Below are 121,896 nucleotides of genomic sequence, written 5' to 3'. Positions count from 1 at the left end.
AATAGCTCGATTCTTTTCCCTTTATAGCACAATTAAAGCAGGATGCATGGGAGTACTTCACAGTCAAAGCAGATTATAAACTGGAAAACTTCAGAGTACTTCACAATAAAAGCAGATTATAAGATGGAAAACTTCGGAGTCCTTTGCACGCAATTCGCAGTGATCGCACAGTATAACGCTGGTGTGATAAAGCTCTAGGACATTCCCTTTGCCCTTTTTGTCAGTATGTGGGAGGGGCAGTTTTCAACATGGGGTGGCTATTCCTTAAAAAAAAAAAAAAGGCTCTCCATTAATGTCAATGGAAAGAAAATTCTTTGTGCCAGCCAGGTCTGGAGCTGCTGTAAAGTTCCACCATCAAGAGGCATGGCTGTGGACTGAAGGAGTAAACCATTCTTCCTCAACCTGGTGCATTTCAAATGTGTTAACTACAACTTCCAGCATGCCCCAGCCTCTATGGGGTAGAGGATATGCCATAAGTGTGCCCCTCTCCTGTGCTGCCCCCCTCCTGCCCAAGAATCTGCATTGCTTTGGCCGTTTCGCCAGCGGAGGGGTCCACCAGCATTTCTGGGGTGGTCCATTGGCATAGCTGTCATGGCACAGCATATTTCATGTTTTGCTGGTGTAATGGAGCTTCTGCCGAATCCTCGGCTGGCATTACTTCAGTAGAGGACTGAGAGGACTGTGTTTTTTTAACCATGTTAATAAGCAAAAGCTACTGCTCAGCAGGAAAGGACCTTGTGACATCGGCTCCTGCTTTACCTATCCCAGGAGTGGGATGTTGTCACTGCAAATCAGCTGTACATACTGACTTAGCTAACCTCCTACCCTGCCACAATTAACACTTAAGTATGTCAAATTAATCACTGCTACTATATTTTCTGTGCTAATGTATACGGTAGTATAAACAAAGGCCAAGCTGGCACACGGATTTAACTCAACAACACAAAAGAAAAATGTATTATTTACAGGATGTTGTTTCAGTACTCTAGATGTTGCTATGATTTACATAGATGATTAATAAATAGCCTAAGCCTGCCTCACTACCCCTTTAAATCTTCCCTCCAAACTAAGATGATGCTTCGCCAAACTTCAAATCCCATTTTCCTCAAAACTTAACAATCAAAACAGAAAACATCACCCTATGACATCACTCCCTCCCCCCTCCCCCCAGGTAGAACCAAACCAAACCAAACAATCATACGCAAGCCCTGTCCTGTAGGGTGACCCTATGGAAAGGAGGACCGGGCTCCTGTATCTTTAACAGTTGTATTGAAAAGGAAATTTCAGCAGGTGTCATTTGTATATATAGGGAACCTGGGGAAATTTCCTTTTCATCACACCAGTTAACTGTAAGTGCCCTGCCCTCTTTTAAATCTGGCCACTCTAGTATAGCTCCTGCAGCTTTAACTGCAGGTGATTTTGTCACAGACATCTATAATGTTTCATTCTAATCCTCTATTAGAGTAACAGATCGGAACTGGAATAGCCTAAAAACCAACCCAAAACAACAAAAACACAACCACTTGCCTTTCCATCTCAGATCCAGTGTTTGAAATGTGCCTCCATCCATTAAAATAGGCTTCCGGTGATTGATCATCTAAAACTTGTTGATGAATCTATGATAATAATAAGATTGATTAAAGACCACAGCAGCCCCAATTAATATAGGGCTTAGTCCTATTGACTGTGCTCTCACAGCTTGGAAGCCTCCAAACGAGATTCCTATGCTTTGCCAGGCAGAAGCCAGCAGAATGGAAGGAGCGGTGGAAGCGATCTTCACCCTCCCATCCTTCATCTTGACCGATTTTCACTAGAAGGGCCTTTCCAGCCCAGCTAGAGAGGGCACTTTGGAGGGAGAGGGAAGAAGGCTTGAGGAGGCTCAGGATACCTCATATCCTGGCCTCTCCAGTCTCCTCCCCCCACCCCACCCCACCCCACCCACCCCGCATCCACCAGAACAACCCCTTTCCTCCTCCTACAAGGTCACTTGAAGAGCAGCTTGTGTGGTTCTTTCCACACTGGCTGCAAAGGGGCAGGGGAGGGCGGTCAGATCTCTGATTCCCCATTCTGAGGTCAGGACATTCTCTCCAACCTCGGAAAGGCTTTTCCGTGCACTCCTTTGTTCCCTGGGATGTTCTCCTATGGACCGTAGGAGTGCTCCCCTAGTTCTTTTTAAAATTGGGATTGCCAGCTAGTATCTTGAGCGACAGATACAGTCCATGAAGCAAGTTGATCTGCTTCCCCCACTCCCACAGCCCTAACAAATTTTAATCAAGGTGCAGTTTTAAAAAAACATGGAAAGGGACAAGGGGCAGAGCCAATAAGTTGCAATTATGATTTAATAAGCCGTTCCCAGTGCGTTTGGGCTGTAATTGCAGCCATGCTCCTCCTGTACATATGGTATATTAGAACACGATGCAGTTTTATGCCTAGCTAATTGCTGAAAATATTCCTCTGCTGAAGGCAAACAAAATGCACTGGAAAGGACTTATTCAATTATAAATGCACCTTGCCGGTCCCGTTTCTCACATCTTTCCTGTTACTTGTGGTGTAGCTCTCTCTCTCTCTCTCTCTCTCTCTCTCTCTCTCTCTCTCTCTCTCTATATATATATATATATATTTCCAGAGGTTCATTTGGAAGAAAGTGAGATGATTTTCAAAAATGCTGAGTGAGAGAAATTTCACACAGCAGCAACATCCTGTCTTATGCCAAGACATTTCATGGCTCTTAATGCTGGACATCAGGGAATAATTAACCCTCTCTGTTTAATACCCCACCAGCAAACCAATCCACTTCCAGCCTCTCTCTCTCCCAGCTAAGACCGTTGTGGTGCTCAAGCCAAGCACAGTCAGCCACCACAGCCACCACGTAGGGCAGTGAATGGCAAAGGAAAACTGGGGCAGGGGTGTTGTTGAGAGAGCAACATGGGGCTGCAAGAAGTGGTATAAGGTCCAGGAAGCAACAAACAGGAGGCATAAGGAAGGGCAGTGCTGTGCTGGAAGCTAGGGAAATGCTGCAGAGAGTGGTCGAGTCAACACAAAGTATTTTTGTGTAGTGTTGGGCTACTGGAGAATAGTAAAATGTGCAAAACTAAGGTAGACTCCCATCATGTGGACTGCCAGTGGGCACAAGCTTGAAAAACAAAATAATCTTTTTTTATTGTGAATATCAACAAACAAAACAGAAAATACATTGTGAAAACCGAGGGGGGGGAGAGACCCATACATTGTGTATACAGAATTATCATCATTACCATCGTATGAACTGTTTAAAAAGGGGGGGGGGAGTTATACAAAGGTTTCAAGAAAAGCAGACCAAATATCTGTATATTTATCCACTTGCAAGTTGTGTCTATATAACACTTGTTCAAAATTTGATAATGTTATTAGGTCCTCGATCCACTGCATTATAGGAGGTGTGAATTTATCCTATTAATGTGATAACGTAAGTCTTTTGGCTCTCATAAGGGCTCTGAACCATTCCTAAGGATGGTAGCTACATAACCATTTGCTGCAAAAGGGTTAGTGGCCTAATCGTGGCTTGGCATGTTGTCTGAACAGGCCCACAGGCCCTGCAGGGTTATCCAGTTCTCTCCACCGCCACCCCACCCTTCCCTTCTCAAATCTAACTGCAGTTACAACCACACAAATATTAACTAGCGTATCCACTCACACATTACAAAAAAGGGGACACCAGTTTGCATAACACATAGAGTAATGTATGTGTATGCAAATATGTAGTTGTATGTATGTGTGTTTGTGTATTCATACACACACACACACACACACACACACACACACACACGGGGAAGACTGTGAACAATGTGCCTGCTCAATCTGCTGTCCAGGTACTCGCTGTTGAGGAGCAACATCAGGCCTCCATTCTGCTGTCATCCCTTCTTATAATTCTTTAAGCTGGACTTGGACTGGGCAGCCCATCAATCAGAGGACACTTCCAAATAGAGGACTGTCCTCTATAAAGTTGGACAGCTGGCCACATTGTTAACACTAATCATGGTTAGTTTCAAGCTCTGGTTTGCTACCATATTTAGAAGCAGGTTTGCAACCTCTAGTTTGACATAACCATGGTTGGTATTAATACTGGTGCAGATGTAACCTTGCACCATGGTTAGCTCTGACAGGGAGATGCAAATCTACACAGGAGGGAGGAGGAAGGCACCCATAAATAGTAGGTTTATATTATTATTATTATTATTATTATTATTATTATTATTATTATTAATGTATTCACTTATATACAGAACCATCAATGTACATGGTGCTGTACATATTTATTTATTAATTTATTAAAACATTTGTATCCCACCCTATATCACAAGGATCTCAGGGTGGCGTACAGATAAAATCGTGCAAACAATATAAAACAATAAATATACACAGCTAAAAAACAAATTAAAACATTAATAAGCTAAAACCAATACAGAATTTAAAACAGTAAAACCAATTAAAACAATTAAAACTATGTGCAGGTTCTACCAATCTGCTAATCATAGCCAGGAAATTATAAATATTACATCTACACCAGGCAGCCAGAGCTATGCGGAGGCCAAGAGACACAGGCTCAGTTCAGATATCACATCAGATCATGGTTTGTGGTAAGCATATGTTAAAACCCGCACCATGGTTTGTGCTTCCAAATATTCAACAGGCAAAGTATGGTTTAGAGCTGCATGGCTGCTTTTTTATTTTCCATCCTCTCAACTTTGTACGGTCGTTGCAATCCCCATGGTGCAGCAAATGATGGCATCAGAGAACGTAACTCATGCTGGATCAGACCAAAGATATATAATCCAGCATTCTGTTTGCACAGAGGCCAACCCAGAAGTCCATGAGAAACCCACAGGCAGGATACGAATGCAAAATCTCCCTCCCCCTCATGTTCCCCAGCAACTGGTCTATGAAGGCATATTGCCTCTGGTACTGGAGGTAATACTTAGCTGTCATGACTAGTAGTTATTGATAGCCTTATCTTCCATGAATTGATTTAATCCCCTCTTAAAGCCATCCAGGTTGATGGCCATGGCTACAGCTTGTACATAGCCAGTTCCATAGTTTAACTATGTGCCACAGTGCGAAGCACTTCCTTTTTCTGTCCTGAATTAAACTTCATGCAACGACCCCATTTTAGCATTATTTATGAGAGATATTTATTTACCCACTTCCCCTGCAATATGTCTAATATTGTATATTTCTGTCATGTCTCCCTATACCTGCCTTTTTTCTAAATTAAACCGTCCCAGATGTTGTAACCTCTCCTCATAGGGGAGTTGCTCCAGCCCCTTGATCATTTTGGTTACTTTTTTCTGCAACTTTACCAATTCTACAATATCCATTTCTAATATATGTACATAGGGCTGTTCAGACAACACGCTAAGCCATGGTTAGGCCACTAACCCTTTTGCAGCAAATGGTTAGTGAATGTGTTTAAACTGTGGTCACACAACACATTAATTCATGGTTCACACAACATGGTAAACCATTAATGTTTAGTTAAAAATGCTTACCACCATGGCTTAGCCTGTCATCTGAACAGGGTCAAATTTAAAAAAACATTTCAGCTTGTGGCCCCTGGGAGTGACACTGGATGGAGTGTCCCTCCATCTCCTCATTCTTTATTCTCTGCCAAATAGCTCTGCCTTCCCCACATAATCTGGCCACACCAGAATCAGCTGAGGACTGAGATGTGGCAGAGGGTGCTGTGTCTTGCTAGGAGCCTTTAGGCAGTTCCAAGAGAATGGCGTGAGAAGTTGGGCAACCCTCAGGTCAATCTGCACCCAATGAATGAGATGAATTGGAGATTAAATGGGCGAAAAACGAGGAAACAATTTTAATGGGGATTCCAAGTGTTCAGTGAAGCTGGAAACAGCCAATCGCCAGGGTCTCCAAGACGAGGGCAGAGAGAGGGCATGCTGAAAGGTACAGATCTCTGATGGGCCTTGAATCCTTTGTTTGCTAAAAGCCTCCATAACATTTGGAAAACTACCATTTGAGTTTCCGCATTGTGACTACATGGTACAAGGCACACACTGGTGGGGAGGTGGGTCAAACCCAGCTGAATGCAGAAATGGCTTATCAATATCAAACAGGCCATATCTCAAACCAAGAAGGCAACAAAAAGGGCTATGGGTTGGGAGTGAGGAGAAAATGGCAGTGTGGGGGTGGGCCACAGGCAAGAGAAATTTAGGAAGTAATTAGGGCTTTTTGTTTGTTTCCTGGCTGGGCTCCTGTGTCTTTAACAGTGGAATGAAAGTTGCACCTTCTACCACCATACACATGTGCCTGCTGAATTTCTGTCCATCATGGGCATTAAAAATTCAGAGTTGCCTGCTGAATTTCTGTCCATCATGGGCATTAAAAGGCAGATGGACCCTGCTGGGGGTGGGGGGAGAAGGTAGCATCATTGGATGTGGGCAGGAGCCCAGTGCCTTTACTAGCTTGTGTGGACCAGGAAAGTTGATCCTGCATAAAGATGAAATGATGGAGGAAGCGTCCTCTGTACTTGTATAACGCAGGCCTTGAAGCCAGTGATTCCAGGGTTCTGTGGCTTAATGCACTAACCACAAACGCCGTTCGCTGTTCAGAATTATTGACCCCCACCCTTTCAGCAGCCAGGATTTATGCCAGCAGATTTATTTACACAGAAGGTGTGGCAGTAGTGGCCCACTCCCACTGCCATTTTGGGAGGGTCAGTCGTTCTGATATATGTGGTCAGCCATTTTTTAATCAGGACTGGGTTGTATAGGAGAAATATCAGTGGGAAGTAAAAAAGGAGTTGCTTCAGGAAATGCACGTATTGCTTGAAAAAACGGGCCCATTGATGCAAAATGGCAGCCACCGCAACTGTACTAGCACTGCAGCAATCAGGAACAGAGAGCGAGCCTGCAGGCTAGAGCAGCCTGGGCAATTAGGGACGCTCCGTACTGCTACCTGTATGTTTTTGGCCCCTTAATCACAGCTTAAGGGGCCATACACACCTTGAGCCAAATCTAGTGCTAACCTTGCTGCATAACAGGGTTAGTGTAGCTGACCATAATGTGGTTAATAGGGGCACCTGGTTAAGGAAAACACATTGCACACAACACCATAACCCCTGCTGCTTAACAAAAAAAACCCTTAACCAGCAGGGTTAACGGTGTCGTCTGAGGAGGCCCAATGATTAGTTGAGGTCAAAAACACTACTCATACACACATTCAAAATAAATTATAAACTGCCCTGAGAATGAGGCAGAAAAATGGAAGCCCCTTTGACTTGAGATTCCTGAGATTTTTCTTTTCTAACCGCCTAGAAATAAAAGGATTCTTTTCAGAATTTCCCCCACATTTTCCTCACCATTATTTTTTTGTGGTGGCTGCATTCCCTCCCCTCAATGCCCTGGAGTGATGCTAGATACATGGGGCACTGTGGAGGATGCAAAATGAGGCCCTGTTGCCACTTGCGGAGGCAGTGGGGGGAAAAATTAGGGGGGAAAAAAAGAAAGCTGTTCTACCACGCTTGCCAATGGTGATGCCTACCTGTGAGAAATTGTTGGAGAATTTCTCCTTCCCCTGGAGAAATTCAGTGAAATTGTCTCCACAATTTCTCTACCCACAAATACGGTGGAGAATTTTGAGAATGTCATATCTAGCGCTGCTCCCCCTGGGTTAGACGAAGGTGTTTCAGGTCATCAATCAGAATCAGACTCTGAAGTAGAGGAGTCAGCGCCAGAAACAGGCCAGCCTGTACCAGTGGGGGAGAGATAGGGTGACCATATGAAAAGGAGGACAGGGCTCCTGTATCTTTAACAGTGGCATAGAAAAGGGAATTTCAGCAGGGGTCATTTGTATATATGGAGAACCTGGTGCAATTCACCCTTCATTACAACAGTTAAAGGTGCAGGAGCTATACTAGAGTGACCAGATTTAAAAGAGGGCAGGGCACCTGCAGCTTTAACGGTTGTGATGAAAAGGAAATTTCACGAGGTTCCCCATATATACAAATGACACCTGCTGAAATTTCCTTTTCAATACAGCTGTTAAAGAGACAGGAGCCCTGTAACTCCTTTTCATATGGTCACCCTAGGAGAAAGCTCTCACGTGCTCTTCACCAGCTGGGAGTGAACCCTCTCCAGAGCTTATCTCATGAAGGGCAAATAATACACAGTCAGTGGGAAGCCAACATTCTTCCGAGAGAGAGAGAGAGCATGGAGAGGTTAGCTGGTCCTAGAGTACGCCGCAGACTAAAATGGGCGGAGCTAAAGGAAGGCGAGACAAAGCTGGCCCACCTCACCTCCCATCAGAAGCTGCCTCAGAACTACGTAGTCTCTCTGAAGTTAACACATCTTGGGAAAGGGCTTTCCATTCTTCTTGAAAGGACAATTGTCTCGCTTAGTTTGCATAGTTTTGCCTAGGGGAAAGTTCCTAGAGATTAGACTCTCTTCAGGTGGGAGGAGATGTTTATTGCTTAAATAAAGCTTTGTGGATTACTTAGCAGGCCTCTTTATTGTCTCCCAAGAAAGCAGGAGGTTTTGAGAAACACAGCAGAGAGGCCACTTGTGCACAGCTGTAATTATTATAGTAACAACAACATGTCTAAGTCTATTGATTTCAGTGGGCTTAAACATACCTCTGTGTTGGACTGAGGTCATAAATCACAGTTATACAGTGCCTTAGAATGTTCAAAGCACTTCACATGTTACTGAATAACCCTTACAACAACAACCCTGTAAGTTATATCATAATTATTCAACTGCAGGTGAGGAGGAAGGATGCCAAGACTGAGAAGTTCATGGCTTCCCTCAGGCCACCAAGCTTGTTTGTAGCTGAGGAGAAAATGGAACTTGCCCTACACCCTCAACAGCTCACACACCTAATGTAGCTGTGTCCTATTGTACTCTTGTACAGCTCTGGGTGAGGGCCAGCTCTACCATTAGGCAGTGTGAGGCAACTGCCTCAGATGGCAGGTGTTTAGGGGCGGCAGCAGCAGCCCAGCTATTCCTCCTCAGCCTCCCAGCCATTCCCATCTGTTGAAGAGCAGATGGGAATGCCACAAGACCTGTCCTAGATTCTCTAAACTAGGCCACTGCCATAGGCGTGGTAGATAATACTTTTCTGTTAGCTGCCAGTCCAGTTGACTTCTGTACAAGGAATGGAGTAGATGCCATCTTGTAATTTGCCACAGGCAGCAAAATGTCTTGGTTTAGCCCCGGCTCTGGTGAGTTTCAGTGGGGTTCGTGCGTGAAGACGTCCCAATGAATTGTGCTCCATTGCTCTAAAGGGTCCGCCTCCCACTCTAACAGCCCTAATAGAATCCCAAATCTGCCACCTGAGGTACCCTTCTCACCTTGCCTTATGTTTCTAGTAGTGAAGTTAAATTAACTGGCTGGCCAAATGCAACCCAGGACAGAATCCCCTACGCTTTATAACAGTCGTGTAGAAAATGGAGTTTCAGCAGGTGTTATACGGATGACAAACTATACTTGTTGACATTCCCCCTCCTAAACTATTCAAGGCACAGGAGCCTGTCCTCTTTTGCATTTGACCACCCAGTTAATTTAACCTCACCACTAGAAACATAAGACAAGGTGAAGCATAAGGCTTGGTTTATAACTGCTACCACACAAGTATAAACCAAGCTTTGGCGTGGGCACTGCCAAGGCATGTTGAACAGCAACCATCTCGTAAAATCCCTGGGTTTGTAACAAGTAGTGGGGAGGGGGAAGGGTATTTCTATTTCTCTCCCAAGTAATTTGAGGTGAGATTTTTCAGGTCAGGATTGGTGATAAAATCTCTCTGCCCCATATCCCCTTGTCTGATAAGGTGCTGCTAAATGGTGTGAGGAAAAACAGAGAAAAGGAAGTGAATTCCTTTAGGGTAGTGGTGGGGGGAGGGCAAAGAGGGAGTTGGATTAATAATCTAGGGCTTCTGGGTTGTATCCAATTTAGCTGCTTTTTGCTGCTATACCTACAAGAGCTGGATTACAGGCAGAAAATTCAGTCGGTGCAGCTTTTCTCCTTCCCCACTGTAGGGGGGAGAGTTCACCTGCTGAATTCCTGCTTATCATGCTGCTGTTAAAAAGCACACGAGAAAATACTTTGTCATAAAACAAGGTGTATGAACTTAGTCCAGGCCTACACATCTCGTGGCTCAACAATTTAAGCAGGACTGCCCTGGGAAGGATGTGGAGTCTATTGGTCCATGCTGAGAAGTCAAGAATGCCTTGAGCTCAGGACAGGTGGAAAGACAAGACAGACAAATAGATGTGCAAAAGACAAACCTATTATTATTATTATTATTATTATTATTATTATTATTATTATTATTATTATTATTATTTTCCCAGGCAGAGAATTGAGACGCTTGAGGTCAGTATTGTGCTTCTAGGATTCACATCTTTGGCAGAAGGGGAGGGGAAAGCCGGCCATCAGCACTTCTGTTAGCTCCTTCCCCCACCCACTCCCTTTCCTGCACATTCTCACTCACTCTTGTGAGTTTCCAGTCACTGTAGAGCCAATGTCTTTGGCGTTAGTTCAAGTTTGGTCAGGTGTGTTGCCCAGGAGGCGGGGACAAGGCAGCACCACTGACATTCCCCGGCCCTCCCACGTTCTGGCTATCCCAAGAGTTTCTCGTTAAGAACATTGTAGCACCTTCATCGCTAAGATCCAGGCAGTGAGTTCAGGAGCAGTTGCCCTTAGGAGGGATTGATTCACCACCTGCAGCAGTGGGTTCTGCAGCAAACTGTTGGCAGACAGGTTGAGATTCCACCACTGAAGCAACTTGGCCAGCTGATGCCCCTGGCCATGGATGACAAGGTAACTGCACGGGTAACAACATCGAGGTAGCAGGTTTGCTCTTGGGTTCCAGGTCTTTCAGGAGCTGATAGAAGAAAGCCCCACCATGGCCTCTCCCACCCACCCACCACATTTTAACCTATCATGATCTTTCCCAAAGCCACAGCAAAGAGCCCAAATCCTGATTTCTCTTCCTCCTTCTTTACCCCACCACAAAAGTAAAGTTACCATGAGGTGAGGTGAGGTGAGGCAACGCCTCCAAACAGCAGATTAGTGTGGGGTGTGTGTGAGAGAGAGTAAGGATGACATAGTGAGAAACAAACAGGACTGGTCTATGGGGCACAGTCCACCAGACGTTATAACGTACAAGCCCCGCTGAAATGAATGGGTACATTATCTGGGTACATGATCTTGTCTTGCCTTGGGAGCCGGATTTGTGAGCATAGATTGAATGTGGGAGAGCATTGAAGCTCTAAGCATTTGTGGTACTGGGTGCTGAAGGAACATCAAAGCGCAAATGGAAGGCAACTACTTCAGGGGAAAGTTGTGGAGAAACAGGTTGCTGTGGGGAAATGTAGGGAAACGAGGGGCCGTAGATGACTGGTAGGGCAACCCTGACTTCTGCATACAGGTTCAGTTGTCAGCATCTCTAGTTGACGAGTATCAAATATCAAGATAGGGGAAAGAGACACTGCCTGCCTGTGCCGTTCGCATTGCCACTGCTAGCTGGAGGGATGGTGACACCCCTACTGTGGGACACTGGAATAAAGGGGCTCACCTGTGGTCTTTTCAGCACTAAATGGGGGGGAAATTCACTTGGGCCGTTTACTTAATTACGATCTTCAAATCTGGGATCTTAATGTCTGATGCCTGCAATTCCTTGTATATGTTGTGCTGTTAAACCAGTTCCCTGCAGGTTTGAAACATGAAGGGTTTTTCGCAGCAGAATCCTTACTAAACACAGCTCTTTGTTCTTTAAAAGTGGAGAATGGAGCGACTCATTATGAAGTGATGTTTACACTCATCCAGATGTTTGGGCTGTGTATTGTGTCTGTGTAAAGTATGCCATTTATCAGGATGTTGTTGTTGTTTTTAAAAAATGCTTCTTTAATGCTTCTTAACCCAACTTGTGTATCTACCACCTTCTCAGCCTACATCACACTCAATATTTACGTGTCCCATTTTATCCTCATGACCTATGAAGAAGGTCAACCCAAGACGGGCAGCCCGAGCCTGTACAAAATCAGCCCCGCTATTTTAAATGGGATTTACCCCCCAAATAAGTAAGCATAGCGTTGTGGCCTCCATGACTTCCCATAGATCATAAGACCATAAGAAGAGCCATGTTGGATCAGACCAAGGGTCAATCTAGTCCAGCATTCTGTTCACACAGTGGCCAACCAATTGCCCACAGGAAAGCCACAAGCAGGACAGGAGTGGAAGAGTACCCTCCCACCCATGTTCCCCAGGAGCGCCTCAGGAGCGCCTATAGGGAGCGCCTCTCTTTGTATATGCCTGCCCAAGACTTGAGATCTGTTGGGGAGCCCTTCTCCGCATCCCACCAGCACAACACATTCGCTACAATGGGACAAGGGAGAGGGCTTTCTCTGTGGTGGCACCACGACTGTGGAATGCCCTCCTGTTGGAGGCCTGACTGGCACCAACGCTGATTTTATTCCGGCGCCAAGTGAAAACATGGCTTTTTAACAAAGCTTTTAATGGTTAAATTCACTAAGATGGCCCATTGTTTTAACTGTTTTAATTGTTTTACTGCTTTTAAATTATATATTGTTTTAATTTGGTTTATGGTTTAATTTGTTTTTAGCTGTATATATTTACTGTTTTATACTGTATCCTTTGATCTGTACGCTGCTCTGAGGTCTTAATGATATAGGGTGGGATATAAATGTTTTAAACAAATAAATAAATAAATAAATAAATAGGTTTGTTGGTGTATATAGGCTTACTGCCTCTGATACTGGAGGTAGCACATAGCCATCAGGACTAATAGCCATGGATATAGGCTGATCCTCCATAAATTTGTCCAACTCCCTTTTAAAACCATCCAAATTGGTAGCCATCACTACATCTTTTGGTAGAGATTTCCATACTTTAGCTATGCATTATGTGAAGAAAGCCTTCCTCTTCACTGTCCTGAATCTCTCACCAATCAGCTTCATGGGATGACCCTGGGTTCTAGAATTAATAGAGAAGGGTCGTCCAGTGAGCTTCTGGGCTGAGCAAGGACTTCAACCCAGTCTCACTGATCCAGATCCAGCTCTCTATTCCAATAGCACAAACAAAAAAATTATGCCACAACAAAACTGGGTAATCTCTACAATACCTCAATTGGACAGGAAGCCAGACTGGGATCCTCCACTTGCTTCCATCCATGTGTAGCACTGAGTTGTAGCAGTCCGTCCTTTAATAGGGGCAATGTAACAGTACATGTCTCTGTCGCATTGTGTTTTCTGCTGAAATGTCGAGTCGCATAGTAGTTGGGCTAATATCTGTATACTGTTCTGTCATTCTGATGTTCTTGCTTGCTCGCTCGCTTACCTTCCACAGAAGCATAATTTGGGATGCAATGAAGGCTGCAATTCATGGGACCTGTATTGCTGAAAGTGTAAAAATAAAGAAACGTACAGATCCAATTAAGCGAGATTTATTAAAAGATATAACAGCTTTGGAATATAAACATAGTAGTTGGGCTAATGTCTGTATACTGTTCTGTCATTCTGATGTTCTTGCTTGCTCGCTCGCTTACCTTCCACAGAAGCATAATTTGGGATGCAATGAAGGCTGCAATTCATGGTAACAGTATTGCTGAAAGTGTAAAAATAAAGAAACATACAGATCCAATTAAGCGAGATTTATTAAAAGATATAACAGCTTTGGAATATAAACATAGTAGTTGGGCTAATGTAGTTGGGCTAATACTGTAGTTGGGCTAAAAATGTAGTTGGGCTAATACATAGTAGTTGGGCTAATACTGCTCTGTCATTCTGATGTTCTTTCTCGCTTGCTCGCTTACCTTCAACAGAAGCAAATGTTCAACACCTCTTCCATGCTGCCTGGCCCCACCTCTAATGCTTCCCTCCTTTTATCCGATGACCGTGACGGTGCTCTGGCCCAAGCCGAAATCGCCATTTTGGCCTCCATGTTCCTGCTAGCCACTGTGAGCAACGGGCTGGTGCTGGGAGTCCTGTTCTGCCGTGGCCACCGGGCCACCACCATGCACCGCCTCATCCGCCACCTCTGCCTGGCCGACCTGACCGTGGCTCTCTTCCAGGTGCTACCACAGCTCATCTGGGACATCACTGACCGCTTCCAGGGCCCGGATATCTTGTGCCGTGCCATCACATACTTGCAGGTGGTTGGCATGTTCGCCTCTTCCTACGTCATCGTGGCTATGACTTACGACCGCCACCATGCCATTTGCCGGCCCATGCTGGCTTTCCGGAGAGGCCCGGCTGCCTGGCACCGGCCTGTGGTGGTGGCCTGGACTGCCTCCTTCCTCTTCAGCCTCCCCCAGCTCTTCATCTTCTCCAAAACGGAACTGCCCAGCGGAGCCCACGAGTGCTGGGCTTCCTTTGCTGAACCCTGGGGGGCTCGGGCCTACATCACCTGGATCACTCTGATGGTCTTCATCCTACCGACTCTCTTCATCGCGACCTGCCAGGGCATGATCTTCTGCGAGGTCCACCGCAGCCTGCGCCTAGGGCCCGAGGGGGCACTGGGGGGTAGGAAAAGCCGGCGAGGAGCCTCCCCGATATCCGGCGCTGTGGCCAAAACTCTCAAGATGACGTTAGTCATTGTGCTGACCTACGTGTTCTGCTGGGCTCCCTTCTTCCTAGTGCAACTGTGGGCTGTTTGGGATCCTCAGGCCCCCAGAGATGGTGAGTTACCTCGCAGCCAGGAGCTACTCCCCAGCCATACCTTATGTACGTTGGGGTCTGGCACACACAATGTCTTTCGTCAGGGGTGTTGAACCTCTTTCAGCCCAAGGGCCGAGTTACATTTCGGAGAAGCTCTCTGGGGCGCATTCCAGGGGTGAGTGGGGCCAAAGGCAAAAGGGGTACGGCTAAAGGGGTGGCCCCAAAACGCTAGCATATGAAGCTTAAAGGACTGCATGCCAGCAACTAAGCCTTAGCAGAAGCATTTTGACTTTTGAAAGTGGGGGGAAGCAGGAAACCCAACTAAAGGCAATGGTGTGTGAGGGCAGACAGAGAGCAGGGGCCAGGGAAGGAGAGTAATCCAATGGGCAACTGTGGGGAGGGTGCAGACTGGGAAGCCAGGCCTAAAGGTCAACAGCCCTGCCATGTGCCAATTACAATGTCCTCCTCGCTCTCTCTTTATCGTTTGCTGAGCAGTTGCATCTTAAAATGCCCAAAGGTTGGCCGGGATGCCAGGATTTTAGCCGTTCCGGATACCAGGACTACTGAACATTTCCTGGGGTAAGCTCTAGTGAGTGCCTACAGCCCAGTTTGATGTTCCCTCCCTTTTTCTCCACCCCTTCCAGGTCCAGCTTTCACCCTCCTGATGCTCGTCGCCAGCCTCAACAGCTGCACGAACCCCTGGGTTTATGCCACCTTTAGCAGCAGCATCTCTGGCGAACTGTGTCGAATCTTCTGCCCCAGACTGGCTCGTAAGCAAATGAGGTCCCTGCCTGAGGACTCCATCCTCACGGCCAGCTCCTCCCTGGGACGGGACGCCTTCTCCTGAGCCAGCAGCGTGCCAGCCATGGGTCACGACCAAAATGGGTGGGTGCTCTACCCCGCTGCAGCAATGCTTTACTCTCTCAGCAACGAGCCTGGTGGGGCAAGAGGGTGTGCAGCACATCACAGAAGCATGCTCCAGCAGGGGAGAGCTAAGTAAAAGGATGCTACGTCCCTTAGGACTGCCGGGCGGCCCTTAGGCGACGATGGACCATTGGCATAATTACTAAGAAACAAAGAACCATCGCTTCAGCCCTACTTGGCTTAGCTCCACCACTGGGGAGAGACAGATCAACAAGAACTTTATTATTCACGGAGAAGCTAAAATAACTGCGACCTCTGCTCATAGCATCACCCCCAGGGGAAGGTAAACATTGTCTATGACTTCTATGAGGCTCAGAAGATTCGTTAGGGAGGAACCGGGCTCCACACACCTGCAAGTCTATATTCCTAAAAACTCTTCCTCCCCTTCTCAACATTATGATCGTGCAGACACCATAACTTCAACATCAAGCCAGGAGTTGTTGTTTTCTCCCCTCCTGCTGCCCCCCACCCCCAACCAACTTGCTTTTCTAAATGTCTTGCCTGATGAAGAGATCTGGAGATCTTGAAAGTTTGCACTTCCTTTGTGATCCTTTGTTTGGACTTAATAAAGGTATTGCACTAATACGGATTTTGTAATGTTGCTTGCTGCAAACACTGCATTTCATAAATACAGTTTGCATTGGTAGGAGACTAGACCTATTTATGTGTCCTGCTGTACATTCTGTAAGAACAGAGGGGTCTAAAGGTATTCCTACCTATTTAAGGAAGGGGCTAGCCACTGGCACAGTTTTGACCCGGCCAGGTTAGACAGACTGAGATCACCTCCTCCCTTTGTGTGACAGACAGATGGAGGGATAGGATAGATAGATAGATGGATGGATGGATGGATGCCATCTGATGGTACACAGAGGTTTTCTTAACGGCTGGTCACTTTAGAGGTACACTGAAGGTCTAAACCTCGGAATTTTCCTGAAAGAAGTATAAAGCTTTAAGGAGGAGGGATAGAGATGGGGATATTTTAGCTGCATATTTTTACCTGTATTTTAAGCATCTTTCATTTGTATTTATTTATGGATTGTAAAACACTTGCTCACCCATTCCTAGGCCATGCAACGGATCAAAGTGGACTTTTAAATCCACACTACAGTCGGAGAGTGCATGGGCGACATTGCAAAAGGGAGTAATAGTGAGAGGGAGACTACCTCCCCCTCGAACTCAGAGCAATTCTAGAATGAAAATTCCCTCCAGTTCAGGGCAATTCCAGCATTCCCTCTAGTAGACCCACTGAAACGAAGGGGATTTAGGTTAATTATGTCTAACAAGTCCCATTCATTTCAATGGGTCTACTCTAAGTAGGACTAACATTGGATACAACCCATAGTGTGAAAGACAGTGGCCAGGTGACCCATGTGCCTTGCTCAGTCAGCTGTTCAGGTGCTGCTGATAAGCAAGTTCACGGCCTGGCTCTTCCTTCCGATAGTTATTGTTAAACAGGACTTGGACAGGGCAGCCCTTCAATCAGAGGACAGTCCTCTGTAAAACAGGATACATGACCACCCAGCCCCTGGCACCCCCCACCCCCAGTGCTTCCTGCACCTCCACTGATCTCCTTCCGCCCCATGGTGTCACTTGATGCTTTCTCCCATTATTTCCTGACCTTTCGCAGCAGCTTCTGCCTTGATGCCTATTCTGGACTGATGATCTCCTGTCAATCACTTGCTATCCCAATGGGCCTGAGCAGGGGGGAAATGAGGAAGGAGCGAGCCAGGATGTGTGGGAGCAATCCGAGAGATTGAGGGGGTGGAGAGGATTCCGGAATCAAAATTCCCTCCAGTTCAGAGAGATTCCGGAACTGAACACAAAAAGGCAAAAGCATGTAAAGAGAAGGGACCTAGAGAGAAAAGACGTTATTGCAAACCAACAGAGAGATCAAAAACCGATTGAGATGAGGGGTTTGGGAAGCCAGGATGGAGCCTGTTGCAAATGCTGTGGACCAACTTTTGAGACCAGAGGCTGGGCTTTAAGATTTGCTGTTCCCTTCAGGACCAGGGGCCAAGAAGCCAGAATTGGCCACAGCTCTCTTGCACACATATGCACACTCCAGCTCCATCACACCGGGCGTTAACATGCTCCCTACCGTCACTTCTCCGCCCCTGTTTTCATTCCCCAGTTACTTCCTCTTTCAAAAGAGGAAGTACAGAACAAGCACGAGGCCCATTGAGTCCGCTGCTCTAATGGCGCTGCTTCTCCTGCACACAGCAGGAGACAGCAGCAATTCCGAGTTTAAAAATACATCGGACTTAAAAGAGGGGTTTTTTTGTCGCACAAGGAAGGCCAGAAGGGGCGGGAGGCAGATGACATCATGTGAGGGATCAGAGCAGCAAACTCTGTGAGTTTCCAGTAACAAGCGTGCAATAAAACGCTCGTCGGATGGAGCTCTTCGTCAAACGGAAATACATGCATCCACCCCTCCTAGCCAACTGCAGAAGGACCTCGTGCAATGGTTTTTACAGAGTGTTTTCTGTATGCAAAACATCAGTGTGCACTGTGGGCTACCCTGTGACCTACTGAAGGGAGTTCACATGACAACAGCCACTAGATGGTGTCCCACATCAATAAATCCCATTTGGCTGCCATTGGTGTAAACCCCATTTAATTTGCCTGGCTCGGAGCCCCTCTGCTGGGTCCCACTGGATTCCATTCTGCTCCCAGTTGCGAGAATATCCTGTCCTTGTGTATATTTAGCTGGGCCTCCCCACTGCCCCATTTCCGGTCCTCAGCAAAAGATCACTGGAATGGCGGCATATTTATACCGCTTGTCCCAATGCGTGTGGCTCGCCCCATGGCTGCAAATACCAGGCGGGGGCGTGCATTTGCCAAGATCCACCCTGCTCGACTCCCTTTTACCCTCCAATCTGTGCTGGCCAAGGCTGAGAATAGAACAGGAGTCAGGTTCCTGCACACAGATGGAGAAAGACTGTGCAAGAGGAGACTAGATAGGTAGATTGGATAAGAAGGGATAGGATAGTTTCAATAAAACAGATAGCATATGCAACAGGGGAAAGTGTTGGAGAAGGGATTATCTGTGGCTGCTTGACCGCATTCCTGGTGGATTCTTCCTTCTGAGAGAGCTGCTGTACCTGCAGTGTCGATCCCAAATCCACTCCCTCCCAGCAAGATGATCAATGATAACTATCTGATCGAATGCAAATTAGACCCAGAAGACCCTCGTTTGCGGGAGCCAGGATCCACGCCGCTCCCGCAGTCCGCGATTGAGATACCACCCAAAACAGACCCCCGGGACCCACGTGGAATCAACCAGCACCTCAAGGTAACAACCAAAGCCAAGAAGTAACCCACTCCTGGTTGAGGGCTGCCCTAGTCCTTGAGTTCCTAAAATCTAAGGACATGGTTCCAACCTCCCCCACCTTACCCAAGGGGAAACTTGGGTCCCCCTTAGATCCCAAACTCCTCCCACTTTTGGAACGCAGGCCTGCAACCTTCCCCCTGCTTCTATAGTTTCCCCTCACCCTGTTCTTGCTGCTATGCATTACATGTCCAAGAGCCTCCAAGAGAGAAAGTGTGGTTGACAGCTGGACTAGATCGACCCTTGGTCTGATCCAGCAGGGCACTTCTTATGGGCCCTGCTTCCAAGATCCTTTCCTCTACACCTCAGAAAATCCAATCTCTCCCCTTGAGACTTGTCAGTGACCCGATTACCGCCCCCCCCCCCCGGTTCTTCCCTGCAGCTGGAATTCTCCGACATCCTTGCTGAACCTTCCTCGTTCCGCAGCTTTGACCGGGTTTGGACGTGGAGCGACATCATCTTCGAGAGCTCACGCCTCTGGTGCTACCGGATCATCTCGCTGCTTTGTGCCGTGCCTGTCTCCTTGTGCTCGGGCTTCCTCTTTGCCTGCCTAGGCTGCCTGCATATCTGGTGAGGGTCCATCCTCTTGGTGCTGCCTCCACTTGCCCGTTGGGGTCTGCCAGGTGTCACAGCCAACCTGATGCTGCTTGCGGTTCACTCACTGGCCATTAGAAAGGCAACCTCTAATGGTCTCTGTGGGAACTGTCAACACCACAAATAGCCCGTATTATTCCAACACAGTGATTTTCAAGCTGTGCTCCTGAAGTTTCTCACATGCTTATCAGGGGTTCACCAGTGAAAGTTTGCCAGCTACTGCCAGGGCCAGCTCCAGGCTTTTCAGGGCTCTTTCGCAAGGCACCAGCGAGCCAAGATGTGCGGGAACAATCCAAGAGACTGGGGTGGGGTTGGGGAGGAATCACATACCCAAAGCTTCTTCATCCTCCTCCATGTCTCTCTACATCCCCAGTGTGTCCCCTGCAACATACAGGGGTCCTTGGCATGGAAGACATCCAGGTGGGAATCTACACTGATGTTATTCTAATGTTTTGAATGGGTTACTGTGATGCACAGTGTCACGTGACCCTGGGTCTCTAACGTTGTAAATGAGTTGTACTTACAGGTTCTATTTCTTAGTTCCAGCGCGGCTACAGATTCATGTGCCTCGTTCTACCGGTATTTTCCTCTCCCTCTTCTTTGAGAGTAGCAGAGCTGCTGGGTTTGCTCTGCCCACTTCCTGTTCTCCTTCCTTCGCCCCGTTTGCTATCTTATCTGCTACAGCAGATAAATCACACCAGCGTTATACTGTGCAATCACTGACAATTGCATGCAAAGGACTCAGAAGTTTTCCACCTTAGAATCTGCTTTGATTGTGAAGTACTCCCATGCATCCTGCCTTAATTGTGCTCCTTTTGCAAAAGATTCACCCAAGCCGCTGCTGTGGGCGCAGGAGCAGGATTTAAACAAATGCTTACATCTGCGTAAGCTCTATAGATAAAGACACCAAAATTGGCACAGTAATTCAAATACCAAATTTGAATCAAATTGGGTCATCGGTTGATTTTTTATTATTATTTTTTTAACATCTCCCCCCTTTGCAAAGGAGCTGAGGAGCACTCAAAGGATCGCTGTAGCTCCGTGCAGGAAAATTAACAAGGGTCTCTGCTCCCAGTCTAAAACAGGGCTGCTGCTAAGACTTTTCAATTTGGTCACCCATCCAAACCCTGACCAGACCCAGCCCAGCAAAGTGGCTGGCTCCTATGCATTCAGGCAATTCCCTAGGACTTGTGTTAAGATGTTTTGGGAGAGGGGTTGTGTGTGCTTATGACTATTGCCCTGCACTGCTGGGTAGGTATGAAGCAGGCAGTGAGCGGAGCAACTCTGCTACTCTCAGAGAAGAGGGAGAACAACGAAAAGGATTTAACAATGTGCCCTGCAGTAACGTTACAGCTAAACATAAGTCACGCTAGTGTGCCCTGTGATACAGAGAACCGATACAGAGAACCACGTTAGAAAGGGACACTAGCAACGTTTTAAGACTAGTGTAGATCCAGCCCTGGAAAGGGTTCCCTAAAGCTCTCAGGCCAGCCGATAGAGATCGCTGGGTATATATACCACCAGCAAGTGGCAGGTTGTCCGCAGCTCCAAAACTGGCCACTTTGTGCTCTTCTAACTTCTCTCTGCTTGGTGGTGGCCACAGGTCACATGTGAAGCAAGTAAGCAACTACAGAAACAAGTAATTGCCTGCAGCATCCTCTGCTGGAAAGGGAAAGGATACTGGGGAGAGGGAACACCAAGGTCCAGGATAGAAAGAAAGAAATACTTTGAGCATGTGGACTTTTGCATTTTAAATTCATTTAAATCCTAGTAACTGCAGGAATAAAATGAATAAAATGCTTCTGCTGCCCTGGTAAACGTATTGACTTGGGAATAAGCACCATTTTGCTGTGGGAAAAGATAATATATTTTTAAAGTATAAATAAGTAAAATTAGCACCTGTAACCTTATATATGCCTGGGCAGCCACTCCCTGAGTGTAAAATAGCTTCCCCCAAAGTGGTGCTCTCCAAATGTCATAGACTCCAATCATCCCTAGCCAGCAGGGCCATTGGATGGGGGATGATAGGAGCTGTAATGCAACACATGTTGAAGGTGCCAGATTGGGGAAGACTGGTACAAACCAAAACAGAAACATAATCACCTAATTCTGATTGTATAAACTACCAATACTTAACATTTCATATAGTACAATACTGTGTTGAGAATACATCACATACAACATCTGAGTCAGGGGTGGTGGACAACTCGTGATCTTCCAGATGTTTTGGCCAATAACTCCCATCAGCTTAGCCAATAGTAAGCAATCATGGGGGCTGTAGGCCAAAACATATACAACATATACAATTTTATCTCTTAGGTTGTCTAATTAGGGCTTAAATTACAAAGGGGTTAAGGTTAGAGCCTTATTACGCAAAGCTTTTATTGCTTGGTCATGGTAGTTTGCTGGTCCTTTACACGTCGTCGTCATCCTCCAGGGCCTCTTTCCTGCTTTGTGACCGTCATCATGTTTTTTTCTTAATGGAGAAAGTGTGGTGTTTTTTTCTGAACAGCCTCTATAATGCCATAGGGATCTCACCACTCACGTAGTGGTTGCAAAATGGAGCAGGCAGAGAAAGAACACACACATACACACACACGAACCTGCAAAGAAACCAGAAGCAGAAGCCTTGGTAAAGGTGTAGGTTAAAAGCCTCATGTAGAAAAGCTCTATGTCTTAGAAGCTAGCAAGGCCAACCTCTTCGAATTCCTCCCTCCTCTCTTTCTTTCCTCAGGTGTGTGATGCCCTGTATCCAGCTGTGCACGATGGCCATGCCACCAGTTCGTATGCTGTGGGCCAGCATCCTGGATGTTATTGTGGCTCCGCTTTTCACGAGCCTGGGGCGCTGCTGCAGCGCCATCTACCTGACCATTACTCAGAAGTGACACAGGCAGCCCTTCCCCTAAAGCCTCTGCTACAAAGACTCTCCTTCTTCCCATCCATCGAATGTGTTTGATTTCACACAAGAGGATAGAATTGACAAGAAACTTTTCGAACCCTGGACTGGAAAAGTGGAGTTGGGGGGGTGAGTGGGGGGGGGGCAGTGCGCAGGCCAGGGGGAAGAAGAAGTGGGAGACAGGGGGAGGAGGGAAATGGTGCTCCAGAGGGATGCAGTGAAATGGGACACCCACATTTTTCTTCCCTTCGTTTCATGCCACCCCCTTGCCCACATCTGTAGAGAGGTTTTCCCAGTATCCCTCCTCATTTGAGAACTGGAAAAGCAGGAGTCCTGGCTCCCAATCACACCCTAAGGTTGTGGTTAGTTCAATCACCAACTACTATCTCAAACATTATCTAATCCTTATAAAGCCCACATGACAATCTTCTCAAGAAAGTATGGAGTAGTGGCTAAAGTGTTGTAGATCCAGGTTCTAGTCCCCACTCAGCCTTGGAAACCCACTGGATGACTTTGGGCCAGTCCCAGACTCTCAGCCCAACCTTCTTCACTGGGATAAAAATGGAGAGGAGGAGGACTGGGTTCCTTGGATGGAAAAAGGCAGGATATAAATGCAATAATAGATAAGTAAATAAAAAACTAATAGGTTAGGATCAGCCCTCTAACCTGACAACTTTGGGGTAGGGGTCTTCACATGGAGGGAAATTAGAAAATGGGGCAACTTCACATCCAGTGCTGGGCAATGGGAGAACAGATGTCTACTGTGAGCACCAACCTCCACCCCCTCCAATCCAACTTCTACAACAAGAATTGAGATTTCAAATGATGTTAATTCTCCCCAACCCCTGCTTTAATAAAACCGAAGACGTTGGTTGGTTTCTCTTGCATTTGGCTTCCCCGATTCTCTTCTGGAAAACAGCCACAAGTGGAATTACAAGGAAGGGGAGGACGAGGCCCTGTGTGGACTTGTCTGCCTCAGAGGGGTTGTGACGATCGGTGGGTGTGTTGAGGTTATAGGAAGGTCTGGATCACAACCCCTCTGGCTTGATTTCCCTTGCCGTACCTAAGCTGACCTTGTTGAAGCTCTTTCCGCCCGAGAGCCGAATTCTAATTTAGAGAAGCTTTCGGGGACCACATTCCAGTGGTGGGCGGGGCAAAAGGGGTGGGGCCAAAAAAACAGCCTATTTTAGCTTAAATCTCTTACTGCTGTTTACTAGGCCCGAGAAGAGTCATTTTACCCTTTCAGAATGGGAGAAAACTACACAAAAGCCAGGAAAGCACCAAGCAATCAGTGATCGTGACGGAAGGGGGTGGGGCTAGGGGAAGGGACCTCAGGCAGGCTGAATTTGTCTCCTGGGCCTGAGGATCCCTATATTGTATGAGATGCAGCCCAATCCTCTATGCGTTTACTCAGAAGGCCTGCTGAACTCAGGGGGCTTGCTCCCAAGTAAGTGCACACAGCATTGCGGTCCAAGTCTGCCTCCCTCCCTCCTCATCCTAATTCTTACAGCTAGAAAGACAAATAAACTGCCCTCCCTAGTGCCAGGAACCGCACCTTAAAATGCCCCATTTCCTCTGCATGCAGCCACCAGGAGCATGCCAGACGGCAGCTGGTGGTGCCCGTCACTGTGGTACCCCTTAAAGCTTGGGCTGGCAGCAAGCCTGCTTCGTGCATTTCTGCAGCGAGTGTAACGTTACGGGTACATACCTCCCTTTCTCAGCCACGCCTCAGAACTGGCTGGCTGCCACTAAAGCCAGAGGCGGCTGCACCTAGGGGGATCCCACTGCTGTGGTTTTGCTCTTGCTCCAGATGTCAGTGCATCTCAGGCCTTAGCTAGACCTAAGGTTTATCCCGGGATTGTCCCGGGGTCATCCCTGCCTGCTCCCGGGATCCCCTGTGTGTCATTTACATGAACAGGGATGACCCTGGGACGATCCCGGGATAAACCTTAGGTCTTTGGCTCCACCAGGGATGTTGCTAGGCCTAGGCCCTTGACAGCTTGTTCCTGATTCTATTGCCCAGGGCCCTATATCTATTATCAGGTCCCTGAGTGTTTATATTAGTGTCAAAGAAAGGGCTTTTCCCCCTCAGCTTAACTGCCATGCAGGGGACAATTCCAAGGGGAATTTCATCTGGGGAACTGTCCCCAAACCACGTGCTGCAACACGTGCGCACACACTTATCTAATTTATTTGAGGTGGTTTTGCTGAAAAATTAGTAGCCTGGCTAAGCCTTCTGTGAACTTTAAATGAATCCTATTAATTATGTCTAAATTTCCATATGTAGTTATAAATTAGCATATGCAAATTTATGAAGCTTTGTGTCCTATGGGCCTGGACCCCAAATCTTTTAAGAGCCTAGTGACTCTCCTGGGCTCCACCCACCACCATCTGCACCCTCCAACTGATTTTCCCTGTGAGTTAACAGCCCTTCATAAGAAAAAGGTGCCCTCAGTTTTAAGAGTCACAGGGCCTGATCCATGAATTACCATTGTGGCCTGGGAGCCATTCCTGACTGGCACATTTAGCACAGGTAACAACTGTAAAACAGGCACATGGACTGACACGGTTACCTCCCATACGTGTGCTGTGTTGCTCCTCCCCTAGTGACCCGTGCTTCATTGTGGACTCTTAACATTGCTGTGAGCAGGCTTAACAGCAGTTTTAAAAACAGCTCTTTTAGCTTCATCCCACGTACCTGTTTCCCTCAAATTATCCCCTACAGTGTTAATCACACCCTGGGTGGCAGTGCTCCTAAGATCCCTTGTAAAAGGTTTAAGGGGGGGGAAGTAAAAAAAATCATTAAAAAATCAATAGATGACCCAATCAGATTCAAATTTGGTATGCTTAAAGCTCTCCTTAATATCTATTACTGTGCCAATTTTGATATCTTTATCTTTAAAGCTTACGCAGATGTAAGCATTTGTTTAATTTTTCTTTAAACATATCAAATCCTGCTCCTGCGCCCCCAGTGGCCGCTCAGAAAACAACAAATGATTCGCTCGAAAACTACTAGCACAATAGCTCGATTCTTTTCCCTTTATAGCACAATTAAAGCAGGATGCCTGGGAGTACTTCAGTCAAAGCAGATTATAAACTGGAAAACTTCAGAGTACTTCACAATAAAAGCAGATTATAAGATGGAAAACTTCAGAGTCCTTTGCACGCAGTTCGCAGTGATTGCACAGTATAACGCTGGTGTGATAAAGCCTTTTTTCTCACTGGCTCGCTTGTTTCTTAAAGAGCACACTGGATTTAGATTCACACATGCCTTACAAACTTCAGTGAGGTTGATCATTATGATTATGATTTTGATTTTACTGAGGCTAAGAGAATTTCCACAATCACACAAAAGAACTTCAGTTCTCTGTCCACACTGCTTCCCAGGGAAAATAAGAATTCACTAGGAACATAAAGAATGATTGCTAGAAATTATTTCTGTGCGGCTTTCCTGGATTGAGAAATTTAAAGCTACTGGAGCTGGAATGTGCATCTTTTCATGGGCCCTGACTGCAGTTCTTCTTATTAAGTCTGTATGTGATTTTGCATCCTTCCATTTCTTTTGAATCACCTCTATGTGGGTAAAACAAAGGCTCAATCTGAGCTAGATGCTTTGAATACCAGATTTCAGGCTCAGAAATAGATCTGTTCATTAAAGAACAAAGTACCTCTGAGCTGTGCAGAATGTTTTCACCATTGCAGTCAGTCCCTACACAGAGAGAAAGAGAGAGAGAGAGGATGGGGGCAGATGCATTCTGGCTCTAAGGACTATTTTCAGAACAGAACCTTCTCTCTCAGTGAAAGATGACACACTTATCTTTCCACTTTTAATTCTCTTAGAGTGTAGTCCTATGTACGTTTGGACAGAAAGTAGTCCTAAAACTTCCAGCATTCCCCAGACAACTATGCAGGCTGGGAAATGCTGTGAATTGAAGGACATTTTTCTGTCTAAAGAAGTATATAATTGCACCCTAAAAAACTACTGCCTTTCTTTTAGAGACTGTGAGGGTCATCAGACTAGCATTTTATCATTACTGGCCACTCACGTTTTTTCACAAGTCCTTTTGCCAACGCCATCTGCCTCCCGCATGTCTCCTGTTGCTTCTGGTCTACTTTCCACAACAAAATAAGACCCTGGTAAATCTGACTACTTGCAGGGCTGGGGGGAGTGAAACGTGCAGGAAAAGTAGCATGATACCTGGTCATTGTTTACTCCCTCTTTCCTCCCTGTGTGAAGAAAGAGGAAGTATCCTGGGGCAAAAGGGAGGGAAATGCGATTCCTCCCCCCCCACAAACTGATGACGCTTTGTAGGCGCTTTCAAACAAGGCTTTTATAGCGCCATCACTTTGCCTCATTCATGGAATTTTACTGGGGGTCCGCTTGTAGCCCCCCCCCCCCATGTTTTCCCAACGCTTCTCCCATCTTTCTCTTATCCTAGAAAATTCATTAAGGAAAAGTTCAGTGTCTTTTGATTGATAGTGCTAGAAGACCTCAGTCTGGAAGCACTCCCGTCTTCACTTTTCCATGTTACTTCCTTTTCCCTTAATAGAAGAAGAAAAAGGGGGAAAGATGTGTGTTAACAAATCATTGCTAGATTCAGCCTAAATGGGTTGTGCTTCCTGGGAGGAACCAGTAAGTACATAGTTATGGGCCACACTCACTACTTCGGGCCTGAGGAAAGAAAGTGATGACAGCATGCCAGAGCTCTGTAGGGGAGTTTTTGTTTAAATCAAACGTGTTTGGGAGCAGAGCCTGTTCGAATCTGTGGAGTGTGGTCCACCGACTTTGAAACAATATCGGTAACCCTGTTTTATGAAGAAGCTGCTGATAAAATTTATCCAAAATCTTGCTTACTGTGCATTCTGAATAGTTCTAAGCTTTCTCCAGCTGCGGAGACAATTTTATCTTCACCTTGACCAGGGGTGTTGAACCTATTTCTGGCCGAGGAACGAATTCCATGCAAAGAGAAGCTCTTGGGGGCCACGTGTGTGGGACTGAAGGCAAAATGTGTGGTGCTGCCAAAATACCAAATATCTGTGTATTGGAGTTTAAAGCTCTTACTGTCACTAACAGCCTTGGGAGAGGCATTTCAACCTCTGAGAACGGAGGAAAAGCAGGGAAAGATCAAACGGTTGGCAGTCAGGGGGTGAAGCCATTTGGGGAATGCTGAAGGGCCAGATTGGGACCCTAAGAGAGCTGGATTTGGCCCTTGGACCTGAGCTTCTACAATGCTTCTACCTCCCTTTTCTGTCTTATTTTGGAACAGGGAAAGTCCGTTTGTTTTCCCTCTGTGCGCCATAAAGCCACTGCTCCTCTGTCCCATGTATTGCTGTCCTTGCGCTACATTGGAACAACCCATTTTTATTATTATTATTATTATTATTATTATTATTATTATTATTATTTATATAGCACCATCAATGTACATGGTGCTGTACAGAGTAAAACAGTAAATAGCAAGACCCTGCCACATGGGCTTACATTCTAATAAAATCATAATAAAACAATAAAGAGGGGAAGAGAATGCACCAAGCAGGCACAGGGTAGGGTAAAACTAACAGTATAAAGTCAGAACAAAATCAAGTTTTAAAAGCTTTAGGAAAAAGAAAAGTTTTTAGCTGAGCTTTAAAAGCTGCAATTGAACTTGTAGTTCTCAAATGTTCTGGAAGAGCGTTCCAGGCGTAAGGGGCAGCAGAAGAAAATGGACGAAGCCGAGCAAGGGAAGTAGAGACCCTTGGGCAGGTGAGAAACATGGCATCAGAGGAGTGAAGAGCACGAGCGGGGCAATAGTGTGAGATGAGAGGGGAGAAATAGGAAGGAGCTAGACTGTGAAAAGCTTTGTAGGTCAACAGGAGAAGTTTATATTGGATTCTGAAGTGAATTGGAAGCCAATGAAGAGATTTCAGAAGTGGAGTAACATGGTCAGAGCGGCGAGCCAAGAAGATGATCTTAGCATCAGAGTGGTGAACAGAAACCAACGGACTGATGTGAGAAGAAGGAAGGCCAGTGAGAAGAAGGTTGCAGTAGTCCAACCGAGAAATAACCAATGCATGAACAAGAGTCTTGGCAGAAGAGACAGACAAGAATGATCGAATCCTGGCAATATTATACAGGAAAAAACGACAGGATTTAGCTACTGACTCGATATGAGGAATAAAGGAGAGCGAGGAATCAAATATAAAGCCAAGTCTACGAGCTTCCTTGACTGGAGTAAGCGTAACATTATTGACAGTAAGAGAGAATGGGAGATGAGGAGAAGGTTTAGGAGGAAAAACAAGCAATTCGGTCTTTGCTATATTAAGTTTCAAACGACGATGAAGCAACCAAGCTGAGATATCTGAAAGACATGCCGAGATACGATTGTGAACATCAGGAGAAAGATCCGGAGATTGTTGGGGGCACGTGTGTCGAAGGGCCGTCTCGCTGACAAAAGAGGAGGACGGGGTGGTTCTCTGCTCAACCATGAAGTGGGAGGGAGAGAGGGTGCCCAAACACCTCACAGAGAAGGTGAGTGAGGCCACCACCGCCCATGCCCAGACTCGGTCCCATTCAACTCTATGGTTCTTATCCCTGAGTAGGCATGTCTAGGTTTCCTGACCAGAACAACGTCGGCTTCCCATTGCCATGCCAACATTGACCACAAATGTCTCCAAAAACGAATTGTAATACAGGTGAAAAGATACATGAGCTGAAATAGTGCAACAATGCACAGACATGAAAGGGTGCCCAGCACTAGACTTGCCAAGGAAATGGAGGGGGAAACTGTGGTCTCAAAGTGGGGAGGGGGAGGTGTGATGGAGCTCCTAGATCCAAGGAGGCTCTGTGGACCAAATGGAGAACCTCTGTGGACCAGATTAGGCCGATGGGTTGAGATTCCCTGTCCCTGGCCTATTATTATTATTATTATTATTATTATTATTATTATTATTATTATTATTATTATTAGTTTAAAACATACATTGGGGGGAACATAGTTTAAAATACACAACAAAATTATAAGACATTAACATACATGGAGGGCCAGATTATTCTCCAAAGGCCTGCTGGAACAAAAAAGTTTTAGCCTGCTTCCGAAAGCCCATCAAGGAGGGAGCTAGCCTCGCTTCCCCAGGAAGAGAGTTTCAGAGCACTGGAACAGCCACCAAGAAGGCCCTCTCCCATGTTCCCACCAAGCGTGCCTGTGAAGATGGTGGGACTGAAAGAAGAGCTTCTCCAGAAGATCTCAAAGCACGGGCAGGCTCATAAGGGAGAATACGGTCTTTCAAATAACCTGGACCCGAGCAATATAGGGAGAACCTAGAGAGAACTGACATAACATTTTAACAATGATTACATCCAGTGACTCGGAAAGAGGGAGAAAGCCCTTACAGTACTATAAAGTACACTAAGCCTTGCTAAAAACAACTCTGCCCTGCCCTAGAGGCAGGCGCATTCTGGCTCTGAGGAGGACTATTTTCAGAACAGAAGCTTCTCTCTCTGTGAACTGCAGTCCAGAAAGAGTTAGCAGGTGGGGATAGAGAAAAGGGGAGAGGCATCCCTGGTCTGACAGCCAGGGACAACTGGCCACTGCTCTACAGAGGGAAAGACGCTGGCTGAGCAGGCAGCAGCCCGGAGGAGCCATGGCCCAGCAAGAAGAAGAAGAAGAAGTGACCCTGGGGAAGATGGACTCCCGGGACCCCCTCACCAAAGACATTGACTTGGTGGAAAGGGACCCCAAGCAGATCAACCAAGAGGTGATAAAGGTGAGGCCGTTCCTAGGGTATGTGGTAGAAACGGGCTGGAGGGGAGGGGAGGGGAGGGGAGGTGGGCCAAAAAAGACAACTTTACCCTTGGACTGAGAGGATGAATTGAGGCGATGGGCAAAGCTTTCAAAAATAACTTGACTACAAAACAGAATTCCTTTCCGCAGACAGAGATCTTTACTGCAAAAAGGCGACAATGCTAAAAATGACGTTCCGAAGCTTAGGGCAGAAAGTGGAACGCTGCTCCCCCCAGCGCACACTCAGCTGGCCTTATTATTAATTTACAGCATAAGCATGCACACCCTCAAAAAAACAGAGAGAGAGAGGATGGGGGATACTTGCCCCCCAAAATTTGAAATCTTAAAAAGCCCCCTTGAATGTCCCATGTTTTTAATAAAATAATTTAAAACAAATACAATAAAGTTGGAGTGCAGGGGAGAGGACGGAAGAGTTGGAAAGGCAACGGTAACAACAATGAATTCAGCAAACAGGGTTAATCGCCTCCTCCAACTTGGCGCCTTCTAGATGTGTTGGGACTACAGCACCCATCATCTGCAGCCAGCATTCGGATGTCCTTTCAGCTTTTAATTGTATTTTCTGTGCCTACATGGTGACCACAGGTAATGGGGGGAATCAGGCTTCAGTTCTAGAGAGGGAGCCTGAGAAACCACGTCCAAGGAAAGCAGTGGACACCCAAGGCCAATCGCATTTCCCTGTAACGGCGATGGCAACGGCACATCTGAATGTCTGCCCTGTCAACTTTTGACGGGGATTATAGGCCCAACACATCTGAAAGGTACCAAGTAGGGTAAGGCAGACAAAGGTATGCTACTGGAGAAGCTTAGGGGCAAATGCAGCCTCAGGTGCTTCCCATTTAGGCTCCACACACGCACACACTTTCTGTCTCACGCACCATACACACATTTTCTCTTTCTCACTCTCTTGCTCTCACACACAGTCACACTCAAACACACTCATTCTCTCACTCACTCCCCCCCTCTCACACACACACTCTTTCTTTCTTTCTCCACACACGCACAGGCCCCTGACAGCTGCTTCGGTTTTGCTGGAAGGCTTCTCCTCTATAAAAACTAAAGGCTATCAGGGGAATGGAGAGAAAAGACCCCCACCCTCAGAGGGCTGTACGGGTGCACCATGGCAGGGGCCATAGCTAGGAGAGCCAAAGGGCACAACTTCACTCCGACAAAGCAGCACAATGAGTTCAACTCTGATGGCTACGTATATTTCCTTGCTGTCTTTGATATACCAACGTAAGGGCTACTCCATATCCCCATGCCCACCCCATGCAAAGCTGGGTCCGCCTGCTAGTTCTGTATATAGAAGATTTCAGACTATAATGGTCATGACTTTCCCCACAGCTGATCTTTAAAAAGAATTGGGTGCCGGAAAAAATCAGAGTGGCCACTATTTCTGGAACTTGCACCCATATCCATTTTCTTCAGCATTTCTCCTAAGCAATCAGCTCGTGGCAGCGTGAACGTTCAAGCACAGGGATTGGCAATTGGAGGCAGCTGAGCTTAACTTGGTCCGTTCAGAAGTATCCTCAGGTGCAAGGGAGAGGGACCAGGAGCAGTTGCTGTGACCATAACACTTGCCAGCAGATCATTTGGGGAGGCGGGTGGCAGGTGGAACGGGACCCTGGCCCACCACTCCAACAGTAAAGTATCATCAAAAAATCTAGTTACCAACAAGGGGTTTAAAGGAAAGTAATCCAACCTCCAACCCCTCCATGGATTTATCACGTCCTCATTCTTTTGTCATATTAAAACGATAGCCAGCTTCCTCTTGTTATTAACTGTGTGTTTATCCTGTCCTAGCAATGCTCACAATACAACACTCCTGTTCAGAGAGAGAGGTTTTTATTGTGCACTCATGATTGTTCACTCACAGTAGTTTGCGGGTTCTTTACATAACGTCGTCATCGGACAGGACCACTTGCAACCATTATTGTTGTTGCGGGGTGGGGGGTTAGATTGAGGAAAGTCTGGTATACCCTGAATGGCGCTATGAAATGTTCCATACACTTGCACAGTTCTGCTATAACACATCACCATCTAGTGGCTGTATAATTAAACATATAGAAAGGCAGAGAAAGAAAACCCCTGGGGGGGAAAGCGCATATAAAGAAGCAGATCTTAATCCCGCACAGAATCTGGAAGCAGGAGCCCTGGTAAAGGTAGGGGATAAAAGCCTCCTATAGAAATGCACAGAGATTGTTCTAGAGTGTTAAAAGAGACACTTGCAATATTCCACATACTGTGCTAATCACCTCAAGTAAGTTTGGTATCCACTGATCCTTTTCAACATCTCTTTATTTTTCTTGGCCCTTCAGATAAAGGGTTTAAGGTGCACACTGGTAGGGGGAAATATCTGAAACAGACATTTATTACACTTATATCCCATCTGTACTCTGCAAGGGTATATGACCCACAGATGTTTTGGACTAGAACTCCAATGTCTCCTGACCATTGGCCATGCTGACTGGGGCTGATGGAAGCTGAAACCCGAAACATCTGGAGGGCACCAGGTTGAGGAAGTCTGCTCTAGTGCCTCATTCTGTGGATTTATTTATTTATTTAAAGCACTGATATATAGTCCTTCAATTCCAACTTTCCAGCACAGTTTACAATAATTAATAAAAGCCCAGAAAGGCAGCACTAAAAACAATCACAGTAAAGGAGAGAAGAATACATTAGAATTTAAAAGCCTGGGAGAATTAGAAAGGTCTTTGCCTGTTGCTTAAAAGATGCTGCATAGATGCCAGCTGAGCCTTTTTGGGCGGGGAGCAGTTCCACCAGCAAGGCCCAAAGCTGGAAAAGGCTTTCCCCCTTAGCCACACACCTTACTTCAGATTGGAGGGGGGTGGAGGGACTGTGAAAAAGACAGTGTATGGCAGGGGTGGAGAACTTCTGGCTCACAGTCCAAATCCAGCTACAGATGTTCGCCGTCCCTGGTGCTTATGGGAATTGTAGTCTGAGATGGGCATCCCTGTTCTATGCATAGAGTTCCAGACAGTCTCCTATCAGGGCACTCACCATACTAAGACCTGCTTAACCCCACCAAAGTTACTGTGCCGGAAAATTTTCTAAGGAGATTATAAAATCCCCTTTCATGGTTATTACGAAAGAGCTATGTAGGAAATTGTCAAGGATGTTATAACAGCAGCTTTGCAAACAGGATCATGGATTTTATCAGCCTGCCCACACCTTTCAACATAATACCCTGGGAGCAAACAAGAATACATCTCTTCCCATATATAAATTGTTCTGGTCTTACTGGTCACCTCATAACAATGTGTAACTCCCCACAGGCGACCAAGAAAGTGTCTATTTATTGTGCCTTGGGCATGGAACTGGATGAGTTCTCTCTGCAACTATGAATTGCTGGTTACCTCACTTTACAAGGAAGCTAACCAGGCTATAAAAAGGATGCAGAGTGGGAGAGAAATAGAAAATGGCTCTTGGGAAGGATAAAATGGCTTAGTCAATTTAATGCCGATCACATTGATGAGAGGTTTGCTCTTGTACTCTCTTCCTACAGACTTCAATTTGACTTTACTCATGTCACGCCCTTAATAAAAACTGGGATAGCTTCCAATAACTAAAAACAATACTTTAAAACAAACACCCAGTTATTCACATCAATATTGGATCATGTTTAATTCCTATGGGAGATAGGGACTAGCCCCAGAAAGCTGTTTTGTTAGACCCTTACGTGGGAGTAACCCCCACTGTAGTCATCAGGGCTTATTTCTGAGTAGACATGTATAGAGTCGTGGTGCGTGGCGCCTACACTGTATTCTTTTCGTCGCCAGCTGAAGACCTTTTTTATTTTCTCAGTATTTTAACATCTAAATTTAAATTTTGCTGTTTTAATTCTGTATTTTAATCCTGTATCAATTTCTGCTGTGTGGTTTTATCCTGGTTGTGCTTTTTATATTGTATTTTGTATTTGGGTTTTTAGATTGTTGGATGTTTTATTACGCTTTCCATGGTTTTAATTTTTGTGAACCGCCCAGAGAGCTTCGGCTATTGGGCGGTATAAAAATGTTATAAATAATAAATAAATTGTGAGGCAGACAGAAAATCTCAATGGTCCTCCCACTAGAGAACATTTGTTTATTCGTTCAGTCGCTTCCAACTCTTCGTGACTTCATGGACCAGCCCACGCCAGAGCTTTCTGTCGGCTGTCGCCACCCCTAGCTCCCCCAAGGTCAAGTCTGTCACCTCCAGAATATCATCCATCCATCTTGCCCTTGGTTGGCCCCTCTTCCTTTTGCCTTCCACTTTCCCTAGCATCAGCCTCTTCTCCAGGGTCTCCTGTCTTCTCATTACGTGGCCAAAGTACTTCAGTTTTGCCTTTAATACCATTCTCTCAAGTGAGCAGTCTGGCTTTATTTCCTGGAGTATGGACTGGTTTGATCTTCTTGCAGTCCAAGGCACTCTCAGAATTTTCCTCCAACACCACAGTTCAAAAGCGTCTATCTTCCTTCGCTCAGCTTTCCTTATGGTCCAGCTCTCGCAGCCATAGGTTACTATGGGGAATACCATTGCTTTAACTATGCGGACCTTTGTTGTCAGTGTGGTGTCTCTGCTCTTAACTAGTTTATCAAGATTTGTCATTGCTCTCCTCCCAAGAAGTAAACGTCTTCTGATTTCCTGGCTGCAGTCAGCGGCTGCAGTAATCTTTGTGCCCAGAAATACAAAGTCTGTCACTGCCTCCACGTTTTCTCCCTCTATTTGCCAGTTATCAATCAAGCTGGTTGCCATAATCTTGGGGTTTTTTTAGGTTTAACTGCAACCTGGCTTTTGCACTTTCTTCTTTCACCTTTGTCATAAGGCTCCTCAGCTCCTCCTCGCTTTCAGCCATCAAAGTGGTGTCATCTGCATATCTGAGATTGTTAATGTTTCTTCCTGCGATTTTAACTCCAGCCTTGGATTCGTCAAGCCCAGCACGTCGCATTATGTGTTCTGCATACAAGTTGAATAGGTAAGGTGAGAGTATACAACCCTGCCGTACTCCTTTCCCAATCTTAAACCAGTCCGTTGCTCCATGGTCTGTTCTTACCGTTGCTACTTGTTCGTTATACAGATTCCTCAGGAGGCAGACAAGATGACTTGGTATCCCCATACCACCAAGAACTTGCCACAGTTTGTTATGATCCACACAGTCAAAGGCTTTAGGAGAACATAGAAAGCTGCTTTATACCGAGTCAGATCATTGGTCCATCTAGCGCAGAATTGTTGAGCTGATTGGCAGCTTCTGGGGGTGGGGTTAGGCAGGCGTTTTCCATCCCTACCTGAGGATGTCAGCCCAGGGATTGAACCTGGGACCTTCTGCATGCAAAGCAGGTGTTTTACCGCTGAGCTGCAGGCCCCTTCCCAGCATTGGAGCACAATTCATCAGGAAGTTCCACTGTGCGCTAATTTCCTGTTAATTTAAGCGGGGCTTCCTGGTGGATTGGGTCTCATGACGGGTCAGATCTCTCTGCCTGCCACCCAATATTCACTGGCTGAGGCAACCACTTCCTCTTACCTCATGGGGGGGGCATCTCTGAAAGGAAATAAAAGGCTCTTAAAGCCTTGCTTACACAACCAATTATCACTAATGCAAGGAAGAGAAAGTAAAGACAAGCTTCCCTAAGAAATGAGTTTCTGCAGAAACAGAAGCCACCACAATAAAGGCTCCGTTCCCCTCTGCAGGGAGCTGGCATCCAAAGTAGCACTCTCTTTGCACTTATCTAAACGGACAGAAGGATTCATATGGGGAGAGGTGCTCTTTGAGATAGGCAGGACCCAAAGCCATTGAGAGCTTTAAAAGTTACTACATGGCAGCGTACCTTAAATATCCCAAACTTAAAAGGCATTTCTACATGAGGCTTTTATGCCACACTTTTACGGAAGCTTCTGCTTCTGGATTCTTTGCAGGATTAAGATTGGCTCCTTTACACATGCTTTTTTCTGGGGGGGGAGGTTTCTTTCTGCCTTTCTATACATTTCATTATACAACCACTAGACGGCACTGCAGCATAGCAGAATCGCACCATTATATGGAGGAGTTCAGGGTGCCATTCATAGAAACATAGAATAGCAGAGTTGGAAGGGACCTACAAGGCCATCAAGTCCAACCCCCTGCTCAATGCAGGAATCCACCCTAACGCATCCCTGACAGATGGTTGTCCAGCTGCCTCTTGAATGCCTCTAGGGTGGGAGAGCCCACAAACTCTCTAGGTCACTGGTTTCATTGTCGTACTGCTCTAACAGTCAGGAAGTTTTTCCTGATGTCCAGCCGGAATCTGGCTTCCTTTAACTTGAGCCCTTTATTCCGTGTCCTGCACTCTGGGAGGATCAAAAAGAAGGTCGACGCTGTCTGAGTTTGTGCGGAAAAAAGTGATCAAAAATAGATATAAAGGGGACGCTGTTACTCATTTCATATGTTATCCAAAGGGAACGAATTACCCTTCATAGGCTGTTAAAAGACCTTGTAGTTGATGGGCAAGAATAAATGTGTAGTTAGAGCAGTAGCTCACAAACTACGTCTCCAGTACACTCTTCTCTCAAGGAAATTTACCTTGTAATGACTTCCCACCACTTGAAGAAAGGCAAGTGCAAAACAATGTAGTTTAGGCAGGGAAGTGGCACGTTTTAAAAATGAGGGCTAGAACCATGATGATGCAGTTCGGTTGCCAGTCAGCCTGTCTGCATGGCACGGCAGGTTATTTTGGTTTCATTAACCGTTATTCCGTGTCCTGCACTCTGGGAGGATCGAGAAAAGATCCTGGCCCTCCTGTGTGTGACAACCTTTTAAGTATTGGAAGAGTGCTGTATTCAGAATATACCAGACTTTTCTCGTTAGAAAAGCATCTGCGATAATGGTTGCAAAGCTCAGGAGAAGCCCTGGAGGATGACGATGTGGTATAAAGGACCTGCAAACTACGGTGAGAAGCACAAACACACAATAAAAGCCATCTAGAAAGGCTCAAAGACTGTGGGCAATTTCTCTTGAAACAGGATGGATGGGACACGAGAAAGCTGCCAGAGTAGCATATAAGAAACACAGGTGCATACACACACACAGTGTGAGAGAAGCGTGTTCTCTGAGGTTGTTGTCATGTCACATCTAACTTCTTTTGCCCATTAGAACCATAGAGTTGGAAGGGACCTTGCAGCGACCCCCTGCTCAGTGTAGGATCTTCAATGCAGGATGCAACTACAGCATAGCTAGGAGCCATGCACAATTGCACTTCAAATACAAACATGGGTCACAAAACCTACCTTGCCACTTCTCATAGGGAATAGAAGCTTCCTGACAATGCAGTTTGGGTTACAGAAGTAGTAGTGGTTAGGAGGGTGCTTAACCCTTTCCCTGACCACTGCAACCTTCTCACATGGGGTTACAGATACACGGCTGCATGTTCAGAACCCCAGAGACAGAGAGAATGAAGAAAAGTAGAGGAGTGGGGTGAGCCCAGACCTGCCGCTGCTTCTCTGCTTAAATCAGCCCACATCAAAAGATGCTTTGGCCATGATAGAGCCTTGGGGTTTTGTGACCTGCATCTGACTGAAATGTTTTGTCAGGGCAGAAGTACACTTAAAACTCACCAGCCAGCACCTTGACGCCTTTTCCCCTGAACCCCACATGCACAAGATAGGTTCAGCTCCCCAGCAGCAGGGAGAAAGCACCCCATGCATGCTCAGGAGTTATGTTTATTCTGAAACCCGTATCCTGATTGAAACTAAGCCCTGCCTGACTCAAGGCTTCTCCTACAACCTTGCCAGGTAGACTTTGAAGACGTGATCGCCGAGCCAGAGGGCACCCACAGCTTCGACGGGGTGTGGAAGGCCAGCAACACCACCTTCACTGTCAGCAAGTACTGGTGCTACCGGATCCTGTCGGGGGCCCTGGGTGTGCCGCTCGCCTTGCTCTGGGGCTTCCTCTTTGCCTGTGTCTCCTTCTGCCACATCTGGGGGGCTGTGCCGTGCATCAAGAGCTACCTCATAGAGGTGCAGTGCTGTGGCCGTTGTTACGCCCTCTGCATACGCACCTTCTGCGACCCGCTCTTCGAAGCCGTGGGGAAGGTCTGCGGCGACATCCGAGTGGCCCTGCGCAAGGAACGTGCCAAGGACTGAAGCTTTGTTTTGGACCAGGACCGGACCCTGGTGTTCAGTTATCTTCTTCCACTCGTCTCCCCAAGTTGGGCTAGGAGCCCAGCTAGAATCCTGGTTTCCAAAGCTTACACATGAAGTGGAGAGCTGTCTGGCCGATGGACCTATGCCTTCACTCCCTGTCCCTACAAATCACTCCATCCCCTTTTGAGAGCCCTGTGGTCATGCTGTGGAAAATCCAAATGAAATCCAAACTAGTGACCTGTGGTGGAAAATCTGAACACCCCATACATATACATACATACATGTGTGTGTGTATTCATACATATATATACACACACACACACAAACACACAAATAAAGGGAAGAATCTAGTGAGAAGTTCTCCTGCATAAGCCCTATTGAAATAAGTGAGAATTGTGCAGGAGCACTACTACATGAGCCCCAATTCATTTCACTGAGGCTTGTCCTTTCCAGCGGAATCTGCCCCATGGGCAACGGTGCTTAATATCTATCATGTGAGGTAGCCGTCACAAAACTCTGTGCCTCCTGGTGATGTAATTGTTCCAATATTTACCCAAAAACCCATCCTCTCCTAGGGCTGACATCCACAAGATCAAGGCTTCATCCACTTCATCTCACCACTCCAACGCTACCCTTTAAAGCAGGATAGGGTGCCTCAGGTGTAGGATAGGGTACCTCAGGTGTAGTTGCACTACGGCAACTGCATGTACATCAAAGAGCAGGCCGGAAAACAGGGCTGGATTGATACACTGAGCACAAAGTCGCTCTTTTTCTTGCCCAGAGAGAATCAAGGTCTCAGATTACTCTCAACTCATAGGGGTGTGTGGCACCCATCTAACAGGTGTAGCACCAATCAGATTTTAACTGGCTTTCTTCCCCCCCACCTGAATGGTTTAGATTTTACGTTAAAACTCCGCTATTAAGCAACAGGCAATTTTAATATTTAAGGTGCAATCCTATGCATGTTTAGATAGATAGATAGATAGATATTTTAAAAAAAGTCCTACAGCTCCCAGCATTCCTTGACAGTTGTAGGACTTTTTTTCCTGTCTAAGCATCCATAGCATTGCACCCTTAAAGCGATTAGCTTAAGCAAATGAACACATTGTTGTTGTTCCGAGGGAGACCAATCTTTATCCCAAGGGTGCTTCCAGATGGGAAAGGCCCTAATGCCAACCACCAAAAGGCTTTCTGCAGCTATTCCATCTTTTCTTCCCCGGGTGGATTTTCCATGGTAAGAAAATAAATACGGAAGCAGCCGTGGGGAAACAGGGGAGGGCTACAAACGGAAGCTGTTGTCGTCTGAAATTCTGTGAATGAGGCAGCACAACTGAACAATGAAAGTGTCATTTGGAAACATCCCAAGAGTCATCAGCTACCCCCAATTTTAAGTCCCAAGTCCAGCCGTTCAAGCTAATTACTGCTTTGAAATGAAAGATGAACATTTTTGTTTGTTTGTTTTTTAAAAAATCTGCATTGTACAAAAATAAAGCCCAAGCGATCCTTCAGTGTCTTGTTTATTCCGTATAAAATCCCAAACTCTCTCTGCAGAGAGTTTACAAATCCAGTTTATTGCAAGAGACAGAGGTTTAAAGAGATAGCAGGGAGAGATCACAGTACAGAATCAACTCTGGTCATGGAGAAGAGCTTAATACCAGGGCTGTGTGTATGCTGCAATTCTGAGGGAACACGGGGGGGGGGGGCTGCGGGGCGGGGGGGGGGGAGACACAGGATGGTGTATCGGTCATAGAATTCCACTTTGTGAGAATCTCAGTTTATTTTTTAAAGAGCAAATTTCTAGGGGTTCGATGTCTGCTGAAATCTCGGAAGCCACGAAAGTGGCCGAGAAAAATTTCCAGTAGCCAGACGATGGAGTTTCAGTGCCCTGTATATCCTCCAACTCTACCCCACTGACTAGCACATGCAGAATTATGGGGGGGGGGAATAAGAGAATCCACGCAAGTTTGCTTGATTTGCATAATTTATACAGGTTGCAGAATTCACCTTTTCTTTGCACAGAATTTTAAGCAGAGAGTACACACAGCCCTGATTAATACTGAGCGGTTAAGACTTCTTCTTTTTTTAAGTGGGGGTGGGGGGGTGAGGAAGGGAACGAACTGGACCTTGTATGCTGGGAAAAGAATTGGCACATTAATTCCCACCCCAACTATGTCCCCTTATTGCCCCAATGTAGGAGGGTGATGCGTGCAGGGATGGATGAGGTTGCACCAGGGAGAGTGTGGGGGGAAGAGTTTACAAATTCAGACAAATGTGTAAAGCACCAAGGGATACATCGGGGGGGGGGTTTGCGGGGGAAGGAGGGAGGGAGGGAAGGAGGGAGGGAGGAAAGCACAGCTGGTGAGGACCTCTGTGAAGCATGTTAGGAACAGAACACACATACAAGAGAGAGTCCTCCCTTTCAACACTTTGCATTGTAACCCACTAGACAATATTCCCCTCCCAACCAAGAAACGGGCTCCCAGGACCCCCTCACCACTTTCACATGCAAATCCAAGTGCAAACCGTTTTGTAGCAGAGGAGAGATGGAATGGGTGGGGTGCCAGGCCCAAACACAACTCAAAAAGCTTGCCGTATGTTTAAGCATCCACCCACATCCACGACATTAAAAAAAGAAAACAACCCTTCAGACTCTCATCCAGTGCGTGAGGACACACCGGATAAAGCAAATGCCCCTTAAACATTTGGCTTGGAAATCAAACTCCCAATAAAATCGGAATGGCCAACTTTCCTACCACCCTCCCAAATCGTTCTGCAACTGGGCTGGGAGAAAGGGAGACATCTGCCCTGAGTTGGTATTCAGAATATGAAGGGGAGGGCGGCGGCGGTGGTGGTGGAGATAATCACAGTATTGGGCAGGTCATGTTGGGGACACCTAACCCCCACCCCAAGTCTGGTTCACTCTCCGTTCCCCGAAGACTTGAAGACCACCCTGCCCCGTGGAAGCATCCTGTTAGAAGAGGCCTGCTTGGCAGGGGTGGCGCCCTTCCTCCCAAGCAGGTTGCTCTTCGTGGGGTCTGGTGGCTCAGGGTGGCTGAAGGGGTCATCGGGGGCCCTGTGCTTCAAGGTCGTTTTTCCGAGAAGTTCCCTGAACACAGAATCCATATTCTTGGCAACCTCCTAGAAACAAGGAAAAAAGAAAGGAAGAAATAGTAATATCCAGAAAGGTTATTTCAAGAATTAGACAAAAGGTGGATAGAACCTCACCTTATCTACCTCCACCCGTCTCTCCGTTGGCCCCTGCTTCTCAGAACTGTTGCCTCCCCAGGGCCGTGGGCAAACGTCACCCCAGCGCTCTGGCCTGGCGGAAAGCAAATAGCACAAAACAGCGTATCAAATTCAAGATTTCACATTGGGCCAATTCGTGCAACATGCCAGTTTACCATAGGTTAATTAACCCAGGATTCTCCCTGGAGCGTGTGGGGCAAATATGGCCACAATTTTGAATATTCGACCTCTGATCGGGGTGATCAGGGCTGCGGCGTGTTGTGTGAATCCAGCCACTGTGAGTTAATGAAGGCTTAAGCAACCTACATTTAACCCAACTACTAATCAAGGTTGTGTGGGTTGTTTAACACTCAATTAACCCACAATGGTCGGGGTCACATGTCACGTTGCAACCACCAATTGGGGGTTGCATATTCAAAACAGCAGCCTCACATGCCCCCCACCACACACACACACAATAGCTAATCATGGGTTAATGAAACCAAAATAACCTGCCGTGCCATGCAGACAGGCTGACTGGCAATCTAACTGCATCATCATGGTTCTAGCCCTCATTTTTAAAACTTGCCACTTCCCTACCTCAACTACATTGTTTTGCACTTGCCTTTCTTCAAGTGGTGGGAAGTCATTACATGGTAAATTTCCTTGAGAGAAGAGTGTGCTGGAGACATAGTTTGTGAACTACTGCTCTAACTACACATTTATTCTTGCCCATCAACTACAAGGTCTTTTAACAGCCTATCAAGGGCCATTCGTTCCCTTTGGGTAACATATGAAATGAGTAACAGCGTCCCCTTTATATCTATTTTTGATCACTTTGTTCCGCACAAACTCAGACAGCGTTGACCTTCTTTTCAATCCTCCCAGAGTGCAGGACACAGAATAACGGGCTCAAGTTAAAGGAAGCCAGATTCCAGCTGGACATCAGGAAAAACTTCCTGACTGTTAGAGCAGTACGACAATGGAATCAGTTCCCTAGGGAGGTTGTGGGCTCTCCCACACTAGAGGCCTTCAAGAGGCAGCTGGACAACCATCTGTCAGGTATCCTTTGGGGTGGATTCCTGCACTGAGTGGGGGGGTTGGACTTGATGGCCTTGTAGGCCCCTTCCAACTCTGCTATTCTCTGATTCTTCTGCACCACCGTCCGCCCCCTGCTTTGTCAAGCTTTTTATGCCGGTAATGATGCCAACTTGTGTTTTTATTAAGCTCTTTCCTTCTTCTCAAAACACACTTCAAGGTTTCCCTGTCCTCGGGCTCAGCTGAAGCAGCCGCAGGGGCGCGGACGGATGCAGGTAAGGGGGAGGAAGGAGGGGGTGGTTACCTGGCCCTGCCGCCGCCACTGCCTGTGTGGCGACAGCAGCAGAGCCAGGTAAGGGGGCAAGGGGGAGGGGGCTCTTACTTGCCTCCGTCCGCAGCCTGTCGCCGGCTTCACTAGAGCCTGCGGCTCAACCCGGAAGTGTAGGCTGCAAGCGGGGCCTACAGTTCCTGGTTGAGCCGCGGTCTCTAGTGAAGCTGGCAACGGGCCGGGCTGGAAGCAGGTAAAGGGGAGGAGGTAAGTAGGCCTTACCTGGCGCCGCCCCCCGCCGCTGTGGAGCTCTGATTCGGAGCCGGGGTTCTGCAGCAGACCCTAGGCGGATCAAGGCGGGGCGGAGCGGGCCCGATCCGCAATTTGCAGATCGGGAACGGTGGGTCCGTGCACAGCCCTACTCCCAACACCATTCTGATAATGTAAGAGTTGCCCTTGAATTTTTGTCCTGTCCTCATTTCCTCCTCTGTCTAGCATACCTTCACAACCATGCCCCTCCCACCCACCCACCCACCCACCCAGCGCCCAGTCCCTTCCCCTTAGATGCTCTCACCTTTCAGTGGGGTGAAAGGCCCTGGAGTGAGCAGGTGGCAAGAGGGGGAAGGGCAGCCGACCCCCCTCCATGAAGGGCGAGGCCAGCTTGCGGATAGGGCTGCTCCCACCTTGCTGGCGTCCCCCGCTGCCTGCGTCCGAATTCCCCCGCAGCCTGAGAGAGAAAGAGAGAGAGAAAGAGAGAGAAAGAGAGCATCTGCTTATCATACAGCTCCAGCTCCACGGTGCCCAGGCACAGCCATCTTGGGGGCGGAATGCAACAGTTCACCGAGGCGCCGTCTTCCTCCACCACGCAGCGCTGAGGTGCTGCCGCTTCTTGGGAAGAGGTCCATCTGCCACAACCGTCTCCTACCTGCTGGCGGGTTCAGGGAGCAGCTCATCCAGAGAGGGTCCCGTGTCAATCTCTAACCTGGAACTCCGGGGGCTAGATTGTTTCTCGCTGCCAGGGTAAGCGATAGGGGGAAATAGAGACTAGTTAAAAAGGTGGGAGGATTTCCCCCCCTCCCCACTCCAGCTAGTCTAAAGCACCTTTCTAGAGCTCCTCAGAGCGTGGACATTTGATCTGATTTATTACATTTATATACCGCCCCATAGCCGAAGCTCTCTGGGCGGTTTACATCCTGGGCAGCCGTTCAATCCACACTCATCCCCACCTGTGAGAGTCGGTGTAGAGGGGCAACCCTGCAGGCCTCTTACCTTCCTTTTCCATCACTGTTTTCCTTTTCTAACAACCTTAAGTCTCTAAACCAGGGGGAGGCAATCTGTGGCCCTCCAGATGTTTTGGCTTACAGCCTCCTTCAAGGCCCAAACATCTGGAAGGCCACAAGTAGCCCACCTCTTCTCTACACTCCAGGAGAGCAGGCAAAACCCCATAGAACAAGGACAACCAACCTCATGCCCCCCCATATATTTCAGACTACAATTCCCATAAGCCCCGGCAACAGGGAACTAAGGGGGAAAGGCCTTTTTCAGCTGTGGGGCCCCGCTGGTGGAACTCTCCCCGCAGAAAGGCTCAGCTGGCATCTACACAGCACCTTTTAGGCAAAAGGCAAAGACCTTCCTAATTTCCCCAGGCTTTTAAATCCTGATGTATTCTTCTGTTTTGAACACTGCCTTTCTGGGGTTTTTATTAGTTATTATAAACCACGCTAGAAACTAGGAACTAAAGGACAGTATAACGGTATCTTAAATAAAATAAATAAATAAATGCAGCAGAATGAGGCAGTGGAGCAGACTTCCCCAACCTGGTGCCTTCCAAAAGTTTTGGCTTCAGCTCCCACCAGCTTCAGTGTCAGATTTCCCAGTCACCCAAAGAGAGCTAGCCCAATCTCCCAAACCACCCAGAGAGCTACTCCAACCTCAGATCATACGTTGGTAACTCCAGGCAATATGGTCTAGGCTTAAACAAGATCACCAGGAAAGGTGAAGCCTCAGACGCAAGGAGTTCCGTGCCACAGCTTTCATACAGGCAACACCTCACCACATAAGTTCAGGTAGAGGAAATAAAGTCCAATAATAAATGATCAAGACCAGCCTGCCGGTACACTGAGTTGTCGACAAACAAAGACACCCAATCCACAGCAAATGAGAGTTCAAATTCATGAAAAGCCTTACAGTACTTTTCATCGCAAGTTTAGTTGCTGCTGTTTTTATACTGTTGTTTTTACGTCTCTGATGGTTTTTAAATTTTGTATACTTTTAATGTTTACTGTTTCTAGCTTTTGTGAACCGCCCAGAGAGCTTCGGCTGTGGGGTGGTATCTAAATGTAATAAAATAAATAAAATAAATAAATAAACAGTAATCCAAAGTTCCACTTAGGAAGGGGCATGTACAGAGTGCCCCCAGAGTCCCAGACGATGATGGATCCAAACAGGGTTCCCCCCACCCACCCCGGAATGCAGAGCAGATGTTCCTAGCAAAGGCTCTTCACCTTTGCACCAGCTTAAAAAGGGAAGCGTAGGCCTCTTCCAGACCACATGACAGACAGGGCCTTCGGCGTTTCAGCCATGCCCCTGTCCAAACAGGGCAGCACTGCTCAGCCCATCAAAATGATGGTTCAGTCTGGGCGATCCTTCTGCAAACCCCCTCCCTTTTCTCTATCAAGTTCTCAAAGACAGCTTCTCCGCCAAGGCCCAAAAAAGCAGGTGGCTGTGGAAGTAGGGCAACTCCCCCACCCCTGCTCTGAGAACACTGACAGAGATCAACTCACATGGATTCTAACTTTCCAGAGGCCGGACAGGCCCGGAGCCTTCCAGATTACTTCTAATTAAATCTTAGCTAAAACTACAGGACCCCACAACACAACAGTGCCTTAACCATGCCTGACACCCAGCCAGCATGGCCAATAGTCAGGAATCATGGAAGTCCTAGTCCAAAACATCTGGAGGGCACTAGGCCACAAAAGGGTGTGCCAAAGCCCTGCATTGATAGAATGAGCTATACTACTTTCAGAGAAGGAATAAGCATTTTTCAATGCTCCACTGAATAAAAACAGTCCTGCAAGTAGAAAAACTGTAACAGAGCAGTATGAAAGTTCCAGCCCAGCCTTCTCTTTGCTGTGCTAGCTTACCACTTGCAGGGAGTTGCGGGATTCCCTTCCGAAAACGGCATCCCCCCACCCACAACCTGGAGTAATGTAGTCCATTGCACCGCGTGAAAATTCATTCTACTTCATGTATACACCAGGCCTGACTCAGCACCATGGACTTGCTTTTCATGAAAAGAATCTTCTTGGAACAAGGCCAAAAAGACCCTTAAAAACACAGCGGCTCAGAGCTACATTTTGGGATCTGAGCAAACTGTAAACCTGTGATCCCCAAAAGATAAACCTGTCAACCTGATCGAGAAGCATAAATCCTAGCTCACACTTACAAAAGTATTCCTTTCCCAGATACCCCAAGCCAGTCCTAGTTACAACCAATCTTAAGAAAAGAGTATGATGGATGCCCTCTCATTAGGCACGGGGTGCAGCTATAGGACAGCTGTGAAGGAGGCCTGTGGCATTTATCTTACTAAAAGGCCCGTTCCATGCTGTCTTCGGTGCTGTGGGGCTGGCCAGGAGAACACCTGCATCAAAAATGTAGGCATTTTGCACTACGTCCCATCCCACAAGGGACACACAGAAAACCGCATAGATCACAGTCCCTCATTCCCCAGCCACTGCCAGTCTGCTTGCAGAGGCCTGAGCCTTGGTTTCAGCCATTTTCAGCAGAAGAAATTAAGAAGAGCCAACCCATCAAAGAAAAACCGTTTCTCCTGAAAAATAGGAGAGCTTTTACGAGGCGTTCCAACTAATTGCCTGAAATAACCAAGATGCTGTCTAGGAAGAATGATTTATAGCGCAATGGCTCCGAGGATCTGATAAAAACTAAAAAGCCACGATAACAGAGGAAAGCTGGTACCAGAGACTTCCAGAAACATCTATTTGCAAACCTCTCCCCAAAACGCAGGGGGAAGAGTGAGGTGATGTGTATTGCTGTCAACACCCAAAGGGATGGAGGTCTTCCTCGCCTGACTTAATAAATCCAACCATAGATTACTCAATGTTGGGTCCTTTAATATGCTTCAGCATCAATAGCCAAAGGGGCTTTAGCTACACATTACTTTAAACGAGTCACTTGAAAACGTCAGGGTTTGTATGTTTTTTTGGTTTTTAGCTATAACCCAGCGTGGACGGCAATCCAGTACAGAGACACTTTACAAGGGGAGGGGAGGTTTATCCATTCCCTTTCCCCGCTGCAACCCCCTCCCCCAATCCCCCACCCCACAGAAATCAGCAATGGTTAAAAAGGAAAAAGGAAAAAAGCTCCCACTGGTGCCAATGAGAATGGTTTTTACTGTGTCGATTTACCGTGCAGTGGGGGATTTTTCAGGAGCGTGGTGGGAGAGGGAAGGGTTAAACTTCTCCCCCACCCCTGCGCTGTAGTCCTGATTCGTTCAAACTGGGGGGGGGGCTGTGCTTTTTTCTTTCTTTTTTAACCCTGACGTCATTTCAAGTGATATGTTTAAAGTAACGTGTAGTTAGCCCCAATATCTCTCTTTCATTTGCCAACAGAGAGGACTTCTGGAAGACTACACCAGCAATCTTAATGCTTTGACCCTCTGTAACCTATTTCAATATACCTAGCTGTACAATTTTAGGATGCTTCCAGGTGAGGCTTTTATTGCGCAATTACACTGCCCCATTTACAGAATTTTACAGGGGTAACAGACAACATCGTCTTCCATTGGTAGCCTCCCCATGTTTTCCCACCGCTTCTTCCGTCCATTATCTTACCCAGGGGGGAAAAGGAACGATGGAATAGCTGCACAATGCCTATTGATTGTCAATGACCAGCAGTCCTTTGTCTGGAAGCCACTTTATCTGGAAGCAAGACTATGCCACTCTCTTGGCATGGGTGAATTGCCACTGTCTCCCCCGACAGAGCGCACCAGAGCCTCCTTTCAAGGTGTGCCACTCACCTGTCAGACAAGACAATGGGAGGCACAAGTCCTCGGTTGCTGCCACCTCGCCGCCAGCCGACCTGGGCCATTCGCTGCGGCGCAAACCGCTCCTCGTGTTGAACGATGGAAGCAGAGCGGGGCACGGCCTCCGATTGCAAGTCGCACTCTGGGAGGGAAAGGAAGCACAGGACCAGAGGGTCAGCGTGCCCCACTCCCTATTCGGGTCCGGAAGAACGCCCCAGAATGGACAACACCTATCTGTAGATCCATGGGGAAACGGTGGCTAAATCTAGGGTTAGAACAGGAGGTAGGCAACTTGGTGGCCTCCAGATGTTTTGGACTACAACTCCAAAGCATTATTCGATGAACCCAATTATCTAAACCACCCTTCCGTAACCCAGTACCCTCTAGATGTGTTGGAATACAACCCCATCATCCCCTGGATTTGGGACCTTATTCCTCTTCCTCGGTCTCTCCACAGCTTTTGATACCATCAACCACGGCATCCCTCTGGATGGGCTCTGTGGGATGTGCATCAGGGGCACTGTGCCACTTAGAGGTCCTGTTCCTGCTTAGAGGGTTGGTTTCAGAGAGTGGTCCCGGGAGAGTGTTGCGTCAGCCGCCTGCCCCTTGTGTGCCACAGGGGACTATTTCGTCCCCAATGCTGTTTAACATCTCTGTGAGCCACTGGAAGTGGTCACTGGCAGATTTGGAGCAAAGTGTCATGAGTATGCGGAGGGCACTCAGCCAGCTGCATTTCTCTACCACGCCTGAATCAGTTCTGGCTCTGCGTGGGTGCTTGGACACGGTGGTGGGCTGGACAAGGACCAATAAACTGAGTTAGCCTGCTGGCAAGATGGAGGTGCTGCCGGTAAGCGGTTCCTGGGTCCAGATGGGGTTGCACTCCCTCTGAAGGGAAGAAGTGCACAGACTGGGGGTATTCTCAGATCCACCTGCGTCGCTGGAAGATCAAGCGGCCTCAGTGGCTTTGAGAGCCTTTCCAGCCGGACATCAGGAAAAACTTCCTGACTGTTAGAGCAGCACGATGGTGGAATCAGTTACCTAGGGAGGTTGTGGGCTCTCCCACACTAGAGGCCTTCAAGAGGCAGCTGGACAACCACCTGTCAGGGATGCTTTAGGGTGGATTCCTGCATTGAGCAGGGGGTTGGACTCGATGGCCTTGTAGGCCCCTTCCAACTCTGCTATTCTATGATTCTATACCAGATTCGACAGCTACACCAGCTATGGGCGTTCCTGGGCCAGGATGGCTTTGTCCCGATGGTTCAGACATTGATAATCTCAAAACTGGGTTACTGCGATGTGCTCAATGTGAGGCTTCCCTCGGGCTTCTGGAAGCTGCAGGTGGTGCAGAACGCAGTGGCGACACAGCTGACAGAGGCCTCCTTTTGAACAGCATGTTACACCTTTGCTAAAAAAAACCTGCACTGGCTGCCAGTAAGCTCCCGGGCCAAGTTTAAAGTTCGTGGCTGTTAATAAATAAAGCCCTAAACAATTTAGGGAGTGCCTCACCCCTTATGTACTTGCCCAGTTACTGCAATCCTGAGAAGGAGCATTTCTGATGACGCTGCAAGGCCCTGAGCTTCACCTGGTAAGAACTAGCAATACACCTGCCCTCCAAAATGCTTTTCAAATTGACATCAAACAAGCGGCCATAATTGTATCTTCTAGGCTTAAAAACTTCTCTCTTTAAGCAGGAGCTTTCCCTAAGGTGTGACTCAGACAGTTGAGTTTTATTATGAGCATTTTATCGTTGATCAGTAGAAACGATTATTATATTGTTGTATTTTGTTGTCATATTTTAGTGTTGTGCTCACCATGTTGATCATTTGGTAGATAAATGATCAAAGATCATTTTGTGAAATAAGAATTTGTAAAAAATAAATAAATAAAAAATAAATAGCCATTGACAGATCTATCCAGACAATGGACTGGATGAGGGCTAATAAACTGAAACTCAATCCAGACAAGACTGAGATGCTGTCAGTAGGTGATTCCGCTGACAGGATGGGGGGGGGGGGGTGTTCTACCGGTTCTGGATGGGATTGCACTCACCCTGAAAGAGCAGGTTCGTAGCTTGGGGGTTCTTTTAGATCCATCACTGTCACTTGAGGCTCAGGTGACCTTGGTGGCACAGAGCGCCTTTTACAAACTCCAGTTGGTGACCCAGCTACGCCCCTATCTGGACAGGGATAACCTAGCTTCAGTTGTCCATGCTCTGGTAACCTCCAAGTTAGATTACTGCAATGCACTCTACGCAGGGCTGTCTTTGAAGACGGTTCGGAAGCTGCAGCTCGTGCAAAATGCAGCGGCCAGATTGATTTCGGGAACCAGAAGGTTTGACCATATAACACCCGCTCTGGTCCGCTTGCACTGGCTGCCTGTATGTTTCCGAGCCCAATTCAAGGTGCTGGTTTTGACCTATAAAGCCTTACACGCTTGGGACCACAATACCTGACGGAATGCCTCTCCCGATGTGAATATACCCGGTCACTCTGTTCAACATCTAAGGTCCTCCTCCGGGTGCCTACTCTGAGAGAGGCTCGGTGTGTGGCAACGAGGGACAGGGCCTTTTCGGTGGTGGCCCTCAGACTATGGAACGATCTCTCTGACGAGGCTCGCCTGGCAACAATGCTGCAATCTTTCCGGCGCCAGGTTAAGACTTTCCTCTTTGCCCAGGCATGTAGCAGCACATCTTAATCACCCACATGTTTATTTTTTTAATGGTTTGTAATGCTTTATGTGTGTATGTTCTGTGTTTTAAAATTTTAAATTTTGTATACTTGTTTTTATCTCAATTTTAGAATTTCTATAAACCGCCCAGAGAGCTCTGGCTATGGGGGTGGTATAAGTGTAATAAATAAATAAATAAATAAATAAATAAATAAATAAATAAATTTCAGATCTATGCTGAAGGTCCCAGGTTCAAACCCCAATGACACAGGAAACATGAGCCTGCCTGAGGCAAAGGAGTTTCACAATCTCAAGGAGAGTTGAAAAATCCTGCCTCCACACTCCCCCCAACCCAGCTGTAGACGCTCAGACCACAGGGGGCAAAATATTTTTCCTGATTGCAAGCCACAATATCCGCACACAGAAACTTGGAAAAGTCTGCTACAGTTGGGAAAAAGCCCTAAATTCCTTCCCTACCCGTATTGTCCCCCTAAGGAGGAGTCAGTGTGCCCCCTGAATACAAAAAAATACACAGCGGGGAATAAAATTACATTTTCACCTAAGACAAAGTATTACTATTATTTGCGGGAGTTGTGTAATATAATTATTATATATTGTTGTAATTTTTTAAAAAAATGATTTGTGTTGGTATTAATGGTGGGTTTTTTTATTACCTAATTTCTTGTCTTAAGTATGTGCATGCATTTTTAGTTCAGTATATTGCCTGTCTGAATTTTTTTTAATGAAAGTGAAAAAGTACAATAAAAATATTATATATTTTTTAAAAATTCACCTAGCCCAATGCAACAGCTTGAACCGAACTAGCCTTGTTAACTCTGTCAGCACATGATCCCCCCCATATGCACTCACCATCTTCACTAGCTGGAGTTTCGGGGGTCCCCTCTGTCTCGGGCTCCTCTGCTGTGGCCTCCAGTGGTAACACGTCACTGTTGGTGAGGAGAGCGGAAAGAAGGATGGTCATTGTTTCCTTACAAGGGCCTTTCAAACGGGGGGGGGGGGGGGGAACCTCACAAGGTGAAAGCAGGGGGGGACACTGCAGGACCAGGAACCAAATCTGCCCTGCTCTGGCCTCAACCCCTTTCTCCTAACCACCGATCGCTTTGTGGTTTCCTGGCTTTGGGGGCATTTTCTTCCCATTCTAAAAGGTGGAAATACCTCTCCGAAAACTTAGTTACTGCCAGCTGGCACTTTGGCCCCGCCCCTTTTTGCCTTTGGCCCCACCCACCATTGGCATGTGGACCCTGAGAGCTTCTCTAAAATGGAGTTTGACCCTTCGGATGCAAAAAGTGAAACTACCTTGGCTTAGTATTACACAAGGCACAGGGTTAGGTGCAAATTTGTGTCACACACACACACATGTACACAAAACCGTTGTTGCTCCCACGCTGCTCACCCTTTCCCACCCTTCTGCCCCTCATACCAGTACTCCTCGTCCAGCGCCATGACCTTCTCATACTGGGGCCCGGGCAGCTGGCTGGTTCCAGGGAAGATGGCCTCATGATGCACGATCAGGCACTTCACCACCTCGTTGATGTGGGGCTGGACCGACACGGCATCCTGGCCTGGAGGGACCGTCACCAGGGTGGGGCCAAAGCACACGGCTAGGTTGTGGGGATCCATCATGTTCTCGTCGCTGTACTGAGATAAGCTGAGGGGAGAGAAAACACGTTAGGGGGAGCGCTCCGCCGAGCCACAGAGAGCTCTCTCTCTATGGAAATCCTGCTGAACGGGAGTGACGCCCCCTGGAAGGGTGGTGGAGCACTGCAAGGCAGGCGCCCGGACCACTCCCAGCGCCCGGATACTCACTGGTTGAGGAAGGCAAAGAGGTACCGCAGAACGACCAGCACAGCAGCCGGGAGCTGGGAAACAAGGGCTCGGAGGTGGGAGATGCGCTCAGCTGAAGATTCCAGTTCTGGGAAGCGGTGGAAGATGAGAGAGCTACTGAGAATATCAGAGGTGGCGGCGGCATATTGAATTGGTACTCAAACACACACACATGCACAGAGTTGGTGCAGAAGGTGGTGGCCTGGCAGTTGTGGGTGTGTGCAGCCTGTAGTCGGCACGTGACCCCATTGCTGAAGGGACTGCACCAGTGGCCTGTTTGCTACTGGGCCAAGTTTAAGGTTTTATGGTTAGTGCTCGGGACCATTTGACCCCTCAAATTCCAGCCCACTCACTGTGGCCATAAAGGTAGGAGTGGGCAGAAAATACATCTCCAGATGTTTCTGACATCAGCTCCCAGCATTCCTGACTATGGCCATGCTGGCAGGGTCTTCTGGGAGTGGAAGTCCAAAGCATCTGAAGATTTACATTCGGCCTACGGGAGCCCTTTGGGTAGTGTCCCATGCTCCTGGCGTTCACCTTGTGACTCCTCAGAGCCCAGCTTTTTGTGTAGCAGCAGCAGCAGCATTGTGGAACTCTTTTCCCATTGATACAAACTTTTGTAAACCGCCCAGAGAGCTTCAGCCATGGGGCGGTATATAAATGTAATAAATAAACAAAGCGTGGCAGAATTGTGTTTATGCAGCACCTTAAAAAAATTCTATTCATGCCAGCCTTCCCAGAGGTAGGATTTTAGCTAGATATGATCGCCAACTACTGTACTGCACTGAGTTGAAACGTAATTGTTTTATTGTGTTTAACCTGATGTTTACTTTATACGCCGCTTAGGCACTTTGGAATGTTAAGTGGTTTATTATATTTTAAATACATACATTCCCATACCTGGGTCTAACAATTCATAACTTTGCTAAGTACAAAAAGATCAATGACTGAATCTCCGGTCCTTGATCTGACCTGCCTCAGCTGGCTGGTGTGTTCTTTGCACATGAAGCAATATATGTTTTAGGTCATTGTCCTTCAGAGGTGTCTAAAATGTTTCTATTACTAAGGGCACAATCCTAGGCATTGTTTAGACAGACAAGACGTCCTACAACTCCCAGCATGGGAGTTGCAGGACTTCTTGTCTGCCTAACATGCACAGGATTGCATCTTTAACCTTCATCTCATTGTCTGAGAATACTAATAACCATAGGGGCCATCACTGATTAGGCAAGAATAAACATAGATTTGCACACACACGCACGAACACACTTACGGGCCGTTGCCAGCAGCTCAGGAACAATATCACAAGGGAAGAGGGGTTTCTCCAGCCCCCGAAAGTACAGTTTCAGCACTCCAGCCACTGAATCCAGGTCATGCTGCGTGAAGCCATCAGCTAGCGGATCCTCACCTGGTAGAGAGGGGCTGGCCATTACAGCAGTCGTCCTTTCCCCCCACCCATATAAGCTCACATGGTCCCCCATGGTCATGAACACCTTTCTTAACTTTTCAGGTTATGAGCAAAGCTGAAGAAGCTGCTGAGTCTATGAACCAGCATAGTGCAGGAGCAAATGCATTATGTTCACCCCCAGGAGAATGTGGCTCAAATCCCTCCTCAGCTATGAACCTTCCCGGATGACCTTGACAAGACACCATCTCCCAGCCTAAAGTACCTCAGAGGCCTGCTGTGAGGATAAAAGAAATGGGAATTGTGCACTAAATGTGCCTTGAGATCCCTTTGGGGTACATTTTTAAAAATGAATAAAATAGAATGCTATAGAAGCAACGACCACATCATTATTTCCAAGCAGGGTGAATGATTTGGAGAGAGAGATAACTGAGACAGCTTGAATAGAAAGCCATCCTCTTGATTCTAGAAACGATTTCTCCTAAAAATCCCAAGTGTTTGGAGGAGGCTATGGGTAAGCGATGAAGAAAGGGCACCTTGCACATGCTCAGAGGCATATGTGCCACATGTTAAACCATGGTGATATTCCCAAGCTTCTTCCAGACCCAGTATCCCTACCACCACATGCTTCTGCTACATACTGTTTTCGCCTTCTTCCCTTGGCACATCCCTTTCAAGTCCTGGCAAAGTCAAAGCTGCATGGCGGATGTGGACACTATTTCTGCTCAGTAGCATGGCCACCATTTTGTGGCCTAGCAGAAACTGTATACAACCAAAAGGTGCACAAGGCACACGACTACTACACTGTAGTATAAAAAATTACTATCAAAGAAGGGGTGAACAGTTATAACAGACAGAAGTTTTATAACTGGGACAAAAATACAATGATATAATAACACAAGCCGTCATAACAGATAACAAGAGAGTTATACACAAATGCAAAGTTATACAATTGTAATAATAATCCACAGTGTGGAGACACGAAAAAGTCTCATCAGTATTTAAACAAAACAATGCAATGTGGTAACAGTATAAATCATTAGTGTTAAGACACAAAGTAGTTTCATCAGAGTTTTGAATCCTTTTAACAGCCTATCGTTTTTTTAAAAAAACCCTGTTTTCACGCATTACTTCATCGGAGACACACATCAGAGACACTCCACTAAACCTCCATTCCATGTATGATGACCTGAAACCCAACCAAATACCTCAAACAGAATATTCTTAATGGCAGCTACTTTGTGTCTTAACACTACTGGTTTATACTGTTACCACACTGCATTGTTTTGTTTAAATACTGATGAGACTTTTTCGTATTTAACCACCCTGTGGATTATTATTACAAGTGTATAAGTTTGCATTTGTGTATAACTCTCTTGTTATCTGTTATGATGGCTTGTGTTATTATATCATTGTATTTTTGTTCCTGTTATAAAACGTCTGTCTGTTATAACTGTTCAACCCTTCTTTGATTGTAATTTTTTATACTACAGTATAGTAGTTGTGCGCCTTGTGCACCTTTTGGTTGTATCTTGTTTTTATCAACTACTGCCTTCTCTGTTTATGCACACTAGTGGAAACTGTGCTGTCCCCTTGCCATTTCCCCGCCTTCTGGCAAACTCCAGTGTTAAAACTGAGCTTGCCTTCTCTCTCCCCTTCTGGCAGACTTCAGTGTTGACTGGGCTTCTCTCCCTCTCTGCACCCCCTTTAAGGACCCCCATTCACCTTTCTCAAAGGCATTCCGGATCTCTGCTACCTGTGCTTGGGAACCTGGCACTCGGAAAATGCCTTCATGTTGGAGCCCTGGAACGAAGAGAGAAAGAGGAAGCAAGACAACCCAGTCACATTTTTCAGTGAACAAATGGACACTGATTGACACACAGCTACGTCACAAGCTGAAGGACTCTTTGAAGGCTGGGACGCTATCCATACCCCAAAGGAATGGCATTTGAAAAGCGGAGGGGGGAGGGTAAGCACAGGCCTTACCATGGAGGTTGATGAAGCGGATACAGCTCTCCACCACAAGCGGAACAGCCTGGCCTGAGCTCTGGAGTTACGAGAAGGAAAACAGAGCGTCACAGTGCAGCATCCTCACAGCATCCACAGGACTGTGTGTATGCTGCCAGCCCATAACAAATACAGAACGTATGATTGGGTGCAGAATTCAGCTGCCAGGTATTCTCAGCATTCAGTTTTTAAACGTCTCTAGCTCTCTTGGTTGCAAAGGTATTTAGCCGTTAATTATACCAAAATTCTGCTTGGCTGTTGTAGTGTAACGGCTAAGCAACGCTTAGGCAAGTTGCCAGTTCCAATTTCATCTGAGCCAAGAATTCATTACTTGGCTTCAGGCAAGTCACTCGCTGTCAGACTCAGCCCCCATCTGCAATGTGGGGAGAATTCTGCTGATCTACACTGCAGGGCTGTTGCATAAATTACTATGATAACAGATATGAAGTGAAACAGTAAAAGCACAATATAAATGCCATTATTATTATTATTATTGCTGCCCATGGTGTATAGTGGCGTTTCTTTTGTCCCATTGTTGCCTCTGAGTCAGATGAGGAAGGTTTTTGAAACGTGTTACAAAAACATGTTTCCCAGAGGCAGGCATAGCATGAGTGTGCACATCGCAAGAAGCGATTCCTCTTTCACATCACCTTCAAGTCTCTGGGGAAAAAATACGATTGTCTTTCTCCAGTCAGTGTGTGATGTAGTGGCTAGAGTGTTGGGGAGATCCAGGTTCAACTCTCCACTTAGCCACAATGCTCCCAGGGTGATCCTGGAGTAGTTGCTAGCAAAAAAGTTAAGGGTGTAGACAATAAAACAGGGTTTAATACACTAATAAAAGCAGATTATAAAGAGCACTTATATTAACAGAATCAATAGTGACATCACACAGTTAAAATGCTACAAACAGTGCTGGCATCTTTGTTTACGTGAGCAAAGGCTGCTTCAAGTACTCCTTATGGGCTTCTTCTAAACATTAGGATTCTCTATTTCATGTTGAGGGGAGTGACGTCTATTTATTCCTATTTCAAGGAACTTTCAAGTCAGCCCCCATTCTTTACAAATAGCCCTGAGTACTGATTAGCCTGGGACACTGGCCATTGAGGAAGACTTGGTGTCGAAACGTGTCTGGCCAAGTAAATCAAGTTTGCTGAGCACTTTTCTGTTTGTAGCATTTTAACTGTGTGATGTCACTATTGATTCTGTTGATATAAGTGCACTTTATAATCTGCTTTTATTCGTGTATTAAACCCTGTTTTATTGTCTACACCTTTAACTTTTTTGCTATCAGCTGTATTGTTTTTTGGTTAAAGGTAGCACTTTTTGTTGTGCTATGTCAGCCTAACCTACCTTTAGGGCCTGCTGGGAGAATAAATCGCAAGGCATAGATTTATTGCGTTCTATGTGCCTTGCATAGACTTATGCAAGGCACATAGGTTCAGTGCCTTGCATAAGTCTTTGTCTCTCCCCATGGTTAGTAAGACCAAAAAAAACCCTACAAAATAAATTGTTAAAATGGGGCATAATTTCCCTTAATCCTCATGATTTTTACAGGCCAAAGAGTTAAATTTTACCTAATGCAGAACGTATTTATTTCTTAGAGCAATATACACACAGCCCTGATCAAGCCCCACCTAACAAAAATGCTACGCTCTGTCCATCTTATAGTAAAGACAAAATGGGCAGTAAAAAAGCTGGTTCTCAACTCTGCCCCCTCCTCCACCCATTTTTTTGCACCCACAAAACAATGAATAAGCCAGGGGGAGGGAGATTACAGAAAGCACAGCTTTTCCTAGATAAGCAAGCATCATGCTCTTGCAGACGTGCAAAGAATAAGTGCCATGCAAGGGCAAGCTTGATCATCCATTCACATGCCCACCGCCTGCTCTGTCTAAGACTCTTTAACTGCAAGCATCTGGATACCTCTGAATGATTAGGAAGAACCTTCAACTTCTAGGTTAAAATCAAACGCTTACCACATCAGGGAGTGGGGGGGCAGCACCCACACAAATTATGGAATCGTCATCACAGACAGGAAGCCCGCAATATTTTATTTATTCATAAGAACAGGCAACGGAGCCTACTTAATCTCAACTGCCACTGTATGCTTCAGTGTAAGTACCGTATGTGTGTATAGATGGGTAGGACTCAGGGTCGGTCCTACCATTGGGCAGAGTGAAGTAGCTGCCTCCAGTGGCAGAAGTTCAAGGACAGAGCTGCAGGTGCTACAAAGCCTACCCTGCACCCCTAAAGCTAGCTAGCTGTCCCCAGGTTTGCTCGAGACCCTTATGCTTTTGCCACTGTTGAAGTAAGATTCAAGTACCACTCTGGTCAACTTCTGTATGTGGAATAGAGGCCACCATTTTATTTTTTGCCTCAGACAGCAAACGTCTTTCGGCAGGCCACAGAGCTCCTGCCTCTCCTTGTCTTTCTCCCTTCGTCATGGTAATGTCTGTGTAACTGGACGTCATCACACACCCGCCTCACATCACTGACTGTGGGTGAGGGCAAAGAAACACCTGCAGAAGTGTAAACCAACCGGGATGGGGCACGCTCTCTCAAGCTCACCCCAGGTGAATGTGGAAGTGGCTTCAGCGACTTCTACGAAAATAAGGAAAGGAAAGGAAAGGAACCTCTCATGCAAGCACTTGAGTCATTGCTAACTCCTAGAGTGACGCCTGCTTTCGCTGAGGTTTCCTTGGCAGACTTTGTAGCGGGGTGGTTTGCCATTGCCTTCCCCAGTCGCGGTTACCTTTCCCTCAGCTAACTGGGTACTCATTTTACCGACCTCGGAAGGCTGGAAGGCTGAGTCGACCTGAGCCAGCTGCCTGAGAACCAGCTTCTGCTGGGATCAAACTCAGGCCATGGGGAGAGTTTCGGCTGCAGTAACTGCCGCTTACCACTCTGCGCCACACGAAAATAAGAAGATAGTCATTTTCCTGAGCCTTTCTGAGGATTCAAGAAAATGACTCATGTGGAGAGTAGAAAAGGGGATTTCCGCTGCCCTACCACCAACCTTCTCTATCTCTTTATTCTCTTGACACACTGGGTTAAAGTACACTGGAGCAGAGTGGGCTATGGGATAAGCAGAGGGATAGGATTTTGACTTTACTTTTATATTGTTAATTTTACTTTCCCCTGTGCCTGCTTGGTGCATTCCCTGCCCTTTCTTATTGTTTTATTGTGATTTTATTAGAATGTAAGACTATGCGGCAGGGTCTTACTATTTTATTGTTTTACTATGTACAGCACCATGTACACTGATGGTGCTATATAAATAAATAAATAAATAAATAAATAAATAAATAAAAAAGCCTCTTTTACCCTGAGGGCCAAACTCCATTTCAGAGAAGCTCTTGGGGGGGCACAGTCCAAAATACCAGCAGAGTTGAGCTTAAAGCTCTTATTCACGATCGTATCTCGGCATGTCTTTCAGATATCTCAGCTTGGCTGCTTCATCGTCGCTTGAAGCTTAACATGGCAAAGACTGAATTGCTTGTTTTTCCTCCTAAACCTTCTCCTCATCTCTCATTCTCTCTTACTGTCAATGATGTTACGCTTACTCCGGTCAAGGAAGCTCGTAGCCTTGGCTTTATCTTCGACTCCTCGCTCTCCTTTATTCCTCATATTGAGGCAGTAGCTAAATCTTGTCGATTTTTCCTGTATAATATTGCCAGGATTCGATCATTTTTGTCTGTCTCTTCTGCCAAGACGCTTGTTCATGCACTGGTTATTTCTCGGTTGGACTACTGCAACCTTCTTCTCTCTGGCCTTCCTTCTTCTCACATTAGCCCGTTGGTTTCTGTTCACCACTCTGCCGCAAAGATCATCTTCTTAGCACGCCGCTCCGACCATGTTACTCCGCTTCTGAAATCTCTTCATTGGCTTCCAATTCACTTCAGAATCCAATATAAACTTCTCCTGTTAACCTTCAAAGCTTTTCACGGTCTAGCTCCTTCCTATCTCTCCTCTCTCATCTCACACTATTGCCCCGCTCGTGCTCTTCGCTCCTCTGATGCCATGTTTCTCGCCTGCCCAAGGGCCTCTACTTCCCTTGCTCGGCTTCGTCCATTTTCGTCTGCTGCCCCTTACGCCTGGAACGCTCTTCCAGAACATTTGAGAACTACAAGTTCAACCACAGCTTTTAAAGCTCAACTAAAAACTTTTCTTTTTCCTAAAGCTTTTAAAACTTGATGTTGTGCAGACTTCTACTGTTACTTTCTACTGTTAGTTTTTCCCTACCCTGTGCCTGCTTACCCTTCCCTGTACCTGTTGGCATTCTCTTCCCCTCCTTATTGTTTTACTATGATTTTATTAGATTGTAAGCCTATGCGGCAGAGTCTTGCTATTTACTGTTTTACTCTGTACAGCACCATGTACATTGATGGTGCTATATAAATAAATAATAATAATAATAATAATATTGCCTGTAAACTAAACCTTAGGAAAGACATTTCAACTGTTTACAATGTGGGGGGGGGGGAACCCTGCACAACCCCTGGAAATGATAGCTGGTGTGGGGGGAGAAGGTGGGCCGAGAAGAGGTGCTTGTGGCCTTCTGGGGAATCTGCTGTCGCTGCTTGAAAGGAAGGGGAGAGTATATTTGGGAGTGTTGGGGCTGGCAAGGAAGGCTGGCGGAGGGATGGGCAATTCTTCAGAAAAGGATTTAGAGGTTTTAAGAGTTTGCAAGTGGTTGGGAGTGTGGGCCTTTTCAAACTACTGAAGCCTGGCTCAGGGGATCGCTGTCAGCATCCCTGGGTATCAGACATTACAAGGAAGAGCGGGGAAAGGCACAAAAGTCAGCAACTCCACGGCTCTTGTAAAGTCTAGTCCTGTCGTCATTTATAGCTAACGTCCGACACTCAATGGATATCGACATTCACAAATGAATGGACACAATCCCAGATTCATTTTTGTCCACACCTGGGCATATATACTTCTCCACTGTTCAGACATGAACACTGGCAACAAAGTTTAGTTGACTGTCAACGTTTATGAGCATAGCATGGACCCAAAGCTAGATGCGACAGCAGCTTGCCTGCATGTTCAAAACTGGGGGGGGGGGAATCCAACATTAAGGGCAAAAGAGCATGAGGGGGTGCTAAATACTCCCACCTGCCCAAAGCTTACCTCATTGCAGTCTGTCCACCAATGAGACTTCGCACACATCCCATTCTGACACTAGAAGTACGTACGTAGCAGGCTGATTCTTTTTCTATGTTTTTATTCAAATTTATTCAAGATGCAACAGCTCAAGGTGGGCTAAAGCAAGAGCGGGCAGGAGACAGAGCTCCAGATATTTTAGACTTCAACTCCCAGAAGCCCCTGGCAGCATGGCCAACGCTGCCAGGAATGGTCAGGAATGCTGGGAGTTGAAGTACAAAACATCTGGATTTCTACCTTCTGCTCACCTCTGCTTTAATCTGAAGCACAATGTAGCAAGGGCTAAATTGGGACAACTTTTGTCCAAAACATGCCACCTATCACCAAAATCACTTCCTGCTTCTAAAATAGCACAGAGGATGCAGTTTGAGAGGGAACAGGCTTCTTAGAACCATTTTAAGTGCAGACTTGAAATCACATTGGCCTCTTCCAATGGACTGAAAGGGGCCGTCGCGCACCAGGGTAACACGTGGTTGTGGCATGCATTCACCCATCACTATGAGAGCACACCAGGGTCTTCCTGTTACAAGGCAGTCAGCCAAAACTCAAAACGAAAGAAGACGGGGAACTGCGAGAAAACACAAGCAGGGGGTGGTTTCACACACATGCATGCGCGCGTGTGCACACACGCACAGGAACGCAGCCTCACGTGCCTTGGAGTGCAAAGCATGCAGTCATGCGAAAACAGCCCTTTATATTCCCACAAACCTTTCCGTGTATGTGTGTGTGTATGCACACACACAACAAATACTCACATAGGTATTTGAGCATAAACGTCCATTCCACCACTACATCAAAGCGAGCTAAGCATCCTCTCCGTGCCCTACCGCCCTCCACGTTGTAGGTCCAATCTACTCTCGACCCCCCCACACACACAAGGCACCTCACCGCCCTCCCCCGCTCCCCGCCCCAGTTCGGGTACCTGCTTCCGTGCCTGCAGCCTCCGCCTCCTTAGGGCAGCACAGACAGGAGAGACAAAGTCAGCAAGCACATTACAGGCAGAGGGAGTAGCGGGTGCGGTGGGGAAAAGCCGGAGGCAAAAGCGGAGCCGAGGAGGCACAGAGTTCTCGTACTAGGCAGAGGGCAAGAAAGCGGGGCGAGAAAGAGCTGGGGCAGGAGGGGGTGGGGGTGTGGCGAAGCTCAGGGCAGCAGCCAGTACCTCCAAAAAGGCCTGCAGGTCCCCCTCGAAGAGCTTGTGGTGGTAGCACGAGGGAGGGCGGGAACGGCGGATGCGCTGGGACTGTGGCCTGGAAGCAACGTTTGTGTAGTGTGGGGAGGGAGGAAGGAAAATGTCACAGACTCCCACCACCACCACCCAAGGAGTGGAACTGGACTCCTTCCCAGAGTTCCACTGGGTTCCTCAGCCACAGAACAGGACAGAGGAAGTCTTCGCGGCCCAACTGAGCACAGGAAGAGGGCAGCACATGGAGCAGCCGGCCTCTCCCGCCCCGCACCAGGGGAGCATCCACAATGTTCACAGCCCCTCTATATCTCCTTTTACCTGGCCAGCTCTCGATCCACTGCAGCACCTGAGGGAGCAAGAAAAAGGAAGACAGGGGAATTAACGTTCAGAGTCTCTTTAGCCACATCTACGCGACCAAAGGTTGTACAGGCTTTAGGATGAAGAAAGGAGCACTTAGCTTCAGTAGAGACGCTACGGGCCTGCTGTGAAATGTACTTACTGACATCTACAGCCTTTCCCTCCAGAACAGGCTCGGGGTGAAGCTGCTCCTCTGTTTTTGGTCAGAGACTAGATTCCGCACAGACTGACATAAGAGTGGACGGAGACCTGGATGGGGTTGCACTCTCCCTAAAGGATCGGGTCCGTAGTTTGGGGGTGCTCTTGGATCCAGATCTGCCACTGGAGGCACAGGTGAACTCAGTGGCAAAGAGCACCTTTTATCAGCTTAGGCTGATATACCAACTGCACCCTTATCTGGACAGAGATAGCCTAGCTACAGTTATCCATGCTCTGGTAACCTCTCGTTTGGATTACTGCAATGCATTATATGTGGGGCTGCCTTTGAAAATGGTCCGGAAACTTCAACTAGTACAAAACAGGGCAGCACTGTTACTAACAGGGACTGGCCGACGAGACCACATCACGCCAGTCCTCTTCCAGCTTCATTGGCTGCCAGTCCAGGTCCGGGCCCGATTCAAAGTGCTGGTATTAACATTTAAAGCCCTAAACGGCTTGGGGCCAGACTATCTGAAGGAATGCCTCCTCCCATATGTACCTGCCCGAACCCTAAGGTCATCCTCAGGGGTCCTTCTCCACGAGCCCCTACCAAAGGAAGTGAGGCAGGTGGCTACCAGGAGGAGGGCCTTCTCTGCTGTGGCACCCCGGCTGTGGAATGAGCTCCCTAAGGAGGTTCTCTTGGCACCTACATTATATGCTTTTAGACGCCAGGTGAAGACCTTCTTATTCTCCCAGCATTTTAACAGTCTATAAATAAATTTTAACTTGGTGTTTTAAATTTGTAATTTTGCATTGCTGCTGTTTTTATTTGGTTGAGCTTTTATATTGTATTTTATAGTATGGTTTTATACTGTTGTTTTATACTTTGAATATTTTTAATTTTTGTGAACCGCCCAGAGAGCTCCGGCTATTGGGCAGTATAGAAATGTAATAAATTTTGGATTTATGGGCTTTCTCCGCTGTGGCACCCCAGTTGTGGAACGAGCTCCCCAGAGAGGTCCACCTGGCGCCTACACTGTACTGCTTTCGTCGCCAGCTGAAGACCTTTTTATTTACTCAGTATTTTAACACTTAATTTTAACTTAAATTTAAATTTTACTGTTTTAACTCTGTATTTTAATCTTATATCAACTTTGCTGTGTGGTTTTATCCTGGTTGCGCTTTTTATACTGTATTTCGTAATTGTGTTTTAACCTGTTGGGTGTTTTACTGTGGTTTTAATTTTTGTGAACCGCCCAGAGAGCTTCGGCTATTGAGCGGTATAAAAATGTAATAAATAAATAAATAAATAAGGGCCGCCCAATCAAACCTCCTCTACTTTCTAAGCCGGGCTGCACACAGCACCTATTGGCCAGCCCTTGTTTCAGTCACAAAGTCTTTTCCTCTTGGAACAGTGTTTTAAAAAGTACTGATGGAGGCGGGGAGAAGAACACCAGGGTAGGCAACTTGTGGCCCTCTGGATCGTTTACGAAACAGAAGAGCACTTCCGGAGCATTTTAAGACAGCGGCAGCATTGGAAAGATTCTTTGCAATACATTTGGAGAAAGATAAAGTGGTCCCTGAGGAAGGAAAGTTCTTTCTGAGATGTGTTGGGCATAATAACAGTTTTGTCTGGCACCTGAGAATATTTTCTCTTCTGTTTTGGGACACATAAGCGGCAGCCCCTCTTGCTGTTTCCTCCAGATGTTTCAGCCTACAACTCCCATCAGCCTTAGCCAGCAGAGCCAATGGTGAGGGATCATGGGAGTTGCAGGCGAAAACTGCTGGAGGACACCAAGTTACCTATCCCTGAGCTAACAGGAAGAGGCAACCAGGATTCAATAGATTAGCTGTGCATGTGTCTTTACAGGTGTGGAGGTGAGGGGAACAGAATTCACTTCTCAGTTTAGAAAACCTTCACAGGGACACCGATCTTCTCCCAAAAACTGGCATAACTGCCATTCCTTTTCCCACAGGGAGCCCTAGGGCCTAATCTACACCAAGCAGGATTTTGCACTATGAAAGCGGTATGAAAGCGGTTTATAAAAGGCAGGAGCCACACTACTGCTTTATAGAGGTATTGAAGTGCACTGACAACTGTTGGGGCCCATTGACGCATACCATATGCCGCTTTCATACCGCTATATCCTGCTTGGTGTGGCTCCTGCCTGTTATATACCGCTTTCATACCGCTGTGTCCTGCTTGGCATGGCTCCTGCCTTTTATATACCACTTTCATAGTGCAATATACTGCTTGATGTAAATTAGGCCTAGGATCAATAGTGCTTTGAAGAGAGGCGATGAGGGTAGAGGTGTCTGAACAGAGTACCTCACCCAACTACAATTTGCAGGATTCTTTGGGAGATGACATGCAGTTAAACAGGCATAAAAATTGAGATATTATCTTGTACTTCTCAAAACACTCCAAATTCCAATGCCGCATCCAAGCAAAGAACAGACAACTCAACTGATCATTTATCCTTTCAAATCCTTACCCTTCTCTATCGCCTCCTTCATCTGGTCATGCTTCGCTTGCAGTTTGGTTTGAATGCTTCGTCCGGAGAGATATTCTTTGAATTTCTGCACGAGAGATGCCAAGACATCCATGATTAGAGAAAGCCTCTAGGGGAGGATGCTGTTAGGATTCGTTAATGTGGCAAAAAAGAAAAGAGGGATGTGGGGCATGACACTGTATGTTTCTCCACGAGATAAAGGAAAAATAGCCCCTTCCATATTGAACTCCACCTCCCCTTGCTATCTGTCTCTCACACAGCACTTCTGTTACTACTTCAACATGGCTGCTGGTCTCTCTTTCACACTCTCTACAGCCACAGGAACAACCCAGGCTGAGATATCCAAGAAGGGCTGAGATTACAGCTCTGCCTATGTGGAGTTAAAAAGCTTCATCCGACGAGCGGCTCCCGTCATTTCTTCTGTCACCGCTGCAACATCACTTCCTGAAAACAGGGAGTATTAGAACCATAGAGTCAGGTAGGGGAGAGCTCCAACCGGACTTGTACCGGTTCTTTTTGCTGCGTGTCTTCCGCCAGAAGGGGCGCAAGACACGCGAGAGGGGGACGACGTCATGTCAGTATTTCGTGAGTGCCCAATAACGAGCGTGCATTAAAACGGTCATCGGATGAAGCTACTAGAACAGCCTTTCTGAAAGCTTTTCTAGATGAGCCTGTATAGCCCGCTGTTTCCACTTTTCTACTTCTGGTATCGTTGCAGAATTAAGATCAGAGCTTTACATGAATTATTTTCCTTTCTTGCCTTTCCACTACATGACCTTTATGTAGCACTGTGAAATAATGCAACTACAGTAATGGGAACAAGCACTTTGTTTCACTTTCACAAAAATTACTGGATTTCCCCCGCTCCAAACTACCCCATGAAATCGCTTTTGAAAAACAGAAGTGGAACTTGACCAAAAGCCCTTCCACACGCCGTACTGAAGGCGCATGCATGCGCCCCAAGTACGACCCCAAAACGATAGTGTGCAATACAGCCAGAAGAGACGGAGGAGGAGGCGGCTGGGGAATCTGGGCGCGTCCTTGCCGCCACCGCCACCCCCGCCGGCCTCCTGCTGCCGGGGTAAGAGCGACCCGGGTCGGAGAGCTCAGCGGAGGCAGAAGCCGAGCTCTCCGACCTGGGTGGCTCTTAGCCCGGCAGCAGGAGGCTGGCGGGGAGGCAGCGGCGGCGGAGGCAAGGACGCGCCCAGATTCCCCAGCCGCTGCCACTGCCTCCCCACTGGCCTCCTGATGCCGGGGTAAGAGCGACCCGGGTCGGAGAGCTCAGCAGAGGCGGAAGCCGAGCTCTCTGACCTGGGTCGCTCTTACCCCGGCAGCAGGAGGCCGGCGGGGAGGCGGCAGCGGTGGCGGCAAGGACGCGCCCGGATTCCCCAGCCGCCGCCTCCTCCATCTCTTCTGGCTCTAGAACACACTATCGTTTTGGGGTCGTACTTGGGGCGCATGCATGCGCCTTCAGTACGGCGTGTGGAAGGGCCCCATGACAACATCATCTAAACAACTTGTAAGCAACCCTGCCAGAAGGCATGAAGTGGCATAATTTGCCAGAAGGCAACGTCTGGAGCAGGGCTGGCCGAAAACATTTTGCTGCCTCAGGCAACAAGTAAGATGGCACCTCCTCTCCACACCATGTACAAACCCAGCTGAACTGGGCGTTGAATCTTACTTCATCACTGGCAATGGGATGGTGTCCTCCACCACACCTGAGGCAGTAGGCTAGTAGAGGAGGAACAGCCGGGAGGCTGTCAGTGATGCCACTGTCAGTGTTGCCACCCAGCATCTACTGCCTGAGGCAATCGCCTCACTCTACCTATGGTAGGACCGGCCCTGGCAAACGTCTTTCAGCTGGAAGGCCAGATTTCATTTCAGAGACGCTCTCGAGGGGTGCATTCCAGCAGCGGATGAAGTTGAATGCAAAATGGATGGGACCCCCCCCCCCAAAAAAACAAATCCTAGTATATTTTAGTGTAAACCTCTTACTGTCGTGAACTAGGCCTGAGGAGAGGCATTCCAACCTTTTAGAATGGGGAAAGAACTGCACAAAAGCCAGGAAACCACCAATAATCAGTGGTTGAGGGAAAGATACATGGCCCTCTGCAGAATCCCTGACGGCCAGATTTGGCTAGAGATTCTGCATTCTTCATATGAAGGCCCAATTAAAAGCAGTGGAGGCAGAGTTCTTCAGTGCAAGATCCATTGAAATGAATGGGATGAGCACAAGAGCAGAGCGGGAGAATGTCATGGCAGATTGTGCCCCATGTTAATTAGATGAGGGTGCTGTTTGGATTTTCCATTTCAAATACCAAACTGCTTTAGGCCAGAACAGTTCTTCCTTTTCCTCCTTCTGTGCCACAGAACGCCTTCGTGGATGACACCCTATATGAATGGGGGTGAGGGTGGGCGTCATTGGGGGTTTCTGCCTCAAATGAAAATATTTTGAGCAGGCTCAGCACACAACAGATGGATACTGTTGTTTTTATACGGTTTTTTATGTTTTTGATGGTTTTTAAATTTTGTATACTTTTAATGTTTGCTATTTTTAATTGTTGTAAACTGCCCAGAGAGCTTCGGCTGTGGGGCGGTATATAAATGTAATAAAATAAATAAATAAATAAATAAATAAACAAACAAACAAACAGAGTTGAGTAAATTTATGAGGGATACATGGCAACCCCTATTCTTGTGTCTGCATCAGAGTTCATTAAGAAAACCTTTCCTTCCCTCGCTAAATACTGAAGACCATTTTAAAAACAGTTTCCTTGGGGGAATCAGGAATTGCCACAAATAAGACAAGTTCAGGGTATCGTGAAGCTGAGCTCACTCCAAGTAATTATTTACCACCACCCAAAAAAAATTTTTTTGTACATCTTCAGGGTCTCATCTGGCCGACCAGAGTTGGGGTTGAGAAGGAATCTGCCCCATGTCAAACCGAGGGTGTGGTGTGTTTTTTTTGGTTTTTTTTTTTTGGCTGTTCCTTTATTTAGGCTGTGGTTTAGCTCCCTTCTTTAGCCATCTGGAATGGTCTGTTTTACAGGGCTCCTTTTCGTCATGGCAACACTGCGGCCTGGATTGCATAAGTGGCCGAGGAGCAGATAGGCCTGTGTTTGGTCAAGGGGGAATTCAGAGTTAGGACGACATCTATCGAGAGCTCTTTGAACTTTACTGTTGTAAGAAATAGGACCATACCATGATGTAAAAGCTTTCCGTCTCCTGCTGGTTGGCCCGGCGCTTTGCCAACGCCTGCTTCCCACCTGCATCAGAGCCCGTAGACTTGAGCGACTCAGTGGACTGGCAGCCCTGAAAGGCATCAAGTGCCTCTGGCTCCTCTGCTGACAACAACTCTTTCAGGCTTTGCATGGTGGCCTTCAGAGTCTTGTGCACCTGTGGAAGGAAGCAGAAAAGTACGTCTACACCAAGAGGCCTCTTCATGCGAAGAGACCTAGCTAGAGGTTGACTCCTTAGAAAAAGACCAAGGAGCCACAAGGAGAAAATGCAGGGCTTGCCTTGCAACGCAAACACAGGGCTGGGAGGGTCATTTGAGGGGCAAAATCAGTGGGTGGGAGGAGGGTGCTTAAGCCTTTCGCTGCCCAGTAATTCTCTCCAGCAACCAGCCCGATTCAAAGTGCTGGTACTAACATTCAAAGCCCTAAACGGCTTGGGGCCAGGTTATTTGAAGGAATGCCTCCTCCCATATGTGCCTGCCCGGACCTTAAGATCATCCACAGGGGTCCTCCTCTGTGAGCCCCTGCCAAAGGAAGTTAGGCAGGTGGCTACTAGGAGGAGGGCCTTCTCCGCTGTGGCACCCCGGCTGTGGAATGAGCTCCCCAGAGAGGTCTGCCTAGCGCCTACACTGTACTCCTTTCGTCGCCAGCTGAAGACCTTTTTATTTTCTCAGTATTTTAACACCTAATTTTAACTTACACTTAAATTTTACTGTTTTAATCCTGTATTTAATCTTATATCAATTTCTGCTGCGTGGTTTTATCCCGGTTGTGCTTTTTTTACTGTGTTTTGTATTTGTGTTTTTAGATTGTTGGTTGTTTTATTATGTTCTTCATGGTTTTAATTTTTGTGAACTGCCCAGAGAGCTTAGGCTATTGGGCGGTATAAAGATGTAATAATTAAGTAAATACATTTTAAAGGATTTTTTTTGTACAATCAGGTCCAAAACGATAGTGAGTCTAAGGGCCTCCTCTCTGCCCTGTTTATCGCTGCCTTGAATACATTTCTATTCCGTCCAAAAGCCAACATATAAAAATACAATATTGTAACATAATATGAAAAACACACATTTGCCCCAATAATGTCTAGTTTGGCCTTAAATGGCATGCAGTTATAAAAACACATCACAGTCTAGTACTGACTCCCTGCTCCACATGATACCCTCCAGATGGAAATTATGGGCGTTGCAGTCCAACACATCTGGAGGGCACTAGGTTGATGGAAGGCTGCACTTGTGAGGCTAAGCGATGGAGCTCAGGTGGTTTAATACAGGCGAAAGGGTGGGCTTATGCAAGTAGGCACAGGCTCAAGCCTCAGCAGCTCCCATGGAGAGAGGTGGATCCCTGCCAATGGGATGTAAACAAGGTTTATTCACTTGACCCCCCCATCTTGCTCCTTCTCCAAAAGTTCGTCTCAAATAATTACACAGAGAACTCAAGAAAAAACCCAAAGAAGTTGAATTTCTCCAAGTTACTAAACTTCTGAAACAACTGCTCTTGTAATGGTTACGCATGCTATTCATTTAGCTGTATTTTTAATCTACCCAATAACAAATGCTCTCCTTGCTTGGAGGGGCGGGGTTTGAACCTGCTAGCCGCTTTTCTTCTTTTCCTGGTCCTTCCCCTAGCCTCTCTGCAGCCACAGAGCAATAATTGACTACTGAGAACAAAGCCTGCTCCTCCAATGAAACGCTGCAGTCTCCAGTGAGGGGGCAGATCGGCCCCCCCCCCATCCCAAAGGTGTCTGTCAGTGCACTCTTGCGCCTTTACATTCTCCCGCACAAGTGAATAATTATTCACTCCTATGGGGAAAAATGAAGCGCTGCACATTCAAGCGAGGCCAAAAGCATGAAGGGCCGCTGAGCCTCAACCACTTAGCCAAAGGGACACGAGCTCTGGAGCTTTGCTTTCCATGCTATCCCCCCCACACACACACTTGCTTAGGGCCTCACTCTCAGATGAACTCCCTGACCAGAAAGGCATTTCCTTGGCCTAATCCTCTGGAGGGGTAGCCATCCTGTGTCTGGTTCAAAACAGGGAAAGGGAAATGATTTCTGACCATGTGAAGGTCGGGAAAAGGTATAGTTCAAATTTTACTCAACTATAATTTACTTTAATATCACATAAGAGTATGGCACCACGTTTTTAAATACACGCTTACATGCTCACCCAGACTTAATTTGAACCAGGGCTCAGCCCTGTGGCTTGTTTCTAATGCTTTTGAACATGTAGAGAGTGTTTCCTGCTCATAACTGTGAACCGCCCAGGGAGCTTTGGCTATTGGGAGGTATAAAAAAAGCAATAAATAAAAATAAATAACTGAATAACTCCTGCGCATCTGAGACCCTGGGGCCACTGAGGTGGTAAACCAGTGAAGGCTGGTGGCTCCAATGTCAATGAGACAGTGTATTTGCTCCGGGTTTCAGTGCGGATAAGTCAGAAAACTAAGGAGCATTATTATTATTATTATTATTATTATTATTATTATTATTATTATTATTTCTATACTAACCAATAAACCAAAGCTCTCTGGGCGGTTTACAATAGTTCATCAGATAACTTTAGAGTTCTGACTGTTTCTGACTGAAACCCAGAGTGGATTCACCGCCCCACTGACACCGGAACCATCAACCTCTACTGCGGTAAACCTGCGTCTGGCCTGTACTACTTTGGACTGCAGTGGCAGAAGTGACTTCATATGATGGGATGTTTTTTCCTTACTAAAAAAATTCCCTTCACCTAGAAAATTAGCATGTCAGGGAGAAAGCAAGGCTTAAATCCTTCTTTAGGTCCCTATGTGGCGGCTTCTGGGTGGGTGGGGGTTCATTATAGAGGAGCATTCAGTCGTACAAACCTCTAGCCATAGTCCGCGGTGATACAAGCCAGACACAGCGAGAATGAGGCCTACGTCTTGTGCGATCTGAATCCTAGCTCTCACCACCAGTAACCCTGGCTAAAGTTTGAACATGTCTGGGCTTCAGGATGTCGGAGGAAAGGCTTTGCTCGGTTCTCTGCCGACGGCACTCACCTCATCCGTCTCCAGGGTGATGGCATTGAGGCGTGACTGGATATGCTGGAATCGGGAGACCAGTTCGTTTCTCAGGGGACCCTCAGCCCGGACCTCGGACACCTGAAAACGGAAGGACGGGATTCAGGGCAAACCTGAGAGGGAAGGAAAACGTTTTATAGGGAGCCAAGGAGAAGCAGCCCCTCACCTCGTCGCCCTCATGAGGCTGGTAGTCGAAGCACAAAGGAGGGCAGTAAGCTGAAGGGTTGGCCTCCATCAACCTGGACTTATCCCCCTGCGGGTCCAGGGCATCCACAGCTCCTTCAATGGTGCACAGTCCCTGCTGCCATGACGCTTGGGCCCGAGACTCTGCTGCTAGGTAAGTCCTCAGCACCTTGCCCAAGGAAAGGTGGAAGCCGAGGTCGAAACACTGGGAACCATGAGAGAGGAGAGACACCTTGAGTTATCAAGCCATACCCCACGCACCCCCCTCTGCTATCCCACTAAGTTGGTGAACTTCAGTTCTGACAGAGGTTCCTTTGCTTTTTATAGCTGCTGTAAGACAAAGAAAACGATGGCATTCAAGAGGCCCAGCTTTACCTGTCACTGCAGCTCAGGATGAAGCAAAGCTGCACTTGTTGGATTTCTACCTGCTATGGGGCTGCTTAAGGCACAATAGGCTCTGTCAGAAACTGAATCTATCTGCCACAAAAACACAAATCACTATGAGACTGGTAACACAATGCAAACAGAGCCAGGTCCATTCATGCAGACTGATCAGCAGGAGGGCAGGGGAGGGGAGCGTTGCAAAGATCTGGAATCTTTGCAGCCCAGGTTTTCTTCTTCTCGTGGTTAGGTTAGAAATCTTAAAGCGCTAAACTAAAAGGATAGAATAACAACAAAAGGAAAAGAGGGGAAACCCCTCATCCCACCCACAGTTTATTTTTTCCAACCCACTAGCAGAAACTGCCCCAAGTGTTTTCATAAGGTTTTTTTCCCCTTCTGCAATCATGAGGACTAGGAAAGCTGCTGTTTTTAAATGAGGGAATGCTTCCTGTTGAGGTCACATTCCGCCTACTACAGGCATGGCCTTTTCTAAAACCTCCACCAAAGTATTAAAGGGAAGGCATATGGAAGGAACTGACACCTCTGAGCCTTTATGCGTATCTCTTTAATTTGGGTGACTCTATGAAAAGGAGGACAGGGCTCCTGTATCTTTAACAGTTGCATAGAAAAGGGAATTTCAGCAGCTGTCATTTGCATATATGGAGAACCTGGTGAAATTCCCTCTATATCACAACAGTTAAAGGTGCAGGAGCTATAGTAGAGTGCCCAGATTTAAAAGAGGGCAGGGCAGGGCAGGGCACCTGCAGCTTTAACTGGTGTGATGAAGAGGAAATTTCACCAGGTTCCCCATATAGACAAATGACACCTGCTGAAATTCCCTTTTCAATAGAATTGTTAAAGATACAGGAGCCCTGTCCTTTTCATATGGTCACCCTACTTTAATAGGCTTGAACTAATTAAACAACCTCTCTCTCTCTCTCTCTCTCTCTTTCGATAGGGAATCTGGGAACAGTAGTCCCATGTATGGAGCTAGGGAGCCCTAACAGAAGTCTCAACATTCTCATCAAACTACAATCCCCAGGACTCTTTGGAGAAGCCATAATAGCTCAATTGGTAAAAAGCAAAACAAAAAACAAACAGTGCACATTTGTCATGCAGACATACCCTTAGACACAACTGAAAGAGTGAAACATTGCCAGAGACATAGAGCCACTGAATATGGGGCACTTATTTAGTGCTGTCTCCCCCTTATCTCGCTCACACAGGGTCAGGGGGACTCACATCTAGCAGGTCAGCCACATCGCGCACGTAATAGTTGCTGATGGCAGCGTTGGCGGCATGCAGGCTCAACAGGTAGTCATTTCGGGCCTTGGCGCACTTCAGCTTGTTCTCCAGGAACTTAGACTGTCTCTGCAAGCATTGGGGAATCGTTAGGTTCGGACTACAGCCAGCCCTTTCCCTCCTCCTCCTTCTCCCCTCCGGCTTCCCCGTTAAGATTCTTAGCGGTTTTATGGTCTTCTTTTCTGACAAACGATGGAAGCAATTTCCCTCCCAGGGCCTGTCATGATGATGGCACATTGGCACCACGAGCCCCCAAAACCCCGTGGTTTCACTCCTGTGGGGTTTCACTGCGTTATCTCCATGCCAAAGAGCGATCGCGGGTTTATATGGATCATTAAGGGAGCAGGAGCCTCCCTGGCTTTCCCCCTGCTTACCTCACAGGGCTTTCCACTCATATTGAAGCCAAGGGAATGGAGAACTTTGCCCCAGCAAAAGGGAGTCTGCTCTCCCCATGGCGGTGGCAGCACAGGGGCACCCCAGCGGCCATCACCAGCCCGGCCTGGCCCCCCTACCTGGGCGGATGGCGACCATTCAGGGGTCACCATCTGCCCGGCTACGACTCCACCTCACACCGGAGCAGAGGAAGACAGTGGATGCGCCAACCTCGCCTCACTCCAGAGAAAAAAGTCAGGGCATCTTTACCTCAGAGCTTCAGGGGAAAGCCCCGGGGTGGCTGCGCAGTGTCGTATGAGCAACACAGTGACACCGCGGAGCTTTCCCCACGTAGAGACAGCCCCCAAGTGTTACCTGCTTGCTAGCCTCCTTCCTGCAATGGTAGTGTGACAGACTGTGGAGCTAGGCAGGAAGCAGCCTTGCCCCCATTCTGTTTGTGTGTGCAGACAGCGTTCGCCGTCTCCCCTTCCAATAAACCCCTTCAATAATGTCCTTCTCCTCCCAACATCCAGTTATTCCATAATCACCCTCAATAACCAACAGCTAGCCACAATAGCCACCTGGTTTCTCTGTGCAAATTGCTTTGAAAGAAGAGTGCTACAGACGGCGGCAAGCTTCAATCAGTAGATCAATCAATTTTAATTAGTGTGTCTGATAGTCAAGGGTCCATTTGCTTATTTGTAAGGCTTATTTTAGATCTGGGGTGTGCTAATGTAAAAGGGAATGAAAAAGAAAACATTAAAGATGGTCTTCCCTCCTACCAATGAATGCTATTTTATAAAAATTAAATTTAAATTTATCTCCCACTTCTTTTACCAGAAAGGAATCTTTATTAATGCTTTGATGATGGGCATAAATATTTTAAGCCCTAAACTGTTTGGGGGCAGGTATTTAATCCGAAATGCAAGTAACCTAACAAGCTTAAATGAAAGTTTCTGAGTATACTAAAGATAAAGATTTGCCCCATCCTTCACATATTTGGCAATCCTATGCGCACACAACTGATATTACTGTTCCTTTTAAGATACCTGGCTATTAGATAATTTTCTCATTAAAAAAAAGCATTTGGGGGGACGGTTATGGTCAGTCTGCACCAGGGGCAGTTTTTGAATCAGAACCAATTGCAGTTAAATTGATGTCCCAAACTACACCTTACCATTAGTAGAACAATTTAACATGGCTGTACTAAGTATGATGGTGACCTTGGAAGACATTAGTGGAGGAAGTATGAGAAACTCATGGCCCAGGCCCATAACTGCACAAGGAACAACAGAACTTCCTAATGTCTGGGCTATTAGTGCAAATTGATGGGTGCTTTGATATTGGGCTGTAGGGAAGACCAAAAATGAATCACCAACAATATATACAGGAAATCACAAGAAAGCTGAGGTGTGCTTATGACAAAGAAGATGAAGAGACAGTGAAGAAGCTAGTATGGTGTAGCTGTTAGAGTGTTGGACTGGGACACAGGAAATCCAGGTTCTACTTCCCACTGATTCGCTCCCCACTGATTCGCTGATGGAGCGAAGTTGGGCCAGTCACTGATTTTCAACCTAGCCTATGTCACAGGGTTGTTGTGAGGATAAAATGGAGGTGGAGGAGGATCATGTATGCTGCCCACGGCTCCTTGGAGGTAAAGGCAGGATATAAGTGTAACAAACAAATTAAACATTTAATTATTATTAATTTTAAAAAATGAAATAAAAATCAGAGTACTAACAAGAGAAAACAGGATGCCAAAGTCAGGCATTCACATATATCTGATGGCAATCGTGCCTTAAAAGGCAGAAATCTTAACCTGAGAGGGAAACATAAATTAGAAGATGGGGATCCCAGATACATGTGGCAATCAGGAAACTACAAGATGAGCAACCAGTTCTGATGTAAGAAGATATAACGAGATAAGTTCACAATGCAGTATCTTAAGGCCATATACTTCCTTCTTTGTTACTGAAGAGGGAAACTCCCCGAAACATATTAATATGGAAAGTGATCAGTACAAGGTTAGCCTGTTAAGGTCAAGGAAAACAGCCCTTTTTAAGTCAGAAAGAAAAGGATTCAACCAAGAAAATGCCATAGAGAAAATGCCACATACCATTAGGCTCCTGTTTCAGTTTACAAAAGAGCATGGCAGCCAAAGGCTACTGGATTGTTTTAATGGACAGATTAGATACCCTGGTATCCAGCGAATAAAGTTTGCAAGACTCCAGGTGAATCTCAAGCTAGAAAAGATTATGGCGGATCAAATGACACACAACAGACAATATTGGTGCAAGATGTTCAAGCTGAGAGATTGTCTCCAAGGCCACAAAACAAAGAAGGATTCCAAGAAAATTTCAGGACTTCAGTCTAACTTCTTCCATACCACAGGTATCTTGGGCGTAAGGGAAACTCCAGCAACCTCAGTACGCCAGCAACAATAAGGATTTGATGTTCCACTGTCAGAGAATGATTCACAGATTAGGAGTGTTGCAATGACCATGCTTATTAGGGGGAAATGTATCCCGTGTTATTCCTTTACAATCACAGGTATCAGTTAATTTTCTTACATAAAAGAATCTTGGGGGATGGCCCTGGTCAGCCTGCACCAAGGAGATCACGGAGCACGTGCTGTGTTTAAACTACTTCTGTTATTACCAAGGGCAGGGAGCAAACTCTTAAAATCAGCCAGCCAGCCAGCCAGAAGGGACAGGAAGTGGTTTGTGGGCTGGAGCTAACTGGTGAAATTATGACTCATAAGCAGGAGTCCACAGGTTTGAGGCTGGTCTCGGTGGCCAACCAAAACTCTGTGGATCTTATCCCTCAGCCCCCAAGGGCTGGGTCCTCTTCCTGACCTCCTGCTGTGCCTGTGAAATGGAGCACGAGATTAGGCGCTCGGAACCGGAGAGGAAAGCTACATCTTGCTTTGACTGCCCATCTAAGGCACGACGGGCACCTTGAAACTGCAGAGCCAAGCTGATACGCCATTACTATTCTCTACTGCTCTGGCTGGGACCTGTTGTTCTCATAATGCTATCCCAAGGTGCCGCGAGCCCCTCAGAAGTGGGGTGCCCAAAAAAGCGCTCCTGGATTCCTGCCTACCATTAGAGCCTCAGCTATCGAGTGGTAAAGAAATGTAATAAATAAACACTCGGCAGAGTGAGGCGATCCAGCTCTCTGGAGTGGCAGCAAGGTGTTGGAGGAAAAACCTGTGTGCCCTGCTGACTGCTCCTAAGAATGTCTGCTGCCTTCAGGTGCAGTGGAGGATGCTGTCCCATTGTCAGGTTCACCTGTCAGGCGAGTTGGCTTTCATGCATGGAATGGGAGAGGCCGCCATCTTGTTCTTTGCTTCAGGCAGCAAAATGTCTTAGGGTGGCTGAGGGCAGGGAGTAGCCCCACCGTGGATGCGCCACTGATGCACTGCAAAACTATGGGGAGGATTTCCCCCTCTCCAAGGTTGGGAGGAAGCTTAGGGGTCAGACAGCAGTGCCGCACTCACCAGGGTTAGTAAAATTGAAGCGCTTCACGAATTAGTTTATAGGTCCACTAGCTGATATACCCGGTGTTGCTTGGGCCCCCTAAGATATATGTCATCTAGGCCTGTGAGTTAACTTTTAAATGAATTAAATTTGTTTCTTTTTTCTCTCTCTCACCCCCGATGCATTCCAGCTCTCCATGGACCATGGCATGCTCGACCATCTTCTGCTTGGGACTCTTGGTGGACGGCTGGGTCGAAGGCCTGTGCCTGCCTCGGCCCGCACTTCTCGCCGACCAAGTGTTCCAGCAGAAGGCCTGGGCACTTCCCCCCCGCCCCCGCCTCATCAGGCCTACTTGGGCCTGAGGAAGAAACTGCTATAATTTTCCTTGTCCCCGCAGAAAACGAAAACAACCCCCCCTCAACATGCTTTTTACCGCAGTGCCCAACTTGCCCAGTAAGACTCCTGCCGCTGAGGCTCATGGGAAGTGAAGTCCGGCCAAGCTGGTCCATGTGGCACTGCACAAGCTGTGCCCGTAGGGAGGCCGTGAGGGAGCAGGCTGGCTGGCTGACTGTTAGCTCAGCTGTTATCATTGGCAACGGGCCTAGAGCTGCACCCTCCTGCCCTCTCGTTCCTGATGGTGCCTAAGCCCAGGATGGTGAGCCACTTCTAGATGATGGCCACCAAAGCCCGATAAGTCTTCCCTCCTGCCCAAGGCATGCTGGGAGTTGCAGGTGCCCGCATCCTCTGAGAAATGTTTCCCTCCTCTTGTTGCCAATGCTGCTCTTCGATAGCGCATTGAGGAGTAGCATTGCAAAAGAGGCTGTCAGTAGACTGCCCACCAAGTGCTCTGTCAGGAGCATGTACTAAAGGATCAGGGCTGGCCCATGTACTTCCCCCCTTCATCAGGCTTGTTTCTGGGCATGCACAGAGTGCCTCCCCTATCTCCCTCCCTCCTTCTTAAGGCTACACATGCACTTCCTCCAGATTCTGAGAAAACAGCAATATCAGGACTGCTAAAGGCTGCTAAACGCATCATGCCTTTGAGCATGTTCAGAGTTTGGTCTCTCAAAGTTATGCTGTTGTAACTAGTTACGATTTTTAATCTACATATGGCAGGCGGGAAGAGGCACCGCAAATGGACGCAGCCCATTTATGTGGGTTGTTTCCTTTTATGTGGAATTGGGTTGACTGCTTGATACTGACCTTAGGAGTCACAATGGCCACCAAAGGCTAGTAAGTCTGGCCTCCCACCCAAGGCATGCTGGGAGTTCTACCCAAGGCATGCTGGGAGTTGTAGGTATAAACCTAGGCTTTTTATTAAATTCTTAAAAAAATAATTAAACCCCCAAAATTCACGTTTTTAGATTTTTCTGGTACATTGTACAGCCAGATCTATTACCTTGTCAAATTTCAAGTTTCTAACTCATCTGGAAGTGGGTAAACATTTCTGGACATACATCTATCTCACACACATACGTTCAGCTTTAATAAGTAGTGATGTAGATATGCCAGAAATCCAGGATTAGTAAGAGGAGCTACACCGAGTGCTAAGCAGGAAGGAGAGGGTGTGCCAGGGTTTTGCTCTGGACTTTTAGTTGTCTTGGGTATCCCTTTGGGTGGGATTGCCTTGCACCTTCTCTAGGATGGTACAGAAGAAGCAATACGTTTTAAAGGCTGCTAAACTCATCATAGCAACACACTGTAGTTGGAATTACTTAAATTTTACTATTATGATGAAGTATACCATATCTGAGATCTCTAAATTTCTTGGAGCAACTTCATAGTATCGCTGTTATCAAAGGCTAGCACAGGGATACTTTAAGCCACAAGAATAAGATGCTCTCATCTCATTGACTTGAACTTCGCCTGTTTCTCCAGATGGGAGAGCAAGCTAATGGATCTCAAAAAGCAAATACTTCATTTTAAAAATGGCATTTTCTTCTAATAATGAGTGCTAATTTTTGTTCGTTGTATTTAGTGTTCTCATACATTTCCCTCAATACTTCTAAAAGGCAGCTATAGAGACTTTGATAACATGTGTACATTAAATCCAATGCATTTAATAGGTAGACAATCAAGTGGAATTGTTTAATCAATTGACAGCCCTAAATTCAATCCCATGTATGTTTATCAGACGTAACCTTCACTATGCCCAGTGGCACTTATTTCTAGATAAAACTGTACAGTATGGCAGCTGTAAATATTGATAGCTAACTATCACCCCTAGAACCTTCTAGTATCTTTTTAGAAAGCATCACACTCTCCAGGAAGAGCTCCCAACTCAGTTAGGCTCCCCCGGCCTGCCCCTCACGTTTTCGTCTCCCCACCTTTTCCAGCAGCCGCTCAACCTTTCGGAGGGACGTGCGACGGGACATCTTGTCAAGCCCAGCGCCCCCGGGGGACCCCCCAGGATCAGGGTGCCTCCCTCCACTGCGCTTCTCCTCTTGCCGCTCAGCTTCACGCAGCTTCGCCTCAGCATTCAAGCAGTCAATGCGGTACGTCTGATATGTCTTCATAGCCTGTGTAGAGACAGTGCGTGCATCAAAAGCAGAACAACCCACACCTGGTGGGGGTTCAGCTAGAATCCTCCAGAAACGAGAGCCCAAAACCTTCCCACCCAATCATGCAAATCAAGCTTCCAATTGCACTGAGCCACTGTGCAACCACAGGAGGCACACAGCTAGATTTTTTTGGGAGGCAATGCAAAGGGAAAGGGGGGAGGTGTGGATCAGATGTCAATTGAAAATCCTAAATGCAAGTAGCCCAACAAATTTAAATGGGAGTTATTCAATTTATTTAAATCTATATAATAAATTAAAATGCCCCGTATCCAGCGATTCGTGTAACCCACGTCCATTTCAACCAATCACGTGGTCTGTCTCCCCATCTCTGCCGACCTCAATGAAAGCCAACGCAACTTCTCCCCCAAGGTGGCCACCACGTCTCGCCCCAGGTTAAAGATGCCCCCGTGGAAGAGCTGCGCTGTTCATGGGAAGGGTCTCGAGCTCAGCGAGAGACTCCATCCTTTATTTATTTCATCTCCATCATTATTATTTATTTCTATATTTGTACACCGCTCCACATCCAAGATTTCGGAGCGGTGAACAGCTCCGAGGTTCAATCCCTGGCATCCACAGTTAAAAGAATCTCAGGTAGTAGGAGTGTTGGGAAAGGCCTCCGCCTGAGGACAAGGCAGCTTCGGCTGTTCATCACTCTCACGACATCACGAACTACACAAACAACAGTTGCCTTGTGCAACCACAGCAGGCAGTATCCCATGCGACACCACTGCTAAAGTAAATCACTATGCGCGAGCAGAAGCGACCTCAAGGACAACCCCACTAGCGTTTGCCCAGAAAACCCATCACGCCAGTTTGTGGTGTTGCACCAGAGGCCGCCTACGCTAGCACAATGTAATTCACATTAGCAGTACCATCGCACTGGGTGCCCCCCACAATGTGCTTCTGTTGCAATAGTAATCCATGGGGGAGGCCATCCTTGACCCAGTCCAAAACAGCAGCATCCTAATGATTCCTTATGGTCAAAGGAATTTGTTTGAACTAGGAAGTTCACAATTATTTGAGGCTGGGGCCTCACTTGAGAAGCTACCTGAGACTATGCTCTGTCATGCCTTGGGGCAGCCTTCTCTGATCCTGTGCCCTCCAAATGCATTGGGACTGCAACTCCCATCATCTTGAGCCAGCATGGGAAAAGCTGGTGGCAGTTGCAGGCCAATATAGAATCATATATTGTACTGTACTACACTGTACTCCTTTCGTCGCCAGCTGAAGACTTTTTTATTCACTCAGTATTTTAACACTTAATTTTAACTTAAATTATACTGTTTTAACTCTGTATTTTAACCTTATATCAATTTTGCTGCGTGGTTTTATCCTGGTTGTGCTTTTTATATTGTATTTTGTATTTGTATTTTTAACTTGTTGGTTGTTTTATGATGGTTTTAATTTTTGTGAACCGCCCAGAGAGCTTCGGCTATTGGGCGGTATAAAAATGTAATAAATAAATAAATAAATAAATAAATATAATAGTAGAGTTGGAAGGGGCCTAAAAGGTCATCAAATCAAATCCCCTGCTCAATGCAGGAATCCACCCTACAGCATACTTGACAGATGGTTGTCCAGCTGCCTCTTGAAGGCCTCTAGTGTGGGGGAGCCCACAACCTCCCTAGGTAACTGGTTGCATTGTCATACTGCTCTAACAGTCAGGAAGTTTTTCCTGATGTCCAGGAGGGCACTGGACTGAGAGAGTCTCGCCTTACAGCCTGGTCCATGGCGCATAATCAGCTTATTTGTATGCTGCTCTTCCATGGTAAACAATGCTCAAAGCAGCTCGCAACAATGCCAGAGCAGAACACTTCATAAAGTATAGCCACATTTCAAGGTAATTCACGAAAAATGAAAAGCCATATCAGTAAAAGTCAGTCCTACAAACAATACTTCCAGGCCAGTCAAAGCATCTCATATTAATAAATAAGCCTAAATAAATAAATATGCCTTAATAAATATGTCTTAGGGACACTGGCTTTGAGAACACACTTCATTCAGCTCCAGATTTGGGTAAAGCCTGGCCTTGGCAAAACCGATACAAGCCAGCTACCATTTCGCTGCTTAGAAAATGACAATGTCTACTGAACAGCTGCACTCCCTAGAGGGAAGAGATGGGGATTTTGCACTACAAAGGCAAACACATTTCTAAGGCAGCAAAAACGATTACTCTCCAAAGGTCCTTGTACTCCCACAATTGCTAGGAAAATCAGGTCACTCCACCCTCAATGTCACCAGCACCGTCCTACTACTACAGCCTCGAGGGATGGTGGTGACAGGGAAAGAAACCCCTGCTTCTCACTTACCATCTGCAGCTCTGAAATTGCCTTCAGTAGCTCATCCTGCGTCTGCTGCTCCATCTCTTTGCTCTAAAAGAACAAGAAAAGGGCAAAAAGGAAGCAATGTTAAGGGCAGGGCTTCCCAAGGTTGTGCGTATGCTGTGATTCCTCACTGGTGCAAGGAAAGACATGGAATTAGGCAGTGGCACACTGAGAACCTCGACTTTGATTTTTAATAAAATGAGTTCCTAGTCCTTATGACTGTAATGGCAGTCTTGCAAGTAGGTGAATAAAGCTTGGCAAACATCTGAACTTGGCAGATGTGCGCAGGACTCCCAATGGCCAGGCTTCAGTGCTCTAGATCAGCCATACCCAACGTTGTGACTTCCAGATGCGTTGGAGTGGTAGTCAAACACATTTGGAGGGCACCAGGTTGGGGAAGGATGATCTAGATAGCTCCTTTCTTCTCCCTAGGACTAGCAGTGGCAGAATGCAAGCAACTAACACACACACACACATTTGCATAAGTATATACTTAAAATAAATAAATACACAAATAACTGATAAAGTTCACTGAATTCAGCTTTTCATTGCACAAGTGTGACTTAACTTGGCACAGAATTTTTTAAGTACAGGCTCAGTTCAGATTTCACAGGAAGCCATGGTTTCCTACTAAGTAAACATAAGGGCCAAACTCAAGGAACTTTGGTTTGTTTAAACTCTAGTTGCGTGAGAACAAACCAGAATTTGAGACTTTGGCTTGTTTTCACTAACTACAGTTTACAAACCACATTTGTTTACGATGGCTGAACTCAGGGAACTGTGGTTTGTTTAAAGCAGAAGCTAAAGCTGAGAAACAGGAGTAGAGAGAATGCAAGCTTAATGCACTTGCAGGTTCATTTATGTAGCAGAAAATGACAGGTTTCCATTGTAGCTGAACCAGGCTTCACACAACTCCAGGAAATGGAGATGGGGAAACGGTAGGAGAAGGGTGGCAGTAGACAGCTCTACGTTCCCTTCACCTCCTCTAGCTTGCTACCAGCATCCATCCATGCCATAGAGATTGTGAGGAGAGGGTATGGTGAAACTTTTTTAGGTGCCCTGAGCTGTGGGGAGCACAGACCAGCAAGACTGTCAAGTGGACCAGGGATTGCACATATTCATTTCAAGATGAGCCTGAATACAAGTAGCATACTGGGTTCAGAAGATAAGCTTTGCAGCCCTAATGCAATGGCCTTCCTCCACAGCTACACTCCCCTGACACATACACACCATATCTACAGCCATGTTTCAGGCCACTAGCCACTGATTTGGCAATTTAGGAGACGGCAAAGGGAGATGTTTGCCAGAGTTGCCTAGCAACCACAGAAGTGGTTTCCACTTGGAAATGGTTAGGGGCCACATTAAAAAGGCTTCTTTCTACCATTTCTCCATTTTTAGACTAGGCATATTAGCTGGCTCAGAACGAAGTGGTTCTTCAGCAGAGGTAGGGGGCAAGAGCAATGGGAATGGTTCTTTGAGGTCTAGGCCCCTGGACAACGCCCATCTTTTATAACAGGAGAGGGCAACCCAAATTAGACAAGGGGCTGGATGACCCCACCTTAAGCCTTCCACAGGTCAAATAATGTCAGATGGTGTAGCTACAGCCCTGATGTCAAAAGGGGCATGATCCACACACCCTGAGGTTATTCAGTCTGGGGGGGTGCATTGGAAGGATGATCCTCCCAGCACACCTACCAAGAAGTAGCTTTGCTGGCCCCACACCTACTCCCACTGGGGAGAAGACACTGAGCCGGTGAAGCATCCACAACTGAGCTCCTCTAGCTGCCAGCTTTGCCCACATGGTGACTTCGTCAATGCGGAAGGCTCCGTGCGGGCAAGTCCCCCGCCTGCATCCTCTGCTCTTATCTGCAATCCAAAATAACAGTGGGATTCCCGCTGTTATAACAGCGAGGAATCCAGGAAGCCCCTGTGGGCTGGATGGGCAACTTCTGTCCTCCCCTGCTTTCCAGTTTTGTCAAGATGGGCCTACCAGGAATCCACTCTCCTGCCCTCCGAGGCACCTACTTTTCGGGCCAGTCGTCCCACATCCTCACTGATGTGCACCAACCGCAGTGCCAAGTGGCCTGTGTAGATTTCGCTCAGCGCCCCGTGATCCCGGCTCGCCTGCCGCGTCTGGTTGAGGATCGTGTACCAGCAATTCAAGGGGGACGGGAGGTTTTGGTCCTTCCTGCAGGGAAATAGGAACGCCTTTTCATCCTTGACTGGGTGAGCACCCACAAATGCACGTATTAGGAGGATTGTGCTTATGAAGGTGCTTATAAATTATCATGCAATTATTTATTTATTTTAATGTCCATATCTGGGATGATCTCAGCTTAACACTGGAGAAAGTCTCAAAGTCTGAGACAAACCGAACTTAAGACTGGAAAAATGAGAAACTGAAAGAATGAAACTGAGAGATTTGTCTATCTCGAAGTAAACAACTATTTAAGAACAATGCATGGTGTTGCTATGCTGGCATTGTACCAATGCAAAAACTTACACACAAAATCTATGTCTGCTTGTGGTATAACCTGGCAATACCAGGAGGTATGAGATCTTTTGGTTGTGGTAGATGATGATGATGATGATGATGATGATGATGATGATAATAATAATAATAATAATAATAATAATGGTGTTCATAGCAACACAGTTAAAGATGTCTTCTGGAAACATTCAAGCAAAGACAGACTGATCCAATGCCCCCTTTCACTCCAATTCTCATCATCAGCCTCCTCCTCTCCCTCCACCACCCGTACATCATTAGACTCTTTCTCCACTACTCACCCACCACAGTAGTTTTATAAACCACACAGACAAAATCTGACATTCGTTAGTGCCCATGGTCACACCAGCTGAAAATGACGGTGTACCACGACACAGGCTCTTTACAACAGGCCTGTCTGCGGACACTCCCTGCTCAAGCTAAGCGCCACCACTTTATAAGCCTGAGGTGAGGGACAAACACCGCCTTTCTACAAACTATGTGGAGAAAGGGTTAAACAGGAATAATTTCGGGAATAAAATAATGCGCTGTGAATTATATGTGCTGATGGCAAATTAATGTCAGAACGGGGGTTATATGTATATGATAAATGCCAAAGAGACATGTGGGATTTTTGTGATAGTAAAACAAACTGAATAAAAATGTATTTAAATGTTCACAAACTTTGTTTCATAATAAAACTTTTCAGACCCTTGTTAAAACTTCTCATCTAATCTTTTCTCTCTTCTCATACACGCTTTCCTTTCTCTCACACCTTCACTCTTGAAATTTCTTTATTATCAGGATTGTTTAATATACACCAACTGACCATCTGCAAACTACACTCAAAAGACAACCCTCTTTACCCTGATAGTCTAATTCAGAGCTTTCCAAACTTTTCATGTTGGTGACACACTTTTTAGACATGCATCATTTCGTGACACAGTAATTCAGTTTTACTAGCAAACAGAAGGTTAAACTAACCCCTTATAAGAGATATGGACACATACATAAATTGTAATAACGAAATGTATGGGGACACAACATAACTCATGAAAACCTTTCATTTATATTTTAAAAAATATGTGATTTGCAAGATAATAACATACATTTCCAAGACTTTTCACACTGAACCAATTTTGTCGAGCTGCGATGGAGCGGTGGTTGAGACGGTGTTCTATCAAAAAACTGGACCCATGGAATTTCTTGAATGTCACTTCAGGTGCAGCCGCATCACTGGAAGTGACGCGGAATCAGCTGTTTCGACCCGATTATGCATACTGCGCATGCGCAGTACCTGTATGATCGCTTGACTGTGGTGTACATACACGGATCGACGGAAGGGGAATATACTAGTGCACCATACTAATCGGCACCTTTGCTGCGTAAAAATGCATGCAAGTTGGTATTGCTTATTTCACATAGACTTAGAAGTTTCTTGTTACCTTCACATGACACACCTACACACTGCCGCTGACACACTAACGTGTTGCGACACACAGTTTGGAAAGCTCTGGTCTAATTCCTCGAACCCAAGTACTTTAAAAACACACAACCCCTTATCACCTCAGTCATTCCCTTATATATCTTCCTCCCCCCTCCGAAAATATTCAATCTCCACCCACTCAGGTCAACATTCTAAACACAATAGACTTACAAATCCTAGACTTACATTAGGGAACTGACTTGTGGGGTGTAACGCCACAGATGGCAGTTGCCGTCCAACCCATCTTGAGGGCACCAGGTTATTGGCATCCAAAATCTACCATCAGGAAAGGATGCTTCACATTGTCTCAAGGTAAGGTGCTAATGGTTACCATTCTTGGAACATCTCGACCGTTTTCATAAACGCTCCTAGTCCTTCCCTCGGCTCCTGCCGGCCCAGCCTCACCATTCCCCAGTCATCATAGCCCTGGAACCTCCTTCGCAACTTTGCCAATACCCATCCACCCTTGGAAGAATCCAAAAGCTCCCCCACCTGAAATTCTGGTGCTCCTTGGAGCCGCGGATCTTAGCCGAGAAACGTTCGGATAGCTTTTCCAGTCCCCGGGAATACTCCTGCTCCACTTCAGCCTTGCGGCGCAAGAAGTCAGCCACATCTTGCAGTAACTGTTGCCGACTCTCCGCCTGAGAGTCAAGACCGCGGACCTGCTCGCCCATCTGCCAGCGCATTTCTGAAAGAGAAAAGCCAAGATGACAGCATTGGGAAAGGTTTGAGGAACAGGAGTTCCCAAACTCTGTTACTGTAAGTCACCCGAGGTTGGAGACATGTCATTTATGTATTTTTCTGAAGAACTGAAGAGGGTTGAAAGTACCGCTGCTTGTAGTGAGTACGTTCACCTCACATTTGCCTCTGGCAAGCAAGGTTGGGGCGGGGAGGGGTGCATGCAAAACATTCCTTTAAAAAGGACTCACTGGTAGAAAACACACTACAGCCCATTTTATTTGTCAAGCACCACTGTGCCAGTATTTTTTCAAACCACAATTGCTGTTCCGGAGGCACACAGTGATGAATTCAGCGCAGGATCACCTGGGTTTATAATATGATCAAGTACCACACACAAATGCACAGTGTTGTAATTGCGGGGGAAATAGGAGGAGTTTGAATGGTCAAGTGGATTTAATCATTTGTGTTTATAGCACAAGCTACTAGCCCCAGTATAGTGCTGAAATTGCTGGCAAAATGGGAGGGGCACGCTGGCGTTATGTTTTGGTCTTTCTTTCTTTCTTTTTTAGTCTGCTAACTGCATGTGCACCTTCACTGCTGTGCAGGGATGGAGGTTTAAACTGTACTGATGTGCAGGAAGAAATAGATGCACACACAAGAAAATCCTGCCCACAAATCTCATGAAAATCAGTGTGAAGGAGGAGCAGGAAAGAAAAGGAGGAGAAAGAAAGAAAAGTGTAGATCCTAGCATGGAAGAGAGGGGATGGTATTGCAAAACAGGTCCTACAGTAAGAGGTAAGAGTTATAAAACCGCTAGATTGAAACACACATCTTTGTAATCCATGGAAACTGCAAGTAGCAAAAAAACAATCATAGAAGTAGTTTGGGCAAAACGGAATATTGATGGGAAAATAGCAACACGACAATGGATTGGGGAGGGCATCGCCCTGAACTTGAGTCAGATGTTACTGTACCAGGTTAACATGCTAGAGTAGATGATCTCCTTGTGATCTCTTTTCCCAGGATGAGCCCACCTTACTCCTGCTGTCACATCGTGTATGGCAGAGATAGACATTCAATTGCCTGCCTTCCCCCTTCTCCTACGTTTTCGGTCCACCATCCAGTTTATTTATTTTATTTATTTATTACATTTATATACCGCCCCATAGCCGAAGCTCTCTGGGCGGTTTACAAAAGTTAAAAACAGTGAACATTAAAAAGTATACAAAATTTTAAACCATCAAAAACATAAAAAGAACAGTATAAAAACAACGGTATCCATTTAAAAACAACAGTTCTGGGGTCCGTTAAAAACAAACAAACTTAGCGTTGTTAAATGCTGTTAAATGCCTGGGAGAAGAGAAAAGTCTTGACCTGGCACCGAAAAGATAACAATGTTGGTGCCAGGCGAGCCTCATCGGGGAGATCATTCCATAATTGGGGGGCCACCACCAAAAAGGCCCTCTCCCTTGTTGCCATCCTCCGAGCAGCCCTCGGAGTAGGCACTCGGAGGAGGACCTTAGATGTTGAGCGCAGTGTACAGGTAGGTTCATGTCGGGAGAGGCATTTCATCAGGTATTGTGGTCCCAAGCCATGTAGGGCTTTATAGGTTAAAACCAGCACCTTGAATTGGGCTCAGAAACGTATAGGCAGCCAATGCAAGCAGGCCAGAATTGGTGTTATATGTTCAAACTTCCTTGTTCCAGTTATCAATCTGGCCGCTGCATTTTGCACAAGCTGCATCTTCCAATCCATCTTCAAAGGGTGCCCCACGTAGAGGGCATTGCAGTAATCTAATTTGGAGGTTACCAGAGTATGGACAACTGAACCTAGGTTATCCCTGTCCAGATTGGGGCTTAGCTGGGCCACCAAGAAAGCACTCCGTGTCACCGAGGCCACCTGAGCCTCAAGTGACAGAGATGATTCTAGGAGAACCCCCAAGCTACAAACCTGCTCCTTCAGGGGGAGTGCAACCCCATCCAGAACAGGTTGAACACCCACTATCCAGTCAGAAGAACCACCCACCAGCAGCATCTCAGCCTTGTCTGGATTGAATTTCAGTTTATTAGCCCTCATCCAGTCCATTGTCGCAGCCAGGCACCAATTCAGCACATCCACAGCCTCACCTGATGAAGATGAAAAGGAGAAGCAGAGCTGCGTGTCATCAGCGTACTGATGACAATGCACTCCAAAACTCCGGATGACCACACCCAATGGTTTCATCTACATGTTAAACAGTATGGGGGACAAGACTGACCCCTGTGGAACCCCATACTGGTGAGTCCACGGGGCTGAGCAATGTTCCCCAAGCACCACGTTCTGGAGCCACCCCGCCAAGTAGGAGTGGAACCACTGCAATGCAGTGCCTCCCACTCCCAACTCAGCCAGACGTTCCAGAAGGATACCATGGTCGATGGTACGGAAAGCCGCTGAGAGATTGCCCCTACCAATGCCATTTTAAAAGTATTTCATGAATATTTATTCAGGTATACATTCATTCACCAGTTTAATGTCAAATTAAGTTGCAAAACCACTCTGGGCATAATGGAGGAAGTGGGCTTGTGGTGTTGCAGGTGTAGGCCAATCAGTGCTGTGCTGATCAGACCAAAGACCTATCAAGTTTCATGCTCTTGTTCCCACAACATCCAACCAGAAGTCACTTGGAAAGCCCACCGGTGGAACATGAGGGCAATAGCACCCTTCCACTCATGAACAGTGGCAGAGTCAATTTTCAGGAAAATCAATCCTGGAAAGGAACAGGTATGTCTGTACAAAATGTCATGAGTCTTCTTCCACAGTGGCTCCACTGCTCAAATTCATGATTTTGCAAAAACCTGTTTGGCCAGAAGTGACAGCAGGACAAAATAATCTGTGTGTACGCTATGGGAAGAGAAGTCTCTCTCAAACCACTGTTAGCTTACTTTTTTAAAAAAATTAAAAATAATAATAATAAAAGGAAAGGAAAAAGATGATACACTTGGCTGATGGAAGTCCACACTCAGCCTCAGTCTAGGAGCAAGAAGAGGATCTTGCTGCAGCACAATGAAGCAAACCAGGATTTCACTGTTTTTGTTTAAACGTTTCTAGCTCAAACTTCTAAACCTACCATACTTTCTGCTTCTGCACCCAAAAAAGGTCAGCATCCATTGCTCCACAGGTGAGTGCATGGAGGTCTTTTTGCAAACAAGGGACAGAAGATTCTTTGGGGACTGGGCATACCTCCCTCCTCAAGCATCTCGCACCAGGACTACCACCTCTTTTGTTGAGAGAAAGAGACGGGAATGTCAAACCCCCAGCTGGTGAAGGGAAAGAAGGCTCTACCTGACTCGGTATCCTATTCCTCACAGGAAGTTTGTAGCCCATCTCCAGGTGTGCCTTGCTACACAGGATGCCCTTCCCCACAGTCCGGCAATGTAGAACTGCAGGGCTAAATCACTGGTTCAGAGTGTGATTTTCCAACATGCTCCACATGTTTCTAACTTATCTGAACGCCCGATTTCGTTTAGCAGAGGGCTGGAATGGTTGGGCCCACCGCCATGAAGGGCCCCACCTCCTCTTCACCAAGGCAACCTGCTTGTTGACCTGCCTCTCGCCCTGATCCAGACAACAGTATTGGCAGAAAGGGGAGCAATAGATGCCCCTGGCTCTCTGCCTGTCAAGCAAGCAAGTGGTAGCAATGATGAGAGAGAGGCGGAGGAGAAATAGTGGCTCTTGACAATGGTTATGAGAGGGTGGGCACACTGAGGGAGGCAACTCATTGAGGGAGTCTTGCCAAAGGGCTCTAAAAAACCTGGAGCCAGCACTGATTTGGGTGGAATGCCCTCCCCTTGGAGGCCCGCTTGGCGCCAACATTGATTGCATTTCGACGCCAAGTAAAAATATGGCTTTTTAACAAAGCCTTTGATGGTTAAACTCACTGGCACATTGTTTTAACTGTATCTATTGCTTTTAAAGTATATACTGTTTTAACTTGGATTATGGTTTAATTTGTTTTTAACTGTGTATATTTATTGTTTTATACTGTATGTTTTTATCTGTACGCCACCCTGAGATCTTAGTGATATAGGGCGGGATATAAATATTTTAAATAAATAAATAAATAAAATAAATATTCCTGCACTGAGCGGGGGTTGGACTCGATGGCCTTATAGGCCCCTTCCAACTCTACTATTCTATCATTCTATGATATTATGACTATGTTCATCATAAACACAGGGTTTGCTGTGTTCATGATGAGAATTACTCCGTCAAGTGTTAACTCAATGGCAAACCCAAATGTGGTTCTGCATAATATGTGCCATCACTCCCAAACGAAACAAACCTGGAGAAGACCAGAAGTTCACTTCCTTGCTCCGTGAATGCTCACAAAAGCTAGACACAACCAGGAGCTCACGCCTGCCTTACGGTGGAGCACACAACAGCAGCGCCTAGATGTGGGTGAGGGGAACGCTGCCAGTTTTATCTGGCCTGGGGACACACGTGCATGCTTTCACGCTCACGTTCTCCCTCCCCTCACCCACACAGGCACACAACTCTCCAAACACAGGCACATATTCATACACTCATTGCCCCACTCAACACAGTGCCAGCTAAGCTGGAAAGTAAAACAACCAAACGGCCCAGATAGGAAAGTTCTATAACACCTCAGTGTCTGTTGGCAAAGTAAGCTAAACATACACCAAACCTTTTCGCTGCACCTAACTATGATGTGCAAACCCAGCTGCCATAATTAGAAGAATCTCCTGACAGCCCCTCTATAATTAACATCTTCAAATACATGTTGTAGGAGTCTATGATTGCATATTTTTAGAGACAGCATGGAGGAACTTAAATATATATATATATATATATATATATATATATATATATATATATATGTCACCCCAGACAGATAAGCAAGGGAAGGGCGAATGCATGCTGCAATGGACAACTGCTGCCAATGTTCCTCCTCTTCCCTCCACCCTCTCTTTTGCCATGTATGCCATGTGTCTTACCTAAAGTGTATCACTACAATGCGCTCCCCCACAACAGCAGGGAGCAGTGTCCTCCTCCCCACCACCACCACACACAGAGAGCAGGCACTCATCCCCACCCACATGCAGGTAGTTCTTTCTGTTGGCAAAGGCCGAGCACTCCATTTCAGCCATTGCCACTCCTTGTCAAATACTCTTGAGAACTTTTATTTATGTATTTAAAATTAGTTTTAGGCTGCCTGTTGGGATAGAACCCTCTCAAGGCAGGATGAAGAACCATACAAAAGTCTACACACAAGGGAAAATTAAGTATGCAATGAAATACTGTAAAACGTTATAAAAATAGATTACCCCAGTAAAAACTGCCATCCACAGATGATGGGAAGGCCAGCAAAATAAAGCAGGTCTTCAGAGCCTTCCAGAAGACCTGCAAAGAGGGGGCTTGACGAACCGCTGAGAGAAGCTGATTTCACCACTGAAAAGGCTGTCTTCCTTGAACTCACTGGCCTAATCTCTTCAATGGTGGACAAGTCTGAAGGGCTTTTGTTCATGACCTGGTGTTGTGGGCAGGCTGGTACAGGAGAAGGCAGTCCTTCAAGTAATGTTGGAAGTGAGTTTTGTGTTGCAGTATGACAGCCGGGATGCATGGAGCAGAACAAATGGCAATTGCACCTTGCTTGTCTCCTCCCAAACCCAAGTCACTGCAGTGGGGTAGGCTGAGGTACGGGTGCTGGCTGAGCGTTCAGTGTTCCCACTCCCTCTTCTTTCTCTCTTGCTTCCTTGCAAACATCTTTGGTGCACTCAGGCTCAGGGCCTCTGTGCACCAGCTGCTGACTGTGGCTCACTGCTCTCCACCTGCATCTCCTCTTGCCTTCCAGAGGTTGCTCTCGCCCAGATGTAGGATTCTTCCCACATTCTGTTCTGTGCAGACCAGGAAGGAGTCCCACCCCATGACCCGCAGCAATGACCGGGATGCTCCCTGTTGTGCCGTCATGGGGTTGACAACCTACTGCTCCAGGCAGGCTCTTCCACTCTTGCGCTCTCCATGGCATCCAGTTATACAAAGGTGTTCCCACCATGGAGCTGGTTCCATGCAGGACATTGGACCTGCTACCCTGCCATGTGTTGAGCCTCTGTGCAAGGTACAGGAGCCCTGCCAGGGTGACTGGCTGGCAACTCACACACACACACACGTCTCTTCCTTTCAGGACCCACACCACCCTGGATGCTGTTCAATAAAGGCTTTGCCTTTGCCACATGAGTTGTGCCTTTGTTGCCAGGGAGCGATAGATAGGGATCCCGTTCCTTCACCCTCGTGTGGTCTGGCTTCAGCTGGCCTCAGTAGGGATGGGAGTGGGGGACAGGAGGCCTAATGCGCTCAGGGCTAATGGCCCCTCTTCTTTCTGTTCAGTCAGCTGCCCTGGACTGTGAGAGGGCAGATGCATGGGATGGGTGCTGCTGCCAGGTTGTATGCGGCAGGCAATTGCATGGGAGGGAAGGAATGATGTAAGGGAGGAGCAGTGAGGTCCTGTTGGGCTGCTTCCCAGTCGGGCTGGCTGTTGGGCAACATAGAGGAGCGGAGTGGTGTCATGAGTTGCCAGGAGAAGCAGGCGCACCAAAAGGGCTATTGGTCCATGCAGTACTCCTCCTGATTGGTTCAGCAGCCATGCCTGATGTTGTTGGATCCCCTCTTTAGTTAGTGTGGGGTTGTACCCTGGAATTGAACCCAGGACGCCTGCATGTAAAATGTGAGAGGTTCTACCTTGTAGGGCTCCCCCTGTAGCTGCTGTGTTCTTTCCATTTGTGGCAGGACAAATGCCCCATGATGTGCCTTTTTGTCTACTGCTGTAGCTCGGTGGTTAGGGGCCTGGTTTGTGGAGTTCGTGTTGTGGGTTCAAGTCTCAGGAGCTCCCTTTCTTTTGCCTCAGTCGGAGAGTTTTTTGGCCAGGCATGAAAAAGCCGTGGGCATTTCCCTTCTTCCCCTAGTAGGGCTCAAACTCCCATCTCCTGGTTACTTCTTCGTGTCTGTAAGTAACATTAGTTGAATATATTCTCACTAGAGGCACCACTGCACCAATGATGTAAATTAGCAGCTAGCATTGTTTTGAAAAGGCATCATGGGGCCAAATAAACACGATTTATTCAACTATTACTTTGTAAACATCACAGTCATTCATTAACCTCTGCAACCAACACACCGCTTTTTACAAAACACCCACATCATGTGTTATTCCTTCTTCACACATCAACATGAAACTAATTTCTCCTACATGCCTTAGTGAAAACATACAGCAAGCCCCTGCATCCTTACAACAGCTCCTTTTTAAACACATACTCCGCACCACAGGCCAGAGAACGTTACACCCCAGTTATCTATTATTATTACGCCTTTTCCCTAATTTATGATGGAAACACTTTATACTGAAGCCACCCTGGGCTCTTTATGAGGAAGGGCGGGACATAATCAAATAAATAAATAAATGTCACTCAACAAGAAGGGCAACAGAGTTTGGGGTACTCTCTTTCTTTCTTACGGCAGTGAAATCAGCATTCAGACCACCTCTGTTTACAAGTGAAATGAACTGTGCCTTCAGCCTAATAATTCTGGACGACCTGTTAGATTTGTTGCCTGTTGTGCCACATTAGCTGACACTAAAGACAGCAGTCTAGAGCAGAGCAGAACCTCTGAGGTTCTCCAGATGGTCACAGATCCTTCCCCTTTACCTGACCACTGACTACTTAGTGGTTTCTGAGCTACATGGTTTGGGTCCAGGCTACCTGCGCGATCGCCTTCTCCTGTACAATCCGTCCCGCACACTCAGGTCCTCTGGGGAAAAAATCTACTTCAGCTAGCAAAAACTAGATTAACAACTGTTACCCAGAGGACATTCTCTTCTGCTGCTCCCAGACTGTGGAATGGCCTGCCAGAGGAGACTCATCAACTTAACAGTCTACCAGCATTCAAGAAAGCTATAAAGACTGATCTCTTCCGGCAGGCCTATCCAGTAGAATTTTAAGATGTTTTTAGAATGTTTTAGGATGTTTTTAACAATGTATATTATGTTTTAATTCAGTTTTATGTATTTTATCACTTATTGTTGTTCCCTGCTTATATCAAAGAGGAGAGGCAGGTAAGAAATAAATTTATTATTATTATTTATTTTATGTGTGTTTTCCCCTCCCAATTCTAAAAGGCTGAAATGCTTCTCTAAGGCTTAGTGACTGGCAATAAGAGCTGTAACTTAAAATAGGTTGGTATTTCAGCCCCGCCTCCTTGCCTTTAGGCCTACCCACTGCTGGAATGCAGCCCCCAAAAGCTTCTCCAAAACTGCATTTGACCTTCAGGCTGAAAGGCATGCCTGGTCTAGGGAAAGGGGTGCATGACCTTTTTGACCCTGAGGGCCTCATCCACGGGTTGCACACACACACACACACACAATCACTGAATGGGGGGAGAGATTTAACCTCCCCCTCTATCCCAGCGATCCTGTACAATAGTACTGGGCGGGTGGAGGCTTTCATCATAGGGCGTCTATCTCCCATACCTCACAGTAGGCTCACTTCTGTCAAAGTGTCATGTCAAAGTGTCATAAAGTTAATGGGGGGGAGACAGTTTTAAAAGCTCTACCAAGCTGCTACTTATACCTACAAAATTTGATGGGGAATGCCATTCGTTTATGTTTCTGCACCTGGTTCTTTCTATACAGTAGGTGTCATCCCACCCACCCCAAAAAAGTCCAGTTTGGCATAACTGTCCCCAACCACAGGGCACCCTTGAATGCAAAACTAGTTATCCTAAGGCAGTGGTTCCCAACTGGGGGTCTGTGGACCCCAGGGGGTCCGCGTAACCCACCCTTCTCTTCTGCTGCCCCTTATGCCTGGAATGCTCTCCCAGAACATATGAGATCTACAAGTTCAATCTCAGCTTTTAAAGCTCAACTAAAAACTTTTCTTTTCCCTAAAGCTTTTAAAACTTGATGTTACTCAGACTTTAGACTGTTAGTTATACTGTTAGTTTTTCCCTACCCTGTGCCTGTTTACCCTACCCAATGCCTGTTTGCATTCTCTCCCCCTCCTTATTGCTTTACTATGACTTTATTAGAATGTAAGCCTATGTGGCAGGGTCTTGCTATTTACTGTTTTACTCTGTACAGCACCATGTACATTGATGGTGCTATATAAATAAATAAATAATAATAATAATAATAATAATAATAATAATAATAATAATAATTCACATATTCACCATTCATTTCTGGAGTCCACTGACAACGAATTCCTACCAGAAGTAAAATACAACACCACTGAGCACCTGCGTGATTTAGTGACTAGCTTCAGAGATTACTTCCCTGCACCTAATCCTGAAAACTCATGGAGAAGGAATCCTTTTGAATGTGGTGATGTACAACTAACTACTCTATCTGTGGAAGAGTGAGATGCACTTGTTGACGTGACTTGCGATGGTTCATTGAAATCATTTTTCAAAGAATATAGACTGGACCAATTCTGAGTGACGGTTTTTCCTGATTATAAGAAGTTAGGTGAAAAAGCTTTGAAACATCTAGTTCCCTTTTGTTCCACATATCTTTGTGAACAAACATTTTCGACGTTTTGTTATATGAAGAACAAGCATAGAAATAGGCTCGGTGTTGATCCAGGTCTGAGATTAAAAGTAGGAAATATTGAACCGGATGTGGAAGGGATTGTTTGGGACAAAAAGAGGCATGATTTCTCCCATCACATTTAGGTTTAGTAGCTGCTAGACATGTCATAATTTGTTCAATTGTAAACTAGACGTTAAATTCGTCTTATATTCCTAACTAAATCAATGTCATTTTTGCATGGTAATATCACAAATATCACAAATTTTATGGTCTGTTTTTCTAAAATCCTTTGCTTTTTAGGGGCTACTCCTTATTTTCTCCAAATAATTGCTTCGCACAGGTAACTCCATAGAGCTAACAAATTTTTCAAAAGTAGGGGGTCCATGGCTTGGCATTTGAAAAACAATGGGTCCGCAGTACTTCGCTAATTGGGAACCACTGTCCTAAGGAAATTACACACACTGGCCAAAATGCTGACCTATACACTTAATGTATAAAAAGGTGGAACCATGGATATAAATAAACTCTGTTTGGTACACAGAGACGAAATTGCATGAAGAATGCGCGTAAAACAGCATATCTGGACACCCCAGTGCTGCTGCAACCAGACCAACCAAAGCCACAGCTTCGAGCATAATTACATATGCATGCAACAAGTCACATGAACATGCACAACACTACCGGCTCTGCCGAGAGCTGTTTCTCAAGTACCCAAGCATGAAATACACAAATATAATGGCAGTCAGGAAAGGCACACATGAATATGAGTCACGGGTTTTAAATGCATGCAAGAGGGAAGCCAATATTTTCCAGGTAGCCACTCGTATATATTGGAAAAAGACGAAGACAACTTATGCACTTTTCATAAATGACACAGCATGGCTGTAGCTTGTATCGATCCCCGGCTGCAAACATTAGCACTGTGCACTGAAATGCCATGCACAGACTCAATAACACCTATGCATGCAGAAAGTCAGCCTTAAAAACTCCAGGACCTAAGAGCTGACGCTCAGTGACAGGCAGCAGAGTTAGGGCTCTTTGGGTTCATTGGGCATTAAGCCATAGGCCTCCCAATCACACACGGAGGTTTTGCAGCACCATGGTCCATCGTGCTCCCTTTGACAGCGATGATGGTTAATGGACAAAGAGTACATCATCCAAGCTGAGTGCAGAGGCACAGCACAGGCCCTGGTAAGTGTCCGTAACGTACTGATTTCAAGTACACTTACCCAGAGACAGGCTTGTAAATAACCACCTGCCTGGTCACCTAAGGTGAGTAAGAATTGACAACAGGTGACCAGGTGGAGAAGTTTTTTATAAATTAGAAAAGATATGGATATATGTTGCGATTCTGCAGGAACAAAGGGATCTGGTGTTGGGTGCAAAAGTCAAGTTCCTGGCAATCTTAGCTACTGCTTAGTCCTCATAGTTGTGAAGTTATGCTTTAAAGCATGTGGGCAGGCACTACTCGCTGAAATCTCAGAGGTCACTGGAGTGGCTGAATAATATTTCCAAGCACCAGGGAGTGAAGCTTTAGAGCCATCTAAAGCTTTTTCCTTCGCTGCATGATGACCCAAACCAGAATAAATCACATGAAGTGGTCTTTAAAAGGGGGGGGCAAAATAAGAGTGAATTTGTATATCTCAACCTGCATAACTTATACAGGTTGCAAAATTTAGCTTTTCTTGCTGGAGAATTCGGATGTCTTTGGTGCAGCTTCAACAGCCCTGGTACAGAGAAAGGGCAGGCAGTAAAGTAAAAAAGAAACAGCAATACAAGAATAACATAACAAAACTGAATAAAAGGGGGTCAGTTAACTGAATACCCAACCACCAAAGCACACACAACTCTCCATGGGATAGACAGTTCAAGATCACAGCCCTGGCCAGGCGGCAGAGCTCCTGGAAGTCCATCGGTTGCGGAGCAGGGAACAGGGACACAAGCCCTGAGCCAACAAGCCGAGGGAGACCTCACCTCCTTCGTCTGCCAGCTCTATCAACAGAAACCCAAGGCAGAGCAGCGAGGGGGCAGAGAAGCAGACAGGGCCCTTCCCCCAACCCTCTCCACAAAAGCCTCTGAAAAATCAGAACTGACAACTCGGAAGCTGAACTCAGCCCAATGAGCAACGGGGAGAGAAAGCTCAGCTGGGAAAATAAAGAGAGGGGGGATTAGTCGGCTGGAAAGAAAGAGAAAGGTGGAGGGATCTAAGGCCTCTCTCCTCACCCCTTGCTAGGTGTAGGCTTAATAGCGCATCAGGATGGGCTGCATAGGTGGAGGAGGTCAAGATGGGAAGGCCCTCTTAGGAGGCATCTGCTCCAATCCTACTGGCAGTGCAAGGGCTGGGGACAGATGGACGGACGACGACATTTGGGCCTAATTGCACTAACAAGCACAAGACTCAGAAGTTCCAAGAGTCTACAGTCAGATTTTCAGCCTAACCTCTCTCTTTGGCTCAGCACATGTTATAATATTTTCTCATTCGTATGCACAAAGACTCTACATTATTCTTCAGACACACATGCAGTTCACCAACTGCCTTGTTTGGAATGTGACTGGGATGCAACTTGCAATTTTATTTTATTTTTGTAAGCCGACCTCAGTATGTCAACTGTAATTGCCAGGTGAGGTGTATAAACCATGTTAATTAATAAATACATGATTGTGGCTCAGAGAGAGGAGCCTGCCAAAAGGGGAGGGGTCGTAGGTCAGTGGTGGAGCACCTGCTTTACATGCAGAAGATACCAGGTTTGATCTCCAGCATCTCCAGGTAGGACTAGGGGGAAAATCCTGCCTGAAACCCTGGGGGGAGCCCGTAGCTGCCAGTCAGTGCCAACAATACTGGGTTAGATGGACCAAGGGTCTGACTCATATGAGGCAGCTTTCCATGTTCCTAAATCTGCCACCAGTGGGTCTATGGGTGAAACAGGATGCCAACACATTATCTCTTGGTCTTAACCCCACTACCACAGTTCACCTACAACAGGGCTGAGCAACTTGTAGCTCTCTGGATGTTTTGGCCTACAGCTCCCACCATCCCTAGCTACCATAGCCAGTGGAGAGGGATCATGGGAGTTGTAGGCAAAAACATATGAAGGGCCACAAGATTCCTAATCCTGAAGGCTTGCCCTCCCTCGGTCTTCAATCTAAGCATTTCAAACTAATTTGTTAGCGCAAGGCTGGTCTTAGCTTTTTGTCTACCCAAAGCTAAAGAGCTACATCACCAGCCCAAGACATTTTTCTGTCTGAGGCAGAACAACAACTGTCCCGTCCCCTGCCACCTCTCAACAAGTCAAGGAGCATGGTACTCAAGGCTGGTCCTGTTATTTTGGCACCTGAGGCTGAAAATCCCACAAAACCCATTCCCTAGAGATAAAAATACAATTGTAATAAATTAAATACCTAAAAAAAAATGCTGCCCTTTCCTGTCACCTAAAATCAACTGCATGAAAATAGTCACCTCATTTTGCCTAACAGTAGGGCCGGCCCTGCCCGACAACCCAGCTGGTTGGAAGTCCTTGCCCCACTGTGGCTGAGGGAAAGGCTTCCAAGATGTTGTCTTGGAAGTAACTATTCTAAGAAAAACATATGGGCCAAGCCGCATCTTGAAGGCATCAACACTGCCACCCACACAAACTTTTGAATTTCTTGTCAAATCTGCTGCAGTGACACCCACAATCTGAGGCAGTTGCTTCTGACTTTGCTTCATAATAGTGTGGCATGTGTTCCTGGGAAAGTGAGGTAGGGTGGGCAAAGAAGGCTTTTGTTTTAATTAACTGATTGAAAGACATTTGTGTCCTGCTTTTCCTTTGCTCAAAGCACCTTATAATAAAGTTTGATGGGGGTCTTATATTATTATTATTATTATTATTATTATTATATTTGTATCCCGCTTTTTGCCCAATACTGGGCCTCAAGGCGGCCTTACAAAGTTTAAAACATATATTAAAAAGAAAAAAAAGAAAAAAAACACGTTTAAAATACACAACAAAATTATAAGTCAATTAACATAGATGGAGGGACAGATTATTCTCCAAAGGCCTGCTGGAACCTACAAGTTTTAGCCTGCTTCTGAAAGCCCATCAAGGAGGAAGCCAGTCTAGCTTCCCTGGGAAGAGAGTTCCAAAGCACCGGAGCAGCCACCGAGAAGGCCCTCTCCCATGTTCCCACCAAGCATGTCCATGAAGATGGTGAGACTGAAAGAAGGGCTTCTCCAGAAGATCTCAAAGCACGGGCAGGCTCATAAGGGAGAATACGGCCTTTTATAGCCCTAAGCTACAGAAAGAGGGTTTTTTTAGGGTGGGTAAGCAAGAAACAGTTTCTGTTTCCAGCTTTGCAAAGTAAGGAAGGTTCAAGAGAGACAGTAGACAAGCACCTTTGGAAGTGAAAATTAGGTCTAGTAGAAGGTAGATTTGGCCCTGCCATAAGGCAAGGCCCTACAGAGTTTTGAATGCTAAGTTATCAGTGCAGTTAGGTAATTTTAGACTCTGGACTTCATAGTGTTGTAGTTCCCATAGTAGCGTACATTACTTCACTCGTGTCAAAATGTGGTAATTCAAGGGTGTCCCTTCCTGCACCACTCCTGATGCAAAAGAACGTTCCAACGAATCGCGTCCCATGTTCAATACCATGTGTGGTGGGACCGCTTGCCCTTTCCTCCTCAGATGCCAAAATGCCTTGAAACGGCCCTGCTAAGTAGATTAAGACCATGCATGGGGCAAGACTGCTGGTATCTCTTGCCGCATCATTTTGAACACCCAAAAGGGCTTACGTCCAGACATCGAGGTTTCCTGGAGTATTACCAGAGGCATGTCCAAAGAGGTGCTCTGGCTCTTAGCAGGGAAGCAGCTGATGAGTGTCAGGGCAGAGAGAGAGAGAGGGAGAGAATTGCTGAGGGCTGATCACTCACAACAGAGAGGAAGTTGACGACCGGAACCCAAGAAAGGATGTTGCATTAGAGTCAACAGCTTTGCTGTGCAAGGGTATCTTAACAGGGGAAGTGGAAGTGAAGTGTTTTAGAGAAGAGGGAGGTTGCTGGAAGCCAGGACCTCCTGGGTTCTTTTCCTGTCAGTCTAGCATGGTGTGCATTTTTTAAAAAAAATCAAAAAAACTTAACCTCACATCTTGCCTCATGCAGCTACAACCACTCAGATCCATTAGCCCACCTCTACGTTCCACCGCCTGGAAAAAGAACCCTCAATTCCAGCCCCTCCTCACCCTCAGCAGCAACAATATTCTCCAGTCTGCAAAATCTGGGTCACATTTTTCTAGGTTTCAGGGGCGGCGGAGAGTGGGGGGGGGGGGGGGGGAGAGATGGCTTCTCTCGCATCCCTGGAAATGCAGCTGCAGTGGACCCCCGGTGCTGATGTCCGTTGACAAGGGAGAACCGCAGAGGGGAAGGAGCACTGCCTGGCTAAGCCAGGCTCCAGCTGAAGAGGACGGAGCTCCAGGTCAGCCAGGCCTCCAAGCGTAGAGGCAGAGGCGGCAGCCCCCGCCGCCGCCACCTGCACAGGCAGGCAGATGTCCTGATGGCGGCTCCTAAACGCCCCCCCCCCCCCGTGCTGCGTTAGCGCAGTGGCCATCCACCAGCTCCCTCCCACCCCCACCCCCGATGCCTTCTTCCCAAGGCAAAGCCACCCCCACACCCACACCGGCCCTTGCACACAATGCACCCCAAGCCCCGGCCTTCCAGCGACCTTCTCCCCCCTGCAGCCCCCCCCCCGCCTTGGCCCCACGCAGGCAACTGCGCCGCCTGCCCCCCGCCCGCCCCGACTCCCCCTCGCTGGCGGCTCCGCATCTCCCGCTGCCCGTGCTGCAGCCCCACCCACGCCGCTCGCCAGCCCGCCGCGGCGGCGCCTCCCTAACACCCCCGACGGGGACTTGCCCCACCGCACCCCGACACGGGCGCCTCACCTTTCACCTGCGTCTCGTACTCGGCCAGGCTGCCTCGCTCGCGGCGCGCTTTCCCCGGCGCGCTCATCTCGGCGGTGGCGGCCGCCGCTGCCCGCTTGTCCGCAAGATGCGCACGGGAGATGCGGCGCGGCGTGCCGCGCTCCCGAGCCAGGCGCCGCCCCCTTCCCTTCCCCTTCCCCAGAGGCAGGAGCTGGGGCTGGCGAGTGGCCGCGGCGTTAACCCGCTGCGCCCCGGCTTCCCCGCCTCCCCGTGCCAGCCACAAGCCAGTGCCAGGGCCGCTCTCGCTCTCGCCCAGGGTCGGAGCCAAACGCTTTGTGTCACCCTGTCCAGCGCTGCTGCCGCGCACAGACGCTGCTGCCAACGCCAAGGCTGAGAAACAGAAGAGACTGTTGCACCACCACCACCACCATCTCTCTCTCTCTCTCTCTCTCTCACACACACACACTCACACACACGCCTCTTTATACTGTGAATTGAGCTGGAGCAACCAGACCTCCTTCACTACTAGTACTACCTCCACCACCACCACGTTTCCAAGCAAAATACTAATGGGGGACTTAAGCCTCTCTCTCAACACACACACGTGCCTGTTGTGACTTGAGGGAGCAAGCAACCCCACACCTTCGGCAGGGCATAGCAATGTCTGGCGCTGCTGCCCAGAGGGTACAATCACCCAGAGTTGTACATGCAGGTGTGAGCCAGGCCCACTGTACCGGTGCCTGCTCTCCAGCCAACACATAACCAGAACCAGTGTGGTGTAGTGGTTGGGAGATCTGGGTTCTAGTCTCCACTCTGCCGTGGAACTCACTGGGTGACTTGCTGACTCTCAGCCTAACCTGAAGGTTTTTGTTGTAGGATAAAATTGAGAAGGACCATGTAAGCTGCCTTGGATTCCTTGCAAGTGGGGGGGGGGGTCACAATATTAATGTAATATTAAATAAAAATAACATGTGGACATTAGCCAGGAATATGAGTACATGTGTCTGGAAAGGTGCAAGCATTGTCTGCTGCATGTGTGAAGCTGGTCCTTGATAACTGGCCTCTGAATATACAAACTGACTCCACAACAAAGAGTTGTGTTTCAAGTAGGAATGAGAGGCAGCTGCCATAAGCCAAGACTGACCATTAGTTCACCTAGCTCAATATTGTTGACACTGATTGGCAGCAGCTCGGGCTTCAGACAGGGTGGTCTTTCCCAGCCTCACCTGAAGCTGGGGATTGAAGCCAAGACCTTTGGCGTGCAACGCATGCGCTGCGTGGTAATGGCCCTTCCCTAGCTAGCAGCTCGTATTAAAAATTCTCTCAGCAGTCTTACAACTATGATGGCCTGTGTTCACACATGCAAGTCATCACTTGATGGTGCAATCAAGTGATGAACATGCATATGTGAAGCAGACCTACTAGTATTATAGTAATAATACTAAGGCACTGGGGCTAAAAGGGATTGCAAGGTAATCAAATGCCTAACATAAATCTAGACTAACTATGCATCTATTCCAACTTTTAAGAGGGGGAACTCTATTGCACCCGTTCTTTCAATAACAAGACTACCTCTCCCTCCCCAAATGCACCTTTCTTCCCAAGACTCCTCTTCCCTGACTTAAACCACCAACAGTTGGGCTCCTCTCCACTTCCACAGGCTATTATATTTCCACAAGAACCCACAGAGCCACATTTACCACGACACGTGCTATATTGTGGTTAGTACCTAACCATTCCCTAGTATCTGAAGATACACTGCCTCTGAACATAGAACTTACATGCATTGATGGGTATATCTTCCACGACTGACCAATCCAAGGAAACTGATTGGCAGTAAATTCCCAGCAAAAGGAGTTGTTCACCCAATGCATCTAGAGATAGCAAGTACCACAAACGCCACAATGCATTGCGTTTACTGCAGTTTCATTTCATTAATCCAGAACTTGTTGTCAAAGTCAATCAACTTTCTATAATAATCACATGTTCTAGATGAAAGAAGAAAACTTTCACTGCCCTCCACTACTTGATCTGTTAGGGGGTGGATTAGATGGTTTTTGGGGTTCCTCCCAACTGGGTCCCAGTGTGTTACAACTGTACCCAGTTCCACAGTGGGGCCATATCTTTACTAGGATCAACCAAAAAGTCATAAAATACTGAGCAAACTTTTGAGTACTCCAAATCTCTTTAACATGCTGAATGTCAAGCAAAGTAGGAGTGGGGAACCTGTGATCTTCCAGATGTTGTTGGATTACAGCTCACACCATCTGTGACCATGGGCCACTGTGGCTGATGGGAGTTGGAATCCAGCAACAGTTGGAGGACAACAGGTTTCCCTGCCATAAAGTCTGCATTGGTCACAGTATAGAAAGAGGTTGTAGATTTAGTTGGATTAGATTATGCTGTCCTAAATGCTGTTCATGTTTCAGATTAGACCTAGGGATGCTGAAACAAAGGAACAGAGCAATTGCCAATCAGTGCTGTAGTGGTAAATTTTGAAGTCCAGGTACTCATCATGACAATCCCTATAACCACACAACCAAGGACAGGCCAAAAATGCCAGCAACTCTGGTGATCTACATCAACAAATTATTATTATTATTATTATTATTATTATTATTATTATTATTATTATTATTTCTTACCCAACTCTCCCTTTGGATCAAGGTGGGGAACAACATTAGTACAACAATACAATATAAATCAAATACATAAAATTAATTGAAAGAGCATATGAAACCAATACAATATCAAAAAACAATCAGGATATCTTAAAATACTTGGTTTAAAATTTATCTGGGTAGGCCTGCCAGAAGAGTCTAGTCTTTACAGCTGACTTAAACTCTGAGGGCCCGTTCAGAAGACACCTTAAACCATGGCTTTAACCATGCTAGTTAAGCCAGAAAGCCAGGCCATGTTCAGAAGACACTTTAAACCATGTCTTTAACCACACTGAATAAGGCGTTTTGCTTTATTCACCATGGTTAAAGTCATGGTTTAAGGTGTCTTCTGAACACAACCCAGCTTTCTGGCTTAACCACCATGGCTAAAGCTGTGGTTTAAGATGTCTTCTGAATGGGGCCGGAGAGAGAGTTAAGTTGACGAATCTCCTCTGGCAGGCCATTCCACAGTCTGGGGGCGACAGAAGAAAATCAATTAGAGCAGTTAGCATCTCTACTAAGAGCAGGTGTTTTACAAAGCTATTGGGTCTTAATTGACCATTCAAGACCAGGACACCCCAAAATACCTTGCATTACAACAGGGACAGGCAAGTATATATTGTTGCTGAGAACACTAATTTACCACCCTGTACTGTGAGAATTGCAGCTAAACTCAGAGGGAATAGGGGATTCTGAAGGGGGTGGTAGGTGACTTCAACATCCCTGCCAATCAAAAAGTACAATTGCAGTGTCCCTGCAAGGCCTGGATCCACAACGTCACTGACGCCAAGTCCCCATTTTTTAGAATATAAAATCCAGCAGTTACCCAGATCTGTCTCCAGCCTTAAACTAAGCACACAGGTTCTTTGTTAGGTAGAAAAGGGAAGTAGAGAGAAATATGGTCGCTTTTATATTACGAAAGCTAGTGATTCATTTTAACTATGGCACTAGAGGGGGTAAAGTAAAAAATCCGTGCCCAGTAGCTCTCTCTTTTACAGGGCAAAGTATGCCTCTATGGAACTGGAAACAATACCAGCCAGAAAGAGCTAGCATGCTCTTATTTGCATGGACCTTTATGAAAGAGATGTTGTCTTTGCTTTAAGCTCTATGGGCAAAATTTCACCTATCCATCCAACACTTGATGATTTGCCAGGACTTAACTAATTGTAATACAGCTAAGTGCTTGGAGCTGTCTTTCAATAGCTCTGCTTTAGTTTAAACATGCAAATGTATTGGCCTGGTTCAGACAGCACGCTAAACCATGCTGATTAACCACAAAATGGTTTAGGAAATGCATTCCCTTAACCATTTTGCGGTTAAGCAACATGGTTTAGTGTGTTGTCTGAACCAGGCCATTGAAATTTAATCTGTAAATTAAATGACCAAGTAAGAGACATGAATCAACTGAGATATCTAATCAGTTGATAATGATGACTGAATCTTAGTTAAACAGCCTTGAGGGCTAGTGGAGGGGAAAGACAGGATACAAAAATGCTTTAAATAAACGAATACAGGACTTTTAGGGGAGGGGATGTTGCAACCACAACTTTGCATTGATTTGATTTTTTTTAAAAAAAGAAAAGAACCCAACCCAATAAAAAGTTTCACATTTCCTATCTTTATTCATTACATCTTCTTCTCTAACCCCCTACGACCCCGAGCTGCATCCCATCCTAGCTATAACAGTCTATAGTTAGCACAAACTTGCTGTAACCAGAGCCTTCATGCTCACTGCAAAAGCGGGACTTCCCAGCACAGGAAACTGCTTTGCTTAAAATTCCACACCCAGCGCTGTCTCAGCAGAGTCCCTTGCATGTATATACCCACCCCAGCGAAGCTGAACAGGCCCTCTCAGAGTCGGGATTACCGTCTCCTGCCCACAAAAACCGCACCTCCCTAAATTATATATACCTCGATTTATTTATATATAAACACACACACACACACACAGAGAAGAACTATTCAGAGAGCGTATTTTCACACTCCTCTACAAGCAAAAGGGATGGGAGGGAGGGAGGAAGGCGCTAACTTCAGCAGAGCCGGGTGCCGGCAGGCGGCTTGCAGCCGGCACCAACAGAACTGCTGAGCAGAGCACAGATGGCACTCGAGAAAAATGAGGAAGTCAACGAGAGAGGGAGGAAGAGGAGTAAAAAAGTTTCATGGTGACAGCCTCGCTTTTAAGCCCAAAAAAACCACACGCTTGCCTCTTCTTTCCCTTCACCTAATGTTGCCCTCTCCCCTCTGTCACACTTCTTCACAGTACACACAAGCCCTGCAAAGGCCACTGCTACAAACGCAAAGAGGACTTCCCTAAAAAAGTGGAGCTTGAGGCTCCGCAAAGCAAGTTTTGGATCTGGGCAAGACAAGAGGCCTTGTTTTTAGGCCTGAGCCGCTCAGGAGGCTCAACTAGCGGGGGCTGGAAGCTGGGCTCGCTCTGCAACAGCACATTGATGGACGTCCCTTTTCTCCCACATACACTTGCCGCCCACACCACAGGCCTCTCTGGCCATCACCTCTGAGTTTTCATCACCAAGTAAACATGTGCTTACTCTGTCACGCCTTTGATTCTGCTTCTAAGTTAAGGCCCACTCCAGTCACTTCCGTTCCTACCTGAAGCTGCGAGGTGGGGCAGGGGCAATGTCCAAGAGGAGGAGAGGAACATGGGGAGCGGGGCTTGAGCAGACAGGTAGAAACAGGAGCCAAATGCAGCCAACTTTCCAGTATTCCCCAGATGGCCTTGCTCCCTTTCCCCCTGGGTCACCAATTGTTTGGTAGTTTTCTGGCTTTTACAGTTTCTCCCGCTTTCTAAAAGGCTGTCAGCGGCAGCAAGGGCTTTAGCCTAAAATATGTTGGCGTTCTTAAAATCATTTCAGCCCTGTCCATTTCCCCCTTTTTCCTCTGGCCCTGCCCACCACTGGAACGCGCCCTCTCCTCTCCACCCCCCCACCCCCCCCACCCCCCCCCCCACCCTCTCCAAAACTGAATTCTGCTTTTGGACTGAAAAAGGTTCAACACCCCTGGCCTATAGCTTCCTCTTAGTTTTTTAAGTTGTTTTTTACTGTAACTGGGACATTTGGTCTGCTTATAGTTGAGACAATATATTTCCAAATATTTCATTGAAGCAATATTTAAGAATTATGAAATATGTAATCAATGAAAAGCAGCCAAGATTGCTAAGCAGTTGCAGCTTTGGAAAGGGAGCAGCACCTTCACGCAACAATTGCACTTGCAACAGCTACAACAATTTATTTATTACATTTATATCCCGCCTTTTTTCCTTCAAGGAACCCAAGGTAATGTACATAATCCTCCTCCTCTCCTCCATTTTTTATCCTCACAACAACAACCCTGTGAGGTAGGTTGGGCTGAGAGCCTGTGACTGGCCCAAAGTCACCCAGTGAGCTTCCATGGCCAAGTGGGGACTAGAACCCAGATCTCCCAACTCCCAGTCCAACATCTTAACCACTACATCACACCGGCTCTCAATTGACCTGTGCAACAATTGCATTGCTGCACAAGCCAAAAGGAAGGTGCAAGTCAACAAATACATGGAGACACCTGCCAACAAGCTACCACCGACATGTCCATTGTGTGTTCAGAGACACGGCAAACACCACTAATGTAGCCAGGGAAAACACGATCACCACATAAAGTAGATTAGCGGCTACTCACTTTCAGCATTGTCTACCATGGAGACTGCATAGGAGCCTTTGCTGCAGCTTTCCTGCATTTTACACAACAGGTAGGATTTGCTACTACGAGTCCAGGCTCCAAAGTCAAAATCTACTGGCACCACTGAATTATTATTTATTAATTATTGTTGTTAACAACTACTTAGAGCCCTGCTATTGTCCTGGGTAATGAGTATTTCAGCAAATGTTAGCACACAGAGTGTGCTAGTTTAGGATTTCGGGTAAAGGACAATTGCATGGTATTTTTCTAGCCCTTGGTGCTTGCAGAGAAGTTGTAAGAGAGGCAGAATGGACAAGAGATCAGAGGCAGTGCTATGTGTGCATATGTTAATTCAAAACGAAGCCTGAACCAAGGTATCCTAAATTGTGCACTATTATGTTTAGAGTTCACATAATTTACGCAGCTTTCAAGTTCTGTATTTATTCTTTATTTATTCTCAATTTATTTTTCCGCTCATCATGGAAAGAGATGCAGATATACAAAGATCAAGGAAGTCCCTAGCATTTATTCTTGACCCTCCACCTTCTCCCACCCTTTCTGGATTGAGAGGTCTCACCAAAAATTGCCCTCACATTTTTCTAGCCTACCTTCATTGGCACAAGAGCAAGAAAGTTGCTTCCCCCCCCCCCAATGTATGAAATCAGAGATCCACCAGAGAAGGGCTGGAGAACTTCCAGACTCAATCTCCATCATCCTCATCCTGGGAGTTGCAGTTCAGCAACTTCCGGAGGACCGTGGGTTCCCCAACCCTTCTCCAGAGGCTTAATACTAACCCTGGTGCCACATTCCACATTCATATAGATACTCTTATGCAGGGGTTCTTAACCGGTGGAGTACGCCTCCCCAGGGGAGGTTTGGACCGACTCCAGGGGAGGTGAGAGTAGCCTCTCAATTATAAATTGTTTATTTTACAAGTACATAGCAGCGCAGCTTGGCCCAACCTTATTTCTTTCTACTAATCTTGGGAGCTACGACATAGCTCATTTGTACACCACGTGTGTTATAGTAGTTATCGTTACCTGCTACACATGCGTTAGCGTTGTAACAAGGTAAGTGACTGCTTTGTTCTAAGTCACTTTTTTCTGGTTTCTTGCAAAAAGTATTATTCTTTTTTACATTTCTATACTGCCCAATAGCCAAAGCTATTGTGGGTTCAAAATCCTTTCCCATTTGATTTGCACTCTATGGATGATGCTGATGTGCAAAAAGATGACCTTATTGAGTTGCAGAGCAAAACCTTGGTCAAGCAAAATTTCTTCAATCAAACTCTTGATGAATTTTGGTGCTCTCAAATGGCTGCATATCCTATTCTGGCAAAGAAAGCTATTTCATCATTAATTCCATTTCCAACCACCTATCTGTGTGAATCTGGATTTTCAACTCTTGTCAGCATAAAAACCAAAGCTAGAAATTGGTTCAATGCCAGAGATGATGTGCACCTAGCATTGTCTAACCTTGTTCCTCGAATAACTACTCTTGCTGAGCACAAACACCAACAGCGATCACATTGAAGTTATTTTGAAATTATCCTTTTATGTGTGTAGTTATTAGAAATACTTTTTTTAAATATAGGTTTTATTTCCACAAAACTGTTCATTGCTTGTGTTCTTTTCATTGAATATGCTTTTTTTTTTTTAGTCCAGAGACAGAACTAAAAAATGCAGACTCGTCCTGCCTAAGCCTAAATTTTGGGCCGTTAACACATGGGAGGCGTGGGCCATAAGATTTTTCACGAGGGAGGTGTGACTCCAAAAAGGTTAAGAACCACTGCTCTTATGGAATATGTGCAGATGTTAGACATGGCCCTTATCTCTGTCACCCTCCTCCACGCCTCTTTCGCACCCCGGTCCTTAACAGAGCACTTTAAATTTTGCAACCAGAACTGCAGCAGCAACAGCAGCAGCAAAAGCCATGTCAGTGCCATGAAGTGCGCATAATTGGTTCTGAACAAAGAAAGCTGTGTCTCCTTGGCCCGGGTTGCAGTGAAACTGACACCGCAACCATTTGCTGATGTGCTAAGAGATGGCACTTCCCTCATCGTTAATTCACAATCTCCACACCTATTTCAGCACATGATCAGTACTGGAAAACGAGAGGGAGGGAAACAGATCGGCTGTCCCCAGTGGCCATTTGCCACTTCCTTATGAGCTAGTAAAAAAATATTATACGAGCCAAGAGTCACCAAGAATCTGAGACCATCGCTTGGGCATTGGTAAAAAGATTAGAAAGGCAGGTTTCCCAACAGTGTAGTAATAAAAGCAATGATAAACTGATAGGGATGTGAAAGGGGGATTTGTGGGAAGAGTGAACCCCTCTTTCGTGAGATACAAATACTAGAACTCAAATAAAGGATGGAAAACAGCCAGCATAGAGGGATCACTGTGTTATTTGTAAAGTGGAAGCAAGAAACCCTTGTGAGTAAGTATGTATGAATGACAGATATGTGCACCAAAAGCAAAGAGACGGACCACAAGGCTTCACTCTTAACCCTTGCTTGCCTACCCAGATCCAAGCCAGGCAGACACCATCGATCATATAAACACACAGATGTTTAAATCTTTGTCCAGAGGCATGGCCCTCTCAGGGCCGGATTCTGATTCATTGGGGGGGAGGGGGGTAAGGACCATTTCCAACGTCCTTCTCATACTCCTGGATTTCTCCTTGCAGCTTCTCCATTCAAGAGTCTAAATGTTCTTGGAGACAGCAGCATTGCAGACACATCAACAGGGACGAAGGCAGCCACAGTCAATGAGGCTCAAGGTCTCGTCTGGGTCATATAAGCAGCCTTCTGAAGTTGCTCTCCTGGCACGAGCTGGAGAGTGTCCAGTGCATGAATGAGCTGCTCCCGGGCATTGCCAATGAAAGTGTTGCTAAGGAAAGCTGGGAGCCCCCCAACACCATCACGCAGGGTATAGAGGGGGACACGGATGAGACCCATCACCTGAAGCAACAGAGAGGGGAGGGGGAAATATAAGGTCACACTTCTCCTTAGATAATTCTGTTCTCTTTAGCAAAACAGCCCCTCCCACCCCTGACACACATCCCAGGGTGCCCAACTTCATCCTGCAACCAGGACTCTGCAGATTCAGAAAGAGCACGGGGGGGAGGGGAATCCTCAGTGCCATCTTTAGGCATTCCAATCAAATTTTTGAGAATCTCTTCTACTTCATTTTTTTATTATTATTGAATTTATTTATTTTTAAAAAGCAGAAGTTTCTAGTCCAAATTATATTTGGACAAAGCTTGTTGAAATCTCAGGGACTAGAGGAGTTTCCGAATGAGATTTTCAATGGTCAGCATAGGATTAAGCTCCCTGTATAACTCCTTGTTCCTCCTCACCTGTGATGGGTAAGAGTGGAATTATACAAAATAATTTTAAAAATTAGATAAAATGATAAATCAGATTAAGTCCATTAGCATCATTTACATAATTTAGGCAAGCTGTACAATTCAGCTTCTCCTGGAGAAAAAAAATTGCATTGCTGTGGCAGAGAATATTATATTACTTAATGCGGAATGCACACAGCCCTGTCCAACTTTCCCTTCCTGACATTCTCCCTACGCCACCCTGTCTGCACCTCCAAGCCATGGTCTTTTGCTTGAGTAGCCCTGTCCTCCAGGGTCCGGAGCTCCTCCAGGCTAAGCTGTTTAGCATAGAAGTGTGCCACCACACGCTGCGGCCTCTCCGAGGCATGGGAGTTCAAGTAGTCCTTCTCGGCCACACGTAGCAAGGCTGCACCAGGGCCTAACTCTTCATGCAGCTCCCTGTTGAGACCCTCTTCCAGGGAGAGGTCCCAGGGGTCCACGAACCCACCCGGAAATCCCAGGCGACCATCAAACCGCATCTGCATCTATCAAGGAAAAGGACAGAGTCAGCCTGTACAGCAATATGCCCACCTCAGCAGGGCTTAAAACATATGTTCCTACACTGCAGGGGTGTTGAACCTCAGACCCACCAGCTATGGGCCCTTTGGGGTTCCTCAGAAGTGGCCATGCCACTTCCCCTGACTCCAACCACGTCCCTCCAACCACCAGCTTTGGTGCAGTTTCCTCCCATTTTAAAAGGTTGAAATGCCTCTCCTAAGGCTAATCTACTGGCCTTAAGAGCGTTAAGCTAAAATAGGCTTTTTTAATCATTATTTTAGCCCCTCCCCCTTTTGCCTTTGGCCCTGCCCATACCACTAGACTGCAGCCCTCAAGGGCTTCTCTGAAAATGAATTCAGCCCTGGGGCTGAAAAAGCTTCTATACAGGTAGGCCACAGAGCTTTCAAGGTGTCCAGCCAGCCCTCCCTCCCCATCACCACACACTGGTCCCTCTCCTTCCTCAGGGTGCTCTGCTCTAGGGTGGATTCCTGCATTGAGCAGGGGGTTGGACTCGATGGCCTTAGAGGCCCCTTCCAACTCTACTGTTCTATGGCTCTATGAGTTCAGGGCGTTTGCCAACATGACAGCACGTGTGAAGGAAATGTGTTGGGCAGAAGTGGAGGCAGCACAAACAGAAGCATGCGACAGCTGAGATCCCAGTACAACTGCGGAGGCTGGTCAGCCCACCAGCCAATTTGATCGAGTAACAGTGACAGCAGTCAAAGTGGATCAGACCAATATCTGCAGGTGACTCACAAGCAAGTGAAGATGTTATTTACATTCTTATTATGCATACAGGCATACAAGGCACAGAGCACACAAGCAAACGTCAGAAACTGGGTGTGGGCTAGACTGTGCCAACACCGACCTTGGAGTATGTATGTGAGTTGGCTTAATATACATGAAGTACTTTGAACAGATGACAGCACCGCTTGAATGCTATTTATTGTCATCATCAGGGGTGATCTTGGCAGGTTAAGCTAAAAACGGTAATCATGTGCATCTTTCAAGTTTTTCCTTAGACCACAGTTTGATGATTAGCACAGTTCACAGATCTGGAGAATTCTAGCCCAACCTGGATTCTTCTCAACAGCCACACCTAGGGTGACCACATGAAAAGGAGGAGTGGGCTCCTGTGTACAGAAACGGGAACTTCAGCAGGTGTCATTTGTATGCATGCAGCACCTGGTGAAATCCCCTCTTCATCACAACAGTTAAAGCTCTTTGTATCTGGTCAAGAGGGCAGGGCTCCTGCAGCTTTAACTGTTGTGATGAAGAGGGAATTTCACCAGGTGCTGCATGCATACAAATGACACCTGCTGAAATTCCTTTTTCTATACAACTGTTAAAGATACAGGAGCCCTGTCCTCCTTTCCATATGGTCTCCCTATGGCCCATACCTGCTTTATTGACACTCCTCCATCTTAGCAAGACAACAGCCTATAGAACTCCCATTTTCCACCCTCTCCTCATCCAAACTAATCCCGAGGTTTATGCCAAGAGTCCCATCCTGCCTTATACTGCATGGCTTGCGCAATCCTATGAGAGTTTAGACAAATCATCAACATCATCCTACAACTCCCAGCATTCCCTAGCCACCAGCCAGTTAAGACTTTTTTCTATCTAAATATGGATGATTGCACCTTTATTTCCTAAAATAAAGTATTCCCTAAAAGCACAATTTGTAGTCCAAAACATCTGGAGGACCCTGAAAGTTGCCTACCCCTGATCTTGGTAGATACAGTGTGGTGTAGTGGCTAGAGTGTCGAACTGGGAGTCAGGAGATCTGGGTTCTAGTCCCCACTCAGCCATGAAAACTCACTGGGTGACTTTGGGCCAGTCACAGACTCTCAGCCCAGCCTACCTCACAGGGTTGTTGTTGTGAGGATAAAAATGGAGAAGAGGAGGAGGATTACGTATGCTGCCTTGGGTTCCTTGGAGGGGAAAAAGGCGGGATATAAATGTAATAAATAATAAATAAATAGCATAGATGAGCATTCAGTAAAATCAGCTGTCACCTGCAGAGCTGGCTTAACAAGAACTAGGCCTCAGATCAAAGAATGATAGAATAGTAGAGTTGGAAGGGGCCTACAAGGCCATCTATGCAGGAATCCACCCTAAAGCATCCCTGACAGACGTCTGTCCAGCTGCCTCTTGAAGGCCTCCAGTGTGGGAGAGCCCACAACCTCCCTAGGTAACTGGTTCCATTGTTGTACCGCTCTAACAGTCAGGACGTTTCTCCTGATGTCCAACCAGGAAACGTGCAGGAGTTACTCATTAGCGACTAGCGAGACCTTAACACATTATAGCAGTAGAGGCTGGTGGCTCAAATGACAGCGGGGCAGCCTCCAAAGCTCTATAGACAGTAGGGGAACACTTGTTTTATTTCATTGACATTTAAAAAAAGGTTTAACTCCATTTAATCCGCTCCTTCCTCGTTTTTAAAAAATTCTTCCCCCTCCCCATTTTTTTTTTTTTACTTCCCTCCTTCCACCGAAAGCGATTCTCACCAAGACTGCAAAACGCAGCGGGAACTTCCCGAATAGGCGGCCGGGGCAGGGTGCATATAGAAGGACGTGACACGCGTGTTTCCAGTCGGGCGGCCCGAGGCACAATGCTTCAGCCCTGGGCAGAGCCCGAGATTCACCCATCGCTCACGTCTGCAACGATCTGCACGTTAATCCTCCTTCTCCGGTTGCACGTGAAGAGCCGCCTTTTTCGCCAGAGGGGGAGGAAAATAAGAAAAAAAACGCGTCCCTAGCCCAGCCTCCAATCAGCGCGCAGCGAACGTCTCGGCAGCCAATCAAAGATTCGGAAGTGAGGAATCTTAGAACGCTGAGATACGTCCGGCTGCCGCTCCTGCCATTCCACGGCGCCGACCAACAGAGGGCGCCTTCTAGTCAACCTTTTGACACCGGATTGCGCTCGCTTCGTTTTCTTTCTCCCCAGAATCCGCCGCTGTGTGTTTTTAAAGTTGCACCCTTAGGATCCCTGAAGAGTTGAGGCAAAACGAATCAGTGTTAAATGAGGGTGTAAGGATCGAATTGTAAGAAGCAATTTACACTAAGTCTTAAACACAAGCCTGCAAAACGAGTTGCCAGCTGGAATTTGGAAACGGTAAGATCAGAAATTAGTATTAATACTATTAATAACTATTAATAATAACTATTATTAATTATTAATTAATAATAGCATTATTATCCTATTAATAATAACTATTAATAACAGCAAGTAGAGGTAAAGAGTGGTTTGCTGCAGCAGATCAAGGCCTTCCTACATCAGCATTCAGGCTGGTTACTAACAGGGACTAGCCGACGAGACCACATCATGCCAGTCCTTTTTCAGCTTCATTGGCTGCCAGTCCAGGTCCGGGCCCGATTCAAAGTGCTGGTATTAACATTCAAAGCCCTAAACGGCTTGGGGCCAGGCTATATGAAGGAACGGTTCCTCCCATATGTACCTGCCCCGACCCTAAGGTCAACCTCAGGGGTCCTTCTCTGCAAGCCCCTGCCAAAGGAAGTGAGGTAGGTGGCTACCAGGAGGGGGGCCTTTTCTGCTGTGGCACCCCGGCTGTGGCATGAGCTCCCGAAGGAGGTTTGCTTGGCACCTACATTATATATGTCTTTAGACACCAGGTGAAGACCTTTTTATTCTCCTAGCATTTTAACAGTTTATAAATTTTAACTTGATGTTTTAAAGTTGTAATTTTGCAGTGCTGCTGTTTTTATCTGGTTGAGCTTTTATATTGTATTTTATATTATGGTTTTATACTGTTGTTTTATACTTTGAATGGTTTTAACTTTTGTGAACCGTCCAGAGAGCCCTGGCTATTGGGCGGTATAGAAATGTAATAAATAAATAAATAAATAAGAAACCCAGCTAGGGGATCCATCAAAATTAGCCAGGGCTCTGGTGGGCTGTGTTCCTGGGGATTTTCAATGAGAGATCTCAGTAATAATGAATAAGCTTTCCTGAAAGACAGCTTGCCCACTGCTTCCAATCTATGGAGAAGTCCCTGATGGGTGTCATTGGGGCATATTTCCATTCCCATGAGAGTAATGGTGAGGCCTGCTGGTTGTAGGATCTCACATGAACTGAGCCTGCACCTAGAACATGTTCCAGAATCAGCTGCGATAGGCAGGGGGGGTTGAGCGGCAGAGTTGCAGAATTTCTGTAGCAGACGAGTCCACGTGGGAAGGGTTTGCTGACATTACAAAGTTTGAAAACCGCAGCTTTAAGGGACCATCAGAGCAGTTCGACATTCTGCAGAACAAGATAGCAGGCTTCTGGACTGGACCACTACCGACTGCAGGTGGGAAGAGAGACCTATTTTTCAATAGTCCCCTATATAAAGAACTTCCTACATGCAGTAAACTAGCACATCAAAAAGGATTTGCTTGGGTCCAGAGGCATAAACTATGGGGTTAGGTGGGGCAGGGCAGGACTCAAGCCCCCACAGGGATTTCCCAAAGGGGGCAATGCCCAACCAGGTAACATCAGTAAGCTCACAGCCTGTCTGGCAGATTCCTCAGTCAGTCTCCAGTTGTCTAGATTGTTCTGTGTTTGGGGTTGTGTGTGTGTCTGTCTAAATTACCTCCAAGCAAACCCTGCTTCCTCCTCAGCTGCCCAGCAGGTCCTTTTGCAAGACAAAAGCGGCTCACCTGTGTCAGGTTCAGCCTTCTCCAGATTAATTTCCTCCTACCCCCTCAGGCCTTGTAGGACAAAAGGTTGCCCATTTAGGAATTAGTGGGGGGATGGCCCAACTCCCCTTTTCCAAGTTTAGCCCCAGCCCTCTCCCCAAATTTGAGAAGTCCACACCCCTGCTCAGATCACTCCATGATGTGCTCCTTAATTACATACAAGGTTAGAAGGATGAGATGGCCCACACAAGAGCCAATGTATTGGCCCAGGCATCACTCCCTCCTTTAGATCTGCTGATACCCACCATGTCCTAGTGGGGGTCATCTACACCATGTAAAATATGAGCTGTTCCATCAGGCCAGGGCTCCTCCTGTCAACAACTGAACTGGGATAGGGGGAGAGAAATGTCCCATGATGTGTTTAATTGTTCTCTGCTGCTTTAGCTCAATGGTTAGGGAGCTGGTCTGGGGTTCAAGTCCCAGGTGCTCCCCATCTCTTTGCCGCTAAGCCTATGCGACTGACATGACTCTCTCCCCACACATGCAAAAGATGATGTTGATACCTTTTCTTCCACCCCTTACTTGGGCTTAAACACGTCTCTTCTGCTTCAAAACACACTGTGCCTTGTGTTGCAAAACACTGAAGGCTCCTATTATCGATATGTACCTGTTGCCCATGCTGGCTGCTTCTCAAGTTCTTTCCTCCCTGTGTGGGTCTCGAATCCTTGGGGGCAGAATGACTGTGTGGTCTGTGGGTAGTGTCATTTGGGCTTTCTGTCATCCCTTTTGCATGCTGTGCTCCAGATAGCAGTTTTGCGAGGAGCCTAAGGTGATCCAAAGTCCTAGTTGGAAACTACCGGGGGGGGGGGCACTGCTGGTTGTGGACTTGGCACAGTCAGGACAGTCTCGCATCAAATTGTGCGCATGGTGATACAAGGATGGGTGGTGGGCTGCCCCCCTCAATGAGTCCACTGGCTCGGTGTATGGGCAGCCTATGAGTGTGCGTTTTATCCCTCTCCTCCTACGGAGCACATATCGGATAGGATAGATATTGCACTAGCAAATCTCCACTCCAAGCACAATGCAGGTATGGCACAGAGGAGCAACCTGTAGGCCAAAACATCTGGAGGGTCATCATTCCCATCACCCCTCACCACTACTTATACTAGCTAAGACTGATGGGAGTTGTAGGCTAGCAACATCTGGAGGGCCACAAGTTGCCCACCCCTGAATATAGGGTTGCCCTGCCCAACAAGGTTGTGATCATTTACTGCAGCCACTGGCCCTTGCCCTTGCCGTCGCCAGTTGAAAACAGGGAAGAGGCAGCTGCAGAGCCTTTTGCCTATTCCCTCCATGGCCCCGTCACCCTTCCAACTCACTGGAGACCTTCTCACCACAGCAGATGAAGGCGGGGGGCAGACACTGAGGCCACAGAGGTACAGTGGTGCAGGCTGGGAATTTGAGACCCTGGACGTCTAACATTTCTCTTTGCCCTCCCAACCACCATTCCGTGCTTTACAACTGCTTCTACATTCCAGTTATGTTAGAAGAACAAAGCTGTTTGTCAACCCTGATGCTTTAAAAATAAATAAATACTGAGCGTGTGCCATTTTGCATTTGAAGCTCACTTAAATCATAGCACTACCATGACTACAAGAATAAATTGGAGTTTGCTTCTGCTGCCCTCCTCACTCAACACTGTCTAGGTGGTCATTTGGGGGCCCCTCTTATGTTGCCCGGGACTTTGGACCCAAGGCCCTGCCCTAGCTACACCACTGCAGAGGAATGGGCAGGAGAGCAATTAACTGGCTCTCCTCCTGCTGCCACTGGAGACTTTAAAGGGCCATGTCTTCTAGAAAAGAGACGGCATGAGCCATGGAACACTGAGGAGCCAGAGCACAGATGGGGAAGGGGAGATGGGGCGAACCGAAGAACAAAGCCCCACACAGCAATTCCAGGGCCTGGCCACTGCTTCTCTCTCTCTCTCTCTCTCTCTCTCTCTCTCTCTCTCTCTCTCTCTCTCTCTCAGTACAACAGCTTCACTGGGCATTCTTTCCCAAAGCACATGCCAGCCAGACAACCACACATACACACGTGCCTCTGGTTCTGTATGCTTTTATTTCCAGTCCCTCTGCAGGGGCCTAGCCAAAGACAGGACCACGAGTCCTTCAGCTGGAGCGAAGGGCATGGCGGCAGTCCTCGCTACGAGGCAGAGTCGGAGGCCTCTGAGCTGTCCTTGACGTCTGTGCTCTCTGTGGCCTCGCTGACCTCGCTGACGTCCTTGCTGTCCCCGCTGTCCTCGGCGGCCCCGGGCCCAGTGCCCACCACAGTCCCGGGGCACTTGTCGTCCCGGCAGCAATCGCCCACGTGGTTGGCCTTGTGGTCGCCACCTTTGTTCTCGATGGAGCCCAGCACTGAGTGCTTGCTCTTCTCCTTCAGGTCCACCTGCCTCCGCAGCTGGGAGGGAAAAGATGCTGGGTTAGGTTGGGACTGTTAGCCGGGGCGGAGGGGGGGAAAAGAGAGTGGGAGTTAAGCAACAATTAACTATTAAATGGGAGGGTCCGAGGCTCAGTGGCAGAGCACCTGCTTTGCATGCAGAAGGTCCCAGGTTCGGTCCCTGTCATCTCCAAGTACGGCTGGGAACATTCCGGCCTGAAACCCTGGAGAGCTGTGGCTGCCAGTCAGTGTCAGCAATGCTGAGCAAGATGGACAAAGGATTGACCCGTTAGAAGGCCGCTTCCCAAGTTCCGCTGTGGCACCCCGGTTGTGGAATGAGCTCCCCAGAGAGGTCCGCCTGGTGCCTACACTGTGCTCCTTTCGTCGCCAGCTGAAGACCTTTTTATTCACTCAGTATTTTAACACTTAATTTTAACTTAAATTTAAATTATACTGTTTTAACTCTGCATTTTAAACTTATATCAATTTTGCTGCGTGGTTTTATCCTGGTTGTGCTTTTTATACTTAAATATTTTGTATTTGTGTTTTGAACCTGTTGGTTGTTTTATGATGGTTTTAATTTTTGTGAACCGCCCAGAGAGCTTCAGCTATTGGGCGGTATAAAAATGTAATAAATAAATAAATAAAGTTCCTATGTCATCGTCAAACAGGCCCCTTGAGGCGGAGTTCTGCTTGCCCCTCGTCTTTCCCGATGGAAAGGCAAAAGGTGAGCAGAGCGCTACGGAACCGTTGCTTCGCGGCGCAGGTGATGGCTCCCAGGCCGGCCTCTCCCCTTGCCCTTTTCTGAGGGCTGGGGCGTTGGGGAGGGCCCCCCACCAGGACCTCAACAGGCTGGGTGGGGAGGCCTAGAAGACTGAAGGTAGCCTGCAAGCTAGAAGCTCCCCAGCCCTGCTTCGGTGCTAAGGGAGAGGTCAAAAGAAACAGAGCAACACAAATGGGCGGAGAAGGCCACCTGGAGTCTGCAGCTTCCCTGTGTGACGAACATAAGAGGAGCCCTGATGCTGGATCAGACCGAGGGTCCATCTAGTCCAGCATTCTGTTCGCACGCTGGCCGACCAGCTGCCCACGGGAAGCCCACAAGCAGGACGTGAGTGCAAGAGCAACCTCCCGCCCACGTTCGCCTCTTTCCTTTCAGGCTTCTCTGCGCCCCTCCAGAGAATCCGGAATCCAACTGACAAGAGCCCGGCTTAGCCATGGTTATTTTCAATGCCATTAATGCAACGGGTCGCTACGCTCTTGGCCCTGCCAGGAATCAGGCCGGCCGCCAGCATCAGCACTCGCTAAAAGTGATGCACTAACTTTAAGGGCTACTACAGCTAGGGGAGATCGAAAGGCCACTACAGAAGCATCAGCAATGGGATATCAAGGACACACAGACAAACATGAACACCTACTCCTGTATTGAGGGCATCAGCAGGGTCCCTGCTCACCTCCTCCGCCATTTGCGTCAAATCACGCTTCATAGCGTAAGCGTCTTCCCCATCAGCGTAGTATTTGGGCTCCACTTCACTGATCCTGTTGGAAAGAGCAAGCAGGCTAGCCTCCCCCGGAAAACCCATCGCAGGCTGGGTCTTGAATGCCACCCTAGGCTTGGCCACAGCTGGCGTGATGTAGGGGGCAAGGAGGGCAAACTGGGCAGCTCCCAGTTCAAATCCCCTCTCAGCTATGAATTCACAAGGCAGCTCAGGCAGGGCACTGTTCGTGCAGCCTCAGACTCTCCCCGCCCCACACCTTGAATATGAGGATGGCGATACTAGCCCGCTTTACAATCCTGTAAGGATTACTGAGAGAATGCGCAGGAAGTCCTTTGGACACTCAGAAAGCAGCGCATCAATGCTCAAGCAGTAATATTCTGGGATAGTGTGCAGGTAGGTCAGAATGGGAGAAACCTTTCCAAGGGTCATAAAAACATCTGACAGATGTTAAGATCAAATTTTCTTCTAACCCATTCGACAGTTTTGGGAAATACAAGCCATTTCTAGTGTCACAAGAACCTTCGGTTTACTGTGTACCACATTAAGCTTCCCTGCCTGTGAGGGAGCTTTAAGGAGTTCAGAAAGGCGTTTTAGCTACACAGCAAGCTTGCAAGGTATGCTAGGCTGAGAGATAATGGCTTGCTCGAGGCCACCTAAAGACTTTTGCAGCCAGTCACGGCTTGAACCCTCCGTTTCCAACTCATCTCTAACACTCTAACCATACCAGGACCACACTTGCCCTCATCGTGAACCACACACAGAGCTTTGGGCAGTATAGAAATGTAAGAAATAAATAAATAATACTCACTGGAAGTTGAGCGTGTTGGAATAGAGGTGGAGCGCTGCGCGATTACTGCAAGGAAAGGGGGGGAAGGTTTGGAAAATTTAGAGGCTAAGCACATAGAACTGTAGGTAATGTGAAAAAATCTAAGCGCTCCACACGCCCCTC

General features: G+C 46.8%; 6 protein-coding genes across 10 annotated transcripts in view; 3 read left to right on the top strand and 3 right to left on the bottom strand.

Annotated features, from left to right (window-relative positions):
- Window positions 1-13,836: 13,836 nt before the first annotated feature.
- Window positions 13,837-15,512, top strand: AVPR2 (arginine vasopressin receptor 2). The gene is made up of 2 exons (XM_063123073.1): window positions 13,837-14,686; window positions 15,310-15,512. The coding sequence occupies exons 1-2, from the start codon at window positions 13,837-13,839 to the stop codon at window positions 15,510-15,512; spliced, it is 1,053 nt and encodes a 350-aa protein (XP_062979143.1).
- A 2,972-nt stretch (window positions 15,513-18,484) lies between these two features.
- LOC134396555 (caveolin-2-like) lies at window positions 18,485-22,528 on the top strand. The gene is made up of 3 exons (XM_063123072.1): window positions 18,485-18,881; window positions 19,300-19,487; window positions 22,246-22,528. Exons 1-3 carry the CDS (start codon window positions 18,729-18,731, stop codon window positions 22,394-22,396), a joined length of 492 nt encoding a protein of 163 aa, XP_062979142.1. The 5' UTR covers window positions 18,485-18,728; the 3' UTR covers window positions 22,397-22,528.
- Window positions 22,529-29,872: 7,344 nt separating this feature from the next.
- LOC134396554 (caveolin-3-like) lies at window positions 29,873-38,714 on the top strand. Of its 2 annotated transcripts, XR_010025283.1 has the most exons (3): window positions 29,873-30,150; window positions 37,950-38,585; window positions 38,656-38,714. XR_010025283.1 is itself a non-coding variant. In XM_063123071.1 (2 exons), the coding sequence occupies exons 1-2, from the start codon at window positions 30,028-30,030 to the stop codon at window positions 38,298-38,300; spliced, it is 474 nt and encodes a 157-aa protein (XP_062979141.1). In that variant the 5' UTR covers window positions 29,873-30,027; the 3' UTR covers window positions 38,301-38,587. The 2 variants fall into 2 exon arrangements, 1 of the variants encoding a protein (XP_062979141.1); XM_063123071.1 differs by lacking the exon at window positions 38,656-38,714 and having other exon boundaries at window positions 37,950-38,587.
- Window positions 38,715-40,025: 1,311 nt separating this feature from the next.
- ARHGAP4 (Rho GTPase activating protein 4) lies at window positions 40,026-102,254 on the bottom strand. Of its 2 annotated transcripts, none has more exons than XM_063119345.1 (23): window positions 102,180-102,254; window positions 86,504-86,699; window positions 84,063-84,225; window positions 82,023-82,085; window positions 79,480-79,671; window positions 73,242-73,370; window positions 71,602-71,823; window positions 71,415-71,516; window positions 68,352-68,546; window positions 65,133-65,217; window positions 62,461-62,488; window positions 62,119-62,206; window positions 55,776-55,836; window positions 55,515-55,592; window positions 53,658-53,792; window positions 52,367-52,472; window positions 51,981-52,208; window positions 51,410-51,486; window positions 47,867-48,014; window positions 43,757-43,843; window positions 43,406-43,558; window positions 41,526-41,619; window positions 40,026-41,438 (listed from the first exon to the last, which is right to left on the bottom strand). In XM_063119345.1, exons 1-23 carry the CDS (start codon window positions 102,244-102,246, stop codon window positions 41,217-41,219), a joined length of 2,919 nt encoding a protein of 972 aa, XP_062975415.1. In that variant the 5' UTR covers window positions 102,247-102,254; the 3' UTR covers window positions 40,026-41,216. The 2 variants fall into 2 exon arrangements, with proteins under 2 accessions (XP_062975415.1, XP_062975416.1); XM_063119346.1 differs by lacking the exon at window positions 62,119-62,206 and adding an exon at window positions 61,882-61,909.
- A 6,701-nt stretch (window positions 102,255-108,955) lies between these two features.
- On the bottom strand, window positions 108,956-115,033 carry LOC134394152 (U8 snoRNA-decapping enzyme-like). 2 transcript variants are annotated; one of them, XM_063119347.1, is made up of 3 exons: window positions 114,886-115,033; window positions 112,063-112,362; window positions 108,956-111,452 (listed from the first exon to the last, which is right to left on the bottom strand). In XM_063119347.1, the coding sequence occupies exons 1-3, from the start codon at window positions 115,024-115,026 to the stop codon at window positions 111,267-111,269; spliced, it is 627 nt and encodes a 208-aa protein (XP_062975417.1). In that variant the 5' UTR covers window positions 115,027-115,033; the 3' UTR covers window positions 108,956-111,266. The 2 variants fall into 2 exon arrangements, with proteins under 2 accessions (XP_062975417.1, XP_062975418.1); XM_063119348.1 differs by having other exon boundaries at window positions 112,090-112,362.
- A 4,081-nt stretch (window positions 115,034-119,114) lies between these two features.
- Window positions 119,115-121,896, bottom strand: part of NAA10 (N-alpha-acetyltransferase 10, NatA catalytic subunit) — a 9,378-nt gene continuing 6,596 nt past the window's right edge. Inside the window, exons 6-8 of one of the 2 annotated variants that reach the window (XM_063119344.1) lie at window positions 121,756-121,800; window positions 120,903-120,987; window positions 119,115-119,472 (exon numbers count right to left, since the gene is read on the bottom strand). In XM_063119344.1, coding sequence (XP_062975414.1) covers window positions 119,218-119,472; window positions 120,903-120,987; window positions 121,756-121,800 — 385 coding nt within the window. In that variant the 3' untranslated portion in view covers window positions 119,115-119,217. Of the gene's footprint in view, window positions 119,473-120,866; window positions 120,988-121,755; window positions 121,801-121,896 lie in introns of both variants that reach the window. The other variant, XM_063119343.1, reaches the window with a different exon arrangement.

This window comes from Elgaria multicarinata, chromosome 3, assembly GCF_023053635.1.
Source record: "Elgaria multicarinata webbii isolate HBS135686 ecotype San Diego chromosome 3, rElgMul1.1.pri, whole genome shotgun sequence".
In the NCBI taxonomy this organism is placed as follows: domain Eukaryota; kingdom Metazoa; phylum Chordata; class Lepidosauria; order Squamata; family Anguidae; genus Elgaria; species Elgaria multicarinata.
The sequence above is the reverse complement of the archived record's forward strand: the minus strand, read 5'-3'. Positions and strand labels throughout refer to the sequence as shown.

What these genes read in the sequence shown, in the direction of transcription:
- LOC134396555 (XM_063123072.1), top strand. Translation starts at nt 18,729, where the DNA reads ATGATCAATGATAACTATCTGATCGAATGCAAATTAGACCCAGAAGAC. An exon ending in GAATCAACCAGCACCTCAAG is followed by an intron (nt 18,882 to 19,299) that starts GTAACAACCAAA and finishes TCTTCCCTGCAG; the next exon opens with CTGGAATTCTCCGACATCCT. An exon ending in CTAGGCTGCCTGCATATCTG is followed by an intron (nt 19,488 to 22,245) that starts GTGAGGGTCCAT and finishes TTCTTTCCTCAG; the next exon opens with GTGTGTGATGCCCTGTATCC.
- LOC134394152 (XM_063119347.1), bottom strand. Translation starts at nt 115,026, where the DNA reads ATGGGTGAATCTCGGGCTCTGCCCAGGGCTGAAGCATTGTGCCTCGGG. An exon ending in CGCTGCGTTTTGCAGTCTTG is followed by an intron (nt 112,363 to 114,885) that starts GTGAGAATCGCT and finishes TTTCCTTGATAG; the next exon opens with ATGCAGATGCGGTTTGATGG. An exon ending in CAGGGTGGCGTAGGGAGAAT is followed by an intron (nt 111,453 to 112,062) that starts GTCAGGAAGGGA and finishes CTGTTGCTTCAG; the next exon opens with GTGATGGGTCTCATCCGTGT.
- ARHGAP4 (XM_063119345.1), bottom strand. Translation starts at nt 102,246, where the DNA reads ATGAGCGCGCCGGGGAAAGCGCGCCGCGAGCGAGGCAGCCTGGCCGAG. An exon ending in AAGGAGCACCAGAATTTCAG is followed by an intron (nt 84,226 to 86,503) that starts GTGGGGGAGCTT and finishes ATTTCCCTGCAG; the next exon opens with GAAGGACCAAAACCTCCCGT. An exon ending in TGGGACGACTGGCCCGAAAA is followed by an intron (nt 82,086 to 84,062) that starts GTAGGTGCCTCG and finishes TTGTTCTTTTAG; the next exon opens with AGCAAAGAGATGGAGCAGCA.
- AVPR2 (XM_063123073.1), top strand. Translation starts at nt 13,837, where the DNA reads ATGTTCAACACCTCTTCCATGCTGCCTGGCCCCACCTCTAATGCTTCC. An exon ending in TCCTCAGGCCCCCAGAGATG is followed by an intron (nt 14,687 to 15,309) that starts GTGAGTTACCTC and finishes CACCCCTTCCAG; the next exon opens with GTCCAGCTTTCACCCTCCTG.
- LOC134396554 (XM_063123071.1), top strand. Translation starts at nt 30,028, where the DNA reads ATGGCCCAGCAAGAAGAAGAAGAAGAAGTGACCCTGGGGAAGATGGAC. An exon ending in TCAACCAAGAGGTGATAAAG is followed by an intron (nt 30,151 to 37,949) that starts GTGAGGCCGTTC and finishes CAACCTTGCCAG; the next exon opens with GTAGACTTTGAAGACGTGAT.